The 126,386-nt window shown below is 43.0% G+C and overlaps 5 protein-coding genes across 12 annotated transcripts; 3 read left to right on the top strand and 2 right to left on the bottom strand.

The window, feature by feature from the left end:
* The first annotated feature begins 24,126 nt into the window (after positions 1 to 24,126).
* GCNT2 (glucosaminyl (N-acetyl) transferase 2 (I blood group)) lies at positions 24,127 to 36,308 on the top strand. The gene is given in 8 exon segments (XM_039569456.1): positions 24,127 to 24,173; positions 25,022 to 25,212; positions 25,215 to 25,348; positions 25,350 to 25,521; positions 25,524 to 25,744; positions 26,741 to 26,870; positions 28,596 to 28,782; positions 36,176 to 36,308. Coding segments are annotated over 6 exon segments (849 nt in total). The 3' UTR covers positions 26,825 to 26,870; positions 28,596 to 28,782; positions 36,176 to 36,308.
* A 9,637-nt stretch (positions 36,309 to 45,945) lies between these two features.
* Positions 45,946 to 49,594, top strand: LOC104691455 (transmembrane protein 14C-like). The gene is made up of 4 exons (XM_039549034.1): positions 45,946 to 46,109; positions 46,472 to 46,573; positions 48,474 to 48,558; positions 48,787 to 49,594. The coding sequence occupies exons 1-4, from the start codon at positions 46,034 to 46,036 to the stop codon at positions 48,842 to 48,844; spliced, it is 321 nt and encodes a 106-aa protein (XP_039404968.1). The 5' UTR covers positions 45,946 to 46,033; the 3' UTR covers positions 48,845 to 49,594.
* Positions 49,595 to 50,751: 1,157 nt separating this feature from the next.
* On the bottom strand, positions 50,752 to 81,443 carry MAK (male germ cell associated kinase). 8 transcript variants are annotated; one of them, XM_039549027.1, is made up of 17 exons: positions 81,343 to 81,435; positions 79,086 to 79,195; positions 75,884 to 76,221; positions 74,136 to 74,190; positions 73,088 to 73,209; positions 71,984 to 72,063; positions 70,043 to 70,175; positions 69,780 to 69,951; positions 65,352 to 65,519; positions 63,268 to 63,582; positions 62,045 to 62,235; positions 61,379 to 61,512; positions 60,088 to 60,162; positions 59,293 to 59,424; positions 57,348 to 57,422; positions 55,683 to 55,811; positions 50,752 to 53,478 (listed from the first exon to the last, which is right to left on the bottom strand). In XM_039549027.1, the coding sequence occupies exons 3-17, from the start codon at positions 75,982 to 75,984 to the stop codon at positions 53,324 to 53,326; spliced, it is 2,037 nt and encodes a 678-aa protein (XP_039404961.1). In that variant the 5' UTR covers positions 75,985 to 76,221; positions 79,086 to 79,195; positions 81,343 to 81,435; the 3' UTR covers positions 50,752 to 53,323. The 8 variants fall into 8 exon arrangements, with proteins under 8 accessions (XP_039404961.1, XP_039404960.1, XP_039404963.1 ...); XM_039549026.1 differs by having other exon boundaries at positions 81,302 to 81,428; XM_039549029.1 differs by lacking the exon at positions 79,086 to 79,195 and having other exon boundaries at positions 81,343 to 81,443.
* Positions 81,444 to 89,355: 7,912 nt separating this feature from the next.
* GCM2 (glial cells missing transcription factor 2) lies at positions 89,356 to 94,105 on the bottom strand. The gene is made up of 5 exons (XM_010402857.3): positions 94,064 to 94,105; positions 92,550 to 92,802; positions 92,048 to 92,160; positions 90,478 to 90,603; positions 89,356 to 90,237 (listed from the first exon to the last, which is right to left on the bottom strand). The coding sequence occupies exons 1-5, from the start codon at positions 94,103 to 94,105 to the stop codon at positions 89,356 to 89,358; spliced, it is 1,416 nt and encodes a 471-aa protein (XP_010401159.1).
* Positions 94,106 to 95,370: 1,265 nt separating this feature from the next.
* SYCP2L (synaptonemal complex protein 2 like) lies at positions 95,371 to 125,889 on the top strand. The gene is made up of 34 exons (XM_039569446.1): positions 95,371 to 95,430; positions 95,756 to 95,821; positions 96,307 to 96,444; positions 96,532 to 96,655; positions 100,213 to 100,298; positions 100,430 to 100,518; positions 100,618 to 100,652; positions 101,372 to 101,514; positions 102,016 to 102,068; positions 102,430 to 102,475; positions 103,254 to 103,346; positions 103,436 to 103,496; positions 103,903 to 104,051; positions 104,888 to 104,948; positions 107,277 to 107,377; positions 107,783 to 107,852; positions 108,011 to 108,056; positions 108,676 to 108,721; positions 109,709 to 109,797; positions 111,315 to 111,363; positions 112,491 to 112,546; positions 113,159 to 113,213; positions 113,779 to 113,935; positions 115,018 to 115,067; positions 115,705 to 115,801; positions 116,235 to 116,326; positions 116,491 to 116,554; positions 118,109 to 118,240; positions 118,942 to 119,066; positions 119,555 to 119,649; positions 120,975 to 121,074; positions 121,155 to 121,213; positions 121,687 to 121,756; positions 122,928 to 125,889. The coding sequence occupies exons 1-34, from the start codon at positions 95,371 to 95,373 to the stop codon at positions 122,985 to 122,987; spliced, it is 2,817 nt and encodes a 938-aa protein (XP_039425380.1). The 3' UTR covers positions 122,988 to 125,889.
* Positions 125,890 to 126,386: the final 497 nt, after the last annotated feature.

Here is a 126,386-nt window from a genome sequence, read left to right as displayed (position 1 = left end):
TGGGTCCTCTCGGGTCCGTGGAGCCGGGCGAGGCCCCGGCGGGCCGCGTGTTCCCCGCCTGGCCTCTTTCTCTGGTGGGCTCTGCTTTTCCCTTCAGCTCATCCCCGCGGGTGTGCTTTCCACGGGCGCTCCCGGCGCATCTACTGCCGGGTGGGAGCCGGCAGCGTTATTTTTCCATGGGACAGGCTGGGGTGGGAGCTCATAGAGGTTTCAGCTCCCGCGACACGTCCCCGATGCGCGGCGGGTCACGCCGGAGGCTGCGGGCCCTGCCCCGCGTGGGGTCCCGCCGCGTTCCGTGGGCAGCCCCCGGGCTCCGCGGCGGGCCGGCCGCCGCCAGCCCCGGGCACAGGGACGCCGGGCGGGCACACACCGCCCTCGGCCGGCCCACGCTGTCGGGGTCGTGTCACCCGTGGCGGCGGCGGAGCAGCCCTCGCCCCTCTCGACCCCAGTCCACCGCTCTCTACCTGTTGCACTCGGGCCTCACGAGTGGCCGCGGGCAGCCCCCAGCACCGAGAGCCGCAAAACACCCAACCCCAGCGTCAGGCTCGCTCCCACTCCCTCCGGGCCCGTCACCTTTCTCACTCCTGCCTCCCGTCCCAAAATAACAATAAACCCCCCCAGGGCAGAGGGTCACCTTACCTGCCAGTCCCCCATCTTGGCAAGGAGAGACATCCTGGCTGCGGGCTCCGAGTCCCCAGGTCCCTGCTGGTCATGGACTGCGAGGGCAAGCCACTCGCCTGGGACGCCTGTGGGTAAATCCTCCCCTTACCTGCGCCGGGACTCTCTCACCTGGCCATAAAGAGCTGGGTGCTCCCTGCCCGCGCCTGCGCGCTGCCTCCGCGCTGCCTGCGCGCTGCCCCCCGCCACCGCGCTCCCACCGCGCCCGCCCGGCCCCGCTGCTCCCGGGGAGACGGCGGCGGTGCCCCCCGGAAGGCTCCCGAGCGTGCCCTGGGCGTCCTGCAGCCGCCGGACGCCTGCCCGCTTCGCCTTGGTGCCGTGTCCCGGCGCTCCCCCCACCCCGAGCAGAGGGCAACTCTGTCTCTGTCCGCCCGGGTGCCCGCCCGCGGCCAGGGGGGGGCGGACGAGGCCCCCGAGCTTCACCTTCCCCCGGGGGGCCAGTAGGTTACCTCGGGGACAAGTTGTCAAGGAGTACATGGACGTAGTAGTAGTAATAATAATAATAATAATAATAATGACAACATTAAAGGCAAAGCACCGGGAGGGCTGAACTAGCCCAAATGGGTAACGGAGGCACTGCGAATGGCCAGGGGAGTCCGGGGAGAAACAAAGACACCCCATCCAGTGCAGACGGTCTTTCCAGCCCCTGGTACGGGGGCGGCAGCGGCCGGGGTGATGCGCCACCAGGCTGGCCGGGGTCTGTCCCACTGGGCTGAGCGGGAGCGGCGTAGGGTGAGGGATGCAGCGTTCCCCCGGGGAAAGCTGGCCTGCGACAGCCTGTGGCCCTTGGGCCTCCCCACGTCCGTACCCCTTGCCCCGCCCACGTTTTGTTGGCTTTTTTTCCCTCGGGGATTCGAGTGCCGAAGTGCCCTGGAAACTCGCCAGTGTGTCGCGCAGCCCTGATTTCACACCCCGAAAAAGTGAGGAAGCCTGGACCCTGCCTCATTTCCAGGGGCTGGACACTGGGGGCGTGGGGAGAAGCAGTACTCCAGCTACAGGATTTTGGAGAGGGATGCAAACAACTTCCACTTCGCAGTTGCACAGCAAGCCCTTTCACATTTCAGAGACAGGTGAACGGGGCATCATGTCCCAGGTATGGGACAGTCTGAGACTTCCTGGGTGTCGGGGTGCGTTGTCACCCACCAGTGAGGTGGTGTTGGGTTGGGTCCTGGGCTGACGCCAGTCTCCAGTAGAAGGAGGGGAATCACACCCCCTCCCCCACCATAAGGGCTTGGATACAAGGACCTTATAGATGGAAGTTTCAGCCCTGCGTCCAGGCAGGTGGGAAAAGGGAAGCAAGAGCTGGCACCCGCAGCCACTGAATCCCGGGGGAACGCCGCCGGCAGTTGAATCGTCGACTCCTGCGGGGCTTCGCTTCTCATCCACCGCCCCAGCGAGCCGGGGTCGGCGGAGGCCGGGCCCCCTCGGCGGACACCGGCGGCTCCCGCGCGTCGGCGGGGCGGGGCGCGGGCAATGGGCCGTGCGAGGCGCGCTTCGCACCGCCGCTCCCAGCGCCGGCCCGCGGTGTACAGTTAGCGTCAAATTACAGCAATTAACCGGGCACCGGGATTTAATTACACAGCCCTGCCCCTTTCCCACCCCCCCCCCCTTCGGTCCTGGGGAGCCTCCTGCTCGAGGACGACGCGGAGCAAAGACGGCTCCGTGCAAAACGGGAAAGGGATGGGGAAGATGTACGGAGATTTCGTGGCTCCGGGACTCTGCTGCCTCTCCTTTCCCCGCTTGCTGCTCTCCCTACCCCCTCGAGCCCTCTCCAGGGGGCGGCAATTTTGGCCCCGTAACGATTATTTTAAATGCCAGCTTTTATTATTACTATTTTCCGGAGAGGGGTGGGGAATAAATTCGATTTTAAGTTGGCCTTCTGCAAAACGCTCCCAGTAAACTTGAGTGCCACATTCTTCCCGGTAGGATCTTTCCCTTCTCTCCAACTCCAGCGCTCCCCACACAGGGTTAAATCTCCGGGCTCAGGACCCGGCTCCCACAGCCCGGCTCCCGCCCCGCGGCTCTTGGCAGAGAGGCGGCCCGAGCACAGCCTTCCCGCGGGGTGGGAGCCGGGCTTTCGGGACTGTGGGCAGCCCTGGCTCGCATCGGGCTCATCCGTGCTCTTTTTTTTAGCCTAGGGGAGGAGGGCATGGGCTGGGCGCGCTGCGGAGCCCGGGGTTGTGAGGCGCTCCTTTTCCCCTCCCTGGGGCATTTGGTGACCGCACTTCGGGGATGAATTCGACTTCCCTGGGCCGGGCGTTTAGAGGACGCCTTTCCCTCGCAGCCTTGAAGGCACACCCGGCCCGTGTAGGGGACTGAAATTGCCGCACCCTGAGCTACTGTCACCCCTGAAGTGCCAGCTCTGCCTCGCCCTGCCGCCTGCCTCCTCCCTGTGCCAAGGGAAGCTGAAGCTCAAGCACCTTCTCTCCTCAGACAAAACTGTCTTCTAGTGCGAAGACGTGCGGCTCTTTTTCTTTTTTTGTCCTCGCTCCTCTATGTCACACCGTGTGGTTCACAGCTTGTAGTGATTTTGGCAGGTGGCTCCGAGGGAGTCATCGCCGAGCTCTGTGCCCTCTGAGTTACTTCCGATGGACGCGGCGGTCCCTCCCCGTGTGTCACAGCGCGGGGAGCACACGGGGCAAAGCCCTACCCGCTTCCCTTTCCCTCCACCGGCAGCATCCTTATGGTTAAACCCCGCCACGGATCTCTTCCCAACGAGAAAGTAGAGATGTTCTTGGGAGGCATTCACCTTCCCGGCGTCGAGGTTCCCCAGCCGGTCTGAGTTACCGATCTCACCCCTGAGTATCCCCACCAGCCCGGCTCCCAGATGACGGACAGGTCTTTCTTACTCCCTCCTGCCTGTTCTGCCGGCCCCGGGGGCGAGCCGCAAGAACGTTTAGATAAACCCGGCTCCTGATTCCCTGCGGGAAGTTTAGGCTTGGTTACTCTTCTCGCTGTTGCTTTCCAGTTCTCCCTGCCCCAGTGCCGCCCGGCTGGGGAGACACTCAACGCGGCTGATTTCCGCCGGCTCACTGACACATAAATAGCTTTTATTCGTCTTCTTTTTTTTTTTTTTTTTTTTTTTCTTTCTCTAAAGTAGTTTTTGGCAGTGCCTGATCTGCGCCCGTGGGGCTACTTGCAGCTGAGGCGATCCCAGGGCCGGCAGAGGCGCCCGCTCCGCGCCGCCCGGGACAGATGCTCCACGGTGGACGGGGGCTGCGGCCGGCAGCGGGGTGGGCTCGCTCCCCGGCGGGGCCGAGAGGAAGCACCCCCCGCCCCGTCCTCTGCCCAGACCGAACTCCCGGCGTCGGTATTTTCGGAGGGAGAGAGGAGAAGTTCAGGTTGGTGTGGGTCTGTCTACCTCGGCTTTACGAGGCTGGGGGAAAGCGGGACAGCCTCTGCCCCCGGGATGAGGGCTGCCTTCACTCTGGGCACGGGGCGTCTTCCCGGGTTCACCTTAGAGCAGAGAGTGGAACAGAAAGAAAAAGGCAAAAACCGGCAGGACATACAAACAACCCAAACACATCAAACCCTACAAAACAAAGACAAAAAAAAAAAAAAAGGAAAAAAAATACAGACACTCCCCGCCCTTTTTCGCTCGCACTTTGCGATCCAACACGATTCAATTACTTTTGGGAGGCCGGTGCCGGAGAAGGGGAGGTGCTCTGTCTCGGGTGTTAGCGGAGAGGTTTTTCCTCGGTTGATTTGGGAGTCTGTGTTTTGTTTTTATGCCCTGCTGTGGGGGGACGGGCCTCCGAGCAGAGCAGTCTCAACCCTGCGGCCAGTGGAACCGGGAAGCCCTTCCGATGAGCGACTTGGGATGTTGCAAAGGAGAGAAAAGAAAGGATAAGAGAAGAAATCCGTACTCGTGCACCTGTGACCGCCTTGTCCACTGTGCTGTCTCCCGGCTATTCAGTTTAGCAGAGTTTGGGTTTTTTTCAAGCCCGTTTCCCACATGAGAGAAGCTCACCGAGTGCAACAGGTCGCTTCAGCTGCTCCCGGGACCTCACGAAACCAAGTGCCCCTTCCCTGTCCTTCCTCCTCCGGCTCCCCCCCGTCGCGACTTTGCTCCGGGATACGCTTTGAAGGGGGATGTGGGACGTCCCGCTTGGACAAGACGCGGAGCCGTCGCCCCTGCGCAGCCTCTGCGGAGGAGCGGGAGGAGAAGGATGAGGATGCTGTGACCCTGAGTTACGACACTGTGGTACCTTTCCGCGCGTCTCTGCCATTCCCCTCACATCCCACGCCCCCTTCCAAGACCCCTTTGTCCCCGGCCCGGAGTTTGAATCCTCAGAATGTTGTCAGGAGGCTGATCAGTTTGGAAATGAGCATATAAATAGTCATAAATGCATGTAAATAGCAACTTTTTTCAATGCCAAATGACGATCTCTGACTGCAATTTTTTGGAAGTGAGATGAAACCTTTTTTTTGGAAGGGGGAGAAAAAGCAAAGTTTTTTCCAAGGAGCACGTGGGTCTCACCTTCTCCTTTAATATTTATTTGCTAAACTAACTACACTAAACCAACTAAACAAGCAAAACCGGCAAGTAATCGGGAGTTAAAACTGAGCACACACACTGCGGTGCCAATGCAATCCAGCTACCGGCGACTGCCCGGTGTTTGCATGAGCAACCGCATGGTGCAAATTCCCATGCTGTAGATCTCGTAAGGAAAGGTAACAGGTACATTCTGCTTCACCAGATACTTTTCTCAACCTAGGCCCTTATGGGCTAGCTACTGTCATTGCCATCTCCAGAAAACGAGCTCCTAAAAAGATTATCCCTATGAGTAAAGCGTCAGTGGGGTAAAACTCTGGGCTTCACCTTTTTTTGGATTCCTCAGAGAGTAGTTTCATGGTCTCAATACAAATGTGGTGAGGATTTTTTTTCCCTTGCAAAGCACAATACATTCATGCTAGAGACACCAAGCACTTTTGTCTTTAGAAAAATAAATCTATCCACTATATGCATGTCAAGATCTGATTATTTGTTCACTCAAACCTGGATGCTTTTTTCTGTTGTGCATTTCATTTTCTAAACTGACAAAACCCATCCAGTTTTAAGAAAAAGACTGCATTTGCAGCTTGAATATAAAATTGGAGTATTTTCTGGGCAATTCTGACTGCTCATGTGTCCTTCAAAAGGCTTTTGCATTTGAAACACAGGCAATTATTTTGCCAACAATCTCATAGCTGCAGTAGATTGCAGTTTTACTGATCATGCCACCCCAAAATAATTACAAATAAGTTCTATTTTACATTTATTTTCAATTTTTCATCAGCTACACTGTCAGATGAAATCCAGAAAAGAGTATGCTGCTTAAGGTCCTTCAGCATGTCCTGTTTGATCAAAGGGTTATTGCTACTTACAAATGTTCTAGGAAGGGCTGCTTTTCTCTAGGCAAAACTTCACTGCCTTTGCTATCCCCTTGCCCTAAAATCCACTGATGCAACTGCACATATCCTGAGTACAAAACACAGTTACGCTCCAGCATTAAGTCTCCATATGGTGAGTTTTGCTTGGATTAAGATTTCGAAACTGAGCCCATAATAAGATATGCCATAAAACCTCAAACAACCCTCCTCCCCCAGGGATATTTATCTTACACATTTAATTGCCCAGTAAAATAAATTCTGTATGTGTACACTTATATGGGAAGGATTTTGATCTGGTAATTTCAGTGTATCTTCTGATCTGTAGCAGCTTAGAATGACATCCTTGAAAACTGTGGAGAAGCAGAAACTGTGCCCTGCTAAATAATGCCTATTCAGCTGCTAAATATTTACACATAGGCAGGAATAAGCTTTCCTTGTAACGCTATCTCTTAACTCTATATTAGCATTCAAGAAGAAAAACAAATGCAAGTCATTTAAGCATAGGCCAAATCCTTGCTTCTGCTAAAGCAAATAACAGAGCTCCACTGGCTTGCATGGAGCAGAATGGGGCTCCTTCGTGTTTCCCCTATGTCATATTAACACTGTCATTTTTGTAATGACTTCCCTCTTAAAGCACTCACTGCTGTATAATAAGCTCCAACAAACCCTCAAGAAGTGCGGTGTTATTAGTTTATCTGCTTTACAGATAAGTAAACTGATGCAAGGAGAAGATAAGGAATTTCCCCAAGGTCTTGCAGCTGGTTTGCTTGAGATCAAGGGAAGGAAAGGAAACCAGGAACAGGGATGGAACTAACCACCAGAACGTGTCCCATATCCAGGAAAGCATTATTAAGAGGAGGAGCAGGCAGTCGGAATCTCCATAAAACAGGCCATTTCCAGTCAGATACATCACTGTATCTGTACCTCTTTGGTGGTTAAACTTGGGCACTCACGTTTGAAACTCTCAGCTTCTCCAATGATACTTTGGTGTTGCATCCATCCTGGCATGACATAATATAATGGAAGTGGAATTTCATTTTCAGTGCATTGAATAAAACATGCTAATAAGACACGTTTAGAAAACAAAGCCTGGTATTACCCATAGCAGAGTTTTAATAAAATCTACTTTGATATTTCTATGCTAACATTGGAACTGCTGTCTGCAAGGCATATATTTTAAAGTGTCAAATAATTACAATAAGACGCATTATTGGAAAATGACTGTTGGAGGTTCTGACGTCCAAACCAAAATTAATCTGGACAAAAAAATCTCTTAAGTGATTTTTTTTTAACAAGAAACTTCCAAAGTTCTAGTCTTTAATCTAGTCCAGCTTGTATGCAGCTGCAATACATTTAGCCTTTAACATTAGCTCTAGCCATTGTCCTAGGACATGTCTACACCCCACGACACTTTATGGTATTAAAAGAATTGCTGTGTGGCTACAGCAACTTGTCTCTATGATATATCACTCAGTGGAGAGCAAGACAAAACAAAACAGTGAACAACATGGCTTTTTTTTTTTTTTTCCCATGGCAGCTTATGCTATGGGTATAGTTTGCTCAGCTCAGTTGTGTTTATGTGGTGTTTCACACCAAAATGTCCTGCCTGCCTCCCTGACAACTATGGAGCAAAACTTCTGGAGGGGAGTGAGAGAGCAGGCTGTGCACTGGACAATCTGGTGCAATCGTTCCATATAACCACTGAAGGAATACCAGCCCGCTACATGTATAATCTAATTGCAGTCAGGGGCTGATGAAATCGCTCTTGCACCAGCCTCCTCCCTCTGTCAAAGGGAAACGAGGGTGTGGTTGGAGGTTATGGCAGACAAGCACTCACATTACAGCTGTCCTGGGCATTTTCAACTTGGTGTCCATTCCAGCAGCTGAAGGCACCACCACCCCAGGTTCAGCTCACAGGGACAAACTGACCAGATGGAGGCTTAGACCGTCATCTTCACACCCAGGAGCACAAACAGTTGGACACTGGACAAACAAACTTTTTATTCTCCAAAGCATGGTATTACCATACTGATACAATGACACTTTTCCAAATTAACCTGGGAAGTTTGTCCAGAAGAAATTTGAGGCCATGCTTGCAAATGCTGTGCAAGAAGGACAAAGCGATGCATCAGCCTCCTTCAGGAATCAACCCCCCCACACACACCTGGGTGCATCCCATCTGTCCTCAGGACTCCCCTTGGGAGAGGCACAGAGTCCTTAGCAGCCAGCAGCCACCCAGCCTGTTTACACCAGGCAAGTGTAAGCGATTGCGAAGCCCCAGTGCGTTTGCAAGTGAAATCAGTCTTGAGCTGACGAGCTGCTCCCTTAACGCTGCTCTCTCCGGAGTGGGAGTGAAGCCATTCCACTGCACCGGCTAAGGAGCCTGCCAGAGAGAAATGTTAAAGGAAAAGGGCTTAGGCTTGGGATTCTTTTCCTAAGACTTTGGCGCCCCTGTGTGTCTCCTTTTTGAGAAATTCAGTTGAAGAACAACCCCAGGCTTTTCTCCCTTTAACCCAGCACCAGAAACACTGCACTCGAAACTGGGAGAGCTCTGCCAGGACAGCCTGGATAATGCTACCCAGCGGCCTGACTCTAATTTGAACTGTGCCATTTCCACTCCTTACCTCTCCTTCTTTAGGTGCTGGAATTGCCTTCTTTGGCAACTTTATCCAAAGTGACTAACGTCCTTAGAACACCACTTCCTGGAGTCAGGACATCTATCATTAGCTTTTCTGTATGCCTGTATCTCCTAGTATGTCTGAGGTCCAGACTGGAAAGAGCCCTAAAGACAATAGGTTAAAAAAAAACCCAAAGCATTTGATGTATCTTAAGCTATCAAAGTGTCAGATTTACAAATTAGACAGACAATACATGTGAAATACTTATCTATATGTCTACATCAGGGTTGCACTACAATCAATTTTTCTTCAAAGGCGAAGGCAGGAGCAGAGGAAATTCGACACAAAAATTTAACAAAATCCTGAGATGAACTGTAAATATTTTTTTCTGTGAGGTAGTTGAAATTATTTATTCCATATCTTCAAAATAACTGTGACACAGAGGAATGAAGTGAGTTGCCTAAGGGTACAGGGACATGGCAAGACAGCTGGACATAGAGGAAGGAAATCCAGTGAGCCTGAGTTCTGGCAAGATTTACTCTGTTTACCAGGAGGTCCTGGTACAAATGGGCTCTGCAGAAATGAGTCTCATAAGTCTTTGTCCTCTTTCCTGCCTTCCAGCTGTCGGTTCTTATTTCAAAACATGTAAGAGATGGGCATGTCTGAGGGGTGTGGTGTTTATTTGGGGCTATTTGGAAAACACACAAACACACACTCTGCAAAGTGTCACTGGAAAAAATATAACATGCAAACACAGGCAGGCTATCACTTGCCCCAGAGTCAGCATCACCTGCTTCACACTCAACCTTTCTAACCTGGAAAAGGCCCTCCTTTCATGACACCCTTGCCTGCCTTTAGACAGATGGCCCCAGCTGTAGGCAATGTGGATGCAGGCCTGCCCTGCCTGTATTTATGGGTGGGTGGTTACCCTGCCGTTGTTTCCCACCTGGAGTGCTTATTACTCCTTTCGCCAACTCTTCTGCTATAGCCTTCCTTGTCAGAGGTAAATCTGGCCCTTAAGGCAACCACACCAGGGGAAGCTATCCCAAAAGGCTTCTCCCACCTGCTTCCCCCAGCATTTCTTTTTTTTTTTTTTTTTTGTTTCTACTTTTCCTTCACGCAGTACCAAGTTGCCCTATCAAAGCTTTTGGTAAGGCACACTGCTGAATTCAGGTAGCCTGCCTAAAAATAAACCCAGAGAAAAAATTAAGGAGTTGCTTAATTCAGGGGACTTGTCTTGTGTTAGGATGTCTACCTTGATGCCTGTTCCCCTGCTGGATATTGGCATGTCTTAACCCTTATCTGGTCTTGCATGCTGTGGGCTGCATTTCCTAACCTAAGAACATGCTGCTACTTAATCTTCTTTTAGACCCATTAAGGAACCCGAGTTTTGCTAAGTCTAGTGTTTATGTGGAACCTTCTCAAGGGTAAAAGCCTTTCCCCATGTTCCTGGGAATCCTGCTCCCAGCAACACAACCAGTGGGGTGATACTCTTTTGCTTGCCTCAATTTTCTGCTCTCTCCCTCACAGAGAAAAAGTGGTGCTTCTTTATTTGGGACAGCTGGCATTGGTCGCAAAAGCTACTGGGTGAGTGTGAGGTCAAACTCACCCTGGGATCGTGTGAAATTGATTTCCAGTACAGGAAAAGAGTTTCCATGTTTTCTCCCTACTACAGGGCCCATTATCTAAATAGGGGATATATCCCACTTGTGAGGGAGCTCAGCACAAACACTGCTCCTAAGGGCTGTAAGCCCCAACTGCCCACATTAATGGGTCATGTGTTGGTTTGACCAGGTTTACAGGCTGTTGATTGCGCATAAGAATTTAGAGCATGAACAAAAAATTGTCCCATAAATAGGCTGGCGGTATTTTAAACTAAATTAGCCCCACAGTGAATGGCCTCCTCTACTGTATTACAGCATGGCTGAGCCTGCATTGGGGATTGAAAGGGATTCATGTGGCTGGTTAAGAGCAACATTATTAAGATTATTATTGGGGGCTGGAGCAGTCCCAATAGGAATGCAATTATTCAGGACCTTTGAGCTACAATTATGCGTGACAGAAGAAACCTAATATGATGGCAGAGAGTATTTGGGCCTTTATGGCTAAGTAACTCACAAGCAGACAGGGCTTAGGGCTCTGACAGATGGGTTGTGGTGAAGCTTGCAGTACTGGTTGAAGATGTTTCCATCTCCAGCCACTCACTCCAATAAAAGAGCTGGCAGAAGGGAATTGGTTCCTCAGCCTCAGTTGCTTTTGGTAGAAGCTCAGCACCTCAGGCTGTGGTTTCACACCATGGAGAGTTCAGTGACAATAGCAGCCTAAAGGGATTCACACCCTCTTTCTCAGACTCCTGTCAACTTCTTGCAGACCTGCTGGACTGATTCAGTTTGTTACAGGGGAAAAAAAAAAAAGAGGGGAAGGATTACCCTTCCCTCCAAATTTAAGCAGATCAATGCCTGAAAGTGTTTATAGTCTAGTCCAATCTCTCCAGTCAGCTGGAGGCATAGGATGGGAACAGTTACCAATTTGGAAAACAGGCCCTTACCTTAAAATACTGCCGAGGACGGTTTTTTCCCTGCCTCTCTTTCATTCCTGTGCCCGGAAAGTGGTTTTCCTGCTGCTGCTTGCAGCCTCTTGGAGGACGGGAGCGCTAGCCCGTGCAGGCAATCTCTTCTGGCTGGACTGTGCCCTGCAAGCAAGGACACAGAAAGCATGTATGATATTGGAATGGAAGTAGTGTGGACAAGAGTGTTTGGAACAGCATGAAAATTTGCTAATGTTTTCATCTCCGAGTTCGTCCCAGCTGGTTTACACGCGACAGAAAAAAACTACCTCGTTATAATGGGTGACTACCTACAGTTTATTGGAACAGAGCTGTTGCTAAACACATGGAGTAGCGATGTATTAACACATTGTAAAAGGCTGTTTGATCACCATGGGATTCCAGATGAGCTAACAACAGAAAATAAGCCGTGATTCACAAATGACTCATTTCAGCATTTCTCTTTGATGCAGCAGTTCAAGCAAGCCCTGTCTATGCACATTCAAATGAGTTCACTGAATAGTCATTGAGCCCAGCCACGCCGTGCTTACAAAGTCATTTTTTTAACAAAGTGTAAGTACAGTTTTTAAGTATAAAAATTGGGCAATTTCTAGCAAGCCGCGCCAACGCATGACTCCAGTCACTCCTGCCGACAACGCCTTCCGACGCTTAAAACCCCGAAACCAAAGACTAGTTTTCCGTGATTCGAGCCCTCCAAGTGCGGGGGTCCTGAGAAATCACGCCCCTTGGTTCGGGCATCTCCTTCCAGGTTGAAAATTACAGCAAAGGGTGCAATGTCCCAGCGGGACGCTTTTCTCACGGGCTCGCCACGACAGCGCCCGCTCCTGTCTTGAGTTGTCCACACCCTACGAGCCGTCCTCTTCCCCCTCCTCGCCCCGCCACGGGCTGCGATGCTTTATCCAGCATTGCCATCCAGTGGCACAGGCGACAAATGACAGCGCAGCTTGCGGATGGGAGCGGGGACCTTGTGCAGTTCAGCCACTCGACGCGGCGGGGATGCGGCTTGACAAGGTCGGCCCGCGCCTGGGCAGCAACCCGACGGCTGGATGGAACAAGCCATTTAGCGACAGCCTGCAGCACCGCTGCTTTGTGCCAGCTGGCTGTGACCGGAATGATGCGGAAAAGGCGGCGAGCATTTAATGTCGGCAGGGAATGGAGTGCTAACTGAAAGGTACCCGGCCCCTTTCAGAGAGTGCCTGCTCGTGGATCCCACTTTTATTTGAAGTTTTGTGTCGTGTTCTCTTTGTTTTTTGTTTGTTTTTTTTTTTTCCCCTGGTGTAAATTCACAGTGCTTTAGCAGCCAGAAGTCTGCTTTGGTATTCCTCTATGGATTGCAGAACTGAGATTATAAATGGTCACTCTAATGCACTCATCTAGCCATATTTTTTTTTTTCTCTAAGATGTTGCTAGCCAGCTTGCTCCCCAAAACCTCAAGCATTAAGTAACAAACGCAGAAGCCTACTGGTAAAATTACCTGCGAAAATATGGGATCATCATTTTCCCAAAAAGACTTGCAATATTTACATGGATCCAGTCTTTGGAACCTATCTATCACCTACCCACTCTTCAGGGCATAGCCATGTGCCATTTCTTGCTGCCCAGAGAGAAATCCTTTTAATCAGCAGGGCTGCAAAGGACGAAAGCCCAACCCAAAGGAGCCATTGACAGCCATTTTTCACTATTATTTGGATGAAAAAAACCAAAATCCAACTGCTTGTGTATAAATTATAACATTTATCATCAGTCCTGCTGAATTGGGGAAGTCCAAGATGACTGGAGGTTAGTCAATGCAATGTCCATTCCCAAGAAGGGTTGGAAGGAGGATCTGAGGAAATACAGGCCTGTCAGCCTGTCCTTGGTGCTGGGAAAGGTTATGGAATAGATCGTCTTGGGTGCAATCACATGGCACCTACAGGACAATCAGGGAATCAGGCCTAGCCAGCATGGGTTTATGAAAGGCAGGTCCTGCTTGACCAACCTGATCTCCTTTTATGACCAGGTGACCTGCCTGGTGGATGAGGAAAAGGTTGTGGATGTTATCTACCTGGACTTCTTCTATAACACAATCCTGGACAAGCTGGCAGCCCACGGCTTGCTTAGGGACACTCTTTGCTGGGTTAAAACCTGTCTGGATGGTCACCCACTGTGGTGGTGGATGGCGCCACATCCCATTGATGGCTGGTCACTAGTGGGGTTTCCCACAGCTCAGTATTGGGGGCAGTCCTGTTTAATGTCTTAATCCATGACCTGGATGAGGGGATTGAGTGTACCCTCAGTAAATTCATGGATGACACTAAGTTCAGCAGGAGTGTTGATCTGTTGAGAGGAAGGAAGACTTTGCAGAAGATCTGGACAGGCTGGATTGAAGGGTCAAGGCCAATGGAATGAAGCTCAACATGACCAGGTGCCACGTCTTGCACTTTGGCCACAACAACCCAATGCAGCTCTACAGGATGGGGAACAGAGCGGCTGGAAGAATGCCCACTAGAAAAGGACCTGGGGCTGCTGGTTGACAGTGGCTGAACATGGGCTGGCATGTGCCCAGGTGGCCAAGAAGGCCAAGGGCATCCTGGCCTGTATCAGCAGTAGTGTGGCCAGCAGGACCAGGGCAGTGATTGTCCCTCTGTACTCAGCACTGGTGAGGCCACACCTCACGTTCTGTGTTCAGTTTTGGGCCCCTCACTACAAGATGGACATTGAGGGGCTCGAGTGAGTCCAGAGAAGGGCAACAGAGATTAGAGAGTGAGTCACATGAGGAGCAGCTGAGGGACCTGGGGATGTTCCGCCTGGATTAAAGGAGGCTCAGGGGTGACCGTATCACTCTTCACAACTACCTGAAAGGAGGCTGTAGTCAGGTGGGGGTTCACCTTTTCTCCCAGTTAACAAATGACCTCAAGCTGAGATAGGGTAGGTTCAGGTTGAACGTCAAAAAGAATTTTTCCCCTGAAGAGGTGGTAAAGCGTTGGAATGGGCTGCCCAGGGAAGTGGTGGAGTCACCATCCCCAAAGTGTTCAAGAAATGATTGGATGTGGCAGTTAGTGCTATGGTTTAGTTGGTGTGGTGGTGTTTGGTCAAAGGTTGGACTCAGTGGTCTTGGAGGTCTTTTCCAACCTATTCTTTGAATATATAATTCTATGGTAAGTAGTTGCATAAGAGGAGTCAAAAGGATTGTTTACTTTTTGCAACAGCCAGGTAAAAGGGAGAGCAGAAAGGTTACTCTGCAAGTCCCAATGCAACTGCTGGCCCCACATCATGAGGCAGGTCCTGCTGCCACAGCAGAGTTCATCACCACAGATCAGAAGGTGCTGGTTGGTGAACACCGGGGACAGACTGCTTGGGGACAGTATGGTGGCCTGCAACAGATTAGCCACAAAGAGCTGATAAACAGCCCCGGGTGCCTGTGCCACTGAAACCAGAGTGGAATATGTGATACTTAAGGCCAGGCAGCCAACAGGAAGAGGACCACACTCCTGGTGTTCCCATGAAAGCAGTCAGGTCCCAGATGAAACTGAGAACACGCAGAAGCTTCAGCTAGCTCCCCAGATGGCTAGGTAGTTTTCCATGTTGGTGTGGCAACAGCAGGACTGGCTGGAGGAAAAGAGAGTAAGAACCCACCTTTGCAAGAGGAAGGTAAAGCAGGGGGGCATTGACAGACGTGATGTGCTGTTATACCCAATCAAACAGGATGTAAAACACCACAGATTTCATTCTGTACACACAGCAGCATCACTAGAGCTTCGTCCCTGAGCAGGCTGGATATTAAATTGATCAAACTGGTAATGAAAGTGGGAATTGTTCCATCTCAGCTGACACAAGGCAGGTGACCTTATTAAAAAATATGCCAGTGTATTTAATGGGGTAGGGCAGTTTCTTGGGGAATTCATGATTAATGTGGCTATAGCTCTGGAGATCCCCTAGCTAATGCCCCTGGAAAAAGTCTTACTTCCACTATGAGATGGCCCAGCTGAAATTTTTGACATGGTACTGTATGATACAGGCACATAAATCCAGCACTGTTTTCTGACAGAGAAGCCAAGTTACTGCAGAACTGCTGTATTGATTAGAGGACATGGTGGCCTCATGCTGGACGTAGCAAGCTGGGTGTGTAAGAAACCTCAGAGCCTGCTGAGGGGTGCACTGTATCTCTCTGTGGTCTGTTCAGGCTGACCACCAGGAGCAACTCAGACTCCTGTACTGTTTAGTCACAATGGAAGATGCTGTTCAAGACACTGAGCTCATATAATGTCCTGAGCAAGACCTGACTTGGGGAAATCTCGGAATCTACTGACAACCAATGGCCTGCAGCGTGGCAGTGTTTGCAGCTGAGCTCTGTGTGTGTGTGTGAAAAGGACCTGAGAGTGAGAAAAGCAATTGTCTGTGCACCCCTGCGAGGGAGTAGGAACTCAGGAGGGTCATAATATCCCAGACCAGTATTATGTCCCCAGCAGGTGCTGAGGCCTTTGAAAGAGCAAAGATGTGCAAGTAAATGTGGTGCTTTTCCTGGCACCCTTCCAGCCTACAGCCATGGGCAGAGCAGGATCTTGTGAGAGGGACATAACTGCTGTGTATCCAAAAATGGTTCTCTGTCATGAACTTGCCCAGTCATGTAACAGAGCCCCCACAGAGATGGAATAAGCAGGGGCTTAGGGATAAAGCTGCCTGTTTTCTTCTGATTGTTGTAGGTACAGGGAAAAGTGTACATTCTTGGCAAATAAAAAGTAGTATAGCAAAAAACTAAGCCTAAATATAGGCTTGGGGCTCAGGCCAAGCAGAATTATCAGTGTGAGCAGCAACCAAGAAGCTGGAAGTAGTTTCCAAACAGAAATTGAGCTAAACTGGAAGAAAAGAAACAATCGCCAAATTTTGACAGCAGAGTACAATTGTAGTTCAAAGCAGGATCCAGACATGCTGCAAAACAAAGGTTCCAGAAAGCACCGTGAAATAACCTGTCTCAGGACAGAAAACAGATGTTAGGATACCAGCTGCCAGGTGTGTATAGTAACTGGGAAATCCAGTAAGAAAACCTTGGCCTGGGAGAAGCTGTTTAGCAGGAAAGGACCAGACAAGACAAGGCTGTCTACAGGAGCTGAGGAATGCAATGTTGTGCAAGACAGGAGGTTTCCAGTAGTTTTCTAGCCTCTTTGCCCCTTTATAACCTTCTTAGCAACTTTCCAGTGACCCAATATGGGGAAACTAGATTGTCCCAGCTTCAATAATGCCATCAGGGTCTGTCTTCAACCCCATGGGGACTGGTGATTGCAGCCACTCCCCTTCCAGTAAGGCAGCCATAAAAGGTTTTTGTGTAAGAAGTCGAACAAGGGACCAAAACATAAACATGAGCCTCCACCCTAAGCAAAAGCAAACAGAACGGTGCTTGGCAATTTGAAACACTCAGGAGTGGAGTTTGAAGCTTTTGCTGAGCAGTTTTGGGTGTGAGTGCATCAGCAGCTCCAGAAGATAACCAGGAAAAAGATGTGGAAATGATGTGAAAACCTGATAGAGCCTGAAGCAGGGCTCCTTCTTAAAAGGGTGATACAGGCTTCCATGTGTCTGTGGATGGCAAAGACGGGGGAAAACATCCTTTGACTTCACATTAGAACTGTGGTAACTTTTAGTGCAAATTTGGGGCTCAGGCAGTGTGAGGCGGAGGGCTCTGCAGCACAGGCTGCTTTGCCCAGACTGTTGGTTATACAGTGAGGAGACCCTGGCACACAGTAAAGCTTCCAAAGGGAAAACAAATCAACAGAAGCTGAAAATCTTAGACTAAATCTTAAGAAAAAATTTGGGCTACAAATGGTGACATTTCTGCTCGTGGGACGAAAACTGCAGCTGTGCAGCACTGGCCAACTTCCTTCCCTGACAGCCAGTGTTTGTTACAAATTACTTCTGCCAGTGGTTTCTCATTACTCACAAAGAACCTGGCAGGCTCTAGCAGTCAAGGATGTCTAGCATTATCTCCCAAGCAGACGTGGGGTGCAGTGTGATGGGGATGCTTTCAATCCTAAGGCCCTTTGGGAGAGTCCAGAGACCCAAAACCCAGGTGGCACCCCACAGATGCTGGAGGTGAGGAGAAAAAGACTTTTCCAAGGCAAGTCCTGGCTTTGTTCTACCTAAACCCAATGCAAAATCTCTCCTAGGTAGGAAGGCATTAAGGACAGCAGATACTTACTACAGCCCTCTGAAAGAGAATCCTGATAATTCATTGAAGGAAAAAAAGAAGGAACGGGTGTCAAACTAACTTGTATTATGATGAGAGATGAAATACCTGTCAACAGGTAAACTGTTACAGATTTAGCATTTATTAAGTTATTTTTCTTTATGCTTAGGATGAATCACAAAAGCATCACAAATGTTTTTTTCTTCCTGAATGGTCCATGACTATACTGATTTTAACCAAACTGCAATGTTAATAGCAATTAGCAGAGATCATGAGCATATTTTTAAAAGATGACAAACTCCTCTTGCTACCATTGCCGAGTGTAACAGGATCCCCAGCCCAACTAGAGCCAAGTTATGTTACTGTAATATAGACCGTCATAGGACAGAAAGCTAGAAAAGACCTAGAAAACTACCAGGTCTGAACCAGTATGACCTGTAAAACTGCTGAAAAAGCTACGCCTAACCTGCCAATGAAAACCACCATCAGGAAAATTCCAGCCTCTCCAGACAATCTAAGCCACATTTAACTGTTTATCACTACAAAGCTCCCCTAATGTCTGATCTTCACCTCTTCTGATGCTATCTAAGATGATTACTTCTTGTTCTATGCACAGAGAACAGGGAGAATCAGCTACTCCCTTCCTATTTGAACCAGAATTTGTTTCTGGTTTACCTCTTTTACATATTTGAAGACTTCCTGCCGTCTTTTTTTTTTTTTTAATGCCATAATAAACATATATTTTTCAGTCATTCCTGACAGTAGATGTTTTCTAGATCCCTATGGGTTCTCTGCTCATGTTGTACCTGGCAACAAGTTATATTGTCAGAATAAAGAGCATGGTGGAGGCATTAAAAATAGTAACAGTGATCTGATCCATATATCTGTTCTGTCTGACACAGCCAGTCCCTGTACCAGCAGCCAGGGCTCTGGTCAGATTTGCTTGGCAGAGCAGGTGACTTCCACCCTGCAAATCGAGTTGCTTTACTCCTCCAGCTGCTAACACACCTGCAGCTGGGAGCAGACCCTTGGCCATGCAGAGACCAGGCTGCAGGGACAGTGCCCTGACCTGACACCTCCCTGAGGGTCTGACACCAGCTACTTCACACACCGAGGGGAATGCCTTGGGTTCATGTTCATAAAGTTAGCAAGTGCCCAAATGTTTGCAAAACCCAGTGTAAGCTGCCTTTGTACACTCCTCCAGGGCAAACAGTAGCTGCAGGTGTACATTTGTACTTTACTGTACACTAATGTGCATATTAATCTGCAGTAGGAAAGCAGATCTCTATCCATGCCTCGACTACACCAGTGTCAGCTATAAAATCTAGTTATATTTACAGAAGAAAACCAGCATCACCACCACAGCCTGCTTGTCCTCTATTAGGATGTGTTTAATTATGTCTTGCTTTCCCTGCGCAGGAGGATAAGTGAGCAGGGAAGAGAATGCCGTGCTGTTGCTCCTGAGCAGCTGATGAGGAGTAGTTTGCACAGAGATGAGTACAAGTCCCTGTTGGAAATTAATTGGAGAAGGGAGATGTAGAGTGCTTTGCTTTGGAGCAGTAGTAAATCTGACTTGCAAAATGTGCTCTGCTAAGAGATTAGGCAGCTTACCTATTCCCGAAACCTTTGTACCTAAAAGTCTACTGCAAATGCAGACAAGCAGCGAAGTTCCTGCAGGGTAAGAGGCTCTGTGTCTGGAGCTCGAGAGCACAGCAAGACAAAGGCAGATGAGATGGTGCCTTGTCTGGCCCCTGCTGTTTGTGCAGACAGATGTGCTCACTGATTGTGTGCAATTAGATTACTCGATGGTTTTGCTGGACCATGTGAGCTGAGCTAGCATTTGCCTCAATGTGTCGTTTCACCTCTCCTCCCGTTTGCTGCCAGCACTGCTGCGTTGTGACCATCCGGTGCCAGTGCGTCTGCCTGGGAACTCCTGCTTCAGGTAGGTTTGAATTTTCTTCTCTTTCAGTAGCCAGGTTATGGCTGGCTGGGAAGTGCAGGAATGGCAGGGACTGCTCTGAACAAGAGAAAAAGGAGGGCAGAGGAGGGATAGGAATAAATTTTGATGGCTTTTGTGCTCAGTGTGCTTTCACTTCCCCTGTGTTACACAGTGCATATATTTGCCTTCCAGCTCAGACAGGGCATGTGAGTACGACTTGTTGGAGAAGACCACTGCCAGGCAGGGCTGCTCCAAGGAGAGAGTTTTAGAGACCACAAACATTGTACGACATCCCAAACCAACACAAGACCAAAGAAGTTTCATCTCAGTGCAAGAAGGTGTGAGGGACTAAGAGATCCCTTACTTGGGCACAAAACAGCAATCTGTGGCTACCTGCACTTCATAACCAGAAAAACCACACTGAGGAAACATTGTTTGCTCCCTACTGTGAATTTAACAGTGGTGCCAGTTCAAACTGACAGATTTGCATGAGAGGGTCAAGAAAAGGAATATCATGATAGAGATGGTTTTGTCTTAACAACAGAATAGAAAATGCCAAGTGACTCCAAATAAACATGAAATGCATAACATTCATCACTACTGACTGAGGCCAAACAGGAACTCAAAACCAATGTGCAAAACCGGTACATTTTGCTTTTTAATTAGCTAACAAATTAGCTGAAACAAATTACCTATATTTATTAAGGCCAGGAGCAGTTTACTGAGTACTAACTCTATTCCTAAGATAATATCCTCATTGTCTGGAAAGATCTATTCCCATTCATCCACCAGGAAGACATTTCAATCCCCAATCCTACTGGAGAGTATGTTTCCACTACAGGAGCCACAACAAAAATTTCTCTGATGCTAAAATGAGAATTGCTTCAACTCAGGTCCAGGGAATGATAGAAAGGAGTGGCACTGCAAATCTCAGTCAGCAGCAGCTTTAGTTCTGCCAGCACAGAAGCCTTTTACACAGCCTGTCTGTTAAATTGCATAGTAAATTCGACCTTCTATTATTTTTTGTCCAGTAACTCTGTTCTTGCACCCAGTATGTGCAGAGGCCCAATACAATATATGATAAGACTGATCAATAGTTAACTCATGTAAGCACAGTTAACCATTGGGAGACAGCAAAAGTTGTTCACAAAACCTAAGAAGCAGGATTCACCTTAATCTTGTCAAGATAAGAGGAACAAGAATTTACTTGAAACCAACACAGAAGCCACTGGGTCACCCCACAAAGGACTGCACATGCTCCAGAAAGAAAAGTGAAAAGTGCATTGTGATGAAGGTTACTGGCCTTCGTCAGAAAGACCCCTGAGAAGAAGAGGAGCCTTCCTCAGTGCGACCACCAGGGCACTCCACACGTGTGACACGCATGCTAAAGATATTAATGACTTCCGAGAACAAATTTGTATAACCACTCCTATCCCAAGGAATGTGATGAATATTCATAAATTTACACATAATACTGGACTGTATAGAGTTCTCTGTGTGTTTTTGTTAGGAGGAGAGATCCCCCCACACCCGGCATGCCGAATAAAGCAAATACCCACTTCTCTGACTCTGTCTCTGAAGTGTCTCCTGGCCCGGTTTGGGGAGATTCAACAGAACAGAAGCAGCCAGGAGCATCATGATGTTTCCTCACACCTTGCCGGTGGTTGGTGCCACAATATGGTTCAGATGTACATCTAGATTTGGCTGCTCCTTGCATCTGAACTTTGGATGAATCTGTAAATCAACAACTCACCAAAAGAGGACTGTCTGAAAAAGACTGACTGAAGAAGATTTTTCCATTGAGGTGGTTCATGTGACTTATACACTAGTTTTTTGTTTGACTGGCTTTGGTTTGGTTTGGTTTTTTGGTTTGTGTGTTGGGGTTTTTTTCTGGGGTGGGGCTTGGTTTGGTGATTTTTGCCTATAATTCAAGCATGGGTCTTATTTCACACAGAGCAGCACAAGGTAGAACTCGTGCTAAAAAACAAACCCAAAAAAGTCCCTCAAAACCCCAAAGGTTTTGACAGCTTGATTTTCCACAGCAGTCATTTACATGTATGCTTTCAGTTTTGTAAATATTAACTGTGCCAAAGAATCAAGGCACTGGCATTAAGAAGTAGCACCAAGAAGACAGCCTTCTTTCCCCCAAGGCTATTGGTACCAAAGGATCATGGTGGGTCCGGATTTCTGCAAAGGGGTTGCAGCAATGTCTGTGCAAGGAAAAAAACCCAAACCAACAACAAAACACACCAAGGAAAAGTTGAATCTTGCGTTGCACTCCTATGAAGAGCAGACTTGACACTGAACCGTGCCATAAATCAAATCCCTCCTGATGGGAGAGAATTTTCTGAAAGTCCTTGCAAGGAGTTTCAAAGAATAAACCCAGACTTTTCCTGGAGTTTCAGTCCTGCCGGATAGTTGTTTATTAAGTCTTATCAGAGGAACAGAGCCACTAGCATGACCCAGGTACAGCATAGAGCACAGAAAGCAGGAGTGAAGTCTCCAATTATCAAGATTTACACGGCCTTTTAAAGAAAATTTAACCAATAGTTACTAAAAATGTATATTATTTTCACTTTCCTACCAATTATTCAGTAACATGGGCAGGAGCTGTGGAATCCTCTATCCAGTCATCCCAAACTACTTTTACTGCAGAACGTGGAGTAGTAGAAGAAGAGAGAAAGCTTAGAGAACAACAACAATCCTCCATTTTGATATTTTTTACTCTTATCTATTTACTACAAAGAGAAGCCCAAAACCTCTAAATTTTTCACCCTGTGACAATCTTACATAGTAGTCTATCACCTAATTCACACCACTGTATTTTCTAGTTCTTGTCTGATCGTTGGTAATTTTTTCCAAGGTTGGCGGTCAAAACAGTGCTGTTCAGAGGGGTAAGAACCCTTAAAAACAGGCAGAGAAATATTCTCAGTATTCTGGGTTCCTACAAGGCTCATCTTGTTTTCTGCATGTAGCTTTACTTGTTCCATATGGACCATGCTAGCAATGCAGGCTTGCAGGCTTCAACACCTACGAGTCACCTTACATACACACATACGCACATATATATACATACGTATTTATTTATAATGGATATATTTTGAGATCCTAGCCAGTTTCCTAGCTGTGTAGCAGATTACACTGCACCTAATGCAGTTTTAAAGGCATCTGACAGTTTCAAAGACATCTAAATGCCTTGAAAGATCTCAGCTTTCGGTACGCGGGAGAAGCTACCCATGCTCACTGCTCCCAACCGAGACCCTCCCAAAGAAACCCTGACTCCTGCAGGAATGCTGGCATCTGCCCCCTGCTTTTCTCCTTCCACACCCTCCTAATGCCAGCAGGATGGAGGTCTCATGTTAAGACTATGGCAGAAGGGGAGAAATGGTCTTGCAGCCAGCTGATCCAGTGAGGAGATGGTAAGGCTATGAACTCCACAGTCTATGGAATGCATAGTGGATGAGAGGTGGCTGGCCCTATAGTCACCAGCAATTTGCCTTTCTGAGGTGTCAGACGGGGGAGTGGTGGTTGTTCCTGGGTATAGTTCAGTGTAACAATCAAATTAGGAATGAGTTTGAAGCACTCTGTGCAGGTCTGTGCTCCCTAGGACAGCATTCACCAGTAGCTGAGCTGGGACGTTTTCCCCTCATGGCGTTTGCTGTGCGTTTCTTTGTTACACTTGGATAGTGGTCTCAGCTCAGGATCTGCTCATCTCTCGGAGTCCTCTCTTTTAAGAAGCTGTACTGTTGGGCTGCAGCAGCATCAGGTGAGTCTCTGTTACTCCCTGGGACTTTGCACACCTCCATTCCAGCTCCTCAGTTCCATTGGAGCTGTTCTCCTGAAAGCACTGGTGTCCACGAAGAACGTTCCCCTGGATCTCCAGTATGAGACAGCTATCCCTGCCTGTCCCTGCTGACTGCCCAGTGAGGAGTGGCTCAGCTCCTTGCTATCTCCAGGTAAGCTTGACTGCCACATCTGTCCTGCATCACTGCCCCTCTTGGGGGATATTCTGGCCATAAATCCTTACAAAGTTTCTCCAGTGCCCCTCTCCTTATTAGAGCATTTGACTGTATGTGATGGGCTGAAGCCACTGCCAGCAGCCTGCATTTGAACAGAGAACCCTGGAGACAGTTTGGAGCCAGGATGGAAGTGCAGCTTCTGGGAGGGACCTGCCAGCACCTGAGGTGATTTTGTCTGCAAGAGCTGGAAGGTAGTTGATGGAATTTCTCCCTCTGTCGCACAATGCGCTGCTCACTCAGAGCATTTACCGGCCTAATCTCAGATCAACTGACTTTGCCTCAGCATTTCCTCACTTTGGAGCAAAAGAACATGGTGTTGGGAAAAGTTTACATGCCCCAAACATGCTGTCTCATGGCAGGAGACCCATATGAACAGATTCACAGCTGGAACAAAGAGACTTACCAAGGATTTCTTTAGTCAGAGCTATGTCAAGCTCTCGTTGCATAAGCATGTTATACCAGATGCATACACAGCTCTTAGAAATACAAATGTCTCATCAGAAAGCCTAGAGTTAGTTTAAGTCATTTAAATAGTAGGTTTTGCTAACTCAGTTCCTTGTGATGGATGTAAGCCTGGAGCTCATCACAAGCCATCAGTGACTCTTAGCAGAAACTGTTTGTCAGATTGCAAATTTGCAAATGAAAATGTTGCTGAAAAAAAACTGATGGCTGTGATATACAGAGGCAAAAAAGTTTCTATTGCTTCTTATATGTGAGTGTTGGTGGCCTTACATGAGAAATGAAGAATAGTGAAGACAGAAATATAGAGGTGGGAGATGGATGAGTGGTTCTTCTTCATCCTGTATTCTTTGGCTGGAAAATGGTATGTATTGAACTGAGTTTCTGATAATTGCCCTCTAGAAATTATATTTATCCAGGATATCAAAGAGCAGAAAGGACACAATAGCTCATATGTGCTTGATCTAGCAGTGTAATTGTCGCTGAGACATATTGAAGTAGTATTTATTTCATGTTACAAGTCTTTCACAATTCAGAAGCAGTGATGACTGATACACTGGGGAGGTTAAAAAATAAATCCTGCAAGTAAAAAAATAGAATTGTATGAGATAAATATGCGGTTTCCTGTCACAGGGTGCAGGCACATAAATTTTAACAGCTATATGATAATGTAGGGAGAGTGTGGAGGGAGCAGTTAAGAATGTACCCATAAATTGAATTTGGGGACACTGTGAAATATGTGCCAGCTGCTCATTGCCAAGACAGTAATTATGCAATATGTCTGTTTAAACTTCAGGGTGCTGTGGAGCAGCTTCCACCTGCAAGTTGTTCTTTACTTATGCTGCTTCCACACCAATGATGACTGCAACTATTAGTATTGAAAGTAAGGGCAGCAGCTGCACACTCTGCATCAGATGGATCCATGCATCCTCCAGCAGGAAGCAAGCACAGCCATCAAAACAAGCTGTTGGTGGTGTCTGATACTGCATTTCAAGAGAGACTCTTCTTCTGAGGAGCAACGAACTGCTCCTCTGAGCAGCACTCAGATATTGCCTTTTTGCTGCTCTGATTCTCAGTGTTCTTGCTTCCATTTGTTTTCTATGCTGTTATTTTGCAAGCACAAAAACCTCTTAAGGGGCTGAACTTCTCATGAGTTTTATTTTAGCAGAAGCCTGTAAAGCACTCATTGAAGACAAAGTGTCCTTTCTGAAGGAAAATATCATTCAGTGAACCTGACTGCACAGAGTACGTCCCACAGAACCACCACACCGCCTGCGCCCTCTCAGCCGAGGAGGCCGCCTGCACCCTCGCTTATGTCGTGACATTGCACAAAGAGTTTGAGACCTTCTATCTTTTCTTCAGGGAGTTGTTCATGCCCTGGAATGTCTACTGTGTTCATGTGGATGTCATTCAAAGAGCCATTCCCCTTCCAGCAGGCAGCGCTCCTTTCTCAGCACCTCCCTTGTTTCCTGGGCAAAGCGGGTGGTCTAGGGCAGCATCTCCTGCCTGTGGACTGACCTCCACTGCACGAGAGACCTGCTTGGCCTTGGCCATGCCCTGGTGCTACCTACTCAACACCTGTGGTCAGGATCTCTCTTTGAATAACAACAGGGAGGTCATCCAGCTGCTGAAGGGCCTTGGGGGCAAGAACATCACATCCAGGGTGCTGCCACCTCCCCACGTCACCACCTGCACCAAATATGTGCACAGGGAGTAACTTCACTCTTCCTTTTCTTTCATGCTGTGGAACATTTGAGCGCAAGATGCCCCCAGCTGCACAACTTGACCATCTATTTTGGCTCTGCATACATGGCCATCACCAGGCCCTTTGTGGGGTTCGTGCTGCAGGACCAGCATGTTCTTGATCTGCTGGCACAGCCCGAGGACACCAACAGCTGTGAGGGACACTTCTGGGTGATGCTCAGCAGGATCCAGGTGAGCATGCTTTCACTTTTTGTTCTGTAGATACACACACTCGTGCTTATTTCACACATGGAAAAAGCTGGAGAGGGACTTCTTACAAGAGCATGCAGTGATAGGACGGGGGGAATGGCTTTAAATTTAAAACGGGTAGGTTTGGATTAGGTATAAGGAAAAAAGTCTTTACTGTGGTGGCGGTGTTGCAAAGGAAGAGGCTTCCCAGAGAAGTGGTGAATGGCCCATCCCTGGAAGTGTTCAAGGCCAGGTTGGATGGGGCTTTGAGCAAACAGGTCTAGTGGAAGGTGTCCCTGCCCATGGAAAGGAGTTTAGAACTACAAGATCTTTAAGGTCTTTTCCTTAAACCCAAACCATTTTATGATTCTATTTCATAGGTGCACATTCACATACACATGCAGAAGCATTATCTGAAGTTGATTTTGGCAAAACCTAGATGAAGATTTCAATTGTTATATAGGACTGATCTATCAAATAATCTTACCGCCCCTTTTTGAGCATTGAGGGCGAGGTGTCTGTGCTGTCCAGAATGTGCATTAGTGTTCCATGTCTGAGCAGGAAAATGTCCAGGGATCTAAGTTCAAACAGAAATCCTTGGACACTTCACCTGATTCACCTGTAAAATCTGAGATGATGAAAAGAGAAGTAATAACATGCAAAATATGTAATCTACATAGCATTGTAGCGAAGAAATTTTGTACAAGATGTTCATTTTGCTGTGGGAAATTTTATTTTTCAACACATTGAAGTCAATTTCTCCCAGAAAATCTGAATTCAGGCTAGAGTCGACTTCTAGTCTTCACACACTTTTCTATGGGACCACACACAGCATCTCTTCCATAACAATTGCAAAAAACCCATGTACTCATAGCTACTGCCTAAACTCCATTGGACAAAGTCAAAGATTTGTGCAGAGAAGCAGAATCAGGACCAGTATTTTCATCTTTACTGTGTGTATTTACCATTACTTTTACCTTGTTCGCATGACTGGGAAAGGGTTGGAAGATGAACAGGATTTCACCCCCCTGCATGTTGCTTTTAGAAGCCTCTGGTAGGACTCTACTGCTCCTGACTCCCTAGAGCTTCACAGCAGCCCAAAGCAAGGATATGACGAATGGAAGCACAGGTAAATTTCCTCTCCTGTCTTTTTCTTTCCTTCCACCTTCTCCCTGCTGTAACTTGCAGGAAACAAACACAGGAGCAGTAAACAGAGGCAGAGTATGTTTACTTTAACTTTCAAATTATCACATAACTTTATAGTGCTTGCTCTGCCAATAACTGTATTTTACAACTGGCCTGCACAAGAAGCACAAGTGATTATTGATCAAGATATTTATAGTGTAATCATCAGCATATATTATTTGTAGCTAGATCACTTTTCCAGGAAGCTGGTTGCTGTTATCTTACTACATTGCCTCAGAAGCTATAAACCTGGGACCAGATATGTTCTCCACAGTCGGAAAGCTTTAGGTGGTTGACATTTGTTCTACTGCACTGTGTAGCTCACATAGGCTGCATATTTCATTGTTATTTCCATGATTACCACTGTATGTTTTCCAGTATGGGCATAACATTTTTTGGTGATTGTTCTTTTTGCATCTGAAAGATGCAACACTTCCATGGCAGATATGGTTTTTCCTCTTCCTTTTTTTCCTTGCCATCACATTAGATTGCCTGTCCAAAAGTGATCATGTGGCTCTGACAGATGTGCTCAGAGGCTGTGGTTGCCCAGGATTCTGAATCCAAACTTACAAGAATGACACTCAGTCAAACACTCACCTGAATGTATCCAAGAGTGCTGAGCAGTTCTGGGGTGAGGAGTCATCCCTCTCATGCATAAGATGTTAGCCCAGGACTCAGTTCCAGGCTCTAACAAAAAACTCCTGTCCAACTTTGACCAGGCCACTCCCTTTAAGTTTCCGGGCATATCAAAGGGAGGTAATGATGTCAGGCAGTGGTCCAGCTGGTGGAACAAAAAGTTGCAGGCTTCCAGGCAAGCAGAGAAGTCATTTAAGGACCAGTTTGGATGGATAGCATACCATGAAAGAACTAAACCAAACAGTTATTTGTAGTTTCAGTATCAGCCATGATAATCTCAGTTCAGATAAAAGATAAAAAAAGACTTTTCCCAAATCTTAAAATAGCGTGCTTCTTGCCTAGAGTCATGTAATGAAGACCAAGACTTTTTCTTACCCCCTTAAAGGCTGAAGACTTTCAACTCCCATTTAGCTGGTTTTCAAGTAACAGCCTTAACTTATCTTTGGTATTTATCTCAGGCCACTTATCTTCCACATGACTCCTGCATGACAGAAAATTCTTGAAAGTCACCTTTCAGATAGCATGGGGAAATTAAAGGAAAGTATTTCCAAGGTATGTAGGTCTGAAGTATCTGGCCCTTAATGACTTTCCCCCGGTCTCTCAAGAAGCACGAACCATCACAGTGCAGATCAGTGGCCATGTCCCAGGCCAGCGGTGTTACCACTGTGCCACCCTTCCTCTCTCTGCTCATATAAAGCAGAAAGTAGGTTCTGATGGCCATGGAAGACGTGTGCATCCCCAGTCCATGCTGTTGAGCCCCCTTACTTCTTCCAAGCCAAATTCCTGCCCTCATTTTCATGCAGCATAGTCACAGCATATGAATGATTTGGGGCACAGGCAGTCTCGGGTGAAAACAATCCCTCAGGGTATGCAGGGGTGTGCCCATGGACATACACCTCTGCTGGTCACTAGCAATTTGCACCTTGTTCAAGTGGGGAAAAAAAGGTCACAAGAAGTAATCGCAGCACCTCTCATTCAGAGACCCCAACTCGCTTTTACAAGGGAGATCACTGCTTTTATTTTCCTTTCACAGAAGCAGGCAGAAGAGGGTGGAATGATATTCTCAGTGTCTTAAAGCAGACCGTGGGCAAAGCCAGCGCTGGTACACTGACACCTGACTCCTGGTCTAATGCACTGGACTAAACTGCTTTTTCAGAACTGGTTCACCTGTGGAATAACAGAGTCTGGTTCCACTGTCACCTCTGCTCTCTTTGCTAAGGGTGAGTGTGCACAAGATGGGTGAGCACTAAAAGCCCTTTGTTGCCAAAATAAACCCTTTCTGGAGTCCCTCTTGACAGCCTCTTGGCAAGTTGTCCTCTGTCCTCTCTGCACTGTTACAAAGACACCAGAACCAGCAGCCTGGGAAACGTATCAGAGGCATTGTCTCTTACCTGCTTTAATAGGATATGTGCAACAGCTGCTGCTGCTGTGGGGACCAGTTTTCCAATGTTCTCCTTTCCTATTGCTTTCCTTTCCTGATGATATGTGTAAGAGATAGCAGGGTCTGTTCCTGAATACCACAAAAAAGCCTCTGCATGAGAACATTCACACCCAGACATGTTGATTTTCCCATCTCACCCCAAGCCCAGCATCAGTAACCTTATCCCAGTACTCCTGCCTCCTCAGGTGCACATATTGCAGGGGAGTGTGGGAACACACTAAGCTACTGCAGGATCGCTCGTCTGAGGCAGTGAGCATTCAGTGAGTATTACCAATCGAAATACAAGAGCTCCTAAATGCTTAGCAATCCCCTCAGGCTATGAGCTGCAAGTTGGCCTGTAACAACTGGCTGCCACAGCAATCACCCATTCACTCCCTTCCCAGTGCGAGTGCCCGGGTATGTCCTGGCTACTGAACCAGGCTGCAGGCCCATCCTGCCATGCTGGAGCAGCCCTTCTGAGCTGCCATGCAAGAAAAGACACTGATGTGTGGTTTCTCTCTCTTCCCCAGAGCGTGGGTCATCTGTCCCAGGGGAAGGGGGTGGGAAAGGAGCACCATGTCGCAGCTGCTCTTGTGGCAGCTCAAAAGGGACATGGGGTACACAGCATGCAGTCACTGCCTGCTGCAAACCTGACAAACTTCTGCATCAGTGTGACTATGAGGTAGTTGATTACTAGAGCAGGTAGCCCACAGTGTCCTGTGCAAGCCCACAAGCCCAGACCACTCTTGATCTGGATGGGTAGGTCACAGAACCACAGAGCTCCTTGCATCTGAGGACATAAGCAGCCTAAACCTGGAATGTTTCAGTGTGTGAAAAATGAGTGTGTTTTGTTGCTGCTAATCTGACACAGAAGTTGGGAATCAATGGAAGATGGTGTTGCATTCTAACTCGTGCTTACTTTTCCAAGGATTCACCCGGCTGTATGCCAAACACAACTCTAAGTGGCTTTGACACGGTTCCTTATTGTGTCTGTCTAAACTCCAAGAATCAGCCCCACCTCACTCTCCCCGGGCAGGAAGAAGGGAGCTAATATAGCCATTACTTTTGTCAATTATTGCAAAGGAGTGAAAATGGTGGATAGTTTTGTTTGTGGGTGGAGTGTTAAACCACTCCTAGACTTTGAAAGTATATCTGCATCATCCTGATGGCAACTCCTCAGTTGGGAGCTGAATGCTACACAGAAAAATAAGAAAAATGGCCACAGGTATGTCTCCAGTAGTGGCAGGTAATGCTGAAGTCAAACCAGTAGGATCTCAGGAGAGATGGGAGTTATCCTTCACTGCAATTTATCTGATGCAGTAGCCTTACTTCCCAAGTAGAGCTGTTAGCTGTCAAGGAACACCTCATTCACATCCCTTGAATGTGAGTGTGAGGTGAAAGAGAAACACCAGAAAATTCTGAGTAGCACGCTAGTATATTAATCTACCCCATTAGCCATTTCCTTATTTTTAAGTTTTCACATGGCCATTTGCTTGAACAGACAGACCTGTGGTTTTTTCAGATGCTTTAGCTTGCACTGAGCTTTTCACCACAGCAACTTAATAATTAAAAACCATTTTGGTACCTCTCCATCCCACTGTCATTTGTAGACGGGATCTTGGAACAACCTTCCCTGCAACGCACACGTCACACTAATACACACTAATGTGGGTCTGTTCTGCCTGGTATCATTGTTAATTTTCCTTAGCTTAGTCCACACCCTTCAAAAGTCAGACAGACAGAGACACAGAAAGTTTTTTAATATGATTCCAGACAGTGATGCTGGTTGAATAAGCCGCATTCTAGAAAAAGAAGTATTTTGTACCTATGTCTGCATCATTACTCATATAACTAATCCTCATTCTTTTGTTCCTATTCTCTATTATTTTAATGAGACTGCCTGATTGAGCAAGAACTTCTCATAGGAATAAAGCATTAAAAAAATAGGGATTTTCCTGTGACTGATTTTGAGTCTATGCCCACAAAGTCATAATCTCACCATCAAAACCATCTTCTTTTGAAAAACCTGCTCAAGGGAAAGTGTTGCAATACCATTGCATCAATCACAAAAAACACCTTCTTAATTGCAGTATTTCTGAAAAATTACTTGTCCTCTATCCTCCATTCAGATATTATAGTTCACCTGAGAAGATAAAACAGGCTTTGGTCTATATGTAGTTCACAGTCTTTGGAGTTTAAGTATTGCAAAGGAGTAATACCTTTCTTCACAACCAGTCATGTGCTTCTCACTGAAACAGCACTTAGTGATGATGGAATAAGGGTGGGTATATCTTCAATAAGACTTCTTGAAAAAGCACAGCTACTAAATGGGCTAGTGCTCCCTCACTTGGTTCTCCTTTATATTTTCAGCTATCAGACATTGGTGTAAGAGGCTTCAAAGAGCACAACTCCTTGAAGAATAGAATTAGAGGAGAGTAATTTAAGGAAGATTTATTTTTTTTTTCTAAATAACAGCATCAGGTAACATATGTGATAACTCATGCATGTAACCAACTAAACATCAGTCCAGCAGTAACAGAGAATTTTCTTGACATTCCCAGATGCTGAATTGCCAAGAGCCCTTGGGTTTTTTAGGGGGAAGATCCAGTCAGACCACCTGAGCCTCTCCCCTCCTTTCACCTATGAGCAAACTCATCTGACCACACCTAAAGCTGTGTTGCACATGTTGAGATACAAACCCTGATGCCAGCACACGGCCAGGGTGGAAGCTGGCAGAACCATGCCTGAATGGGTGCTGGGGTGGGCACTGGAAGTTCCTGCAGAGCAGCTCTCCCATTGCCTGTCCTTGGCACCCAGCATGTCCCCACAAGTCCAGCTCACTCCCACTGGGAGAAGCAAGTGTTTCCTCAACCACCCTCTAGAATTCAGCTCCTCTAAAACAGGATTGCAACCTTCCCATATACACTAGAATTAGTTTATGGGTCAGAAACAGCTCAGAAAAACTTCCTCCAAAAACATATCAAAGGAAGCTAGAACTGAGACCTTTTCTTTATTATCCATCAGATGTTTAAAGACAGGAGGTGCAGTTTAGCTCTCTTATGACTGTCACCAGCCTAACAGCTCAAGAAAATGACATGCATTGCCTTAAATCAAAACACTTTGTTTTAAATAAGCTTCTTGGTTTTTCCTGAGTTCTAGTTCCTTCTTTCCAGGTTCTGAGGTCTGCTTTGAAGCCCAACAATCTTGAGTTTATTTTAGTTAAACCTTCATCCCTGCACACACACATTTTTGCATTTGCATACCCCAATTAAATTAAAAGTTCTGGTGGCAAAATATGAAATTGAGCCTTTGTACATTTTTAAGGAGGGGTGTTGTTTTTTTTTTTCTCCCTTGTTGCAATCTCATCTTGAAAGAAAATCTTTTCTTCTGAGGACTGCCCTGCATCTTACCAGCCACCTCCCTTCCCTAGTCAGGTGGGATTGTCTTGCCAGGCAAACAAGAAAACAGACAAACCAGAATTTCAGAGCAAATAATTCTTGCATGCTGTCTTATGTGCCTGGTCAGACAAATTCCTGTTGCTGTACAGGGTTAAGAGGTGACCATTTTCATCCTACCACAACTGCTCATCAGCTTCTCTCCGTCTTCCTAAACACTGGTGGCTGGACTTTGGGTGGTGGGGAGACTGCCCTTCCCTGTTGTGGGAGGTGGTTTGTGGCATTGGTTTCAGGAAGGGGATCATCCAGGAGGTTCTGGTGGTCCAGAGGTGGGCCAAGGCTGGCAGTGTGGGCACTGTGATGGAGCTGGGTGAAGGGACTGGTGCTGCTGGGCACTGCTGTGCTGCTGAGGCACAACGGGCGTGAGTGGTGGGCAGAGGGGGCTCTCCGAAGGCCATGGTGCTGGAGTGGGCATGTGGCACACTGCTGGCAAGGCAGGCACCCTGCCTGAGGGGCAGGCAGCACTGGGGACATGTCCCTACTGATTGTAAGTGTCCTGCAGCCCACTTATATGTGACCCACCTCAAGCCCTGCATGTTTCCCAAACAAAAATATGTGGCCCTGGTGCCCAGCAAAAGTTACCGTTGATTTCAATCATGTCTTGCAGAATAATATTCCCAAGGATGGGAACAGTTCAGGCAGATTTCTAAAGAGCAAACTCCTGTGCATCAGCTTGTAAAGTGCAGGAGAAAATCTTAGCTCAGTTGGTGGCATAGGAGGGTGAAGAAATTGTAAGGAAATGCTAAAGGGGAAGCACAGGCTGTTTCAGGGGGCTGGTAGAGATTAGCCTGCTGGCAGCTAGGTTTGACCCTGGAATCACAAGTAGGGCACTTGGAAGGTCAAGGCAAATCTGGCAGCCTTTTATGCTTGCAAGATTTCCAGCCCAATGTTGGTTTAAGCATGCATGTTACAGAAATGTGGATGCAGTGGCTCATGTTGTGTAAGCTGCGTGTGTTTGTCTTCATAATCTGTGGGGGTGAGGCAAGGAGGAAAGGGAATGGGCTGCCTCTTGGAGCCAACATATGCAGAACAGCTCACACTGGAACTGTAATGGCAAAAAAACTGAAGGGAAGGGCTTAGAGGGGATGTTGCCTTTGGGGTTGGTTGTGACCTCCTGTCATGGAGGTCCAGGCTCTGAAGCAGTGTTTTTCCTTCCTCCAAACCTCCACCGCTAAGAAATGGCACGAAATTAAAGGCATCAGAGGGGCTGACCCGTCTTTCCTGTGGCTGTCTCCACACCTGAGCAGTGCAGTGCTGCTGGTGGCTGTTCTTAAGGCCTGGCGCCAGCAAACTGGTTTCCAGAGCAGTGCTCTGCAGTGTTGCCCACGAGGGGGCTCTTTTCTGTTCCTGGTTTTCAGGGACGAAACTCCGCTGACCTTGATGGAATGGGAGTTAAGAACTGAACAAACGTAGAGTGAGCAACCCATGACAAAATTTGTTTTAGCTTTCATAAGCAGCATCACTGCTCAGACAAACTGTCTTTTTAAGAACAGCACCCCAGGGAATTTCTGAATCTGAAATCAGTCACTTAAGCACTTATTTAAAGAAAAATATGATAATTTTTTTTTTTCCCCTGTATTGAGCTACACTTTACCCTACTTATAATTAACTTGCAAAGATGCCTAGTTTGCTCATTTTGGGAGATGGTGAATAATATGAAGTCAGTAGTTTTGTATTCCTGGGAGGCATTGTCTTCCAGTATTTTTGTGGATGTCCTGGGGTCATTCCTGTTTTGTCAGATACCCTTCTGTTTTGACATTGTATCAGCATTTTCCAAAACTTCCCACATTCCACATTTACTGCCATCTGTTATGAAGAGGCTTTTAATTTGGGATGGCAGTGCACATACCAGGCTATTTAAAGCATTTATCCCCTGCCATCACTGCCCCTTTTTCTCTCTCATAAAGTGTTATCTTTACCTTAATCCTTTCTGTGAAAAAGAAATACTTTTCTGAATTTTCCCTGGGACAAAACCACACTTTTCAGCATGTTGCTTTATTTGATAAACCCAATAAACAGAAGGGGAGAAATAAAGTCATTAAGTTCTGCTTATAGCTGACCCACACTGCTGTTTATGGCAAAGCGCTGTGCTGGTTCTGCAGTTGAATCATACAGTCTTTTTTGCATTTGATATCAAAGTCATGAGTTGGTTTTTGTGGCGTGGCACTTGGTGTGAGTTGGTGTGGCACTTGCTATGAGTGGCATTCCTCAGGGGCTGGTATTGGCACTGGCACTGTTTAACACCTTAGTCAGTGACATGGACAGTGGGATTGAGGGCACTCTCAGCAAGTCTGCTGATCACACTGACCTGTGTGGTGCAGTCAATACACTGTGGGAATGAAGGGATGGAATCCAGAGGAACCGGGACAGGCTGGAGAGGGGGGCCTGTGTGAACCTCATGGAGTTCAACAAGGCCAAGTGCAAGGTTCTGCACCTGGGTCAGGGCAATTCCAAGCACAAATACAGGCTGGGGGAGAATGGATTGAGAGCAGCCCTGGGGAGAAGGACTTGGGGGTGTTGGGTGCTCAGCATGACCCAGCAGTGTGTGGCTGCAGCCCAGAAAGCCAAACATATCCTGGGCTGCATCCAAAGCAGCGTGGCCAGCAGGCTGGGGGAGGTGGTACTGCCCTCTACTCTACCCTTGTGAGAACCCACTGGGAATGCCCCAGCTCTGAGGCACCCAATGTAAGAAGGACATGGACCTGTTGGAGCAAGGCCAGAGGAGGACTACAAAGACGCTCAGAGGGCTGGAGCACCTCTCCTATGAAGACAGGCTGAGAGAGCTGGGGTTGTTCAGCCTGGAGAAGAGAAGGCTCTGGGCTGACCTTAGAGCATCCTTCCAGTACCTAAACAGGACCTGCAAGAGAGCTGGAGAGGGACTTCTTACAGGGGTCTGTAGGGATAAGACATGGGGGCATGGCTTTACACTGAGACAGGGTGGGTTTAGATTGGATATATGGAAGAAATTCTTTACTGTGAGGGTAGTGAGGCACTGGACAGGTTGTCCAGAGGAGCTGTGGATACCCCATCCCTGGAGGTGTTCAAGACCAGGTTGGATGGGACTTTGAGAAACCTGGCCCAGTAGAAGATGTTTTTAGTGACAAGCAGAAGGTAATAATTAATAACAAGCAGAGGATAAACTCTTACCCATTTATATCCTGGATAGGTCCTGTGATCTGCCTAAATCTATATATATATATATATATATATATATATATATATATATTATTATATAACATCATAGGCTATAACTGTGTTTCAATAACTCCTTCCAATTATATCATGCTTGAATTTGTTCTGTTAGTCTCTTTCCTTAAACCAACCAACCCACAAACAAACAAATGACAAAAACCAAAGCAGAAATCCAGTATTTACCATTCAATTAATGTGAAGGTATCATGTGTTAGTGGCCAGTGTTCAAATAGCACTTGGAGGGCAGTGTTGGTTGGGAAGGTTACATGAATGATCATGTGCAGTATTATACTGAGGCTGTAGCAGACGAGGGATTTTACTTTTCAGATGAAGTCTTTAGGTCTTCTGGGCTGACATCTTGTCTGTGTCATGAAAGCTGCTCTCAGTGGAGAAACTTGACAAGGTTATCAGCCAGGCATCTGTTAACGTGTATTCTGAAGTATTTTATCCCAGTTCTGTGGAGAAAGGTCCTAGAGAGTGGACACAAACCTAAACAAAATGCTGTTAAAAAGACTAGCTACTTGATTTTCTCTTACCTACTTTCAGGTGTCCCAGGATCCATGACCAATACATCATGGGGTGGTGACCTGGAAGTGGTGAAATGGGTTGATATGAAAGAGACCCATGGAGGTTGTCATGGTAATATGTACATTTTTCTCCATTTCTTGTTCCTGTGCTAGCAATAAATATTTTATTTCAAGAAACCTTAATCCATAACATAGTTATTTGTGTTGATGAGAAAAAAAAAACTGAGAACATCAGTCAGCATCAATGACAGCAATTTCACACTGACATAACTACACTGAAATCAGTGGACATACACAAATATCACTCAGAATTCATTTGTGGAAAATCTAGTGAGTAAAAGTATTGGTTTCTCTTCACTGACAGAGGAAATTCCACTGGTATTTTCAGGTAACAATAACCCAGCCCACAACATCACTAAAAGCAGCCAAGAGAATAGCAGCAGCAGTTTTAATGTCTGCTGTGTCAGAGCATAAACTCATGAGACGGGGTTTTTGGGGATGTTCTGTAGATGCAGCTTGGATTGGGCTGTCTCACACTGTCTGCAAATCTCACCTTCCACTTAACACTTGGAGGCCAAAGTACAAGAGATCCAAAAGGAGACACCAGAGCAAAGCTCCTCTTGAAGCTGGAGGAGCTTTTAATTCTTGTCATTTCTAATGGGATGTTTTCCAGCCCCAATTTTTGTCTTGCTACCCTGTCATTGTGACCTCTTTCTACAAAAATACAAACACAGCCATGCCTTCCTGGCACTTCTGTGTCTAAAAGACAAGTGTAATGAATCACAATCAGCAAGATCTTAAACACAGGAATACAACTGCTGGCTATACCTACAGATATGGTTTTATCAAAGACACCGATATCTACTACAGAGAATAACAGAAAACTACTGGAATAAAGATGCTGCATTTCCCAGATCATGCCTGTTCTTTAAGTATCTCTTGGGACAAAGTTTGTAAGAGCAAACAGGATCTTTTACTAGATCAGTGTGCGTGGTTAGAAAAGTCAGATAGGATTTCAGGCACAGGAGTCCATGTCTGAAAAACAGGGGCTTGCATATTTGTCTTACTTGGCTGACTGACTGAACTGGAAAAAAAATTTTAAAAAATTATTTTCACGCAGACTTCGGTTTGCCAGTGTCCTTAGATCATCCAGCGTAAGCACTCATGGGAGAGATGCAAAGTGGGGAAGGTAAGTATTTTCAGGACTGGAAAAGCAGTAACTAAGCTTTAGCAATAACGCAGCGACTCTGTGTCATATTTCGATGTGGCATAAGACTTCCCAAGTTTACTCACTTTAATTCCATACAGTGGTTGATGGAAACACTTAACCTTGGGTTTGCTCGATCACAGCCCTACTTTTATCCCACAGTAACAGCCACTAGAGGGAGGCCATCCAACATCTGAGCAGATTTTCCCTTCAAACCCTTTGTGAAGGACACAAAATCTCAACAGATAAGCATGCTGCAGAGAAAAAAAAAAAATAAAATGGGAGCTTCAGAATGTTTTAGCGTTGCAAACAGAAGACAAAAGTTACAGGTATCAGTCATCATGTCTTAAAAAACAAAGCAAGGAAGCAAAACTATGAATGCTTATTCCTGTAGCTATTGTGGTTGTATTCACGCAGCATGTTAACAGCACCGTGGAGTGACCCAGTCAGCTGCACAAAAGCAGTAAAAATCGGGATGCCTGAATCTAGGGAGGCTGTGTGCTGTCCTCCTGCCTTTCTTCTGAGCAAGCAGTGATGGCTCAAAGAATACCTCTTGAATAACAGCAATTTACTGCCAACTTTATGAAACCATTGCAAATTTCTTTTGGGTCTTTTAGCAAACTGGATTGCAAACTGCAGCAGTTCTGTACCAGCAACTCAACACATCTGGATGTCCTGAAGCGTGGCTGGTAACCTGCAGGGAAGGTTCTGAACAGACAGGATCTGCCTCAGTCAGCTCATTCTGCTGTTATAGCTGCCAACACCTAATGATGCAGATTCCTGCAGAAAGGCACCAAAAGTTTACCTCCAGAGAAGAAATTCTGTTTAGTATTTTGAAGAGGGGAGAAGAGGGCTTTGCTATCTTGCTGTCATGGTGGCAGCTGAAGACAGAAGTATTTCAGAGCCAGTAATTCTTCTAAAGAGGGAGTCTTAGGAAGGTCTAGCGACTTAAGAGAGGTCTGGGACCAGCGCATCCCTTCCTTGGTCTAAAAAACTGCGTATTTCCCAAACTGAAAAATCCCAAATAAAATAAAGGCATGCTCACCATTTTTTTGGAATATTTTAAGTAGCCCGGGGTGCCAACAACATTATATTTCACTGTTCAGGCTCTAGAGGCAAATAGCAAAATATCACCCAACAGCAGAAGCAATGAGCTTGGCAGTTTGAAGCTTATGGATATAACAGCATGTTGCACTCTGAACCTGAAGAAACACAGATATTTTATGGGTATACAGATATATTATGAGTTATATTACCTGTTTAAGTAAGAATCCAGAAAAACATCACAGATTTCTGTCCAGATGTTATTTAAGGGTTTTTTTTAAATTTTGTTTTGTTTTCACGAATGCTACTCCAGGTTGTGCTTTTCTGTGAGTAAATTAATCTGTTTTCACTGTGTGACTGACTTTTGGGTGCAACACCTGCCTCATCAGTCTCCTTTTTTTTGGTAGAAATTGATTAACAATACAGTTAATCACTGCAGAAGAGATGAAGCAATGATTTCTGGCAGCCAAGCTGGAGAAGTGCATCAAAACCAGTGAGGGCTTACTGTATTGGTGTTACTTTGAAATAACAGTAAAAGATAGGGGAAGATGAAAAACTGGAGGGGGTGGCTGGTAGGAAGGATGTTAAGGAAGGTTAGATTTCCCTGCACAACAGTAACAGCAGTGATTCAGTTCAGCAGCTGTGGTGCACCTCCACTGAGGGAGCTTGGGCTCCGGTATCTGTACCTCCTTGTCTTCCATAAATATGGCAAAGCAAAAAAAAAAAAATAAAAATAAAAAAATATTAAATTATTTCTGAATTGAGGATGCCTTTCTGAATCAGTATAAACAAGGAAGAAAAGTTTCAGTTCTGTTCAGTCACTCACCAAAACCCTGACCAGGATGGGGCATGCAAAGGACATGGTGCTCTCTCTAATGGGATTTCCAAGCAAGTCAGACTTTCCACTGAAGTCAGTTTGACTTGCTTAGACAACTCACTGGATGCCTTTCTGCTTATTTGCTCCTAAAGACTTCTACACACCTTATCCAAAGAGCTGAAATCTCACTGTAGGATGTGGAACTGCAGCCTTTTGACTCCAAGGACATTAAACTGAGAACAGGAACAGGCTGTCCAGGGAGGCTGGGCAGCCTCCATCCTTGGAGGGGCTCAGGACCCCACTGGAAAAAGGTCTGAAGCTATGACAAGTACATCTGCACAAGCTGCCATCACTTTGGGATTAGGATTCATGCTTATGAATGAAAATCACCAGTTCCTTTTCCTCAGCCTTTGTGCACTCCTAGCATCAAGGATGTTTTTATGCACTGTGTGAGGCTGTAGCAGCAGCTCCATGACTGTGCAAACTTCTGTACCTGATGTAGATACTGCAACACTTTTCCTTAATTCCCTAGCACCTGAGATATTCAATATATCAAAAATGAAAGACAGAAGCAGCATGTGTTCCTCTTCTGTCACTCTGTGTGTGAGGCAGGGAGCAGAAGGCATTTGGAGGAGCTAGCATTGCACCTCCTGTCAGTGGTGGGGAGGAGACATCACCATTGCTTCACTCCTTGCTTGTTTTGTCTTAGCCTAGAACAAACCCTGGACTCATCATCAGGGTTTGTTTAACTGTCTATTACTGCAAGACATGGAGTACTCTGCTGGGTGGCTCTGCAGCACAGTAGCTGCCATGGGATGCACAAGCTGAGAGGACCAACGCTTGCTAAACCTCAAATTAAGTGGAGCTTTCTCTTACAGGTGTTCCTATCTGTGAGATATGGGAGCTGAGGGCTTCTTCACAAGCTTTTACCTTCCTCAGACACACTATTTCTCCAGGTGCAGTAAGCACCATCGGGATCTTGTTTTCTACCCCACAGCACAGCACTGTGAAGTTAACAGGAGAGCTGAGACGTGAGTCAGCTCCCAGGGCCTCACCCAAGCCAGCAGAATAACTTGCAGGTTTCATGCAATTTCCCTTTTAGCCAAACACATTCAAATACAACCAGAATTCCTCACCCCTGGGAAGATGTATGTTCTGTGTGTGACTTTGACATCAGAGGTGTGCACAGCAGCCAAAAAAATGTCTGGCAGCACGTGTCAGGCTGCAGGGTTTGTGAGAGAGTCCCGGGCAGCACAGCTGTGAGAAGGGGTCTAAGGGAAGCAGGATGCAGCACTGTGCCTCCTCCTGTTCCCTGGAGGGCTTGAGCCTGCCACTGCAAACCAGGCATTGGCACAAATGCTGCTCTGGGGCTCTGGTCTGGGAGCCTGAACTAAATTCCCTGGCAGCAGATCCACAAGCAGGATTTTTTTAAGAGAAGGGAGGACAAGTCGAAGGCTGAGCTTGTGGCTTGATGTCTGGCAGCAATGCCAGCCTAAACCAGCAGGCTCACAGCCCTCCCATTCCCACTCCTGCTAGAACTGTCTGTGTCTGAGCTATATCTGTTCCTCTGCCAAGAGGCCAAGCAGTCTTGTGCCAGCTCAAAAGAAGATATAGCAGACATAATACCAGGACTAGGAGCCAGGCAGCTGCTCCAGTTGAGTCCAGTGACACATGAAAAAAAAAAAAAAGAAATGGAAAAAGAGAGGCCTACCAAGGTATCCTTTCAACTTCACTTTAGGAATGACTGGAGTGTTTATGTAGAATCATAGAATTATAGAATGGTTTAGGTTGGAAGGGACCTTAAAGATCATCTAGTTCCAAGACCCCTGCCATGGGCAGGAATGTCATTCACTAGATCAGGGCCCCATCCAACCTCACCTTGAACACTTCCAGGGATGGAGCACCCACAGATGCAGAACAAAGGAAAATCCAAGCACACTTTAGTGAGCTCATAGTCTGGTTTGGTTTGGTCTCTTGCAATATCCCATTCCTTTTTTAGAGTACACTGCCTTGTCCTTCAAACCTTGTCTCACTTAATTTGTGAGCACACAGCTACCACAAACCCATCATTTTGAAACCCACAAATGCAAAGCTGAAGCTTTGGCGCCCACGAATAAATCATTGCATAGCCACAGGAGGCACAAAACTGAAGTAGCCAGTAGGATTGTCTGCTCACCAGCTTCTGAGTCAGTCTCTGGCTTCTAACTCAGTTAAAACATCAAAGATTCTGACTTACGTGAGCTGTGAGGTCATCAGTGACATCAGCAACACCAAACAATGAATTAAGATGCTGCCACCATAATGCAGAATGGTCTCAAAATCAGCCCGTTAGGACACACTGATTCAGAGGTCCCGATAATGTGTTATGGTGTGATGTGCAGGAATAGCTCAACGCCCTCAGCTTCCACCAGGAGCCAGCCTGTTATTAACGCCATAAAACATCACCATGTCCTGCAGTCGTAGGGAGGAGGAGGAGAGAAGATCCAGCAGGCAGGAATCATGCAGCAAGATTGATTTATTTAATTATTTTACAAACTCTTTTATAGACTTTTTTCTTCATGGTCTAATTGGACAAAGGATCAGCCACCTCTTGGGGTGATTGGCTAAAATCCTAAAACATCCATTGTCAAAATATTTTTCTACTGTATTATAAACAAGACTTTTCAAGGCTGCAGGGGTTTGGTTGTTTACCTAACTCTGCTACCTCTTCTGTGTGAGAGAAAAGTCTCTCACGGACTTAGAAAATAGCAAGAAAATCCTTGCGAGCAGCATTTTTGTATCCACAGCCTGTGATTATGCAAATATCTAGTGAACATAACAGCTTGACATAAAGCTTAGAAAAAGTTCTACTGGCGTTACTCCGCAGCAGAGGGACACTTTTGATGACCCTCTGCAAATCATTCTTAATGGATTTAAACAAAGTCAAATTTTCATTGCTCCAGATTCACAGTGCCACCCTATAGTTATGGCTTTGTTTTCCAACTCTGTCCTCTCCCCGTTCTAGGAATACAGGGAAGATTCAGACCTTTGGTAACAGAGGGTCATCCAAGAAAAGTCTTTGCCTAGCAAATCCTGCTGGCTCAGAGCTGGTGACTGCCAGAAGGGTGGTGGTTTGCTGTGTGGGCACGGAGGCTCATTCATAGGAATGATAACAACCAGCTGGTGTGTGAACGCCATTTTTGTGAGAGGCACCTGAAGAGGCTGGAAACAGGCACTAGAAATAGTCTTAAAAACAGGCACTCAAGGCAAAACAGTGGCATAAACCTTTCTATCTGTTTTGATTAGGTACTTAGACCAAAAGCAAAGGTTCTGCTTCAAACAAAGGAGCCAACCTGGTTTTGATCAGCAAGTCGCTGCTGGCACTCAATAGCCCTGTGTTAGCTAGATGCTTCAGGCCACCTAATGGCACAAAAATGCAAATAGAGTTCTCTCCACAAAATGCAAATAGAGTTCTCTCCACAAAAGACTGCAAACTTCAGCAAATGTGATCCATGGTCTTAAGTCTTTTCCAGACAGGAAGGTCTGAGAACACGGGGAAGGACAACTGAAAAATAGAGAAAGCCTTAGGACAAAAAAGGGGAGGAGGCAGGAGGAAAACAAAGATGGGAAAGGGAAAACACAGCATATGAGAGAATGAAGAAAGTGAAAGAGTGATAAAGAGGGTAAAAATACTGTTCTGCTACGTGTCATTTGTTCCGTGCAAGTCTGCTTTTCCAGATAACCTAGGGCAAACTGCTGGTTTGACATGGAGCTTGTAAAACAGCAGATGGCCCTCTTTGGGTTTGTTTGGGGTTTTTTTGTTTCTTTTGGCTTGGGGGTTGTTTTTTGTTGGTTTTTTGCTGTTGTTGTTGTTTATTTCTTTGTTTCATGAAATCCCGACAACCATATTAACTTTCTTTAAGTCGAAATACATTTGCACTCTTAACCACTCGTATAAAACAGAACAAAGTTCTAGCCTGCACACCTCTTCCTCAGAGTCTTTTATGGAAGCCAGCATGGAGGAAAGTTCATTGCCTTGTGAAAGAATTGGTCTGACCATAGTTTATTGTGGTCCAGCTTCAGATCTTCTAAATTTTTTTCCTTGCAAATCTATCTGGTCTCATGCACAGCTACCCTCAGTAGTGCAGTTGGCGAAAAAATATAACGCAGAAAGCACAATTGACAGGTCATTTGTGCTGCTCTATAGGCAGGACTTGAAACTTGCCAAGTTCAGTAAATCTTTGTGTACACATTAATGCACAAGCCCTGCCAGAGGTCAGAAGATAATTTGCCTCTTGTGTCAAGGGCCTAATGACATATTCCTTTCTGTAAAATACATAAAAGACCTTGTCAGAAGCACAAACCTCAGTGCTCAGTTCTCAATGCACATATGGGAAGGGAGGAGGCAGAGATCAGCTGAAAAATTTGCATCAGTTTCACCGTGCTTGTGTCACAGAGAGTCATGGACCAGCTGGGGTTGGAAGGGACCTCTGAAGCCCACCAAGGCCAACCCCCCTTTCTCAAAGCACGGTCAGGGCTGTGTCCTGTTTGGGGAAGAATATCTCCATGGATGGAGACTTCACAGCCTGCCTGAGTGCCTCTTCTGTTGTTAGGCCACCTTCAAAATGAAAATTATTCTATTTATGTTTGAAAGAAATGTCCTGTGTTTGGACTTGTGCCCATTACCACTGAGAAGACCCTGGCTCTACCTGCTTTGCCCTTTCCCATCAGATATTTATATGGATCAATAAGGAGCCCCTGAGCTTCCTCACATGCAGACTGAACAGTTCCAGCTCTTTCCGACGCTTCTTGTATGAAGGATGCTCCAAGCCCTTAATCATCTTCACAGCCCTTTGCTGGATCTGCTTCAGTATGTCCATGCCTGCCTTGCACCACTGAGCCTAGAACAGAATTCCCAAGATTCCAGCTGTATCTTACCACAGAGCTGAGGGGAAGGATCATCTGCCCCAATCTGCCTAATGCAGCCCAGGCTGCTGTCTCCCACCTTTGCTTCAAGAGCATGTTGCTGCCTCATGGGCAACTTCTTGTGACACTCTAGGATATCCAAGACCTTTCCTGCAAAGCTGCTCTCCAGCCAGTCAGTCCCAGGCACCTCTGCAGGCTCAGACTGGGAGAGCTGCACTCTCCTGCAGGGACTGGGACTGCTACCAAGCCTCTCAAGATTTGAATAGGGGTTTGAGTCAAACTTTGCAATTTTTTTTTGTTAATCAGTAGCTGTTGCTGGACAGTTATGATTAAGTAATTGTATTGTGGGCATCATATCCTTGTCTGAACTTCTGTTTTAAGGAAAAGAGAAGACATTCCCAAGATGAATGGGCTGTCTGGACAAGAGCCACCAGGAGTGAAGTCAGCAGAACTGAGCAGTAACTGGCAGCAGTAAATGCTGGCAGCAGGCAATCACAACCACCAAATCATTGACCACCTACTCAAAACAGACCCCAGACTCAAATGGAGAGAACTACACCTGTAGACTAATTAGCATGAGAAGAGAGAGATATAACTAGCAAACAGACAGGGGGTTAAGTACTAATTACAGAACAGTTATGTACGTTGTAACCAATGAATGCTTCTGCCTTAGTTTGTTAAAATGTACACATAGTGTAGAGTTTTGATGATCAGTGAGCAGACCCAACTCCCTGCTCTGTGCAAACGAGAAAGAAAAATGGAAGTACCTGTCTCAATGAGTGAATTGGCACTGGGCACCAGTTAGCAAGCCTGCCTTCAGGACAAAGGACTGCATCCAGTGTAGTGCTGGGCAGGCTGCTCTGTGTGGTGCTGGGGATTGTGCCCTGTAGCTCATCACCACCATCGCTCCACATGTGCATCACGTCCTCAGCAGAGCTGCCAAGGAATCCAGATGCCTTCTTCTGACATCTGTATTGGGCTTCCAGGGCAAGGCTGGCTTCTGAGAGAAGACACCAGGACCTACCCTCATCTTGGGCAGTCAGCTGGCTCCAAGACAGACCCACTGCTGGCCAAGGCTGAACTCATGACAGCACTGGTGGCACCTCTGCGATAACGTATTTAAGAAAAGAACTTACTGCACAACAGCAGCAGCAGCTGGAGAGAGGAATGAGAACCTTTTGTGAGGAGCAGCCCTGCAGACACCAAGGTCAGTGAAGAAGGAGGATAGGACATGTTCCAAGTTCAAGAGCAGAGATTCCCCTGCAGCCCGTGGTGCAGACCACGGTGAGGCAGGCTAACCCCCTTCAGCCCATGGAGCAGAGATTCACCTGCGGCCCACAGAGGACCCTACGCTGGAGTAGGTGAACGTGCCCCGGAGGAAGCTGCAGCCCATGGAGAGAGGAGCCCACCCTGGAGCAAGTGTGCTAGCAGGACTTGTGACCATGCAGAAGACCCACACTGGAGCAGGCTGTTCCTGAAGGACTGCACCCCATGGAAGGGGCCCGCGCTGGGACAGTTTGTGCAGGACTGTCTCGCGTGGGAGGGAGCAGCAGCGCAGAAGAGGCGCTATGGACCGACCGCAAACTCCACTTCCCACCCCCTGGCAGCGCGGGGTGATGTTGAGCCTGGGAAGAAAAGGGGAGGTGAGTGCTTTTTGCTTAATTTCTGGCTTTCCAACTGTCTTACTGATGGGCAATCAATTAAGCAAATCCTCCCGGAGCCGGTCCATCACTGCCGCTGCGCTGCCGCCAGTGCGGGCCCTCCCCGGGTGCTGTCACGGGCGGCGGGCGGGACCTCCGGGAGGCGGCACCGGGGCGGCCGGGGAGGGACGGAGGGAGGGCGGCCCAAGGTCGGCGCTGCGCTGCCCAGCCGTGCCCTGCGCGGGTGTCCGCGGCTGCTCGCAGATGGAGTACGACTGGCTGGGCTTCGGCTACGCGGCGCTGGTGGCGGCGGGCGGTGTCGTGGGCTACGCCAAGGCAGGTGGGTGCCGGTGGCCGTGGCTGTCCCGGCCGTGGCTGTCCCGGCCGTGGCCGCAGGCAGCCCCCGCTCCGCTCCGCCCCGCTCCGGGGCCGAGGCTGCGGGGCGCTCAGCCGCAGGGTCCCGGCCCGCTGCCGGCATGACCCGCAAGTCCCGCTGAGTCCTTGTTGCCACCGAAACGGTGCTCGCGGAGGTCTGCAAAGTAGCTTTAAAACCCCCCAAGCCCCCTCAACCAAACCCCTAATGCTTTGCTTGGAGTGTTCTTGTGGATTTACTAGTACGGGAAACTCGCAAAGTGCTTTCGTTTGGTGGGTGGGCTGACTCTGTGTGTGTTCGTTCGCTGACTGCTTTATTTTTTATTCAAGGCAGCGTCCCTTCTCTAGCTGCCGGTCTTCTGTTCGGCGGCTTAGCGGGACTAGGCGCTTACCAGCAGTCCAAAGATCCAAAGAATGTGTGGCTTTCCCTCGGTAAGTTTGCTCGGCAGCCGCGTACTGTGTGTTACTGGTAGCGGTGGGAACAGTAACCTTTTTATTCGAGCATGTTTCAGCTGCCCTGTGCCCTTTTACCTATACAAATGTTCTAAGTGGTGGCAGGACCTCCTGCCCACAGCCAGGAGGTATTTGTGTAAGAGCACGGCGCCTGGGTCTAAAACCTGGATTGTCCTGTTTGAATCCAGAGTTGGTGAGAAATACCCGTCTCCTCTGCCACATTAGATAATGTGTGAAACCAACACATTAGGTGCAGGAAACGTATGTGGAAAATTCTTGGTTACGAAGCAGCGATTTTAGCCTGTGGTGATGGAATAAGCACTATTTTTGCAGTAGTGACAGCACTGTGGCAGGTGGTATGTGGCCCTATGGAACCCCGGTTTGCACAAAGCATCTCAGAGGAGGAGTACACGTTTAATGCATCATACACTCTGGAAGAAACAGTATGTGAAAGAGAAGAGGCAATGATCTATTCTGCTTGCTTACAGTAGAATGTACAAGAAGTTGTGGGTGTAGCTTGCAGTTAACTCTTCAGGGGAAGGAGAAGGATGAAATCTCTGTGGAAAGTATGAAGCACTGAATGAGATCAGGTGAACCTCAGGGACTTCCATTGCTGCAGGGGTGTAGTATGTGGTTAAACCACAATCAGGAACTGATCTTGCCTTTGGGCACTAAGGTATCCTAGATGACCTCTTAAGGATCCTGCTAGTTCTGTAACTACTCTATAGTGTTACTAGTGTCATGGTACTATAGATTTACAGTGATTTTAAGACTATTTGAAACCAATAGGACTAAGGTGCTGAAAGGCTCTAAGAAGCCACTGTAGAGGACCAAACTGCATCATCAGTAAGGAATGAAATGTAAAATGCAGCTCAGTGTGAAGCACAATTTCCATTTGTGAACTGTCCTTCCACTCTGGCATGCTACGGGAGTGTCTGTGTATCTCTGGCATGGGTTTTTAGGCAGTGTCATGGAAGAAGGATGAGCAGCTTTTGTATATTCTGATGTGGTGCATGGAGTGCTTTCAAATGGACCTCTTGAAAGCAGTGACAACTCTTTGATTCATTCATGCATTCCTCCTCAGCCCTCCTTGCAACGTTCAGCTGTGGCTCCTGCAGAGCTTTAAGCTGGTCACAGTACCTCAGGGGTCTAAATAGAACCTTGACAGAGTATCTCTAGAATACCTTTTGCCCTGTCTGATGCAAACAAACTTGAGGCTTTGGAGAAAGGTATACAGCACTTTCACCTGCCTTTCTTCTTCAAAGAAACAATGGCCCTGTAAATTTCATGTGGATGTTGATGGGATTCCTTTTCCTCATTTAGAAATACAATAATTTGGAGTAATGTCGAAGATGTCAGTTGCTCTTTCAGTTTGATCCTTTGGATTGCTTTCTGTTTTCTAATAGTATTTTCAAGTGGGGTTGTTTTCTTTCCAGTTGTAGTATTTAGTGCCACTTTCCAGTTCAGAATGTTGCAGAGAAATGGGAAGTGTAAATAATATTTAACTCCCAGACAGTGAATGCTGTCACCATCCCAACTTTCTGGCAGTTTTGAGCCTGCCTGTATTTGAGAGAATAATAACTCTCTTGCAAATAAGGGTTGAGGGAGAGCTAGTGACCTGTTCAGAGAACTGGAGTTTGTGGGTGATCAGACAATGGTCTCAACCCTGGTGAAATCTACTCTCTTCTGCTGAGCAATGGAACATGCTCACCCAAGATGCTGAGAAGCTTGCAGTGACAGCTTTGATGTTGAAGAAAATCCAGTGAATCATTCACTCAGAGAGGGAGGCATTCCTGTGTGTACGTGTAGCTCTGTTTGGTAGCAGTGCTGCACTGGCATTTCTGTGTCAAATGGTTCTGACTGGGCTTCTTTTCAACAGTGGCATCTGGCACCTTGTCTACTGTTATGGGAATGAGATTCTACAACTCCAAAAAGGCAATGCCCGGGATAATTGCCGGTGCCAGGTAACCACCTGTCCTTTGTCCTTGTCTGTGTTATTGAATGAACATTTTATTTAACTCGTCTGTGGATTATGTTGTTTTAAAAATGTTACATGGTAAATTCTGTGAAAAATGCAATCTTCTGGTGGTGTTCAGCTAAATGAAATTATGTCAATGTTTTCTCCCTTCTTGTTCTTTATGAGATTTTTGCCTCCACCTCCCTCTTTTTATAGCAACTATTCTGTTCCACAGTTTACTGATGGTTGGACGGCTTGGATTGCAGATGATGGAAAAACCTCTTAAGCCATAAATCTACATTAAGTGACTTGAAGATACGTGATTGAGAAGCCCAAAAATGCAACTGCCTAAATGTGCTGCACAGAAGTGGAAAAGGCACTGCTACCTGTGCATTGTATTTTTCATATCCTAATGCACGTGGGTTGTGTTTTTAAAGGACCCACATAGAGAGCCCTTGTCATGTCTTCCAAAATGGTATTTGTCTTAACATTTTCTGCACTGAAAGCAAGCAAGAAAATATGAGTATAGCATTAGTTTAGCTTCTGGTCCTGCAACTTAGTGTAGGCAAAGACCTCCTGGCCCTTGCATTCAGACAGTTGTAGGATTGAAGCTTAAACGCACATCCTGACTCATCCTTCTAAAATCATGTATACCTCTAAAACCAGGGGAGAAGAGCAGCTGATTTGTCACTAGTAATTAATACAATAAACATGCTCATTCTGTTTCATCTCCCTTCCCATATCAGTTTATCTGTTCACAGTGTTTGTCAGTCAGGGAGTTTGTTTTCCCAGCACTGCGTGTTAGAGCCTGGTCCCACAAAACACAGCCACGGCGCGAGTCGAGGCTCTGCTGTAGTGCAATAAATGCACACCCATGCCTTGTGGTCACTTGTCAGCAACAGCACTCAGCTCTGTGTCACTCACTGTGATTTTACAGGTTACTACTCATAAATCAAAAATACACTTTATTAGGTAATGCTGAATTGTAGGTACAGCTTTATTAAAATGTTACTTTAAATAAACTAAAAAATTATTATTGAAAACTTTTGTGTTCTACACAACTTTTTTTGTCTCTGATTGTTCACCTGGATTGATACAGTTTGGTGCCTTTCCTGCGGCAAGCATGAATTGTATAAATAATCTATTCTATCCCTGAATCTAGTAGCTTGTAAATATAAAAATCTGAACTGGAAGGGAGGTGGAGAGAGCAAAAGCATGCAGACCACCTATTCAGACAAGTATTATATTAAAGATTTTTAGTTAGTTATTTTTTCTTTTTTCCCTGAGGGAATAATCTATTTTAGATTCAGAAAACGCTGTATGAAAGTTTATTTAAAGACCAAAGGGCTTATTTGATCAGTCTTTGTCCTCAGTTGATTCCCTTAATGCCTGAAATCATTCTAAATATAAACCTTCCGTAGAGAAATATCCTGGAAGATACACATGGATGGTAATGTATCCCTTTTCTGGTCTCATTTAACTTACATCCCTTTTTGCACAGATCCCAAGCTTCGATTTCTTCAACCTTTTTTCTTTGGTGCCTGGCACTGAGAGAGATGGAAGCAACAGGGCTGGTCCATTAGATTGGTGAGAGTCTGGAGTTGCTCAGAATTCTCTGAGTATCAGGGTAGTACCTTGGCAGGAGGGTCACATCCTGTCGTTTTCCTTCCCTCCTCCCTTGTCGCAGCAAAACAGGCACAAGTGACCTTGTGCTGCCTGAGCAGGAGGCACAGTGGCCATAGCCAAGCTCTGCCAGCAGGGCAGTGGTTTGCCAGGCAAGTCACAGGGATGAGGCAGGGCTGAAGTCAAGCCAGGATGCCAGGTCAATCAGACTGGGTTCCAGATCTGCAGGGATGTGGCCAGGAACGCGTGCAGCTCCAGCAAGGGGCCTAGCAGCCCGGTCCCAGGCCAGACAACTTGGGTCAGAGCTGACTTGAGCACAGACAGACCTGGAGGAAAAACTGCTCAGAGCACCTTCTTAGAGCCCTTATTAATCAGCCTGCAGAGTTCAGCTTCAGGTGTTCACCTGTATTTACATTTCCCTCCTACCACCCTGCATAGAAATAAGGGGTGTGCAAGACAGAAGATGGTTTGTTACATGTCACCCTTTTAAGTGCCTAATCCCAGCTCAGGACGCAGCATTGGTGGGCAGGTGTCCCCATGTCTTGGTTCTAATGTGAGAAAGTTAGTAAGCCAGACATTAGCATTTAAGACACTTTTATTTAAACTGCTTTATGGGGTTTTTTTTGCCTCTTCATATTGCTCTTGAAGCAGTTTTGTTCTGTAGAAGTGGGATGCAAACATAAATGGCATCTCCTACAGTAAGCTGAGAACAGCCTCAACCCAGCAGTTCTCTAATTGTATAATCCTGGTCTCAAATCAGATAACTTGTGAATTTGAATTGCAGTTGTCTTTAACAGAATAAAGACAATAGAAAGCAGAAAACTGGACTGGTAAGCTTTTAAACTTTTAGACCAAAGTGTGAACGATGGCTGCTGTTCCACGAGCTTTGAAAAGCAATAGCTTGAACTGAGACTGCTGGTAGACGTAATTTAGAACTTGTGGTAGAACTCTCATGCTCAAGAGATACAGCAGTAACACAGGCAAAGGGACAAGAGAAAAATCTTAGCCTTACATAAAGTTTCAAAGGGGTAAAAAGTATCAGCATATACTAAATTTTTTAAGCATTTCTGTACTAGCAGTCCAATGTGTACCAGTGAATCAGAGTTAAATGACTGTACAAAGGCTGTTAGCCTTTTCTTGCTGTTTGCAACAAGAATCACTGAACACTTGTTGTGCTTTGTTTGTGGACAAGTAAAGACTGATAGGGTTGTGTGAAAGCCCTTTCAAGGTTCATTAGCACACGACAAGGACAGCACGTTTCTTCTAACCGCATTTAGTGCCATAAATAGTATCTGTTTGCTTTTCTGCTCTAAGGTGACTCGCAGACACGTGAGCTATGAACATTTTATTAGTTAATTCCTTGACCAGGCTGTGATTTTTAATTGCCATTGGCATCTTGTACTAGAGATGAGTGATTAATTTATCTTGTTTTTTAATTACAAAATCATAGCATTTATGCCTGTTACAAATAGTCTGAAGGTGTCCTTCATTGCCATAGCAAGTTACAGATATGTTCTACAGTTAAATTAAGATGCATTTAAGTAGCATGGGGACATCTCTTAGAACTAAGGGAATGACAAATACTTAATCCTACACCAATGGCAATTGAATTAAACTTTCTAGTGCATTACTAACCAGACAGCCCGATCCCTGCATAGTATTACATTATATATCCTACAGTATTAAAAACAACTGGTGTTTTCTTTAGGTGCAATTTTCATTAAAAAATATTTGACTTTTTGGTACAACTGTTTTAGATTAAATTGCTTTCCAGGAAGTTAACATAACCCATATATTATGACAGGAATTTAAATTTTAATATCCATTTCTAAAAGCCATACAAATAAATTTCTTTTTTTACAATGCTTGAAGTCATCATTAACAACTTTACATCTTTGAAGAATATACTCAGTTTGTACTTTGAAATGGCAAGTTTGATGTCACTATTAAGTCTAAAGCATTTATTCTAAATGCAGTTGTTAATTGAAGTAGTCCAGTTCAACATCCTAATAAACAATGTACTGTACATTGCAAAGTCCTTTGGGCAATATTATTATAAAAGTTAGCATAAAAGCTGGGGAAAGTACTGAATGAGCACATAAACAGTGACCTACTGAATTATTAAAGTTTTGTGTGTGTTTTCAGGTACCTAAGTTGGCCTTTAAGATCTAAACCAGAAAGCAATGTCTTTGAAGAACAGACCAATATCCTTCCTCATGTAGCTTATTCAAACTTTGTAGTTTAGTTTATCACCCAATAAAGACAGGTAGGAACAAGAGTTTAGTGATAATTTAGGCGTTTTTGGCTAATTCACCCTTAAAATGACTGACAGACTGCAGTGATTTAGGCTCCTTAAAAGATCACTGTGACACTCCCTTGACAGCACAGAGATAAATCTCTACAGATCTTTGGCCAAAAATGGCAATAAGGTAATTAAAACAGCAAAATTTAATTGTTAGGCCTCACGTCACAGCTTGGTAAGTCGTATTCAGTACTTGTTTAGCTATTTTTCAGTGTTGCTATATCATTCAACAGCCCTATATCAGCCAAATTTCTAGACCTTCCTTGTGTAGTATCTATCAGTGGATTGCCTATGTCCTGCTACAAGGGTTTCAGTTCTCATTGCTACATGAATATTTGCACCTTACAGACCCTGAGTTACTGTTTTACAAGTGAATTCTGAAATCCTTGCAGAGGATGTTCTTGAAGACTGATGTTCTTCACAAAGCCAAATCCGTGCTTTCACTCTCATCTTCCATCTAAGGAACCAGCCTAACACCTGGAAGCCTGGTGCTGCTCTGCTTCAGCCCTTCTTCGTGCTGCTCGTGTGCTTCAAGCACATACCAGCAGCAGATGTTGCACTGGATGAACAACCCTAAGAGTTGTTCTAAAGAGTACGAGAACAGAAGATCTATATATAGAAAAATGTCAGGTGAAATCTACTTCTCAGTTTTGGCAATATGTGTTGTACAATACTTCCCTGCATCCTACTTTACAGCCAGTATTTTACATGGTATTACATGTACTATACAGGTAATAGAACTATATTGCATAGTCTTAGGAAAAGCTGGAGAAAATAGGCTTTTCAGGTTTCCAAGTGTGGGAGAACTGAACACAGAGCACGTAATATCCACACAGGATGGCATTTTTTATCTGTTCCCTCCATATTTGGCCACCCAGTCTGTTCCCCCATGTACTCGCTGAATTGTTGGGGGCTGAGTTAAGATACTCATGTTTTTTGCTGCTGAATTGAAAGTAGGACCTGGTAGTGGAGGACGAGCAGCTTTGGTTTTCCAGGAATAATCTGAAAGGAATAAGAACTCAGAATTAGTTATGACTAAAAGGTATTTTACTCCTCTACAGAGAAAAGAATGAGAGCTCACAGATGCCTTATGGTCCTCAAGGATGCTAATGTAGGATCCTTGAGGATGCTTTGGTCTCCTGAATGTCATAAAACATCCTGAGTTGGAAGGGACCCACAAGGATCAAAGAGTCCAGTTCCTGGCTGCACACAGGACAACCCCAAGGATCACACCATGTGCCTGAGAGCATGCTGTCTATGCTTGTTTTGAGATAAGATCATTTTTTCCTATAGTTTGTGTGTATTATTCTCACCTACTGAATAGTTGTTTTGCAGCAATCCCTCAAGAAAACACTGAGAATGAAATTCAGTGGAAAAGCTGATGCAAATGCCAACAACTCTGTATCTCTTATTACAACACTGCTACAGAATGAAAGTGTTCTTTCCTCTATCTTAAATATTTTTAAAAGCATGTCATTATAACATTGATAAATTTATTAAGATTCAGACAGCTTAGCCTGAAGGACAGCTTCTGGGGACCCTCTTGTTCCTTTTGAGATTTTATGCCTTTTATTCCCTTCTTGCTTAGCTCAGAACTCCTGGTGTACTTGGTGGCAAGTCGTCTTTGCTCCATTTCCCATTTCTCCATTGATTTAATAGGAATTATTCCAAGTCTGAAGGCTTTCTTTCTCTCTTAATGTTGGCACCCACCTGATCTCAGGCACTAGCAGTAGTGCACTACTGTATTCCTGGTCTTCCTATTCAGATTTCCCCTTTTGACATTTCACGTAGTTGCTACTTCCTCAAGTTTCATGTGGTTAAAGTAATTGCTCTGCTGCGAGGGCTGACATTTCATCATGTTCATGACCAATTCAGCCATTTTCCCAAGCCTTTAAAATCAGCCAGCTGGGACCTCTTTTATCCAGACTCCTGCTATACTCCTTGTTTCCTTAGCATTCCTAAGGCAGATCCTGTCCCTTCTATTCCTACTTTTGTAGTTTAGTCTTATGTACTGATACTCTTTAAAACAAAATTTAACATTTAAATTGAATGGTTTTTTTGGTGCCTAGGTATCATTCTGATCCTTAGAGAAAACCACCTATTTTTTGGTACTGTTTTTCAACAGTGGATTGAACCTGTTAAGGAACAGGTGAGGATCAAGACATTTAAAAAGGGGGAACACCAATGAGCTGAAATTTGGGGTCAGGTCTCCACCTCTTTATTTTACGCTGGCATTCCCTATCTTTCATCAGCAAGTATGATTCTAGCCTACACTATCTTGGCAATAAATGTCACTTTTCCTGGCATTTTCCTCAGAAAAATTGATCTTTATACTACATTAAATTATTTAAATTATGGCATTAAAAAACTTAACAGAAAAAATAAAGAGAGCAAAAACAATTGAGAGCATAACTTATTACATTTTCGATAATATAAAGCAAAGGGTCACCAAAAATGTTAATGTTCAAATACTGACATCTAGGAGATAAAACCTGCCATTTGCTTTGTCCTTATCTCTCTTCCCATACAAGTCTGAAGACTTTAAGCTAAATATGAGTGGTTTGAGCAATAAGATTCTTGTTCTTCTCCAGAACATGGAAGAGTCTCTTAATTGACCTCCATCTGCCAGCCTTCTGACTTCTACTACATATATTCAATTTGTAATTACAGATTAACAGTAAATTTATTTCCCTTTGGAACGCCACATGTGATTCCTTTTTTTTTTTTGCACTATTCACAGCAGTCTAGAGAGAGTTGCAGATTTTGTCCTCCTATGAACTTCTTGATCCATGCATTGTGACAAACCAACTCTTGCAGTTGTGTTTCAGCAGTGAATCAGATGAATGGAGTCCCAACTACACGACCATTTACTACACAGTTGTGGAGTTACATGATTTTACAGTTCTGCTTAGCCCATCACCACTAATGAACTGTAGTTCAAGGAATGGTCCAAATCTTCTTTACACCTTTTGTAATTATTTTCTCGTTTATCTAACAAATGTTAGTAGCAGTAGTTTCTCTAACTATCAGGACAGCCTCTAGACACCTACATGCAGCTCGCTTATATTAAGAATTTATGCCCTAAAATTTTATTTACAAAACTCGAGGAAAACCTTACCAAGGGCTAATACATCTCCTCTTAGGAAGCATGGAAAATGAATATTTCTCTTTGTCTTGGATATGAGTAGTAAAAGAATATTTCTTACCTGATACAGGTGCACCAAGAGGTGCTAGCTGTATCCTTTGTCCAGCTGATCCAACTTCTTTTTTATGGAAGGAAGAGGTGTACAGTCCCAATGGGTTGTAAGCACCACTACTTACAAAGCCAGGATTTCCTGTTGACATTACAGAATTTTAGAATTTTCAGCTGCATTCAGAAAACTTTGCCTACTTTTTATAGTCACTTCAAATTATATTTGCCGTACCACAAATACAAGAGTACCAGGTATGAGCGTTCTTTAAAAACTCCCTAGTGCTCATCTCTTTAAAAACATTCTTTCATTGAATTCATTCTTTGCTTTGTATATTAGTTGGACCCTTTCCAGCACTTAGGAGACAAAAATTCATCAGGAATAAAGACAAAGAGCAGGGTGAACGTTTTATTAGTACTTCCTTTAAACTTAAGACCACATAGAAGGGTTTACACTGAGTTGCAGAGGAATGTAGGATCTTACCTTTTGTTTACATCTACTTGCTTTACTGGAAGCTAGTTTAACTAGTGCTCAGTACTACTCTTATGCTCAACATGTTTGGCCTAAATCTATCTGAAAGAATGGAACCCAACTTCTCTTGTGGAAAGTGGTGCACCACTTGAAGTTGACTTTGACAGTTCCCACAGTTGAAGGCCTGTTATAAAAGTCAGACCCAATTATCCTCTCTCTTTAACCCTGGTTATAATTCTGTTTGTGCCTAGTTTTGGTCCAGATCTTTCTTTAAAGCAGCACGAGCCTGAGAAGGTTGACATAACCATCCTAATTTGGAAGTACATTGTGCATGTACACAAGAAATTAGTACTGAAATTAGGGTCCAGTGGAAGAGTGATCTGTTACAATACTTACACTCCCTAGTCCAAGAAAATTTCTTACCTTCTTAAAGTCTGTCATCATTTGGGACAGTGTTACAACTATGCTGGCACAATGTCCAGAGAGAAATGCTTTTCTGTAGTGGTATGGTTCTGTGCTCAGTAGTATTAAATTTGTGAAGTAGAAGGTTATACACAGTAGTTTATTTTGACCTTTATCAAGTGTGAGCATATTCATCACACCTTCAAGTGGTAGTTGCAGAAAAACAGAGTATCTGCTTTCCCAGTTTTTCTGTCTCCTAAATCTTTTTGCAATACCATAATATTCCTCTTCACACCAACATTCCCAGACCTGTGTGATAATGTCAGAGCTCAGAGCAGTGGAACTATAAGGCACAAACTAGACTGCCTGGAATCCTGAGGTTCCTCCCTTTTACTGTAAGGTAACTCCACCAAAACCTGTGCAACCACAGCACTGTAAGATCAGTGTAACAAGTAGGGAATCCAAATGTAGGAAATGGTGCAAGTCCTGAGTACTGTCGTGAACAATTCATCCCTGAGGGGAGATGCACGTGCTGCATTAGGATCACTTCTTCACCATTATCCAGTGACCTGCTGTGGATTATAATTAGGCTACTAAAGTATTATCTGCCTTTTAAAGCACAGTAAGTTCCAAGAATCCCGAAGAAGCCATAATGAAGAGAGCAAGGTTTGACAAAAAAGATTGCAACTGAAAATGGAAATATACAATCATCAGGAACTTGCATTATAAGTGTGATTTTTTTACAAGAAACTGTAAAACTTAAGTAGGAAATGTACAAAGAACCAGGCCGTAACTGCTATAAATTACCTTTTGGATCCTCTAATTTTTCGTTCAACCTTTCTTTGCATGATAGCTTTTCAATAGGTATAATTAAGTTCTCATCTGTAGACAAGGAAAATTAAAGGAAGAAAAAGATGGAAGGACAGACCTTTAGAAAAAGGGTATGAAGAACCAATCTAGGTGATGCAAAAGAAATGAGGAGGGAAAATAAGCAAGCAAGAATGAATATCTGACACATTAGTAACTACAATGTCTTATTCTTGTTTTCTTAAGCAGGAAATGTTACTCCAAAAAGTTACTCTACAAAGTCCATTCTAATTATGGACTACCAATATGACTTACCAACAATGCAATCACACTCCATTTACAATTTCAAGGACTTGGTCATATCTGCAAAGTTGACTGATCATAAACTTACAATCCTTCATAAATAAAGCACTTGTAGCTATTTGCTCTTATCTTATTTTGCCTGAGAGCAATATTGTGGCTGATGGAAAAAAACCAAAACCCACTTAAATAAACTATACATAGTTATTTAAACACAGCAGTGTCAACTTTCAGATTTTCAATATGAAAAGAGAAAAGTTATAAATTACATGTATTGTATTTCCATGATCCATCTATCCTGGTTTCATGTGTGTCTGTCTTAAATGTTGCTGTCTCCCCAGTATATAAAACATCACATGCAATTTAAGATACTGATAGAAATAATGCCAAGTATTTTCAAATATAAAAATTAATCAGTTTTAGTGCTTTGTTTCTCTAAATTCTTGGTAGTAAGACAAATGCAGGATTTCTACCATTAGTATTCATCTTAATTTTATCTTTAGTGCAGTTCAGTAAGTAGATGTCTAGACTATCAGTGAAAACATTTGGAAGCAGATGTTTGCCTTTCTGTGCCTGATTCCCTTGCAAGCTTATTTATCAATAAATTACTTCTGAGGCAGATGGATGCTCTATTTCAGAAAACAAAAATGATACACATGATGACAGCTTTAAAAAACCTCTTCTATTCCACAAAAAATTCTGGTAGGTGCTGTTATTTTTCCACTTTCTAAAATCTTGCACGTTAATTCAGATGAACAACTTCAGCTCACCTGACCTTCAGAGGGGAAAATCAGGTTTGTTGACACTGCAGAATGGCTACTAAAGTTCTGTTAAAAAGGGGTGCAGCATCTGCATGTAAGCAAACCTTCTGAAGTTCTTGCTGTACAAGCATGTAAAGCTGGGAGGTATATTGGCAAGTAAGTGTTGGAGAGTGACTCGTGCTAGCTGGACAATGGCTGCAGAGTTGTTAACAAGGTAACCTCCTGTAACAGGGACAGTGTACCTGAAGTACAGGGCTTGGTGGTGAACAGACAGATTTCAGTCCGGAGTCTGATGCTTTCCTCAGTGAAATCTTAGATGAAGTGTTTAACTAGTGTTGGCACTCACTCTATAAGATGCTGATAATAGTGTTCTTCACAAAATATAGTCTCACTGAAAGTTCTTTCCTGGAAATAAGGAGACTTTTCTTGCAGCAAAGGCTTTAGGACAAGGCCAAAATTGATAAAAGACATGTCTAAAATATTAGGCAGCACTTCTATTACATGAGTACATCACCCACCACTTTGTTTTCATGGGTGACACTGCTGTTTGATAGTGTTCCATGGCACAGGGAGCAGGTAGTAATGAGGTGAAACTACTTGCTTAAATATAGTAAAATAATGGTCTCAGTGGATTATATACAAAATTTATCTTGACAGAACTTTATAGGTAGGGGTTGGTCTGCACCTTCCTAATGTTTTGAAAGCAAAATACGTAAGTTCACATATGAAAAAGTTGTTATTTTAAGAGTCTTTCACTAAAACAAGAAAAAAAGAGAGCCTGGAATCTAAGCTAAACTGCTTAAGTTAAACCAGATGGCCTTAACTAAAGTAATTAAATAAAGTACAAGAAGATATAATGTGACCATTTACAATTACACTTTTACCTGTAGTATTTCTGCTGTAAGTCAATCCTCCCCCAGCATTTGCCAGTGATTTAGAAAACAACTGGTTGTTCCAGGTTCTGTGTGATCCTTCTTTATTGACTGCTGCTAAAGAGACAGTCTTCGGGTTTACACCTTAGAAAACAAATAAAGGAAAATGTTATAAATACCAAATTTCAAACATAATTCAACCAATAAATGACATTTCTAGAACAGAAAACCAACACTGAATTTTTTGTCTTATGATGTAAAACACCATAACTGTAAATTAACCATGTCCATTGATTAGATTTTTAAGCTGAACCATGAAAACCAGTGACACTGATTTAAGAACAATTCTCTTCATGCTTTGAAAAGGAATTTAAAAAGATGTTTCAGTAGAGTTACTTGGTTTCTATAAAACTATAATCTCATAATTGATATTTTTGTCTGTAAAAAAAGGAACACACAAATTAAAAATACCTATCAAAACCTGGGGTTCCCAAGGCTGAAAATAAACTATTTCTTCAAGGGTTAAGTTAAAAAGTAGGACAAAGATGTTCTTGTTACTTCAGCATGTTACAAGCATTACAAGAGTTAATGGGATTACAACACATGAAAGCACCTCCCAGATCTACTGGGTGCAGAACTTAAGTAATAGGGATAAATAACAACTATGTTCTTTGGACCTATTATTCCCTTACATGTCGAAATTAATTATTTTTTACATCTACGCCTTTCTCATTGAAAACCACAGAGACATTCGAATTGTGCTTAAAAAAAGGTAAGAAATACACATGACCCTTCCATTTGTGTTACCTTTAGATAGGGAAGTTCCTCGCCCTTTGTAATTTTCTTTTCTTTTGGACTTGAACTGTAGAGTCTCTGGGCATCCTATTTAACATTCAAGAAGTGATTTCATATTCAGAAGTCACCACTACCCTAATGAATTCCTGACAAATTAATCATATGTTGTAACAAAACAACTTCCCCGACAATGGGGAATTCCTTTGTGAGCCACCTAAATTCTCACATGTGGATTACAGAAGTCATTATATGATTACTGTAATTGTACAAACCACCATGGTAACAAATAGAAGATACTAAATGAGACACCAAGAAAATAATTCGATTATAGAATATATTCAGAATACTAACTAAAGGAAACATTCTTTTTGCTTTCTCCTTCTTTCCATTCTAAATCCCAGTAATTACATAATATCATGTTATTTTCCTGATAAAATCACCCAGATTTGGACTAAGATATCTATTTCTAAAGAAAGATGACTACCTTAGGAAAGGAAGTGAGTGTGGGAATTCCTACCAATGCCAGTGGCTGGATATTTCTAAACGCTTTGTACAAGGAAGGGGACTGTGTTTATCAGAACTTATGTTCAGAAAACCCCAAACATGCTGACACTGCAAAATTGGTAAATATGCATGATATAAAATCATAGAATCACAGAATGGTTTGGGTTGAAAGAGACCTTAAAGATCATCTAATTCCAACTCCCCTGCCATGGGCAGGGACACCTTCCACTAGACTGGGTTGCTCAAGGCCCCACCCAACCTGGCCTTGAACACTGCCAGGGATGGGGCATCCACAGTTTCTCTGGACAACCTGTCCAGTGCCTCACCACTCTCATAGTAAAGGATTTCTTCTGTATATATTTTCTAAATTTCCCCTCTTGCAATTTGAATCCATTACTCTTAATCCTACCACTATGGTTCCTGATGAAAAAAATATATGTAATTTCTTTAGTCCTCACATACACCTCCTTATGGGTTAATCAGGATATATTCCTAGTAACCCAAGAGATGCTGGCTTTATATTACTGAGGATTTTTTATGTTACTGGTCATAAGAGGGCCTGTGAACTTTTATGGTGTACAAGCAATGTTGGTTGGGGTCCTGCCATGTTTACATAGCCAGGAACTGCTGCATCAATTGTGATGAGGTTTGTTCTGGGAAAGGCATTTAGTCCAAAATTTGAAAATTTAGCCATGTTATGAACAATAAAATTATCCAGTGAGAAATCTAAAGCTCAAATGTACTGTATGTGGATTGTGCACAGCTTGTATTTTCTACATGTATTGACTTTTAACCTTACCAGGCAGATATCTTGATTGGTTTATATAGTAATCTTTTGCTGATGTATTTGATCTTTCGGAATCATTTCTCATCAGAACTGTTTTGTTTTCCCCTCCTGGCTGGATACAGCATGAAGCTTTTGGTTCTGGCACACTGAAAAATCAAAATTTTCAAACCATGTGACCAACAAGTCCAGCCCAGAATATCACAAGCTGACCTTAGCCTGAAGAATACAGTGCTCTTCACTTATCCTACTTCTATCAGTAGAGTCTGTTTCCACAAAGTAACAGTCAAACATAACACCTCACGAGAGCCTGACCTGGGATTTGAAGAAAGAAATGTATCTAACACTATGGAATTAAAGCAAATGTGGCAAAATGGCAGAACACAGTACCACTTAACCCACAAAGGAAATGATGTCAGTATGCCAAATTTTAGTGAAACAGGTTCTTAAATACACAACAAACACCTGAACCATATAGTACCTGAAAATAAACTTGATTCTGTATGGAGATTACCGCCACTATAGCAACACACCCAAAGCTGATCTGCTCATACAACTCTTGGCATTCTTGCAGAATTTTGGTGACTTGAATTTTTATAGACTTGTCTTAATCAACCTATAAATCTACTTATGGATACTGTTTACTAAAAGAAACTGTGATTTTATAATTGTAGGACTTACCTAAAAAGAAATTCCTTGTTTTTCTTTTCTTTTGACAGTGCAATGCTAGGCTTCTTTGAACATGACATTCCAAATTCAGGGTCATCCAAGTCATCCCAGCTATCCATAGCCTTTACCAAAGTCTGACCCCACCGTCTTCTGCAGGTTTTAGGACCTAGTACACCATTCAGAGGGCCACTAGCTGCTTGTTTCTATTTTAAATTTAAAAAAAAAAAAAGTTAAAATAATAATAATAAAAAGAAGCACTTCAATTCTAAAATTTTATACTTTGTATCTAGTATAACTCCTGACTACTGCTTACAGATTTTGAGAGAATTTTTCCCAGTGTGTTGTATCTATCTGTTTTGGTCATAGTCTCATTATGACTTTAAGCACAAAACATAATAATAATGCCAGCATGTATTTGGAGTGTAGTTCTTTTGGACTGTTATCCTTAAATTGCTCAAGTCTACCCGAAGCAGTGAGATTAACATTCTGTTTGCAAACCTAGTTCAGTGCTCAACCCCTATTACTGGCATCTTGCTGAACTCATGCTCTAAACAGTGGTAGATGAACTGTCAAGAAATAGAGCACAGTGGTGCAGAACACTGCTGTGCCCCCAAAGTAAATACAGCAAATGAAAGAAACCGGTCAGGCCTTTTCTTTAACATTCTGTTCCAATGAAATTACTAAATTTCAAAACTGTCCTTCCATCTGACTATCATTTGCTTTCCAGTATTCTCTGAATACCTATTATTTTTAACATACTTTGTACTGCAGTTCAGTGAGTACAAGTCAAAAGCAAAACAGAAGTTACAAACCAAAGTTTAGTAGTCATCTTCCTAAAAATCTTAATTGCTAAATTCTTACAAGGTTAGAAACGGGATATTTTTGGATATTCTCCTGCATGAGGCAAGTGAAGTTCTCCCTTTCCACTTCTCTATTGTGTACTGACAGTATTGTTGTGAATTGTTTCTCAAAGGTCAGTAAGTGACAGCTGTTTCAACTCCATTACTGCATAAGCATGTCAGTGAGGGCTATTATAAATGAATGTTATTACAAGCAATCTATTCTTCTAACTTGCTATAAAATTTTAATAAGCAGGCAGTTACATCCTCAATTAGTCCCTAGTTATCTATCTGTATCTCCTCTAATAAAACATAACAATTTTCAAGGCATCACCTGGCTGAATAAACAAAGAACTTGTAATAAAACCATCTATGTAGTTATTGAAGACAACTTACAGGCGATGAGTTTTTATTGATAATTGGAAAAAGTGGTTGTGCCTGTGGCTGCTGCTGCTTTGGTACTTGCTGGTTAGCTGTGTTCTGAGGCAACTGAATTTGCTGGAGGGGCTGGTGGTTAACCTTTGGCAGAGGCTGTGGCTGTGTTTTGTCAGATAAATCAGGTGAAGACAGAGGTTCTGGCTTAGCTTCCAGTTTAGGTAAAGATGGCTTTGGCTCTGTTGGCTGAACCGGTTTAACAGGAGTCTGTTTCTCCAGATACTGTGGAGGAGGTCCTAAAATTTGGCCAACTTGAAAGTAAGGGTACTTCAAAGCCTGCAGAAGAAGATATAAACACACTAACTTTACTTCAAAAATTTGACTTCGGTAACCTCATCAAGGATCAAAGTAGGTTTCTGAAACATTTGAGCAAGCTTTTCAGCACAAATGAAAGATGGATGCAGAACGAGATCATACATAAAGTCTATATTGAGAACTAGCAGTTCTGTATTTCAAACTCTTCCCATCACAGAACTTAGTAATATTGATCCATTTGTACATATGACAGCAGTCATACCCTTTTGTTCCCTTCTTTATTGCTAGGTGGAGTCTGTGTTTTGAGGTGCATTATACATCCAACACCATTCTATATTTATGCAGTAAAAAAATTCAATTTTAAAAGAAGTAGTCCCCACTATCTTGACCACATGCCTTATTATATGTTTCCCCTGCTGACCGTGCTTTGGCAACTCAAAGAGTAGGCTTGAGGTTTTTAATTAAAACCAGAACAAAACCAACAACATCAAAAACACCAGAAGTGAGATGATTGCCATGTCTGGGTTCTACAATTAGAGGATGTTAATGAGCAAGGTTTCTCCCCCATTTTTCTTATCACCTGCTTTTGCTTTTCTTTAAAATACATTGTGCTTGCTGTGCCTTCATAGTGTTTATTAAGAAAATACAGTGTCTGTCTTAAGGCAGATGTTTATTTGATCCTTTTCCTCTGACCTTTCCATATCCTCTGCTAGATGTAGAGCATGGACACACCTTAGTAACTCATCTCCTCCTATATCAAAACAACACACTCTGCTAATCCTTCTGGGTAGGATCCCACTCTTTGTTAGTTCTCAAAGACATGTTTTGCCTCAGCTGCACTCAAGAATCGCTGCCTTTGAACACATTGCCATGTATATGCATTAAACTCTTCCATCTGACTGTGGATTACACAACTGCTGCAGCTGCTTCCTCAATTACTCACTTGGTTAAAAGCTAGTTATTTGTTTTGTAAAGCACCATACAGTATTTTGTGTAGAGGTACATAGTACTGGACTACAGACAGATGTCCATCACTGTACAATAGACATGCTTTATAAAGAGGAGAGAAATGGTTGCTCTGTTTGGTACCATCTGCTAAATGTTTCTGAATCACTTCCATTACATCCACCTAGAATAACTTGCAATATGTCCTTTCTTTCCCAATTGTATCCTCTTTTATACCTTCTAAATAGGATTACATTAGGTATGAATAATAAAAAAAACCTGCACAGAATGTAACCATCTTCAGTCCTTGAAATATGTTTTTTGAAAATTAACTCGGAGAAAAATTGTGACCTTTGTGGCCTATTGGTATGTTCTTCATAGAGTTCTTTCCATGTAACTTCGTACAATTCACATTCCAAGTAAAAATAGTCCTTAGCTCTTCCATACTGCATTCTATCTGTGGCTTTACAAAAAGCAAGGCTTTCGAAGTTTTCAGTACCTCCCTTTGTACAGATGGGGAGGAAAACAGAAGTGGCAGAAGTGTCTGATAGATACAATTGAAACACTTGCACCTCAGCTATTTCTCTGTCCTGTACAGAGAGAGTTTTAAGATATGCCAATATAGAAGACAGCATTGCAGAAATAACTGAAGAGTTTCTGATGTCTGCTGAGCCAGGTTTAGAACTTTCTCTTCTCACCACTTAGTCTCATTCCCACCAAAGTGTTCAAAATGAGGAGACATTTGTGGCCATCACTATTATGGTAATCAATTGGTTTCTGTATCTACAATTTTTTAACAATGCAATAAAATTCAGTCTTATACTTAATCATTCATGTACTCAGACCTGACTTGCTGTAGGTCTCTTCTTTGGATTCCAGTTCAGCATGTCACTCATAAGATGTATTGCTTCATTGCTTGCATTTGGGATGAGAGTTTTTAGGCTTATAGGGACACATTGTGGGAAACGGAAATTCATGGCAGAAGCAAGGTGGTATCCTTCTGTCCAGTCACTCTGTTTCAAAGGAAAGAAAAATCAGCACCAAAAAAGAACGGAGAGGTACTTAGATAAAATTTAATGCAGTTGTAGTTGTGCTTGGTGTGCACAGCTCCTTCCTATATAGTTGAAAACAAGCATTCCTGTTTTCTATGACAATTATTACAACACCAGTGAATGCAGCATCAGTCTCCAATGGCAGTCCTCCTGAGGTCTCCTGTAGCTAAAGGTGGAGTCATCACCATGAATAACACACTTGGACACATCTATTTGAAGGAGACAGGAGTGCAGCAGTACCAGGAATGGTACTGAGCATCCCATCTGCCACAGAAATGAGCCCAACAGCTAACTTCAACACACCCTCTTTATGGAAATAGCAGAGGTGAGGCCCTTCCATCCACCATGCCATGGTTGTATAACCATGATGCAGCCTATACAATATAGCACTGATCCCACCATTAGGACAGTCAATGTTTAAGTTACATCTAGACAGTATTGCAACATTAAAAAACCATGACCGCCAGATAAGAACTTTTTTTTAAAGTGTTTAACTTTCCAAAAGTAAACCCTGAAGTCCTTTGTTGCTTGATAACTGCATTCTTGGAATATAGAACTAAAGGACTATCAAAGACCTCAAGAGATCATTTAGTCCATGCCATTGTCCCTTCCCAACAGGTGTTAGTCTCAAAAAGCTTCCAGTTTCTGGCAATCCACAACCACTGTATACAGACTATCCAGAGAGTAATCTCCTCAAGATTAGAAAAATGGAGGTTTCTCATATGAAAATAAAAGACCACTGTTGAGTGTCCTATCATCCATAGACACCAAGAAGGAGTATTTGATTCTTCCCTCTAGAGTGGCCTTTTTATACATTGGAAGGTGTATTTGTTTTCCTTTCTTCCAGTCTTTTTTTGCACAGGCTAAAGAAACCCAAACAGTTCCTAGGGTCTAGGCTTTTAAAGTTTTATTTCTTCCCTAGACTCTGATTTTTCTCTCTTAAAAAGGAAAACTCTAAACTGGATATAATATAGCAAGTGAAACAGAAAGATTAGTTCATATGTTAATGAGCAATACTCCTTTCTCCACACACTGGTATGGTATTTGTCTTTAGACATACAACAAACTAAATAGCTCCTAAGGCCTTTCCTACAGATGTGTTAGCTGGATGGTTACCCACAGCTATTTATGTAGCTGATTATTCCTGCCTAAGTACAGCACTCTGATCACTACTGAAAACATTTCTTTAAAGCTGCATCTCTACTTCTATACATAAAAAAACCCCCCTCTAAATTCTAATCTTGTTTTCTAACATAATCCTTCTCAGCCTGCCATCTACTAGCTTAAGTAGCAAAATCTACTCCACCAGATGGCCTTCGATACAACTTTAAAAACTTCATCAGATGCAGAACCACTCAAGTTCTATTCAATTCATCTTTTGAATAACAGCCAGTGAAGCTTACTCTCTGTGTAAGTCTTTCCAAACTGGTATGCTCTTATCATGCAGTTTGTATATAACTATGCTGATGAGGGACAGCATCAGAAACCTTACTGAAGACAAGGTATGATATCAGTGCTCTTCCTCTATCCACCAAGCTTATTACACTGCTACAGGACAAACTGGACTGATTTGATACAATTTGGTCTTAAGGTACCACGATAGCTATTACTCATATTTTTATGCAGAACAGTTTTAGCTATGTTAGCACAGTCCATGGTAACAATAAAACCTCAAATACAATTGTAAATCACATCTGGTTAAAAAAAGTCTCAAGATTTCAAGCAACTTCCTATTCTACCTCAGAGAATAGTTTGTTCATTTAAATTAATGGAGAAAGACTTCACTGCACTGTCCTTCTTTATTGAGTTTGGTGGCATTCTGTCTGCTAGAAATAGTGATAAAGGAACAGTTCACAACAAAGTACCAAGGACTGCGTGTTGAACTGGTGAAGCACAGGGATAAAGTAAAAACAATACAAGAGCAAAAATACATTTATATTTATAAAAAGAAAATTAATTTGGAATAACTTAAAAGTGTCATTGCCAACCCTCATCTAAAGAAAATGCATTTCATTAATCTCTCCTATTGAGATTGTCATCAATTTTTTCATTAAATTCACATACTCCAAGTGCACCACCACTGCCAATATCTGAATAGTGCAATTTAATTTATTTATTAAAATAAAGAAAGAAACTTAATTTATAAAATAAAACAAAATAGTTGCCTGCCACTATTTAAAACACCCAGATTCACAAAAGTCATTGGTGTGTTGTTATGGACTTAAGCACAGGAAGGTAAACTGGAATGAAGATAGCTTCTGGGCATAATTCCTGTAATTCATTATTGCAGGATAACAGAATAAATGAAAATGCATGACTGAAAAAATAGTATTTTTAAATCTATCTGCAAAATCAGACTATTAAAATAACTGCTTACATTTTTCAGAATGTAAGTACTTGTAACAAATGATTTATTTGTTGTGATAATTCCTATAATGGTATTTAAGTACTCCTCTTACACAGCAATCTCCCTGAAGAATGCCTTAGCATTGTTGCAAGGAGAGAAAATTCCCAAGTCTGTCCAGCAGATGATGGGTACAAAGTAATTAATTACAGTTTCCTGATCCTAGAGGGCTGACTTACAATGCCCTTAACTCTTAAGTTCTTTAGTGGAGGTTACAGTTTTCTCTGGAATACTCAGCTGGTAATGCTCCCTGCTTTCCCAAGCAATAAGCTTTCTAGTCAGGGAATGACAGACTCTAAACAGTCAGGATTTGCTTCTGTTAGTTCCTTGTAAGGTTAGAGGAAAAAACACAGCAGTCAGCTCAGTGCTGCTCTGCTACTGCACACAGTGAAAACCTCTCTCTGATCTGCCTGCTCTTCAGAGCTTGTTTATGCTGTACAGTGAAAATGTTCCAGAAGCCAGCACGGTGCTGTCTTTCAGATACTCTTCATATACATCAAAATGTTCCTCTTACTGTCCTAGACATGCAATCTGCTTAAAAAAGCTCACATCTGCATCTGAAAACTCAAGTCTTAAAATACTGCTCCTCTTGCACATTATTCCTGAGGCACAACTGTGTCATGGCAAGCACTGTTTTACACATCATACCAATTTTCACTAAGTCCTCTAGACTCAATTTTCACTTCCACAACATATCTATAACTCTCCACCTGACCTTTTCCTCTCTGCTCTGCCATGAGTTTGCACCTGTTTCTCAGTATGTTCTCTTGGATATTTTCCCACCACTTCGAGCTCTGCGTGTTCCTAGCTAAGCTTAATCTATTTCTGTTTTAAGTTTTCTGTTCCTTACTTCTCTATTGGTAACAGCTCCTTTACTGGACAAGAACTATACTAAATTTTGTATCAGTAAGAACACTAATGAAACTGATGTTTCTCTCTCCACCCTTAGGTTTTTCAGATCTAAATGGACTGTGTTTGGTCAGTTATTCCACCAATCTCTATTTGCATCCATAAAATACTGACAAACATCTGCCATTTCTTACTTCAGTCTCCAAAAATATTTAACTGCATATGGTCTTTTTTTTTCAGTTCATTCAAAATTTCAAAGGTAACCTTATTCATTTCTTGCATGTTCTTCCCTCCACTTGCTAAAACAACTTTTAAACTGAAGTAAATATAATTGCATCCATTTTTATATGCACCACCCAAACCTTCCTTGAAATTTTAAACAGTATTTAGCTCATCCACAAAATAACTGCAAATAATTGTTTTCTCTCTAAAATATTGCACATTTTCCCTCCATTACTTCTTATTGCTAATAATATTTATGAGACATCTGTGTTTGAGATGAAATGTTTCTTTTATGCTTTAAAAATAAGAAAAGCATAATTTGTCTTATTTATGGTAACTTTTACAAGTTCCAAATTCTGGGTGCCAACACAGAAGAATTACACTTCCGGGAAGGGAAAGCAAATTGGCTCTGGCAAATTAAATCCTAGGAGACTTCTGATTTGCCTTCCATTATGAATAGCTTTAAAAAACTAAATTAAACAATTTTATCTGGCTTTCATCAGAGGAGAGCAAGGCAACACAAAACGGTATGATATTCAACAGATGCCAATATGCAAGAGAAGACTAGCATTACATGCCTTAATGGAAACTGAAAAGAAATACAGTTGAGAAAACGGTAAGTCTGCAGGAAACCTATTGAAACAATAAGTTAATACCTATGTTCTGAAAGATAACATTGAATATTTTGTAATAATTTGATTTAATTTTCTTTGTAATACAATTGTGTGAGGTTTTTTAAGTCTGACCTTCTTTGGAGTCCCTAGTACTTGGCAAATTTTGAAGATTTCATCTACTTCACTTGTGCCTGGGAAAAGAGGTCTGAGTGTGTACAACTCAGCCATTATGCTGCCAACTGCCCATATATCAATAGGTGAGCTGTAGACAGATGATCTCAGCAAAACTTCAGGAGCACGGTACCTGTGAGGATGGAAGGAAATAACAGATAAATTAAAATGGTCACAGGAAGGTTATTAGTTAAGCTAATGTATTAAATTCTTGATATACTTACCACCTGGTAGAAACATAATCTGTGTAAGGTGGCTGAGATCTTAGTTCTCTAGCCAACCCAAAATCTGCTATTTTCACAAGTTCTGGTCCACTACAGAGAAGGTTTTCAGGCTTCATATCCCTATGAAAAAATCCTGTAGAAGATCAAACAGAAAAGAATGGCAAATTATCACAGAATCACTTCTTAAGCAGCACTTCTAATAGGAGTAATCCAGTATTTACTTTGGGATGTTTTGGAATAGTATAGTGGTTTTCAGTCTTTTTTCTTTCTTTCCTAATTGGTTTTTTTTTAATAAATTCAACATAAAATAATTGCAACCTTCCTCCAACAACTACACACATTTTCCCTCCAGTGATTATTACACCAAGTGTTCTTAAATTAACAAAGGTAAACCGTCATTAGCACACTAAGGAAAATTAATTGGCTAGTGCAGCAACATCAAATGAAAAACCAGTCTCACAATGAGATCTTCTGCAAAAACTACAACTGCTTTTTCAGTTTTGGATAGTGGAAAATTGAGCATCTGACACGTTTACTTGATTCATAGAATTCCTTGAATGATTTTTAACTAGTTATTTATCATTGTGACAACAAAGGATATCCAAATCCTGCTCAGAAATACTAATATTAGTAATGCAGGCACATAAAGCTTCTTCAAGGCTTGCTGTTGGCTTGAGGACCTCTATACGTAGGCAGTGGTTAAGTCACCAAGCAAATTAATTCTACTGTTTAATTGGAACACACAATTTGTTATGTTATACATTAATTTGATTGAATTCCACTTGCTAGAATAAAGCACTGAATTTCTGCATGCATAAATTGAAAATAATTGTAAGAAATTGGCTGAAATTATTACAATGAAATAAAAATGTTCAAATTTATTATACCTGTTATTCCCTTATACACTTATGATCAAATCAAAATATTAATATTGTAACTTAAAATTGGAAGTTTTTCTTAAAATCTAATATTCTCATTTATCTCACAGAGAAATGAGGTAGGAAAAGAGGATGCTAACAATCAGAGAACAGTATATGATCCTGATCAGAAGGACAAGAAAATGTCAATTTCTGGGTATTTGATAATACTGAACAGAATTAATTATTCATTTAATTCATCGACAGGCCTCTTCAGGGTACACTGAAAGCAAATCAAACCTCACTAGGAACACTGTTTCTTATTTTATTTTCAGCTAGTATTTTATTGTCTCTGGAAAGTTTTAAGTATACCAATGTGACGTGAAGAACAACTATGAAATAAAAATTGCAGTTGAGCATGAGAGTAAATTGCTACCTTTTTAAAGGCAAAAGAGTTTGCTACCAGTATTTTAGAATACAGTTCACAGACAGATATTAAACATGAGGATTAGGAGTTTTGCAAACACTGAAACTTTTTGTTCTTGTGAGCACACCTCACCTCTTGTTGAGACTGTGCCTGTAATTCCTAGCAACATCCCACTTATTAAGCTATTTAAATCCAGGTTATATTTGATAAGGATATTGTTTGAATTTGTTAGTGAACAAGTTATGTTCACTAAGAGTAGAGTATCATATTAGTCACAGTATCTCAACACAAGAGTATTGATGTATCAATGCTTCTCGATTAGATCTTTTTGAGGAAGCAGAAGTGTTTAGTATAGCACAGCATACAAGTTTCTTCAGTTTGTCTATACATCTTCTGACTAAAGTAGAAAGAACTACTGAACAGTGTATGAATGAACAACATCCAATGCTTTCCAAATGAAAGAGGAAAATCCAGTTATAGGAAAACAAAGAGTAACTTCAGGCACAGTTTAAAATTGCACCACACTTGAAACAGGTAACCACGATTTATTAGAGATGATTAATAGCCCTTGCTGGGTTATTTTATTCAAGTTATTTCTGTGCACAATCTTATTTTCTAAAAAAGTGCTGTACAGTTAAACTCTAGTAGGAAACCTACCATGTTTGTGGATGAAAGCCAGCCCTTGCAATATCTGATACATCATGTTTCTGATGACTGACTCGGGGAAAAACTTGTTTCTGTGAAGAAACAGGGTAACAACTTTATATAATTAAGAAAAATAATGTATCTTCAGAACACACGTTTCTTTATTTTGCATAACACATTGTGAACACATGAAAACAGACCCATTAAGTCAAAGCAAGAAAGATGTAACTCTCATTTCAAAACTCTACTGGGGCCTTAATCCCACCCATTTTAAGTGCAGCAGCAGAACTTCTCTGCTAGGAGGTTCATGGTGCTGTCTCTCTGTAGAAGCTGGCTGGCCAGCAGTGCGCTTGACCAGGTGAACGTGGAATGTACAGTAGTGTAACAAGGCAGAGATGGCACAGTGCAGCACTAGTAGGTGCATTACCCAGTGGTGCCCTTAAGAGAACCCTGATAAGAGCAATGCTGCTCAGCTGCAGATTAACACTGTGCTAATGTCACCAGCAGCTATCTCAGGATGTCAACCCAAGAGCTTGGCACATTAGGAGATACAAGTGTACGACAAAGTCTGAAGGAAATACGCATTGAAGGCAAAACAATTCAGCAAAGGAAAATGTTATTGAAAAGGCAGGTCCTATTTCAAAGTCCCCCTTCTAAGCCTTGCTATGTACTGTTTGTCCAAGATTGCAACATCAGGGTTAGCCTATATGTAGGCTGCTCTTACAAGCATGCATGCATGCACCATCCCTACCTTAAGCCAAACCTGTGAGCAAAAATAGCACAGTGTTCACACAATCCTTCATACGTTAAAGTGAAGGCTATTGAAGAAAAGAAAAAAAACCAAAACACAACTCTTTGGAATTTCTCTCATGGCATGCAAACTCTCCTGTTAACAATTGATTGAACTTATTTCCAAAAGCATTACAATATGCAGTGTTGTAACAGAGCAATGCAGAATTCTACTCTCACATAAGCAGATGCAGCAACTCCTGTTCACATCAATAGGGCTGCAAGAAGAGCCAAAACCAGAAATTGCAATGTCTTCTTCAAGGTAGAATGAGAATCATTAAATAAAGCATTATAGCACACTACTTTTTCTGTGAAAAAAAGACATACCTATCCTTCATTAGCTGATAAAGATTTTCCTTCATGTATTCAAATACAAAGTAAAGGTGGTCATTTTCTCGTATGACTTCCTTCAATTTTATTACATTGGCATGGTTTAGCTTCTTCAGAGACTGCAACAGAGCAAAATACGGCTTCAGATAACCCCACAGTGACCTTCATTCCTTACCAGCACTAAATTTTTAACATGTAAGTTTCTAGCACAGAATCCACACAACATATTCATGTGATACCCCATAATTTATCTTGCAATCTGTTTTAAAGAATAACAACACAGCAGTTGGAATAAATTTCAAAGTAAAAATTAACTACATTAATAGTAGTTCAAGCCTATTTCTAGAGATTACCTCAGAGCTGGAGTAAGGATTAGCACCAAAACCTAATTCCCTACAATGAAAGGCAAATCTGAAGCTGTAAGAGCTCTTGATCACTGAACTGAATTAGAAAACCCTGCATTCTTTTTTTTTTTTTTTTTTCTTTTTGGCATGAAACTTTCACGAAGAAGGATTCTCTTACAGATGTTCTTTTTGGACATACTGACTTGTGTGAATCTCCAATAAGTTAAATCTTTAGTAGAGAGTTTTGTATGTACAGAAAATCAGATGCCCAAAACATGGAACGATTTGGAATTTAAGCCCAGGATTTCAAGTGTTATTCTATCACTTGGTTAGCCAAAACTCCCAGTGCTTTCTACAGATACCCCAAATACAAGGAATGGATACACAGCTAGAAATCTGGAACTAAAATGGAAGAGGAGGATGGTAAACCACAGAAATACACACATACAAAATCAATTTCTTTCTCTTTCTCAAAGACAAGAGGCTTGGCTATGAGACATGGCCACTGCTTCAGAATAGTGGGATATTCCACAAATCAGCAGGACCTCTAGGAGTGCCAGCAGCCCATGGTTTTGTGAAATCTGTCACCATTTAAAGAGTTCACAGAGTTTGGCCTTATGCTTGGACATGGCAGCTGCCCTTTTCCTTCATCAAGCCCAACCAGACACTTATTTTTAAACGTGGTATGTTCACCACTTTACCTTCACTTCTCTCAAATTCATACATTCATCCCATGAATAGAACTTTCTTTTCATTCTGAAATAAAGTCCAAGATAAAGTATTTTCAGTTAACAGTGCAGAGTGCTTTTAGAAAAAGAAAACCCAAACGATATTTTCTAAGGCTAGCATTATCTATATTTTGAACTCAATTTAAAAATTCTAGCATAGCCATCAGCAATATAAATAAAAACAAACTCAACGCTTAGAATTGCTAGAAATTTACAGTGATTAACCATCAAACACTGAAACAAATTTTTAGAGTACAACCAGAGACCATGTTACTCCAAAGGAAAAGGGACATAAAACCCCTTTGTATCATTTGAATTATGCTTTTAATAAGAAAGTAAGCAACAATGACACTGCACATATAATATGGAAAATCACATCCTTATGCATAAGTTGCATATTCTAGGGAAATAAAAAATTATATTTTTGAAATCTGCAAAATATCTGGATTGCTTACTATTTTAATTAAACAGCTGACTCGATCATTTTAAAAATCTGTTCCAAGATACTAATTTCAAAAAAAAAGGGTTCCTTTTTTTTTCAAGCAACATCATAGCCTCTAAACTAATTGTTATACATAACAGTGTAATATATTTATTTGTAAGTCCTGCATAAATCCAAATGTGGGTATTTGGTGTTGCCCAGATCTTGGAATGAAGTTGTGAATGTCATTGCTGTGTTTCTGTAAAGTTCTAGCACCTAAAGTGAAGAAATTTAAACCCAAGACTTTCATTTAAAATAAAACTATCTTTAAGCAAAACTGTCCCCTCTCAAGTCCCAAACGTAAAAATCACACAATAGAATTACAAATCCTGAAATCACGAGAATGAAAACCACTTTCCACAAAATGTTGTTCCTTTTGCTAAAGATAATTAAAATAATCCACTGGAGATTCTTTCTTTAGCTTAGATTCATTTTAACTTCAGTAACAGTACCAGCAAGATATGGAGAAACCCAAAATACTCAGAAATTCTTAAAGAAAAAGTCAATCAATTATATTACAATTATCTTACTGCCGTAAATGCATAAATGAGATAAAAGAGTCTCAGCAAGATACAATTTCTGGTATTTCAACTTACACTTTATATCCTGCTTGCAGTTCTCTAGGAATACAAGGGGAACTTCCCCACTCCTTGAGTAGAATTTTTCTTGTTTCGTAATAATCTTTTAAGGCAAGTATGACAATGCTCTTGATTTCACAGAACACAACTTCACTAGATCCAAGGAGACAGCCTTTATTTACCTGACCAGATTGTTACTGTTATTTATCACTGTAGCAACATGTGAAACTTAATGGAGTACTTACAAACATTTGGGGGGCTGGGATGGAATTTCAAATCTACCTGTTAAGATTGCTATTCCTACAATTCATATAAATAGACTCCCTAATTAATCACATTCACTTTTGCTTCTCTTTTGGTACTGACCTAACATTTTTAGTAGGAAGCATGTTCAAACTGAACAAAAGCAGCATGCAATTTTACAAGCCTATGTAAATCAGTAACTTAAACTGATGTGTCTCTCTACTGATCAGTTACCTGAAATCTGACTCACAATCACTTTGTTAAACATCTCAACTAAAAAAAAAAAGATTTTGTTATGTTAATTTCTTTTTTAAAAGGGACATTTTTCTTTTCTACTCAAATGGAAGACAACAATAAAGTCAGAAGTGAAAATCTTTAAGATTTTGCAAGCACCTTTACTGAAGTGAGATGCTACATACCTTTTGATAGCCACAAGTTCTCCTGACTCATTGCTCTTCCCCATCAACACGCTGCCATAGGTGCCATCACCCAGTTGTTTCATAATTGTGTAACGGTTCATTTTTTTTAAGACTCAGACAGCCAAAAGCTTATAAAACTCTAAATGTCTTCTGTTTTATCAAAGGGTTCTGTGCTCTTTGATTTTCTTAAGAGAAATTTTCTTCCAGACTGTTTTGCGTTGGTGAATGTTTCTCATAACTGAGCAGGATATTTACTGCTCTCTTCCAAACTATAGCTACATTGAGATCCAGTTAGGAAGCATGGGAAACAGAAGAACATGGTCATTCTCACACAGACCCTTAAAAAAAAAAAAAAGAAAAGAAAAAGACTTACTTATACAGTATTTTAGGAAAGAGACACTCTACTATTTGTATCAAACCCTCCAGATCTGTATGTGCTCTTTAAATAGAAGACTTAAATGTAATTAGTTCCTTTCAATCTTTCAAACCACAAAAGGTGCCTACTGTACAATTAGGGTTAGAGTAAGCAGAGATTGGAGAATCAAGGTTACTGTCATGATTCCCTAGAACCAGAGAAGTGTTTTTAAAGCTGGTGTATTCTGATGGAACTCCTTACTCTGAATTTGCCAACAGCAGCAGCTTCCTGAACTATAACAAAGGCACAGTTGAAGTTCTGGAAAACATAAGAACACAAATTTTGCACAGGGTGCCATGGCAAACTTGGGGTCGAAACACTGTGTTTTGGATTGGTAATGCAAGCAGGCTTTCTATGCGTAAAAGTTAGTGAGGAAGGGAGGTGAAGCAGCAAGTTAACCACTGCATTCTTCACCCACATAAACTGATTTGTTATAAATGTACATGGACGTCTTGCTCTGAAGTTCACATAATTCTTAGGCACAGTAATGGCTGAAGAGTTACGTTTATTCTTCAGTTTTACAAGGCCTGCAGAGAGAAGCACAGAGCTTACATGTACTGGTATGGAAGATTAAATTGTCATTTGGAGAAGAATCCATACTGAACAATGTTGAATCATCATATTTGAATCCATGTAAATGTTAATTTGAATCTGAACCCCAGCTTCTATTACACAGAACACTGTCTTTCACCAGTGCTTCAGATGAAGGCCAGTTGCCTGATGTTAAATACTTACATTAACTCACAAGAGTCACCAACTTATTTATCTGGAAAAACTAACAACAAGGGAAAACTAACAACTGTTTTACTCACTGTAACCCAAATGCTACTACACAAACAAACCACTGAATGTTAACTGAATAACAGCATTTACCTCTACCTTTTGCCTCTGCTGTCTGAAAATACAAAATAAAACTTGACTCAATGGGAACACACTGTCAGTCTACCTTTATAGGAGATGGAGAATTCAGCATGCAACTCTGTAGTCTTTATCCTTATGCCAGAATTAGCTACAGTCTGTCCAAACAGATTAGGAAACTCAAATTCAGCTCATAACAAGACTCAGGCCTGAGATTTAAAGGCCTGGTAAAATTCAGCAATAAAGCTGGCCTCTCAAGTAGACTAGCCTGCTGTGTAAAGGAAACATCTGCCTGGACAACAGACCAATGTTTCTAAGATGTTTTTAGTTGAAAGGCTGCTTCCTCAAAGAAGTCGTAACACAGGGTGTTACTCCCTGTTGCTTCTGTTGCCAGGAAAGAGTCTCACATCACCTGTCAATATGCCAGTAGCAAGTGGCGTAGTGGACATACCAATTTATAATCTCTGCACCAGACAAACATCAGTTTGTCAGGGAAAATTATAAAGAAGTTTTTATCCACAACCATCTATACCTCCCCTCCCCTAAAGCCACAGCTATAGTAAAATAAGATTTCTGGTTAATAGTGTATTCTGAAACAAAGCTAAAAACCAGATTTAACAAAAAGTGACATAGACATCTCAAATTATGACTAGATTTTAAATTGGACTTTCATATATTTAAACCAATTGTTTTCCTCAGAGTTCAGCTTTTTATCTTATTCCCCAAAATGCCTGCATGCACTCTAGTCTTTAACACCATCAGTAATGCCTTTTTACAACAAGGCTGTTTGTTAACTCCTGTAATAAGCAGATGATCAAGAGTGTTTATTCCAAGTTAAGACACATTCTGCATACATATTTTGAAAGTTGTCAATTGTTAGCTTTATGTATATATTAAAAAAACCAAAACAACACGAAAACTTTCTGAGGGCGTTCTTATAGCCATTTTAAAACACGGCATCACATCTAAAGTGTCAGTAGTGATAAACTGTGTATGTGTTTTGTGTATAGGTGTACATAGGCATATCATATGTAACACGTTTTAGGTGCCTGTGTTTCTGTTTCAATAAATATCATTGTACATTGTTTAAGGTTTGGGGTTTTTTGAGGGAATTCAGCAATACCTGCCACAGATGGTCCCATCTTGAATTCCTAGAGTTACATAAAAATCTGGAGAATTTGCATGCATTTCATGCTCAACGTTTTGCTCTCTAACAAAGTGGACCAAAAACAACATGAGGAAAACTAGTATTTGCAATAAACAGAACAAGAACTAGACACAAAACTCGAGTTTTGACCTTTAAATCCTCTAATATTGGTGCGTAAATCCTATCAGCTTTCAAAGGAATTTTCTTTGGAGTATATATTAATCACATGCTTTCACAATTATTCCTTTTGTCCAATTCTAATATTTTGGCATGTGCAGTCAAAACAACCTCACATAAAGTGTTCCTTCCCTCCAGAAGTTCTGTGTAATTCAACACTTCACAGACCCAATTATGCATTTTGTCTATTATGTAATATATTGTATTGCCTTATTTCTTTTCTGCTGTATACTTTAATTTTTAGGGTACGTAAACATCTGATCAAGTAAAGTACAGAAAAGTCAGCACATTCCTTCAGTAATCAAATGGAAGTGTCAAATCCACTCAATGGAAATGCACAAAACAAGGCGTGAAAACCACACACCCTGGTAACAATGTCTGTGTACCATCACACCTACCCCACACTGACATGTACTGGAATTACAGAGCATGATGATTTAGAACAGAAATACTCTGGAGATTCATGTTTCTCTACAACAGACTTCTCCATACTTTGTACTTTACACCACCCATACCCAGCTCAAAAAGGTGTGCAATTTTTTCTCGGTGGTCTCTCTGCATCTTCTTTTTCTAATCTGCAGTTTAGTTCTCTCTTTTGTACTGACCTGAGGAGAAGCAAGGACGCAGTCTAGCTTTTCTGGTTAAAACAAGCCTCTGAGGTGGCCTTTTCCATACTAATGCTTATATGATATTATTTCCTCAGTGATGCGAAGCTCTAAAATGTAAAATTGTCATAATAGTCAGCTACCAAACAAACAAGAGAAATCCCAGTCTAAACAGCTTGTTTGATACTCTTAACGACATACTGTGCATAATCTCTTTACACAGGATTAAGGAAAGATTAAAGCCAGGGACAAATAGAGGACAAAATACAATAGCTTGACAGAATCTATAATTTGCGTAAATTTAGCAAATCTGAACAAGTACTAGATAACTGAAGAAGCAAATCTTCACTTTCAATATATTACTGGTGTTTTAAGCATTAGCAGCAATTTTATGTTATTTTAGATGTCTGAATTACATTTCAAAATGTAATGAATAGCAGCAAGCCACCTACATTTCTTGTGTACAAATACTATGCTTTACCAAGAGTTCTACATTTGCATCCTAAACAAACTACTCTCAAATAAATAGAAACTAGGATGTATGAGCCAATAAAGACCTCGCACACAGAGAAGCAGAACACCCACAACCAATGTTACCAACCTGTTTACAGTAACTGATGAAATCACCAAAACTGTTTGCGTAGCACAGTACTGTTCTCAATGATCAGAACTGGCAGTGTTGTACAGCACAGAATGTATGCTGACACAAATTTTAAAAGTAAAAAAAAAAAAACCAAACCCAAAACTAAATCCAACCACAAAACAACAAACAAATCTTGCAACAAGAACCTTCTTGGTAGTGACTGTATATTACTAAAGTTGCCAGAAAACAGGTCCCACGACAGGTGGACCCAGTTCTTGAGATTAACCTCAAATCCATTACTCTAATCAAAGGCCAGCAGTTATTTAAAAGCATGACTCTCAGTTGCAAGAAAGAAGTCAACAACATTGACAATAAGTACTTGTACTTTGAAATAGACCACCTTAACTTTTTTAAACTCCTTTTAAAAATCTAATATATTTTTTCACTTGTTTGTATTACGCATTCAGGATGGGGTATATCAAATTGAGAACTCCAGTTTGCTCTAAGTATTTTCCCCTGTTTTGTTGTAAACTAGCTTTGGTTTCAAACCAAAATGATTCACAGCAACCTTTTCAGGACATTTCCACCATGCCAGCAAGGCTACCTCTTCCTACCCCCATGAAACCCCTTCCCACAACGCAGTACAGCAAGTTTCAGGACAACAATGGTTTCAGTGCTGCTGGCCCTTCAAGTCTCCAGCCTCGGGCAGTGTCCCAAAGGAACATGGACCACTCATCTTTCAGCATCTGCACCACCATAAGTTTCAATAAAACACAGAATCATTACGGTTGGAAGGGACTTCTGGAGATCGTCTAATCCAGACCCCCTGCCAAGGCAGGGTCACCTAGAGCACATGCAGGTGGGTTTGGAATGTCTCCAGAGAGGGAGACTCCGTGACCTCCCTGGGCAGCCTGTTCCAGTGCTCTGCCCCCCTCAGTGTAAAGAAGTTCTTCCTTGTGTTGAGGTGGAACTCCCTGTGTTTCAGTTTATGGCCACTGCTCCTCAACCTGTCACTGGGCACCACTCAGAAGAGTCCAGCACCATCCTCTTGGCACCTGCCTCTGAGATAATTATGTGCATTAATGAGATTCCCCTCTCAGTCTTGAGAGCGGAAACAAATGTTTGTTTCCATTTTAGTTCCACCTGATGACATTCAGTCACCTCCCAAGAGTGCGCAGGTACGTACCTTCCCCAACACAGGCTCACAGCGCCAAGGTGAGCACGGCGCTCCTGCCGCTCACTCAAGCTATGAAAGTCGGCACCGCCCGGCCTGCGAGTTTCACCCCGGTTCTCCTAAATAAAACTTCACCTCCTCTTATTAACCGCGGACCTCTCCGGCCGCCAAGGCCCGGCTCTACCCTACCGAAGCCACAGCAGGCAGGGTCCCTGTCCCCGCAGGCTCCCACCCACGCGGCGCTGCCGCTCCCCAAGCCCAGCACCGCAGCGGGGCAGCTCCCCACACACGCGAGTCAACCACACAGCAACCCCAACCCCCCGACCCACGCTGGGGGCCGGCAGCAGCCGCCCTCTCCGGGGACGGACCGCAGGCTGCTCCCGCTCCAGCCCAACCCAGCACCTCCTCCATGCTGGGAGGACCCCAAGGAGGCCCAGCCCCCGGGGCACGGACGCTCACCAGCCCCGCTGAGGGGGACTCGCCGCCGTCCCCCGACTCACCGGGGCGCTGCGGGAGGAGCCAGCCGGGCGGTGCCGCCGAGCCCCGGGCTCGCCCGCCGCCTCCCTCGGCTGGGCCGCTCTGCCCCGTCACCGGGGCGACGGGCGCGGGGCCGGGCCCCGGGCTGGGGCGGGCCCCGCCGCCGGCACCGCCCTCCCGGCCGCGGTCACGGCTGCCAGGGAGTCGCAGATGGAGCGGAGGAGCTGGGAGGCGGTGGATAAGGAGCGCTGGGGGGAGCGGGCACACCACGCTTTGGAAAGGGGGTGGTGCGCAACGGGAGCGGAGCCTGACGATGAGAGCCACGTCACAGGTTCCCTGACAGGTGGCCCCATGATACACGAGATCGTCTTTAGACTGTCTTTAGTATAATTACTGGTGATAGTAATTATATATTGAATATATGTTTGGTGGTCTGGTGAGAGCCCACCGGGAGCGCTGCATCCGGCTCTGGGTCCTCAGCACAGGAAGGACATGGACCTGTTGGAGCGAGTCCAGAGCAGGGCCACGGTGATGCTCAGAGGGCTGGAGCAGCTCTCCTATGCAGGCAGGCTGAGAGAGTTGGAGCTGTTCAGCCTGGAGAGCAGAAGGCTCTGGGCTGACCTTACAGTAGCCTTCCACTACCTAAAGGGAAATTTCAGGAAAGATGGATTGAGTCTATTTGCAAAAGCATGGACAAAGGGAAACGGGTTCAAATTGAAAGGGAGTAGGCTTAGATTAGGTATTAGGAAAAAAATATTTACTGTGATGATGGTGAGGCACAGGAACAGGTTACCCAGGGAAGTTGTGGATGCCCCTTCCCTGGAGGTGTTCAAAGCCAGCTTGGATGGGACTCTGAGCATCCTGGTCTAATGGAAGGTGTCCCTGCCCATGGCAAGGGGGTTGGAACTAGATGATCTTCAAGGTCTTCTTCCAGTCCAATCCAAACCATTTTGTGATCATATGAAACAAAGCTACCAGCTAAGCCACAGTGTACTTAGGATTTGTACAGAAATTCCCACCTGTAATATTCACAGCTGTAGTGAAACCTGAGGGATTTTTTCCCCCTAGCATTTTTTAAAATTATTATTATTGTTTATTGTAAGAAATTTATTAAAATGCATGTTGCTAATACTGATGCAGGGGAGAAACTTTGAGTACTCTATGTATTCTAAAATATATGTATTTCTATTGCAAAAATAATAATGAACTTTCTGCTTGGTCCTTTGTAATCTTGCATTTCTCCTGTGTCTACAGAAGGCAGGGTTAACAAAAATGGCATATATAGTGTCTGATCCAGAGGTGCTTTTGACAGGGAAGTCTCACTTTAAGCTTCAACTCTCAACATTAGCTTGAGCTTCCTATTTTTTAATGTTTTTGAGAGTGAGGGGCAAGAAAAGGAGGAGATCATTTCAACACAATAACTGCTAGAAGCACCACGGAGGGAAAGGCAGAAAATTGTGTTAGAAATTCCGATTCCTATCCGCTTTGCCAAGCTGGCAGCTCAGGCTTGCTGAGCAGAAATGGGAAGCTGTCTTCATTATACCTTTTTTTTTTCCTCCCCTCCCTGTTCCACATTAATTGGCATGGTAACTTTGTGATGACTTTGTTGACAGATTAATTGATTCTGCCTCAAGTCAATTGGGTGGAACGTGAGGCTATGGGAATCGGTTTTCTGGAATCCAAAGGATTTAACCACTTGCACATACCTTGCTGAAATGAAAGTACAAGAAAACAACATCGTATTTTCTGAAACAAAATATGCCTGTTTCCTTTAGTGAAATAAAACATCAGAGGTGACTGCCAGGTAAAATAAAGTTCAAAGGTGAGACTTGAACATGAGAAGACAAAAAGTCTACCCACACGGTAGAATTCAGGCAGAGATTCAGCAGGAGCTGATTGTATATAGCAAAGAATTTCACCATGCATTAACCTCTAAAAATGGGTTTGATCACTGCTACGTGGACGCATCCCTACATTGCATATGTGAAAACACCTCTCCACTGTCAGTGGAAATGATGCAGCGGTTGCCCTGTGATGTCCCCTCCCTGCCCTTCTTTCCTTTCCTCTCTCTACAGTTTAGCCATGTCCCATGGCTGTGCTTTCCCAGTGATGGGCTCCCTCCTCCTCCCCTGGTGCTGCCATTCAGTTTCATAAGATCATAGAATGGTTTGGGCTGGAAGGAACCTTAAAACCATGTAGTTCCAACCTCCCTGCCATGGTCAGGGACACCTTCCACTAGATCAGGTGTCCAATCCAAACTGGTCTTGAACACTTATAGGGCATCCACAGCTTTTCTGGGCACCCTGTTCCTGTGCTTCACCACCCTCACAGTAAAGAATTTCTTCCATATATCCAATCTAAACCCACCCTGTCTCAGTGTAAAGCCATGCCCCCTTGTCCTATCCCCACATGTAAAAAGTCCTTCTCCAGCTCTCTTGCAGGCCCCCATTAGGTACTGGAAGGATGCTACAAGGTCAGCCCAGAACTCTTTTTTTCTCCAGGCTGAACATCTCCAACTTCCCTCATCCTGTCTTCATAGAAGGGGTGCTCCAGCCCTGTGAGCATCTTCGTGGCCTCCTCTGGCTTTGCTCCAACAGGTCCATGTCCTTCTTATTTTGGGGACCCCAGAGCTCGATAGGGTCTCACCAGAGCAGTGCAGAGTGGCAGAGTCAGCTCCCCCAGCCTGCTGGCCATGCTGCTTTGGATGCATACCCAGGATACATTTGGCTTTCTGGGCTGCAGCCACACACTGCTGGGTCATGCTGAGCTTCTCATCAACCAACACCCCCAAGTCCTTCTCCCCAGGGCTGCTCTCAATCCATTCTCCCCCAGCCTGTATTTGTCCTTGAGGTTGCCCTGACCCACATGCAAGACCTTGCACTTGGCCTTGTTGAACTCCATGAGGTTTGCACAAGCCCCCCTCTCCAGCCTGTCCAGTCCATCTGGATGCCATCCCTTCCCTCCAGCGTGCTGACTGCACCACACAGCTTGGTGTCACCAGCAAACCTGCTGAGGGTGCATTCAGTCCCACTGTTCATGTTGCTGAACAAGATGAAAATGCTCTTGGTTGCCTGTGGGGCATTTCCAGTCTAATTACAGTCACTTGTAAGAGATCTAGCACAAGCAAGGGGTTGATGTTTAAATAATTTCTGTATTAGTTTTGCACAAGAGAAATATTTGTCTAAATTCTGTTACCAGGACCTTGTGTCTGTCAATTGTTGGCACTTTGTGTAATGGTTCCCAACATTTCACACACATGAAGACAGAAAGGCTGTAGACAGGACTTGCCAGTGTTTGAGCCAGACTGCAACACGGTGTGGAGTTGCAGTACCAGCACTGCAGGCCAGTCACTTAACACTTCATTTTGTCATAAAGACAGGAGAGAGATGCTGTACTGTGCTCTTGCTATGAACCAGGAAACTGAAGGAAAGGAAACAGGATGGAACAAAGAGACCCAGGATGTTTGTGAGCCCTGCTAAAGCACCTCTGAGAACATCCTCATGCACCTGCTTCCCTGCTTATTTTGCAAAACAACACAAGCAGAGCCACTGGTAATTTTCTGTTGAAAGAACCTGCTTTAAGTTGTGGTCCTTAAAGGTGTTGATGCTATGCTCAAGTGCCAGCCAAAATATCTGAAGCTGCCTTCTCCCAAACACCGTCACAAGTGCCAGAATGCATGTTGAAGCTTATAGGGATTGTGTAAACTTCATTTTTCTGTTCGTTTGAATGAAGTTGAGCCAAACTAGCGAGGTTTCTCTGAGATACTTGCTCACACCTGTATCATCCCACTGATCTTCGTGTCTCGTGTGGACTCTTGCAAGCCTAGAGAGGTGCTGTGTTGAAAAGCACTCTTCATTTTGCACAATCCCAGGCGTAGCACTACATAAACAGTACCTGGTTTTTACTCCCTTTGTTTGTGAGTGACAGGCAGATACTTAACTTTAGGCAGCTAGAACACCAAAGGCAGTAATCCGGGCATGGATAACCACTGTACACCAGTCTCATTATTTCTCAGGCAGAGGGATTTTAACAGGCCTGGAATAACTTTTCATTCAGTGTGCTGTGAGGAACCACTCCAACACTAAAAGCCTCAGTTCTTCCCTTTTTATATCTGCATGTGACTTCTACTAATAAAGGTGGGAATGACATGATCTTTCCTAAATGCATCCCTAGAACTGCACTGTGCACCCTACTAAATGATGTCTCTAAGGAAACATGATCTACTTTGGTGAAAGCTGTCTCAGTTGTATTAGATAACTTCCCCCCAAAAAAGACACTAAGAAAAACCCCAGAAATCCAGAAGAAATCACAGAAAATCCCCAGGAACAAAAGTCTCAAATCATATTCTACTCTGTTACAGTGGTGGCTTCCACACATAGAACTCAGAGGAAAGCTTGTCTCTGTCTTTAAAAGTGATGGTTTGTACCCCCAAATGAAGAGATCAACTACTTCAGGCTCGAGAAGCCCAGAACAGCCAAATTCCTGCGTGCCTTGCTTGTAGCATTTAGCACATTTGAAACGCCCTGAGATAACCTGCTTCCAGAAGAGGAGCAAGTGCTCAGCAAATCGCTCGGACTCTCATAGGAGGTCTTTAGCAGGACTGGGGGGATACATGTGGTCGTGGACTAGCACAGTGTGACTGGCTCTGTCCTCCCTCCAGGAGGAGACGTGACCATGAAGTGATACCCACATGTATATGCATCCATCAGGCGTGTGACAGATACATGGCTGCATTTGGTGGGTACACGGTTGAAAAATATTGTCATGGGGCCTTTTGTCTCTGGGAGGCACCCATTCAACACTTGGGCTTTTAACCTCTGCCATTACGAGGCTGTTGTTTTGGTACAAAGGGCAGCCTCAGCACGGGGACAGATGGTGCTTTACCTCAGTAGGGCCCTTGTAACCCATATGAGGCCAGAGCCACAGGAGACTGAGATTCAAAAGCACCTTCTCCTCCACTCCCTCTGTGATTTTGCCATAACAACTGGAGTTTGTTAGATGAGGATGTCTGTTAGAGTACAGGGTACAGGCCAGTGAAGGGCTCCTCTCAGGTGTTCAATGCAGGACCAGAAACCACACTTGAAAGGGACAATTAATGGAAGAGAAGGTGCTTACTCAGGGACCATCTTGCTTCAGGATGCTGCTTTGCCTGAGGAACATGCTTTTAAAGTCAATCCTGCAGCTGTATAAACTTACAATGAGGCTTTCAATTTCAGCTCTTTTTTTGTTACAGAAGCTCCCATTGTCTTTACATTTATGTATTTTGAAGAGAAAAACTGTCTACATCTCTAGACTATCCATCTGATCTTTTATCTGAAAAGGGTAATATACAGCTAATCTCATCCTGGACAATTGTACATGAAAGGAAGCAAAGTGAGGAAAGACTACAATAACCTTTAGAGTGGTTTTATTTGTTGTACTGCTACAGATGATGCAGCAAGGTAATCGCCACCATAGCTTTTCACTGTGCTTAAGCAGCTGTCATGTTTATTATAAATAAATCCACACACTAAAAGTAGCATCTTAACACAATTGGCTGCATTTTCTTTAGTGGTGTGCAAAATTCTGCTTAAAAGGCTGTGTTTAATTGGATAACATAATGATTTAAGCATACAACTACAATGACAAGCTTCATACCAGTAATGTAAACAGCATGCAACCCCCACAGCTTGTCTGTTTTAATAGCATGTAGTATTTTAATAACTTGTGCTTGAGTTGTGGTTGGCTAACTCCTCTAAAATCAATATAAAATAGAGCAATGTACAGCTTTGATATTTTCCTTGATTTTCCCATCTGCAGTGAATCTTTCCAGCTTTTTTAGCCATTTTGTTTGGCCTTATTCCCTTCTTATACTTTTTTTCCCTTTAAACTTATAAGGCTGTAAGCCTTGATTTTTATTCTCATGTCAAATGCCTCAGTATGATTTGGCATACAGATGAGAAATCCCAGTTCTGGAAACAGGCAGTGTTATATATTCCTAAACTCTAACATTTTGCATTAGTCTTCCCGGGTAATAAATCACAAACCACCTTTTTTTTTCTTTTTTAAAGGTTAGTATATGGGCTAATTCTCAAGCTGATGTTGTTCACTGGAATCTGTTCTTACCAGTAATTTAAAACACTTGGTAGAAGAATTGCCATAAGAGTTTAACAAAAGCCAAGGGACATATACAGCAAGTATGCTAAAGCTAAAAGACAGGGTAAGCTTGCTGCAGATGAATTAATTTAGTCCTTTTGTGAATTCCTTCTTTTCCTGGCTTGAATTTTTAAAATGCTGAACAACCCACTGCTGAAAACAGGATGCTATTAACTAAATTCCTGTGGGGCTCAGTTTCACATCTCAGACTGAACACAGTGTTTTTCATAAAAATATAAAAAGAAAGAAAATATACTACATCACAAATAGCTGTTTTTAAACCTCAGATATGTGTATGGTGTTTTGAAAATAAAATTTGTTTACCAGTTTCATGATGGCTTCAATGCACAGAACCTTATCATTCTAACTAGCCAGCTGCTCACATTACTTTACATGGTGCCTTGCTTTTAACTGTGATTTTACATTTATTGAAAGACTACAGTAGTATGCTGCTACTCAAAACAGTAAAAACATACATAAGACAGATGTAAAAAAAAAAAAAAAAAGTGTTCAAAAAGTTGAAGATACTTGGTAACTTAATAAAAGTGATACCAAAAGAAATTTTTTAACCCTGGCCAATCCCCTGTGTCTACTTAGCTCCCTTGCTTGGCACACATTTTGGGTGAACATTCTATTCCCCAGTACTAGGCAGCTTTCAAAATATTTTTAGTTTTAAACCAGCACGGCTCTGGTTTTTCTGCTTTCCAGAATAATGAGTTAGTCTAGGGATGAATTTGGGAATGCATTTCCCTACATTTTCCTTGTTTAGTTCAGTTTGGAGATTTTTGTTTTGTAACCTCTCTGTTGGCTGGTTGTTTAATTTCCAAAGTAGGGTTGTCATGGGGAGCTATGATTGCAGAGGGAAAAATGACTAGAAGTCCCTCAGGAGAGGGAGAAAGACCTGATGGAGATGGAGTGCAGAGAGGCAGCCAGGAAAGATGCATTCAACACTGACCTGTACTGCTAAGTAGCTGGGATGTTGCATTCCTAGACAGGACGAGTTGTATTCATAGGTAAAGAGAATTTTGCACCAATACCCATGCAGTATTGGTCTGACCAGCTTGCCAGGCCCCTTTAAGCAAAAACCAGTTTCTCTGCAAATGGTTTTCATGACCATGTATATTAACCCTGGTATCCATGTGATGCTGAGCAGGCTTAGTGGGGGTAACCTGAGCCTTCCTGCCTCCCGACTGAGTGTTACAGGGCATCAGTTCCTGGTGTGGCTGTGCTGGGCTGTCCTTCTTACATAGAAAGTCTGGGTAGTCTCTACTCTTGATACAGGGGATCAAAAAGCAACCTGCATTTAGCATGTTTCATTTCTTAGGTTTCAGGTTTTTCATTTCTCATTTCAGAGAAACTTAGCTGATCTTTCCATTCGTCAAAAGGATCATGGCAGGTGAATGGACCATTCAGGTGAATTATTCTGCAAATTGTCTTGCTTTCACATTTCTTTTATTTCTTTCTTTCCCTGCCATTTCCTTCAGTTGACTATAATTTACAGCTACCTTCCTTCATCTTTTTTTCCATTGCCTGATTAACCTTTTCTTTCTTACAGATGGAGTGTTCTCTCAAAGCTTGAGGCATCTGGCAGGAGTTGTAGCTATAAGTGGGTTGCATTTGCTGTCAGAGGAGGCTGTTGACTTCCAGAGGAGCTGTGCCTCCATATTGTCTTCTCTCAGGTGTGTTTTGGGCTCAGCTGCTTGTGCCATTTTAGAGATTGTGTGGGGCTTCTTTGAAATTAGGTACAAAATATAATTCACTCAGCACACAGCACCAGAAAGGTGCTTTTAGAAAAAAGCTGTCTTGATGTACTGCTTCCTTACCTCTCCTCAAATCCCAAACCACCTGGCTTAGCATCCACGTGGTCATCTTCGTGTATTTGCCATTTAGGCACTGTTTAGTCAGTATTCAGCATTCTCAAACCTTAGGGCCTGGCCTTCATGCTCCCCAAAGCTGTTCCCCAGAGGGAGCCCATACCGATAGCCCTCCACGCTCTCGGTTGGTTTGGATTTTGTGGGGATGGAGTCATGCTGGTAGAGCAACGCTGACTTTATCATCCCAAAGTCTTCCTGAATCTTCATCCCTGAATAGATGGCACCCGAGACATTTTCTGCCATGTGAGTATAGCTCTGAAGGTTTTTCATATCACAGAGGTTGTCGCTGTATTTCAGCGCGGGTGGCTTGTAGGCCTGGTAGGACACCTTGGTGGTGGTGGTGATGACCGTCTGCAGTGGCGGGGCCATGGGAGCAGGGCTGGGGCTGTACCTGCAGGGATAGTCCCCACTGCAGTAAGCGTGGGGAGCACTTGTTGGCATCTGCCCGTAGTCACTCCGGTCTCCGCTGCTGGTTTTTCCCCACACTGGTTTCAGTCCATAATGTCTGCCAGCGTTATCAAAGCTCTTATCATGGGTAGTCACAGCACTGTAGTGAGACCCGTTCAGACTGAGGGGGTCTGCATCAATGGCAGGACTGGCCAGCTCTTTGTAAAATGTTGGGTAAGGACTCGAGCTTATAAAGGTAGGAACTCCAAACTCGTAACTGCATGGCCTGGGCATGTAGATCCTTGGATTTGGGCATTTAGGGTATGGAGATAGCTGGTCCTCTTGGAAGCTGGCTGAGTCATAAGGTGCCTTGTAGAGGTCTGTGTTCTGCAGTGAAGGGTAAGACTGGGCTGGAATTGAAAAATTGGTGTCTGTGAAGATACCAACTCTTTCTGGGCCATCCATGCAGTGAAAATTCTGTAGGTTATTGGTGTAACCACTGCTGTCATGATACCTTCCTGCCTGGCAAGGAGAAGTAGATCTTTAAGATTCAGGAATCAATACTGCCCACACACGTGTCTCAATACTTGTGCTATTGCTCCTTTCAGCCCCAAATTAACAGGTGTAGCATGGTGTAAATCTTTGTTTTGCCCTGAGATTCCCAGTATGTGCTTATCACACCTTTTTAATTGACAAAAAAACCCCAAACAAAACCAAGTTCATTTATGTCACCTTTTTATTTGACTAATGACTTTGACTTACCTCTGAGTTTAGAGGTCGCTTTTTCTGGGAGTGGTGATAAGAGGACATTTGCTTCTTAATGGCACTTCTTCTTGCCTCTGCCTCCAGTTTACTCTCTGGCCTGGGATGGTCATGGACTCCTTTAGCCTAAATTAGGATTAACAAAGAATTAGATGTGAACCTGGAAGGGGGTAATATAAGAGAAAATGCTCCAAGTAGCACAAGAGGTAGTCACAGCATGGTCTGTGGTTTGGCAAAAGAAGAAAGGAAGGACCAATTCATTGTAAAAATAAGTAAATAGAATAAATCATGATTTGGATGTAGATAGAAGGAAAAAGTGAGGGAGAAGTCAGTGAGGACTGCAGAGCTGATGAAGGATCAAAAGTGTTACCTAAGTTTGTGACATTCAGGAGTAGATAATTTGAACTAAGGAGAAAACAATATATGTAAATTTAGTTTGGTTGGTTTTCTGCAGTCCAGTATCTCAGTTTTGCTTTGTAAGTACATATATAAATAGTATAAATAGGCATTAAAGAGGTTTCATGCCACAAGATGACAAATATTCTCTTAAAGCAATACACCTTCTTGAATAGGACTGAAAATTAGACCCTGGAAAACCATCCAAAGATGCTCTGCTATTGAAACATCTATAGGTATACAAATCTATGTAATCAAATGATGAAGCCATGTATGCTACATGTCCTTACTCATTTGTCTGAACAAATCTGCATTTAGTCCCAAATATAAAGTAGGAAGCTAAAAATTGCTTTTAAAACACTGTCCTTTCTCAAGCAGAAATTAACTTCTGAGCAAGGATTTATCAACTTTTTTGATAGGAAAAGTCTTCGAGTTTTGCATGTCTATAAGAGAACATTTGAATAACATAGGTGGGAATCTGGGAATATGGCCAGTTTTCTTCCATTTACTGACTGGAGAACAGAATTCATTGCTGTGTGAGTCAGGGAAAAAATTTATCCAGGATAGAATGTAATCTCATAGAACAGAAACTTTTTGTTTACTTTTTGTTCTAATACTGCAAAAAAAAAAAAAATATCAACATTAAATTTCAAATTTTAGCTAAGATTCTTCTTTTTTTCTGGCAAGATTTTAATTCCTTCCAAATTCAAAGGCCAGTTTCATATTAAGTAGAATTTTCATGTTTCAGCTTACGTAAATTAAGTAAGGCTTTTTTTCCCATTTATTTTAGTAGAAAATAAATATTTGGGAATAAATATTGGAGAGATTCAGTTGTCATAGGGACCAGGGTGCAAGACAACCTTTTTGTTCATATTTTTGTTCTGTAAACAGGAGAATTTTAGCCATCAATGATATTGTAGTTAAAACTGAATACTGTCAACCCAAGTACAGCTTTTAAAGAGGCAGCCAAGTATTTTTGTTTTATTTGTTCTTGTCATATTCCTACTAAAGAGAAATTCAGTCACGGACCAGACCTCCACCCTGCTCATCATGCTCTGTGTTACGCAGAAAAAGAAAAGGGGGGAGGAAGAAGAAATCTCTCTCTTTACGGGTATTATTTTATATACAGATACAATTTATATAGTGTGCACAAATAAATACGGCTGCTTTTTACCTGGAAAAATATTGCTTTGCCATCAAGCCTCCAGAAGTTCGTGACCGGATAGCCGCTGTGTCCTCGGCAAGGAATCAGCTCGAGGGCAGAGTTACAGTTGGGGCAGGCTTTCTCTGTGAACAGACAGAAACTACTGAAGAGACTGGTTAAGGACAAGGGTGCTGCCTGAGAGTAAACAGAGCTCAAGAGCAACATGGTCAGACTTCTCTAAAATTCAGATTAAAATGTATTGTCCAAGGAAATGCGTCATAGACTAGCAAGCATAACTGAACGGTATGAACTAGAACTGCCCACGAGATACAGATGCTAATAATTTAAAGGATATTAATTCGGATCCCCTTAAGAATTTGCAAACAGACATTGATGAAATTTGGAATTAATCAGTCATTGCAATTATGCCTTAGTCTGCGCGCAAGTAAGAGTGACTCCGGTTTAAAAATCAAGCCCAGATGAAAGAAATGGGGTCCCGTGGGCATGGCAGCTCTCTCTGGGTGCCTCTCACTTTGTTGCTTCTGCCGAGCCTTGTCGCATATGGCGGGGCGGAGCTGCAGCCTGGCCCCGCCGGGCAGGGCGCAGCTCCGGGCACACACCACCACCCCCAGGCAGGACTTCTTGAGGATCTGGCAGTTGTGGTTGTTGGTGTTGCGCATGGCCCAGCCGCTGAGGTGCCGCTGCGCGTTCTTCTCCTCGCTCGAGTAGATGAGCCGCACGTAGCCATCGGGCCATTCCTGGAAGGCATCGAACTGCTTCGGCTCCTGCAGCAGGGCAAGGGAGCAAGGTGAACAGCAAGAGCGCATTATTAGTATATTACAACCTGATATTTTTGCCTTGTTATAAAACACGTAACGGGGGAAAAATGCTTCTTCTATGACCACCCAAGCAGCAGAAGAAGAAGTATTGAAAGAATAGCTTATTCAGAAGAGCTCTCTAGAAGGGCTAGGGCAGTCTGAGATTCCAGATCTCAAAAGAAAGTCAGGATCCTTTCCTCTTTTGCGTTGTGATCCATTATATCACAGTCCTTTGACACATATGCCTTTTACAGTGAAGTCACCCAGCTATAAGACATCCGCCTTACTACGAGAATTTACTGACTAGTCTACCACCAGTGTGCCCAGACAGGACACAAGCCACCCTGATCATGACTGCTATTAAGTTCTCCTTCTTGTGGGACCATGCACCTGCAGGCAGGAAACTAGAAGTCTTAGCTATGGAACAGCTTCTTAAAGTGCATCTAATATGATTTGAATAAGGCTTTCCCCAAAAAATAGAGATAAAAAGATTTGTCATTGCAAATGTACTTCCACGTATGTATAGTGGTTCAAACAAAGAATTTGTTCAATTTCGGGTTTCACTGGCTTTCTGGAGTTCCTTACTAAAACGTAATTGCCAGAACTATGAAAGAAGAACTAAGATTTTAAACTGCAAGTATTTACAATACAATACATATTTAACATATTCATGTACCACATGTGAGCAATCCCAGCAAACAGAAGTAAACTACCAACATTTACAGCATGAAGACATTCTGTAACAGCATGGGCTCTATAAACTTAAATAAACTCTAAGATGAAAAAAGTTGCAGATAATAAAACACTTGAAACTCACAACAAGACAAAAAGTGGAGTGCTCATTGGCATTAAAGTGTCGCATCAATAAACCAAAGATATAATTAGGTAACTTGGATCATAGTAGTAAACAGTCAATTCAATCTTCTATTCAACATTTCTTGAACAAGGAAGAGGGGGATGAGGGAGAAGAAAACTGGCCCAATGGAGCCACAGGTTGTTTTAGGAGTTCATACCCAGCTAGCCAAAGCTGTGTATCAAATCCATGCTTTCATTACAAGTGACTTTATAAAGACTACAAAACAATAACAAAAAAAGTGAAAAGGTGCAAGAGAAATAAAGCAGACAAAAAACAAAGCCTTGCTTAGAGTGAAGTTTGTTCTGCTGCTCCCCAACTCCACGTTAGAGTTGGAGGGAAACTCTCCGCAGTACCTCCCCGGCCACCCGTTACCTGCGGCAGCTTGGGGTCATTGATATCCCAGGTGAGCTTCATGGCAGAGAGTGGCCGTGGGTGACAGCTCCCGGTTTTTTATGCCGTCGGGGCGTCGCCGAGGTGGGGGAGTAGCTCTCAGCCGGCCCCGCAGGCGGAACAGCAGCACCATCCCCGAACCCGCCGCGGCACCTGGGTGGGCAGGAGCTGCGCTCCCCCTCCACGCCACAGGCGGGTTGCGCCACCGTCACCTGAAGGTGTGTGACGGGGGATAGACACAGGGGTTGTGCACTGGGGCCGTCACCTCGGCAAACTTGAGCAGGGTTTGGAAGTCTAACCCGGCAGCCGCGGTGCTCTGCCGCTCTCTCCCGCGGGTGCCGGGATGTGAGGGGTGATGGAGCGGTGGGGGACCCGTCCGGGACGCTCCTGATATTGGATTTTGAGCGTTGCCCGGAGCTGCCTGCAGCTTGTAAAGCCCCCGGAGGGAGGCAAAGATTCTGAATAACCTGCTGTTTGGATGTAAACGAAATCGGCGTTATTGGGCAGGTTTCCCCTTCGCGCTGTGCTCTATAGCACCTGGTGTAAAATGCAAAGCTGGTGTTGGTGGCACATTTTAACTTGTTAAAAAGTTATAGGTTTTTTCTTACCTTTTCTCTTCCAAAGAAATAACCAATGGGGTGTGATGTTTGAAGTTTTTTGGTTTGTTGGTTTGGTTTTCGTGAGGTTGTTTGGTTTTGCTTGTTGTTGGTTTTGGTTTTTTTTTTTTGGGGGGGGGGGGAGGGGTTGTGGCGAGGAAGGAGGGAGATTGATTTTTGCGGTGAAAAACAGAAAGAAAAAAATTATCCACAACAGCATAGAGACCAAGCCCTTGAACGCCAAGCGCTGCTGTCACCTTTTAAACGATTCCACCTGGTCGGAATGATTTTCTCATTCGCTTCCATCCTCTCTGGTCCAAAATTTACTGAACTTTACACTCAGCTGAGCACAATAAAGCGCATCAGGCAGCAGTACACGCCGGCTGTGGCACCCCTCGGCCGAGAGTAGTCCCCAGGGAGGCTCCAGACTCCTCTTTTGCACCCCTGGGCTCGCCCGGGACTCTGTCAGTGCTGCAGCGCCGGTGCTCTGGTGTGGAAGGTCCGTCCCAGGCACCCCACAGCTGCGGCTTTTTGGGGCGGGTGCGAAACCGGCTGCTTACTCTTCTTTTTTTCTCCGGCGCTGGGGTATAGACTGAGGGCTCGCTGAGGAAAGGAGAACGCTCGGAGCTGTGAGAAAGGCTGGCGAGGGTCTCCCTTCGCCCTAAACTCGGGTGTGTCCAGCAGTAGCGGGTCATGGCCGTGGGGGAGGGTGTGAAGCAGCCCCCGGACCTTCTCCCCCGCGCCATGGCTCAGGTAAGCGGCGCTCCCCGCGGCGGAGACCCGGCAGCGGCCACGGAGAGGGGGACACATCGGGCTCCCTCCGGGGACACCCGCCGGACTCCCCGTGGCTGCCAGAAACCTCGGGTTGGGAGGCATGGGGTGGTTTGTAACGCAGGAAATAAAGAAGGAAAACCAGCGTTTTGGGAGAGAGGGGATGAGTAAGTGCTCTTCACCTTTGGGGCTGAAAAAGTGTTCGGGTTTGTTTTGGTTGGCTGGGTTTTCTTTTTTTGTTTTTGGAGGAAATGGAGAAAGAGGATTTTTTCTTCCCTGTATTTTTCCCTTCCTTTTGTTTTTAAAGGAAGAAAAAAGTGAAGAACGAAATAGAGATGTGAGTAGCAGTATGGCACACAGAGCAGAAGACTATGTAAGGATCTTTTAAATGCATGCTTACTTTAATCTTATGAATTGTTATTTATATATATATTTTTTTTTTTTTCAGAGGCCCATTTCTTAATGGGATATGGCATGACCTAGAACTTTCAGTAATTTAGTTTAATGTGAGAAGTGCAGCAGTCCCCTTAATCTTTTCCTTAGTAAATAGGAAGAAATTATTGCAATAGTTGTGGGACTTACAAGTGAGGCATACTAAATTGCCTATTTCCTTATTCAGGATCTTTTAAGATTAATCAGTTTCAAGGGTTCTCTTTCTTTTGGAGCTTAAGACTGATATTTCACTTTAGTTACAGGAGTAAAATGAAAGTAGAGAAACAAATGAACTCAAACAAAAATGAAGAAAAAGCTTGCAACTTTTGAAACAGCATTGCAAGCATTTTATCATAACTAGTTCTGCAACAATTTTAATGATTGCTTATTTTACTCGCTAGCTGTTTCCTTCCCCTCCCTTTGCAGCTTGAATCACTGCTCATTGATGCCTTTAAAGGGAAGGGATTTCAAAAAATACATGAGCTGCTTCAAGAGGGAGAAGTAGAGCCTCCCCAGAGATACAATGACTCTCTCTTAAACCAGCTGGACAAAGCACTGAGAAAGGCAAGTACCATAAATAGTCTCAACTATCCTAACAACCAGCTCAGAGGGCATCAGACTAATGATGCACAGTGCTCTGTGTTTCTGTAGGAGCTGGACAAGAATGAATTTCAGAATGTTTCACTGATGCTGAAGTGTATTCAGCTCTACCTTAAAAGTGATCTTCAAGAAAAGAAGAGCTTGTTTATTGAGCAAGGACTGCTAGCAAAGATGAGTATAATATTGTATACAAGTTACTAATGTGATTTAAGGTTGTTTGCATGAGAAAAAGAACTCCAGGGAAGTCAAAACTAGGGGATTGCTTGTTGGCCACACAGAAAAGAATTTTTTTTTAATATATTGCATGAACTGAGTAGGGAAAAAAATGCTTGCTCTCTTTTATTGCTTTTGGTGTAGCAACCAATATTATGGCTCCACTAATTCCCTAATTTAAAGGTTTGGGGTTGTTTGTGTTTTTTTAAAGCTGATAGTGGAAGGAGAGGATGAGTTTTTGAGTCCCATTGATGAAATGATATAGACTTCTAAACGCATTTTAAATGCTCCAGCAAGATACAGTTCTAGTAATAGGTAATCTGAGATATTCTTTTGAAGGTGTCTCGCTAGATATGTAAGGAACCAGATGCATTTAATCCAAAATTGCATTTTCTTTTCTGGCACAATGGCACTATATTGATTTCAGCTGGTAATACTTGTAGTAGCAGAAATGCAATTGTGCTGAAGATGAGTAACACCTGGATCTAGCACAGCTATCAGGGAACAGTTAACACATGCTCTCTATTAGCAGAGTTGTACTGAGGAGTTCTTGGTCCAAAATGTTGTGTTCCTGCCTTGTAGTTATGCTTTTCAGGGATACAGTTTCTCAAAATTCCTGTATGGAGATAAATTAAAAAAGCTTTTCCAGTCTGAGCTCTGTACTTCCAGTGGAGCATGGATTTCTAGTTCACTGTTTGCGTGTGATGCTATGCTATGTTTAAAACCATGAAGTATTAAAATACTTAGCTTGAAAAAGTTTTACAATATTTGCTGTGAGTTGATGTCCTCTAGAAATGTCTGTAGGAGTTTTGATGCCACTAGCAGCATGTATTGTGTCTGAGCACGAAGAGTGGGTGCCTTGGTCAAGAAAGGAGGGGGAATAAAAGGAGGGCTGGGGAGGAGGGGGGACAGAAATGGCATTTTTCATGTCCTCCTAGCAAAATTTGAATTCCTTAATGCCATGTAGCTTTTGACACAGTACGTGACTCCGAAGTTTAAAGAGTGAAAAACTCTGTAAGGTTTCCTGCAGACCTACATTATTAACTCCTCTTCCTTGTCTTTAACTCATTCTTTTAACTTTTACCTGGTATCTTGGTTTGAAAGAGCAAGAGCATTTGTGACCGTCATCGACCCAAATGAGAATAAATATTTGATGTTACTGCTTGAAGACTTCTTTGACTCTGCATTGGTATGTTTGTGCATTCAGGGGACAGAAGGTTTACCTTTATTGGATAAGATAGCTATTGTTCACAAGCAATTTCCTGTTAGAAAATAAATAATTGCCAATTGACCTGGTGCTCTAGGGCTGAGCATGGGATGCAGCCCAGGTGGTGTGGGTGAGCAGTGTCCAGGAGTGTGCTCTAGGCTGGCTGAGATTTGACACACTTGTGAGAAGCTGTCATGGGGCTGCAGAATTTTCTCATTTTCTAACCTGAAGTATTTGTTTTTGCAGAAAAATTTGCAAGACGTTCTGATGCATTTTGTAAATAAAATCTTGTGTGCTGAAGCTCTCTTTAAAACCCACAAGTTACTGACACCGAGCTGCACTTTGTGTGCAAACGTGTTTGCCAAGGTGGTCTTGGCAATTTGTTCCTACTGTGTTTGAAACAGATGATGATTTAATACTAAAGGATGATCTAACTTGCTTACAACTCATTTAGGTTTCAACTTTAAATAGTCATAACTTTAAGGGTATTGGAGGCCTAGTGATGTAACATTTGTAGTAGGAAGAATGCTTTTAAGCTTTTCCCCTAGCCGTTGCTCCCAGTCTTGCTGTCTGTAGCTTATGGGAACTGTGTCACTTTGTGCATCAGAATTCATATCAATACCTATGACTCTTTTTAGGAAGTCCGATAAAAGATATTTGAGCAAAATCAAACTTCCTTCTTTCTCTACTAACCACTTTTAAATTGTCATACCCATTTCTTTTCCCCAAAAACTTAATTTATTTTTCTTCCTGGTACATTTCTTCTGCTTGCTTTCACTGTGGAGGAAGAAGTTGTTTGTGTTGTGGAGTTGGTTTTTAATTTTTTAAAAGTTTTGTTTTTAATTTTCCTCTAAGGACTTTAACACCTTTCAGATATACATTGTGATATCTAGTACCGTAGTGTGTAAACATCAAATGTGCTTTTACATAGGCCCACATGTGTAATAAAAATCAGAGAACGATGTCATGATGTGGGTTTTCCTGGGAACATGTAGGCACTGTGTTCTCCAGTGCTGCTGAAATCCATTCCTGGGGGAAGTGGGTGCTTGGCTACCTTCACCCTCCCTGTGTAGTTCCAACCTGTATGATCAGGGTGACCATATGTAACATACCTGTATCAGGTGGCTTTTGCTGATGTGGGTACACTACTGTTTTATGTTATTTAGCCCCTGAAAGTTGGGGGGGTGGGGATACACATAAACACCTCAGCACTTTGAGTACTGCTGTTCTTGGGTGATGGTGCATTAATGAAGGCTTCTTTTACTCTTTCCATCAGGTGATTTGCAAATGCAGTAATGAAGGTCAGTATTTTTTTTCCTTCCATTCCTCAATATCCCGAATCTTAATCTTGGAAGCACATTTCTTAATTCTGCTTGAACTCTGTTCTCTTTCTGTTTTCTCTTCTGCTTACTACTTCTTCCTCTCTGCAAATTTTTTTTTTTCCTATCCTCCTGTTGATTTCTCTCCAGTTAATTTTCATTAATATTTACATTGGAGCAGAAAACCTTTTTCTGATTCTCTTTGTTTGCTTGTTTTGTACATAGTGAAAAAATCTATCTCTGGTATCTTGTTTAAATGGTCAGCATCAGGTATTTCACTTGATCAGAGTAAGTGGCCCTTCTGAAAGGGGTTTCAGGCTAGACAGTCTGTTCTTCACACTTATTTGCTCTGGCATCAGATGTTATTCCCTTGCTGAAGCCAACCAACTCCACAGAATAACATGGTAACTCCTTCAGCCTTCTGAACTCGACAGAGAGGTGTCTGTCCATCTCTCATTCATTTCAGCACCAAAATGTTGTTCTGTGGCTGCAGCTGGTTTTCCATTAGGGCAGGGGAGCAGGTGCTTTCAGAAAATATCTATGTGACCAGACAACCAGGCTCACAATCCATGTAAAAGTGAAACATTGCAATGTGGGTCAGGTAATGTGTGCTTATTTGTCCTTGCACCTTATTCTAGTGGTAGCAGAGTGGCACAAGCACCTTCTGGTTAATACTTTATTGGTTTGCTCTGTTGACTTTGACAAAACCTGTATGTTCAGGTTTCCTCTTGTAGCTAGTAATTAGCTTCCCCTTTCTGTGCCTCTTTAAATAGCTACCCAGGTCAGAAGTTAGTGTATCTGGAGCAAATTTTTTTAGATGGAAGTTACCAGTTCCCCTTTTTGTCTAGGATTAGATGGTTGGAAGCTTTGTTTAAAATGAACTTACAGCTGGGATGTTTTTATTCCTTCAACACAACAAGCTGTAGTTGCTTCAGCTGTTTTTATATGGACACCAGCCCATTTCTAGCTGTATCTTTCAAATTGTTTTTCTAGGGAAGAAAGAGCTAGTGAATTTATTTTTGCCTGAACTAGGGCGCCTAGTGACAGAAGCAAATCTTTGCTACGCTCTGCATCTGGAGGTAAGATTCCTACTAGGAGGAGAAAATCAGATACATTTGTGTGAAAGTTTGCATAATTAGATAAAAAATGTGAAAAAATGTTACTGTTTTATTTCCCTTCATTTTCTACCCCTTCTTTCGTGGGGGAAAAGGCCTTGAGGACCCTCAACTCTATACTCGACAGTCTCCCACGGGAGGAGAGAAAGAAGTTCCCTCTCTCTGAGGATATGTGCTCGCTCACGTAAGTAGTTTTCCCTCCAACTGCTGTAGCCACATACCCTCTTCTCTGCAATTGGAGTTAGTTATTTCTACTTTAACTTGTGGCATTATGTTGTTTCAGGAAAGACCTTGCAAAAACTATACTGGAGGTTGGTGGTAAGAAGCTCTCCAGCTTTACCTCATCTGCTTATTTATTATAGATGAATTGTAAATTAAATCATATTTCCTTGTCAAGAGTTGATTTTTAGGGAGGAAAGTCAGATGTGCTCTTACAAAATATAAATAAAAAAACTTAAATGCAGCAAGGCATTAGTTCTTTCTGGTTGGTTTTAGTAATGCATATTGACTAATCAGAGAAGCTAAACTGATTTATGTAGAAAAGTAAATAGATCAGCCTTACATATGTGTTTACAGAATATGCTGGCTTTTAGTCCTAAAAAAATTAAATTTTAATTGCTTTGCCATGATGTGGACAAAGTTTAGTTAACAAGGTTTGTGTTCTCCTGAGTGAAATCTTTGTTTTGTCCTAATAATAACTTTCTAGAGTACTGGCATGCTATATGGAATGTAGCCCAATCCTAGTGAGTTAGTGATGAGCGTTTGCTCTCATCCCCTTCCCGAACCCCAAGCACATCTCCCAATGCACTCGTGTGTGTCGTGGTTTGCAGCGCTCTGTACCTCGATCTCACTCAGCTGGGGGAGCTGAGGATGCCTGAGCCAACACTTGGCTGTTACCCTCCCCTGTTCTCCTAGGGGAAACTGAGGCTAGAGGATGAATATGACTGTGCAGTATAAAATTGCAAGAGTGGCAATGCTATAACCCTCTCCTGTGCTGGAGAGGTGATATTTATCCTGTGCTTATGTTTACCTGGCAGATTATGACCTTCAGGTTGCCCTTTCAGAAGCACTTTGTAGGTTAATGATAAAAAAATGGAGGGACGACCTTGTTCACCACTGGTTTGAAGATAACTATCTTGCTGAAGCTTTCAAAGAGATCAAGGATCGGGAATTTGAGACGGTGAGGGTCCTTATTTTGAAAACAACATACTTGACAAGTCTGTATAGGGGCTAGTTTTGGTTGAGTTAAGCCAGGGTGTCCTTGCAAGAAGCTCCTACAAAACTGATTTGATAAATACAAAAGGTTATATGTGGATGGCACATTTTATTTTTTTTCTATATTGATATGGTAAATATTACATCACACATTGTTAAAATAGCTCATACTCCTAAGCTATTTTACCTATAGAAAAGTAAAATGAAAAATATAATAAATAATGCATAAATAAGTTAATTCATGGGGTTTATATTTGAAGACTTAGCAATTTTAAGTTGGGTCTAACCTTTTGTTTTAACCTAAGGTGTCTCTTCCCAATGGTCTTTGGCTTCCCACTGACCAGTTCAAAGGTTTTAACTGGAGAGTAGAGGTTACACAGCAAATAGTGATTCTACACAATAGAATAACTATTTGCAAAGGAGAAGTAGCCTTATTTTTAAAAATAATGTGTTGTTTGTCTTGAAGGACTGCAGAAAATTTCTTAACCTACTAAATGAAAGGCTTGGAGATAAAAGAAGGTAAGCTGGGAACCAACAGAATAAACTGGTTCCATCATTACTGCAGAGGGGAATAAACAGAATTTTAAACTGGGTTGGGTTATAGTAAAAAAAAATTACATCACATGTGAAGAATGAAGTTGTTTTAAAGAAGAAGATTTTATTTATTTTTATGGTGGCTCTTTTGAAAGTAAAATCCATGAAGATAATGCATCACTACTACAATACTGTAGTGTCTAGCTTATCCAAGCTTAATTTACTTTTAGAACATTCGTAATTATTTTTTGAATAATAAGATTGATTACTAATCGTATTAAAAATAAAATCATTGAAGTCAGACTCTGATGTTGGATGTATCATATGAAGTCTGCTTCTCTTCCAGAGTCTACTCATTTCCTTGCATATCTGCTTTTGCTGACATGAATGAGGTAATAGCCCTCAAAGCTCTGACACCTTCCCTACAGTGTTATGGCTGCTCAGATGTTGCTTTCTGTGGTAAATGCTTGGGGGTTTTCTCCCCCTGCCTCTTCTTCATTGAAAAGCTCGATTTCTTGGAGCATAGAGTGTAACCTTCTGTTCTAGCTGGAAAGTTTGCTTGTTTGTCACTTAGCTCCCAGCTTAGTGCTGCTGACTTTGCTTTTGTATCAGCCAGGTGATGGAGGCAGCACTTCTCTTCATGGTGATGACAGAAGAGAGTTCTAAAAACTAACAGGAGGACAGGATAATGCTGATTCCTCTGGCAGAGCTGTTTCCAAGCTGCCAGAAAACAAGATTAGCCTGCTGCCCATGTAGGAGAGGTCACAGCTGAAGCTCCTGTAGTTTGCTTCACTGGTCTTCAATTAAATGAAGTGTGGTGCTGTTCCTGGCGGTCATACTGAACCAAACCCATGTAGATGGAAGCTGGCTGTGCTGCTTCTGCTTATTTCAAGTGCTCAGAAACAGAGAGAGCTTCCATGGTTTTTTCCTGGCACAAATATGTGAGCATTTGTGCGTTGCCTCTCCCTTGGCTGAAGTAGAGCCGTGTCTGACATGGGTGTGGTTGGTGAGCTGGCACCTCACAGGGTGATCTGAACTCTTATTTCTGCAAGGTGTACAGATGTTTATGTAGGGTAACACTTTCCAGTTTTGTCTCATTAAAGAAAATTGGGCCTGATACTGCAGTTGCGGGGCTTTTTGGGGAGCAGCAGTACTGCTCTTCTTCCCCAGGTGAAGAAGCCATCGGATGAGAAGCTGGAGGAGTTCTGGATTGACTTCAATGCTGGCAGCCAGAGTGTGACTTTCTATGTGGATTGTGATGAGGTAACAGCACAGCCCAGGTGGCCTTGGCTTAGCCTAAGTCAGTGGGCACTCCCTCAGCCCTTCTGACACGATGGCTTTGGCTTTCAAAGGCAGCTCTTTGGGACTCTGTGAGGCTGTCAAAAGAAAATGTCAACAGTTACAGCGTGAAAGGTAAGATTTTTTCCAACGACACTATCCTGTTTGGCTGGAGGTTCATGAGGCAAATGGAGTAAACCTAAAATCTCACCATCACCAAAGTGTTCCTGTGTCTTCTCCTTTCCTGCCTTGTCCTTTGGACAGTGTGTGGCCTCATTCTGCACAATAATCCACCCTCCCTACCCAAGAAGGACAGCTTGAGGTATCAGTTTATAGGTGTCCTGGGGAACAGCATAATCAAGACTCAACAGGAAAGAAATGAGTGAACAGAGTAACTGGAAATGCAAGGGCAGGATGTAAAAGAGACTCTTTTAAAAATCCCAAACACTTACTCAGACATTTTTTGGGTTGACAGAAGAATGTCTTGATCTAAAACAAATCTAATTATTTGTTTGGTTTGTTGGTTTGTTTTTTTACACAGAGGAGGATGGACAAAAGATTGTTAAAATTTTTATGAAGATACCCTCTGCTCTTAACAAAACAGAAGTAACAAAAATCAAACTGGTTTTCAGTGCTGAGTTTGAAATCTCAAGTGTACTTAGAAAAGTCCTGGGAGATGAAAAACTGATGGTAAGCTCTAATATGTGCTCTTTTTCTTTTCTAAACTATATTTTGCACTGGGAAAAACCATTCAGGTTTGTGGGATTTGTGTTTTGTGGTTTCTTTATTTTCTCCATGACTCTTTACTATATATTTGTTTTCCCATTATGGATACTCTATATAGATGCTCGTAGCTTTGGCCTGGAAGAGGAAATAGGTGTTTTAGGAAAGAAGTTTCAAGGTACTCAAATTTATGGTTTAAAAGTGGGAAGGTTAAACTGATTTGTTAATTAATTCCTTATGTTATAACTTTCCCTGAGTTTCTGAAGTGGAAAATAAAGCCTGTGGCATTTAATTGCATAACTTAAGTATGAACATGATCTTGCATATAGCTCCAAGTGTTACACTGCACAGGATGAGCAAACTGTTACACAAAAACCTGGAGGTGTGCTGAAAGATGCAAATCTTAGACTGACTTTGTAGATAGAAGTTCAAGACAAAGAGTAGAATGTTTCTAAAACCTCAAGGTTTTTTATTAGCCAATCTAAAAATATAGGTTGTGTGTGATTTCCCTCCCCCCTCCTACCCCCCACAAATGTTAACATAGTCAATTTTTGATTTGTAATTCATCCACAGTCTCTGGGATTTGCAGAAAAGTTTACATGACAGTAAATAACCATAATATAGTGGCTGTCATTTGCTCCTAAAGGAGCCAAGAGCTTTCCAAATGATCAACTTAATCACCATCCACTGATTTGTTGCTGGCAAGTAGCAATTGTTAGTTTTCTTACTAAGAAGCTGACCTTACTAGAAAAAGACTACTCTTTTTAAGAACACTTTCATGTGACATTAATTCATACCAACAGATAGTTGATTCTGAAGAGGAGATTGTCCTTTCTGGGAAGCCAGCCATTCAGAATGAAGCAGGTGATTTTTTTTTTTTTTTTTTTTTTAAATTGTGCTATTTCATTAAATTCAAATATCTGTTTTCAAATTATCATTTTCACTTGCAGTCCACAGCTTACAGTTAACCTCACTTAAAACAGCAAAATAAAAAGGAAAAAAACCAAGCAATGCCCAAGCTTAATCTTCCGCTGTTCCTGCCTTGTGAGCTTGGTAACTGGTGCTTGTGGCAGGTGCTGAGTCCCTCTAGCCTGGGGAGTGAGGGCTGGGCACCATGGCTGTGTGCTGCTGGGGTTCCACAGGCAGGGGAAGGCTCATGGAGACAGGCTCTGTGTGCTGGCAGGTGGCCTGGCCAGGCACGTTTCAGCTGCTGGCTGACCTCTGGTGTGCGGATTGTGCAGAACTTTCTCCATCTGCAGGTGCAGTGGGATGCACCCTCCTGTCCTCCCCTCCCAGTGCCTGGTTTCTGGTTTGGCCATGCCCTGTGGGTGCCTGCAGAAGGGGATGGTGGCATCTGGCCTCCAGAAAGCACAGGTTCTCTGATGGGCCAATATTTGCACCTTGGCACTTAACAAGCTCTCCTGTGTGCAGTGGCATGCATATGGTGGGGCAACCTCTTCTAAAGCTTCCTGCAGGGAGGTGTCTTCTGTTTCTTCTGAACAAGGTGATATGCTAGAAAGTGGTGTGCTCCAGTCTCCTGTCCCCAGGTGGAGTGGATGATGCCTTGGGAGATGCCTGGAGCTGTTGTGGAAGAACAGCTGGGGGAGCAGAGGTGCTCATCTGCAACCCCTATTTGTGGGTAAAGGTGAGCAGCAGTCCAGCTCCTGTGCAGGAAGCGACCTGCTGCTGTAAATACCTCGTGCTGCAGGGCTGTGTCTGTGTGTGCCCCAGCTACAAATGTAGCTGTCTGCCTTAAGGCACAAAAGGCTCTTAGCTAGACCTGGAATAGCCTTTATTTCCTTATGCTCACCAGCATACAGCCAATGCTTTGTATTTCTTTGAACTGGGGACATTAAGTTTTCCACCATCAAATGGTGGTGTTTCCTGTGCTGCCAGTGAACATCTCCTGCAAGTCATCTTCTTCCAGGGTCATTTGGCAGAGTTTTGTTGTGTTCCAAATTCGGTGGTTGTTGAGGTAACTTGGAGCCTGATGTACAGATGTGTCATTTCTGTGTCTGACCCAAAGGAAGGTCTAAGCCCAGCACCTGCCAAGAAAAGGGAAAGTAACTCCTTTCTTCCATTCTCATGCTCTGAAATTCTTCTGTAAATCCCCACAAGGCTGTGACCCACAGTTTAAGGAAAAGCTGCTTACAGCAAAAATGCAGGAGGTGTGTGTGATCAAAGTTGGTCCTAAGCAGGAAACGCTTCCTCAGATGAACTTCAGCATCAAATTTTTTGGAAGATGACTTTTTTTTTTTTTATGTATGGTGACCTTTTAGCTTTGAAGGCTGGGATTTGTCCTTGCTCCAAAACTGGCCTTATTTCAGGTTTTAGAGTGATTTACTTTTTGTGTGGATCCTTTCTTGGTGTAACTTGCTTGACAGATAATTCCACATCCTCTAAGGCTGTGAAATCACAGCTTTCTGCTGCTACCACCTACTGTCTTGAAAACAAATCAAGTTTGAAGAGCTCTTAGGATAGGTAACATTCTTTTTGTGAAGATATTAAAAAGACATTTTTACTTTCCCCTAAGTTCCTGTGCATTTCAGATTTCTCCGGGTGAATACTTGAAAGAGCTACTACCAGCTCTAAATATATGAGGCAGTAACTTCTTTGTAGTCCTTCCCATTTTCCTCCACTTCCATTCTAGCTTATTTTAGGTTGTAACTCCTCCAGATTGTGGAGATGCAGATGAGCTAGGAGTTCCTTTATCAGGGTCCACTGGAGCACAGAGAGGTGCAAGGTGGGCACTGCTGCTTGAAGCAATCAAGGGGTACAAAGGGCAGAAGGTAGTTAATCTGTAGTGAAACAAATTTTGCAGTGCCTGATAGAGATTGAGTGGAGGGAAACATAGGTGGTCGAAGATCCCCTCTGCTTTAGTCAGACACAAAGGGTTGCTCCATGTCCTCCAGAGCTGAGGAGTCAATGTAGCAATATAAGTGGTAAGATTATAAACATGCATGTGTTCATCCAGTATCGATGAGCTTATATGTTGTTTATTTAGCATTGCAATTTTTCACTGGGCAATTTGAAGATATTTGGGGTTGTTCTGTTAAATGTGATCTTGAGATGTTTGTGCCTAGAAGGTTGTACTGCTGCAGTTTATGCATGCACGTGTGGGAATGGAAAGAAGGGGTAGTGAGTGTGTTCAATTACTGTGATGACATTCTCACCCCAGTTGCTCTTCTGCAGAGATACCTGTGTCCTCTAATGCACAGAGGAGGACAGATCCTTCAAACTCTGAAAACCTGGAGACTCCAAAAGACAACTTAACTTCTCAGCACAGACAGCAGGTAACAGGCTCTGTAGCACTGTTTGCTGTATGTTGAAACAGTCCTTATGCCCCTTTCCCCCTCCTCCAGTCTGCTTTTTTTAATGGGTGTGACTAAAACCTACTTTCAAAGAAAACTGATTTATATCTATTCAGCTCAAATATTTGTCGCCAGAGCTGCAATTTTGGCAAAACTGCTTTAAAAAGGAAACAAAAATTTACTTCCCCTTATAAGGAGACAGTGGGATGTTCTTAGTGGGAAACCCATGGTGTCACACACAGCCTAAAAGACTTTTATGTGTGGACAATGATGAACCTGTCATGAAGCTGTTGCCACAGACTAGTACAAAAAACCTGTTTCTAAAAATACCCACTTTTTTTATTGGTCATATACATGTTTTGTTCATGATTTCGTGTCTCCGAGCAGAAAATGGTTAACTCTGGTGTTGCCGTGGTTACAGTGAGCCAGCAGACTGACCTGGAAGATGCTAACCAAGGTCAGGCATGGGTCCCTTCAGTTCCTTAAGTCTGACCCAGTTAAATGTCACCCAGGTGACGTGTTGACGGCTCTGCTTTTGTGGGACTTACAGCAAAAGCAGGTAAAGTTTCATAGTAGTTCCAGAGGGTAAAACTATAGTTTCCTTGCCTTCTTCAGAAAAAAAGTCCAAAACTCCCTCTCCAAGGATGAAAGCTAAGCCTAGGTGAGTGTCTCACAGACAGAAAATTGCAAAGTGGGGTTTTTGCGGTTATTTTGTCTGCGTTTGGGTTTTTATTTCTTTTTCCTGGGGTTTTAATGCATGTAATTTTGAGATTATTCTATCAATTATTAAATTGAAGATTCTGTTTTGCCACCTGGACATCAAGGCTGCTTGCCTGGAGTTACAGCACTTTGGAGTTGCTGAACAGTCATGTTTGGTTACTAGATTTGTGGCTGCTTTGGTGTGACTTTTTACTCATCGTGGATTTAGTCCAAATGTGAGGTGAGCCCACAGCTGCTTTAGAGTCAAACTTCAGCCGTGTAACCTGAGCTTGCCAGATGTGAGATTGTTCATAATGGGGACCACGACTTTATGAAAGATGATGTGAATTTGAATTCACCTTGGCTTGAATTCACCTTTTTTCCCAGACCTTTGCAGGACATAATTTCTTGTAATTAAGGAGCTGGACTTCTGTAGAGTTATTGATTACCTTTCTTCCCTACATACTAAACCATTGCTTTGGTGCCAATTGGTGCAAGTTGGTTTTTTTTTTTCCCTTAGTAGTTCACAAACATTTTGGTCTTTAAATGAACAGCTCTCTCACGTGTTCTCTTGTCTCCAGTGAGAAGCTCCTAGAAGAAGAACCTATGGATGAGTCAATACCAAAGGTATGTGTGCCCTGGGGTCCCCCTGAGTGAAGCGATACAGGGTGGGGAAGAGACATTCTGGTGGAGTTGCACAAGAAAGCTGGGATGGGTTGCCCCACTCGTGCCATTGAGCGGTGTCCTGAGCCCACGGAGTGTCACACCTGATGTGCTGGGCCATTCAGCACCACGAGTGAGCTGCAGAGGCAGCAGCCACCAGCCTCATTCTAGAGGGGCCTAGCCAAGTAATTCAATCTCATTAGAGTTTATTCAGCACATTTACCCCCCAGAAGCAGTGTGTTGTGCTTGTGTCCAGGTGTGCAGTGGTGTGTGGGACATACTTGCATGTCACAAGACTTGCACACTGTCATCAAAGAGGGAATGTTTGCTTCCTGAACGGAAGCAAGCCTTGGAAGTCTACAGATGTATTTATTTGGTTTGTGTCTGGGTTCTAGTAAGTCTCCTATGCTAGATCTGTTTCTATAATCCTTGTATAGGAACTTGCAACCTGGGTAAATTGCCAAGTAACTGAGAGTCATCTGTAGTTGCACTTGAAAACTTCTATTGGTGTGTTCACATATTTAAAAAAAAAAAAAAAAAGTCAATGTGCTACATGAGAAACTAAATTCCCAAACCAATGTTTTTGAGCTTAGGTACTTACCTTACATAAGAAATCACATTTTAGGCTTCTTTTTGGGTTCACATTTCCAGGTGCTAGTTTTAGATTTTTACAAATAAAATATTTTTTTTACTTCCAGTTCAATTGTTTTGTAGCACTTGTCCACTCTACAGTGAATTCAAAACTTTTGAAATACTCTTTCCACCCCTGCCTTCTTGGACCCCTCAATTTCAGCTCTGGGAGTCCCATACTTTCTGGTAGGAAAGAATTGCAGGCAGCAGTTGCACCTGGATAATTGTTGTAGTGGGAGGAAGGAAGTTTTCTGGCACACCTTTTCTCTGCTTTTGGCAGGCTCTAGCATCAGAACATGACTTTGGGTTTTGTCATTTTAGATCCTGCAGCTCTCTCCTTTTCCAAAGGATGTTAGCAGCAAAAAGAGAAACACGAGAACAAGCTTGGCCAGGAAGAAGGCTGAAGGCAGGTATGACATGCAAGCCCTGCACTCATGCAGGAACTGGTGTACCAAGTGATTTTAGACCTTTCCTAGCACTCAGGGAGAGAGGGTGATCTCATGGGGTGACCTGTCTGTACCTAGAACAGGCAGTAAAACAAGTATGAGGCTACAGAGGGTCATAACTTGTCTCTGTAGGACTCTTTGGGTCTTCAAAGTGATAAAGACTTCAGAAGCTAACCCTAAATGCCAAAAATGCCTTCTACCCCTGTGATACTATGTCATGGGTTGTTGGCTTTTCTTTTTTCCTTGCCCAACCATAATCCTCCAGTGAGCTGCGTTCTGAGCGACAGCTTCTTTCACAAATGCCTAAGCTTTCCCAAATACTGTCCCCGTTGTCCCCGTTCCTTGGCATCATGCATCCTAGGGTTTCAGGATGGCCTCTTCCTCAATTTGTCCCCTTCCTTTGCACCCACACATCTGTCTGTTTACATTTAAATCTGGGGGCACTACAGGAAGAAGCACTTGAGGGTTTGGGGGCCGTATGAAGTCTGCCTTGTTGCACCCTCCTCCTGTGCTCTGCTAAGTGTTGTGTGCAAGTTAATGCCTGCTGCTGGGCAGGAGGGCAAACGAACTGTGTGTAAGGGTCTCTGCTGCTGTTCTGGGGCATTCTGCTTCAGCCTACTGTCTCTTAACTCAAAAAAACCTCCCAAAAACCCGAGTGCTTAGATGAGTTTTTTGGCTGATAGTAGATAAAAATAAGGAAAATTGATGCAGGGTTACATCAGGACTAGAAATTGTGTGCTTTAAGACAAAATGATGCAGCAAATACCGGTTTTAAAACAGGAGCAGCAGCGTGGAAGTTAGAGGTGAAGTACTTCTTAGTTTGGTCATCATGCTCCCTCTAGTGTTTCGTCTGGAAATGAGCGTTTCCTTCCCTCGGAGGCTTTGTCGAGGACCTCAGTTCTTTAGTCCTCCCGTTCTTTTAGTAATGAAGAGGAGGTGTACTGTATGTTGAGTGATTGTTGTAGGATTTTTTAAAAAAATAGTTACGATTTGGAAAAACCCATAAAGGTACAGTTAAGTTTAACTGTTGGAAGACATGGCAACAAAATCTAGGTGTACACAGAGAAGTGATTAGACAAAAATTCCTTTTCATTTCCTTTTGAAAATTCCAGTATTTAATGTTTGTTAAAATGCTTCTGATATTTTATTTCCACTCATTGCTTCTTCCTACCGTGTACTATTATGGGCAATGTGAGACAAAATGTCCTCCACATAAACAGGGAGAGGTTAATTTTTATGTTTTGAATATTTCTTTAAACAGTTACAATTAATAGAGTGAGAATCAAGATATGCAGCAATAAGACTAAGTAGAAGAGGAGAAATTATTTCTTTAGAAGCCCAGAAAACATTATTTTTAAGCATAATGTATCTGAGGAGAGGGGTGTCAGAAGGAAACATTATCACCACCATAGTCTTAATGAACTTCGATAGGGTGATTCTTCGCTGTTGTACGTCACTGCCAAGTATATGTTGTCTTGCAGGAAGGAACCCTATGACTTTGAAAACTCAGACTCCTCAAGTCATGAAAAGGTAAAGTTGAGACAGAAGCTCAGCACCTAACGGAGTAGTAACTTGAAGCAGGGGATGTAATTTGCTGCAGAAATGCTGTAAGGATGGACACTGTTACAGCAGGACAGACAACTGGGAATCTGAGATTTTTTTTGTTTGTTTGTTTTCTCTGTATAGTGGAAACATAATTTTTTTTTGAGTGGTAAGAATGCTTGTCACTACTTGAATTTTGTGGTGGGTAACACATGATAACAGCAACAGACATTTGAGCTTTTGCTTCAGCGAGGCCATGGGAGATCTCTGTGGCTGAAGGCCGACCTCTGTGTTTTACTTAATATCAAAAGCAGATTGCTGAGCATCCACTTTGTCCTCCTAGGCTAAACAGAGGAGACTGAAATCCACTTCGAGCTGTGCTTTGCAAGCTGGGACTCCCTGGTTAAAACCCAGTCCTCACAAAACTTTTGCTGGAAATTCTGCTTGACTTAAATTTCCAGGCTCTTTAAAAAAAAAAAAGGAATAAAAATTAATTACTTTGCCTGCTTTGAAACTTTGCCCAGTGTGGGCTTTCCCAGGAAGCTGTGAACTTGCTTCTGAGGGCCTCCATCAAGGTGGCTGTGCTGGGCAAACCATCTTGCTTTCAACTTCTTCCCTGATGTGGGGGCTGTCACTGCCGCCTGCTAATTGTGAGGCAATGGGTGCTGAATGGAACACCCCAAATTTCTCTTATGAACTGGACATGGCCCGATCCTTGCAACTGCCACTGGGTGTCAGCATAAATCCCTGCTCCATGGCACCCTGCCCCGGTCCCAGCAGCCTGTCCCAGGGCTGTCCAGGGGCCCTGCACCGTGCTAACAGCGCTGCTGCCAGCACTGCTATTGAGTCAAATGACGTGTCTTGTGACGTTGGTGCTTAAAATGAGCATTATCCATAAACCAAGGAATAGAGAAAGGAACTCTTTTTAAGACTCGAATGTTTGTCTATCATAACGTATGACACTGTTTCAATCAACAAATCCCATTCCATTAAAAAGTGAAATTTTTGAGCAGGACTTGTAATCCATTTCCCTTCTGAGTTGTGACACGTTTTAATTTTGAAGCGTATTTTATGCAGTAACTGGACTCTAGGACAACTCTCTGCTTTGCTTTCAGGTTGCTGCAGCCAAAGGAAAGATTCTTGCCCAGAAAATTTCTTCACAAAATCGGAGGTATAGGATTATACATGCAGTGTTTATGAACCTTTTGCTGTGTGAATAAGAGTTCATAGCTTTGGTTAAGCTCTCTTAAGTTAGGATCCAAAAGGCTGTGTGATTTTTCTAATGCAATAGTTTCTTGCTTAGCTACCACACTATCTGTGGATGTTATTGATAACAATATTTAAATAGTACCTGAGAATATAAAGGTTACTGGAGAGAATAGTGGCTCCTGTCAACTTTGCCAATAAGAAGACTAACTCTTAAACATCATCCTTTCCTGACCATGTGTCAAAATTACTGATTTATTTTTTGTAAAATGCTTAAACTCCCTGCCCTGATTTGGCTTCCTTCCAGTCATAGCAAGCTTCCAGGGACTTTCCACCTTTAAGTATGCAGGTTAATTTTCATTTTAAAAAGTGTTGATTTCTAGACATCCCTGAATTGCTACTTTCAAAATCCAAGCAAAGAAAAATTTGTCTAATGATTGCACTTTAACAGTTTGATTCTTCTGCTGATCTCTTAAGGAGCTTCCTGCCACTTCTCTTTGGCTGTGCCCATTCCACAGTTCTGTGGTGTGTAATTGCTGTTTGCTGCTCTAATTTGGGTCTTTGTGTTACTTGGCAGGACTTATGAAACAAGAAGCAAGAACAAGGAATCAAGCACTCTTGAGAGAAGGCAGGTAGGTTGTCTATGCTTTTTCATCCCTAGAGCCTTTGATTGCTGTGTATTTGATTGTTGTGTATTTCTATCTGTACAAATCTGCTGCACATATAAAGAAGCTGAAGTTTAAGGCCTACCCAGTGCAGAGGTGGAGAAATGTGAGCCTGGTAGCCTCTAAATACTCTGTCATTTTGAAAGCAGTGCTCAGGATGCACCATCGCTGTCAGACCAGCCAGTGAATTGTCTGTGTTAGCTTTTCCCCCCCAGTGTACTGTTGGAAGCAGCTCAGACGTACTGAGGCTTTCCACCTTGCAAGAGTGCTCTCATTTTAGGCACAGGAGAGAGGGAGAGACTAGAAAGGGGGATACTGTAAAAACCTCATGCTGGCAAAAGGCAAGCATCTGCCTGTCAGTGTTTTTATTTGGCTGTTTCAGCAGCTGGCTGTGGCTGTTTTGGCAGATTTCACAGCTTTGCATGTTGCACCATAAGGAGGTAGAAATGGGAAAACTTGGTAGTAGCTGAAGTGAATGGCTTGAGGGGGCTTCTGAGTGAGCTGATTGAGCAGGACTTAATTGTGTCTTTAGTCCAGTTACAGGAAACATCTTTTCTCTGAAAGCAACAATGAGAATGCAAGCACTGGTCAGAGTGAGAAAAGCTGGATCCTTGACTCTCAGATACAGTTGGTGCCAAAATCTGTTGACTATACCCGAAAAAGACCGAGGGTGAGAAGTAAATTAAAAGGTAAGCTTAGTCCCCTATTGACACTTGGCTATGCATGATGTACTGCACTGCAGAAAAGCCAATGCTGATGATGGTTTGGGAAAGGAGAGTTTGGCCAAATCCTGGCTCTCCTGAGTGGGAGAGAGCAGGCTTAAGGCCAGCAGCAAGAGGGTGCCCCATGACACATTGCACACTCTTGTGCTTGTACTGGGCTCCTGTCCCCCTTCCCAAAGTGGGGTTCAAAAGTCCAGGTAGAAATTTGACACCTAAACATCTGTGTGGGCATAGCCCTCTGTGTGATGATGCTGAAGAGCCTCTGGGCCCTGAGCTGATGGCTGTGTTGGTCCACTTGACTGCATCTAGGAGGAAGATCTCTCTGAAGATACTACACCTCCCCCCTGCAACTTTCCCCGCCCCCATCTCCCTAGAAACATCATTGACTTGGCAAGTAAACCTTGAAAAACCTCACAATTTGCAGACCAGGGCATTCTGCTCCCCTTTTTATACAGTAGTAAGCCAGCTGTGTTCCGAGTGTCAGGTGTGTTTATCTCTGATAGTGTTCTCTGCTCAGGCCTGACCAACACCAAACCTCCCCTGCAGCCATGCTCCAGGGCTGTCTGCTTCTGTGACCACCAAATGGAAACCAAATTGTCCTTAATGAGATGGAATGTTTCTGTCCCATTCACGGAGAGATTATGCTTGCTCAGGCTGCTGTTAGACTCTGTAGGGATGAAAAAGCAAAAGAAAGTTGAGCTTGAAATTATGCTTTATACCAGATTTCCAGGGGAGCTGTTCTCACTCCAGGGTCAGCCCACAAGTCTTGCCTGGGGCTTGGGGACTGCCAGAGAAGATGCTGAGCCTGTCTTCTGTTTTTTACTTTTTTGGCTGCTCTGGATGCAGTGAGCGGTGTATGTTTGCACCGTTGCATCTGGCTTTGTTAGAGAAACATTAAGTTTCAAAAAAACACCGAAGTGTTGTGAAGTTTTGTCTTGTAAATGCCTAGAAAACCAAACTGAAAGGGTTTTTGTTGTGGCTAACTCAGTTAACTGGGTGAAATACACACTTTACATTGCCAGTAACCAGGGAATATCTTCTCCTTGCAGTGCTTCCAGTGTCTTCTGCAAGTAGTGGCAGTGACTATGAGTCAAAGAAGGTAAGAAGGTGTCATGTGTTGGTGCCTCAGATTTAAAAACATTATGGATGTAAAATGTGTCCTAATGAGTGAGAATTAAATAAACTGGTGTTATTTTAATTCTCAAATGTTCTGATGGACAGATTTATCTGCTAAGTACTGTTGAAACTCTATTGGTCTAATAGAAGAGATCTTGGAAAAACATGGTAAACTTCATAGAAACAATTGTTAAATGCATATCAAATATGTATGTGTGTATATATATGTATGTATATGTTTGTGTATATACATATATTTGAAATACAGAAAGTCTGGGGGAAAAAAGGTTTCCAGAACTAGTAGTTACATTAAAAGCTTTTCTTTTCCCCTGGAAAAATTTTCTTGACTGTAATGCTTCTATTTTGCTTATGTAAAACATCATCAAATGTACATCTCTAATGCCTAAAGGGAGACTTGGTGCATGCATTGAATTTCAGGGCACAGGTGTCCTTCAGTGTTGGGTAGAGCCATCAGTATGTTAAGCATATTTTAAGTCTGTATCTACTCTTGGTGTATTTAAAAAACAAACCAATCATCAAAACCCTCCCTCCAAAACAGCACCCAAACCTCTACTTCTGTAGTAATGCTTAAATAATACTCAGACTTTGTTCTGTTTTAGGAAGGGGCATCAAGGCAAAGAGCTCAAAAGGAGACGCTAATGAAAAAAAACACATTTAGCTCCAAGGGACAGGATTTACCCACAATGGATCTTGCTGGTATTTTTATTTTAATCTTCTTCAATGCATTAGGAGAGTTTTGATGTGTGGGTCTGTAGTTTTTGGATGAGTTTTTGGTGGTGGGTTTTTCTTTTTGATTTTGCCACTTTCCTTCACCTTTTTTTCCATAAACATTCACCTTGTGATATTTCTGTGTAAGGGCTATGAGGGGTAGACATTGTCTGTGTAAATAATCTCTTGTACAAGGAGAAGATATGCCAGTGCTACTGACAGGTGAAGGAATGAACTTAACTGATAACCACCAAGAAAACAGCCTTTGGACTGAGTCTGAGCCACCACCTCTTCCTGCGTGATGAGATAAACGAGAGGGTAGAGGGCTTGGGTTTTATTTTCTGTGTCATTAAATTGAGATTTTCAGTCAATACAGGATTCTAACTCAAATGCCTGTGTCACTCACTAATCTCTCACACAGATGAAACGCTCTCAGAGGAGCCTGGAGGGAGTCCAATACTACTTGGTCTGTCTGCCAGGAGCCCTTCTAGTGATGTGGAGAAGGCCACACAGGTGCAGTATGCAGTGCTTAGCCTCCTTCCAGTCTGCTGTCAGGCTACCTCTGCCTGCAACCAATGTATCCTGTCACTTTGCTTCCTGTAACTAGACAAATTCCTAGCAGCTTGTTTGCACTGCAGGGTGGGTACCTTCTAATTTTGTTTCCTTCCTCTCCTTAGAAGTTTCATGGTACACCAGGCAAATTATCAAGAGAAGAAGAAAGTATCAAGCGGAAGGACTCAGGTTTGTTACTCTTGATAACATGGAAGTTGGTTAAAAGCGGAAGGAGGTGGTGCCAAAGCTGTTATTTTATTTCAAAGATAAATTATCACTGACTTTTTTGAGATACTTCTTTTTTGCTAAATTTGGTTTCTCTGTTTTGTATATCATGACAGACTGTGATAAGATGCTTCTATGTACATTCCTGAATTCGTTGCTACCTCTTAAAACCTGTCTTTGGTTACAGGGGGACTTGTAGCGTAGGTGGGGATTTACAAACTAATGACCCAATTGACACAGAAAAGATAATTTTTAATGATTTGAAAGGGGATAGCAACTTCAGTTTAAACAAAACAAGCACCCCTTCAAGCTGCTGATTTTCTTTATACCTAAGAACATAGATATAAACCATTGCTATAAGCATTTGTTGAATGGTGACTTGGTTAATGGTTAATACTGCTGTAGCTTTTTTTTTTTTGGGTAAGTGACACTTCAGGATCTGGGTTTTTTTCCATGAAAATGAACTTTGATAAACTAATTCAAAAGTGCACTACAGTCTCTTTGTGGTTGGAAACAACTGAACTTCAAGAAAGTAGAACAGCAGTGGGTTGTTTCCATCCTAATAATTCTCAGTGCTGATGTAGTTCTGAGAGACTGAGTGACTGTTGTGACCATGAAGTGAGTCACTGAAGCTTTGGCCTTGGTCAAAATCATCCCTTTTCTTGTGAGCTGGCTCTGTTTGTGTTCCCAGTATATCTCTTACCTGTCCAGCATTTTCAGAATATACTTTCACTGCACCAACACATTTGCCTAATTTTGGGGGAAGATAAGTTCTGAGGACTTCATTTTATCACTGTTTGCTGTACAGCCTTACAACTGGAGGGGAGTTGTTGCTGTGCAAAGGCACAAGCAGGGTTATGATTAGAAGTTTCAAGTGTGGTCTCTGACTGCATTTGAACTCTCTCTGTGAACCCTAAATCTACTGCAGGGTGCTTCTTTGTCTGACTGTCTCCCTTGTCCTGGACCCCACCACCTTCTGTTTTGCCGTATGGAGAATCCAGGGAGATGGTTTATCAAACAGTCAACTTGCTGAGTTAAAAAAAAATGCACACGACAAAAGGATGGGTGTCTTGTTTGTTTCTTTGGTTTTTAGGAATTTTTCCTTGAAATGGAGGCTGCAGCTTTGATTTGAATTATTTGCATTGATTCAATTTTCTTTTTAAAAATTTTATTCATAAACAGATTGAGAGCTTGGGTTGGAAGAGTAAATGGGAAGAAGCCAGACTGAGGTTTTTGATGGTTAGAGTAGCAGCCAAGAAAGGAAGTTATCTTTAAGACGGAGACATGGAAGCTTTCCAAATACCTGTATAACACTAGGCAGGCCAGTTCCCTGCTTTTGAGAGGGAAGATGCTTGCAAGGGAAGTCTTATTACTGTATGATGCCAGATTGTAAAATGAGCTCCCTCCTTTTCTGAAGCATTGGTAATTCCAGTGGTGGTTTCTGCTTGAGCAGGCATTGTCATGTACCTCGTGTAAAAGAACAGATTTCTTCTGAAACATCTTCTATTCTCTTTCTAGATATATTAAGTAGCACTGTCATTAAAAAGCCTAAATTTTCCAGTTTGGAGAAAAATCACTTGCCCTCTGAGACTAACCATACACCAAAGAAAATTTCTGATTCGGTAGAAGAGGAAGCAGAGATCCAAAAAGGTAAAGTCTGGTTGGCAACTAAGATGAAGTGCTTTCAGCTTTTCTTCTGGTAGAAGTCATGGTCACGTGGAAGCTTGAAGAGATATATCTGTAGAGAGTCCAACTTTTCCAAAATCCTAAAGTCAAAACTAACAGAAGGTGTGTATTGCAACACTGCCAAAGACAGTGGATACTGAGTGTGAACAAGGAAATTTGGGTTCCACTTGGTCAGCTGCTCCATGACGTCCACACTTTCTAGTCTATCTGAATAGGGATTTGCCAGAGCTATTGCAAAACCATCAAACACGGGAGCTGAAAAAAAAGCATGCAGATAATGGACAAAGTAACTGCAAAATAGTGCTAACTCTGAGCACAAGGGCATCAGGCTTTCACTGCAATGGATAAGTGGAAGACAGAAAAGAGTGGTGGCCTGACTATTTTTCGCCTTTATTCTGTGGATTTGCCTCACTATCTGTAAATATGTTGCTCTTTGTGTTGCTCTATTGTGCCTATTCTTCCCTGCTGCTCTATAACAAGTATCTCTCAGGGGATTTTTGAGCCAGTTTCCCTCCTGCTTGTGAGCTCTAGAAGAGCAAGACCCAAATTCCAGCTCTATAACAAAAGTTACTGCTGACACAAATGACAAGTCCTTCAGTAGCAGAAAGGTTTATATTCCAATAAGTCCTCGATATGATGCTCACTGGGCATGTGCTTCCTCCTAGGTCAGGAAATGGATGATAGCCTAGATGGTGTGTTATTTTCCAAGATGCTACATGAAGACTTGAGTGATTCCGGAGTGATTTCTGCCTTTGAAAGCTTTATTGGCCAACTGAAGAAATTGTTCTGGGTAATGTGAGCTCTTTTAACGTGTGTGGCAATTTATCAGGTTATGTGAAATTAACTTTTTATCTCAGGGAGAGTTGGTGCAAATATCCTGTCTTTATTTTGTGTTCAGGAGTAGGGTTTTGGTGGCAGTGTCTGTTAGTCTGGAGCTCTTAGAAGTATTCTGCAAAAACTGTATATTCTGAGAAGTGTGACAGGGAAGGCATAAAGGAAGTTTTAACTGGGTTTTACCTAACACTATGCTGCCCTGAAGTCTCGTGGGTTATGTAGAGTCTTGTTGGTGTAACTACTGTGACTGAATTCAATCAGTTTGTATTTGGAGCACCTATGTGTGCCATCTTACTGCAGTTTAAATTTAATTTAAGATGGTTTCTGCTAAGATGAATGGCAACCTGCAGAGGGATTTGCTTTCCAGGGAAAGGTTTTGCAAGCTAGACTTCTAGGTTTTGGCTTGGGCCATTGCCTATCCCTAACTGTGCATCCCGTGGCTAGTCCCGGTACAAAAGGATGGAGATCAACACACAGGATGCCCTAAGATCGTCTGAGAAGAACTTGTCTGCCCTGCTGAACCAGATACACAAGTGCAGGTAAGCTGTCTGGTACTGGCTGAAAACAGCTTCAGTTTTGTGTCAATTTTGATTTATAGGATAAGCCAACCTGCCAGTCAACTATTGCACTTATGGGTTGTAAGGCAAAATAGTTTGTCTTTTTCTTTTTTCTTTCTTTTATGCAAGAAGAGTTTCAGAAGTATAACTCCAGTGATTGATCCTGATTTTCCTGTAGGGGGAGAGGATGGGTTAATTCATGCAAAGCGAGCTTGAGTTACAAGCAGTTGATGAAGCTCTCCTTGAATGTCTTCTGGTTGTCATCAATGTTCATGAATCTGTGTAAAAACTTTCTTGCTACACTTAGTAGCTTCTATTTCTAAATCTTTTAAGAAAGAAGCTAGGCTATAATTTGCTTAATGAAGTGGAGGAGAAGAAAAGGGATCTCTCAGATCCTGAGTTTCTCAGATAGGAGCTAGATAAAAAAAATCAATTCTGTTATTTATATATTTTTAAAAGTGAAGATACTTAAATCTTATACTGTACTTGTAAGTCTATCAGGCCTCGAACTATTACACATTCACTTTTTAGGATTTAGATCAAATGTAGTATGAAATAATAGCCTTTAAAGTGAAAAATCCCTGCTATCAATAGGACCTCTATGAGCAGAATTTGCTGTCATTAAGGTACAAGGAGAAGTTTGAATTCTAAAAGTAAAAAATGGCATGTTTTGTGGTGGAAGATAAGAGTAGATGGTAGTGAGATGCTGCAATGTTTGGTTGCTAAGTAACCTGGATCTAGCTAGGGTCACGGGATAGTGGAGGCAGGGCTGTGCCGAACTTTTTCTACCTCACTGCTGCTGGGAATGGTGGCAAACCCAAGTCAATAAGGGTGTTGATGGTTAAGGTTTAGAAATTGCTGGCATCCTGTGGCAGCACTGTTTGTATATATCAAACCCGTGGCAGGAAAATCCATAGAGGTTATTTGCGTCAAGATAGTCATAGAATTATTTGGGTTGGAAGGGACCTAAAGAGGTCTCCAGCTTGGGAAATCTCTGCTAAGCTTCCTGGAGGCTGGGAGAGAATGCACTGCAAGTATTGCACTGGGAATTAATTTGTATGCTCTGTCCCGGTCCTCTGTTACTGGCTGCTATTTGGGACAGGCTATTGAGCCATATTTATCTGCAGTGTGACTTTGGTACAGCTATTCACATGCTCTGTGACATATCTGAGAACAAATCTGCCCTGTGTAGTTCAGCAGGGACATTTGATCCTGTCTAAAGGTAGGTTTGGTCCTGAAGGGGTTGTTGTCCATTTTGTGTGACTGTACGTTAATGTGGCAAAATTGTTTCTGCTCTCCATCACTAGGCTGAATAAATTTGAGATCTTCCAGAAAATTGTTGTTGAAGAGCTTGCCAGCCTTGAGAAGGAAACTCAAATTCTGGCAAACATGGAAAAGGATGCACTGGTGCGTACCACTTCTTGTGTTCCAGTCCAAAAAGTTGCCCCTTCCCAAGTAACAGGGGTATTCTTTGGGGGTCTTTTTAGGATTTCTGGAATGCACAGCTGCTCAAACTGAATACTTTCTGCAACCAGCAAAAGCAAAGGTATGTCTCTGCCAGCTGTCCTGCATGCTTACTAGTCCTCTGATGGTTATAGAGGGCACTGGTTAGGCTGGTGGCACTCCTGCTAATACATGAGAAAGGATTCTAAACCCAGTATGACATCTCTACTTGTCCATTGATTGAGCTTTTGCAGCCTCGTGAGGCTTTTCAGTTGGAATGAGAGTGTAATGAGGGAACTCTGTATGGGAAATTGTGCAGGAGAGGAACCTAGCTCAGGAGAGCTGTGCCAGGATCTGGTGCAAGATGCAACGCACCCTCTCGGCATGACTGCATCTAGGGGTCAGAGGAGGTGGAAGGAGGTGATCATTTAATGTATGAAAGACACTGTTTGTGTAAATGCTGGGCAAAAACCTGCCTTTCTCAGGTTTATGTTTGATGGCAAATACGTCTGTTCAAGCTTCACCAGTAAGTATTAATGCTTCATGAAAAACCAGCTAAGCTTACTTTCCTTTCAGAATTGAATCTGTTGACTCAGCCCTGGGTGAAACAGCAAAGAGCTTTGCCGACTCTGCCCATAATACAATGGTATGTGTGATATAAAAGCAGCTCCCTATGGGTGGAGGACTGATCTCTGGCCTGACTGATTGGTGTTGGAAGTGAGAAAATGACACTGAAGTCCTGGGAGGGGAAGCCTTTAGTTAGCTGATTTGTGGGGCTTGTTCTTTGCTGGACCTCTGGTCCTGATGCATAGAAAACATCGAGAAAGAAAAGTTTGATAAGGGGAAGAGGTCAAAGAGTACCTGCCTAAGGGAGAAGATAAGGACAAGGACGATCAGGTAGTGATGTTTCTCCTGGGCTCACAGTCTGGGGCAGTTTCTGTGGAGTTGGTGACCTTCAATGCATTTGCCCTTGGAGTTGTGCATCCATGACAATCTGTGCCTAAGAGCTTTGCAGTCTAATGACATCTTGCATGCTTTCTCTTATCTGCTCTTTAGGTCTGGTAGCTACTAACCTTGATGTATTCAAGCTTGATTTTTAAAAAAACAATCTTTTTTATTTAACTTTCATCCTGGTTAAATATTCTGTCAAAGTTCTTAAACTCTCCAGAGCATAATCACTATTTTATGCTCTTGTTTTAATTTGTAAATTAAGATGAATACTTTGCTAACTTTGATACAATGCTTAGTTTCCATCTGGTTCACCCCATCACATGGACATGTAATTTTGCTACTGCTGCTGTTCCAGGTTTATGTGCAGATCTGATGGCTTTGAGAGTTTAGTATTTCTGCAGTAAGATGGATTACTGTCATGTCTGGGATGCCATGTGTCTGCACTTCACAGGGCTGAGAAAGCTCCCTGTGTTGAAGGAACAACTGTGCCGGTGGTCACCACAGTGCACTGGGCCTGGGATTTTAGAGAAGATGCTGAAAACCATGGGGTTGTATATTTTAGCAGTTAAAGCTGGAATCCTGAGCCTTTCCAAAGAGAAAAGTTTCCATTGTGGGCATTGCATTGTGGAGGGACACAGGTGCTCCTGAATAAGGACACCTTAAAGAGAAGCAGGGCTGAGAAAAGAGCACTTGTGTCATGGGAACTGCTCATCCTGCAGCACTTGTTCCAGGGCAGGTGCTTGAGAATTAAGAGCTGAGTCTAAAAGTGCTTCCAGGATCTTTGCAGTTTCTTATCTTGTACAGTTGCAATGTTTGCGCAAGTTTTTGCGATGTTTTCTCTTACCTTTTTTTGTTCTTCCCTGCAGTATGAACTCCCAGTGAAGAAGGCAGAAGAAAACAATGTGTTCATAGTTCCTTCTGACTAGCAAACCCCTGAATTCATCATTGCTCATGACATTTGAGTGCTTTGTGTGCAGCATAAAGAAGATGGTTCTGTGAAGGATGTTAGTCTATTTCAAATGAAAAGAAAAAAGAGAAGGAAAAAGCATCATGTTAAGCATTTTTTTTGCCTAGAAAGAATACATAGCACTAAGTGATCTAACTGTGAACCCCTGTGTTGATAACAAGCCTTTCCTGAAAAAATTGCAAGATGGGTCCATTATATATCAAAGAAATCTTAAAAAAAAAAAAATGAACTAAAGATAATGATTTAGCCATCAAATTGATGGATATATTGGCTTACTTTGACTGTTCTAATGCCTTTATCAAGTGTAAAAGCACTTAATGGCTGATTCAAAGTAAAAAGTTGTTTGCATAGGATAACAATCTCATTCCTTCCTTCAAATTGATGCACTGAGAGTGTCTAGAAAGGTACTCTAGAGTCCTGTGTACCTTGCATTAGGCAAAGCCTCTCCTGTGTGCGCATAAGTGTGGGAACTGCTGGCTCAACACCATTGGCACTCAATTCTGCATTGCAGAGCTGAAATCAGAGAGGGATCTACTGGCCAGATGCCTGACGGCAAGCTGGAGATTGCAGAGGGCAAGAAATTTGGAGAACTGAACAGAAAATGTCAAGTGAAGCAGGAGAATTTATTTTTGCAGCCGGTGACTTTTGACTCCAAGGAGAGTTCAGAGTACAGTGAACAACTGCTGGGATTAGACAAAATAGGGTTACAGGTCTGTGGAAAGTAAGCAGCAGATAACCCATGCTATTTAATATTGTCCTCTGCTTTGACAGAGTGTGACAGAGTTCCCCAGAACATCGTTGCTCTTCACAAGAGAGTGTGCTCTTGCAAAAACAGCATCAGTGCTAATGCAACTTAGTGAATTTGTGGGAACATAGCAGATTTCCAGGCTTTGGGTTTCTGTCTCCTTAACTTACAGAACCAACCTCAGATTACTGTATGGGTTCGAGTCAACGGAATCCTCCCCTGCACAAAATGTACCTTCAGAACAAAAGCCCAAACCCTGACAGGGTTTGTTTCATTACTGAAACAGGGCTAATGCTCTTGCTGCTTGAGAAGGTCACACATGGGTAGCACCATCACAGAGAAGAGCAAGAAGCTGCCCTTGCCATTGCTTGACCATTTTATTTCTTTATCTTAAGTAGTCCTGACTAGGGTTGGCATGAGATGAACTTTGTTCATCCACATCAAGATGTACTTGGTGCTTTCCTTGTGGGGTGGTTTAAAAGAAAACACCTCTTCAGCCCTGCCCGTTCCAAAGGTTCAGATACTGATTTACCCCCTCCTATTCCTAATGTGAAGGACTGAAATTCTGATTTCACATCCATGGTCTTGTGCTTATTTCTTTGAGGGCTGGCCCTGGTGACCTGGCTATGCTACATCCTCCTGCTGCTCTTCAGTGTCCTTACAGCTGCTGCTTGATTCTAGGCTCTCAAAGCACTCAGCTAAAGCAGCTGTGACTTTTGGGCCATGAAGCTGTAACCTCTGTGAGCAGCTGTGCTTGAGTCTGCTAAAACTAATTTTGCATCTTGGCAACAGTTTTTGGCACGTATTGGTCCCACTAGTGTGGTGGTACAATGTGATCCACCAGCAGTGCCACTGACCTAAACAGGCTTTAACTGTGCAGTAGATGCGTAGCAACTCTTGTTTTGCTACATTTCCTCACCCTTCATTTGTTGGCACAAGGCTCTCTTGGTGTCTGCTGTAACTGTAAAAAGTTAGGAGTGCTTTTCATCCAAGTATCTTTGCTAGATAACTTGGAGTGTATCAGTCTTATTTCTGTATTTCTAATTGTTGAATCTCTGCATAACCTGTAACTGTAAAGTTTGGAAGGTGAGTGTTGAGCACTTAAGAGGGCATGGATAAAGGAAAAATCAGAGTTCCTTACTTAGTAAAAATTACCATAATGTTATATCCACCTACACTAGCTTTTAACTGTTTTATTGGAAAAGTCTGAACCCTAAAAAGCTGTTTTAATGATGGGTATGGGAGAGCAGAAAGGGATGTCACACTGCTTAGGTTCCTTCTAGCCCTGCACTTACCTATCCCTTCATAAGAAACACTTTAGCTTTTGAGAAGCTCAGTGTGTTCCAGCTTGATAACCTCTGAATGGCCTAAGGTGAAAATTTTGGATCTTACTAATGGTCTTCTCATCTGTAGGCAGAAGTGTTTGGAGATGGCATCTGGGACAGAAATTATGTTTTTCTGACCTTGGACAGTCCATCTCATACCACTTCCTGCACTATTTGGTCATTTAAACCTCCTGAAGGTCTGAAGTCCATTTGGTTTCTGCAGCAGACCTGTAACTGGATTATCCTTGCGTTACCTTTTGGAAGGTGGGTAGCTGACCTTGGAAGGTTTTCTTTGCCCTTCTCACTTCATGCTTTTTAAAGTGTTATTAATCCAGATATTTCTTTTCTCCCTTTGAATGCAAATAGATGTAGGTCAATTTTCAACCTATTCAGTTGCCTTGACACTTCTGAACCAGAACAACAGATGATGTGGATGCTGAAGTGCAAAAACTATGTATCAATACTCAGAAAAAGAAATGGGAAATATGAAGTTCAGGTTAAGGATAACTGCTTTATGCATTTTAAGCTCTAAACAGGGTTTAATCATAAACCGACTATAACCCTTGGTATCCTTATGCTGCATCTTTTTCAGAGGGTGATGCTGTGCCAAGTGCTTGTTTACCTACACATTCTGTGTCAGTGCAGTGGCCCATCTAAGGTCTACAGGGCTTACATCTACCTCATGTCAAGGCTGCACAAAGCCAGAGGAAAGGATGTCCTGTGTGGCTGGAAATAGGCTGGGGAGCTGTGCGTGTTCACCCTGGCCTGGGGACAGCCCACCCTGCTCTTGGTAAGGCATGCTGAGGTAGGCTGGAGCACACAGGGACAGGTCCTGCAGGCAGTAGAGCTGCATCTAAGAGAGTAATGCACTGGAAAATGGCATGTATCTAGGAGGAGCTGAGAGCTATTATGTATTGGAATCAAACACAGCCACAGAGCCTTTCCTGGTTTTTTGTTTCTCGTGAGCAAGAGTTGAGAAAGCATTACTTATAGACAGACTGTGAGAAAAGCCTTGTAAAGCTGAGCCTTGGCACAACACATCAGCAGCTTGATTTATCTCCTTTAATTCCATTGTTCCTGGAAGGGTCTTTAGTAAAACTCATTCCTCCTTCTTTCCTTGGGAAGCTACTAACATCCCAAAACAGTGAATCAACCTCAATAGCTTTTCCTTCTGCCTGTCACCCCACACATGCCCTTTGGTGAGCAAAAACAGTCAAGTGTTTGCATGCCTTCCCACTCTGTTTGTATCTTCAATCTGAAAGAAATATTATTTCTGAGATTTGATTTC

Source organism: Corvus cornix, chromosome 2 (assembly GCF_000738735.6).
Source record: "Corvus cornix cornix isolate S_Up_H32 chromosome 2, ASM73873v5, whole genome shotgun sequence".
In the NCBI taxonomy this organism is placed as follows: Eukaryota; Metazoa; Chordata; class Aves; order Passeriformes; family Corvidae; genus Corvus; species Corvus cornix.
Note: the sequence above shows the minus strand (reverse complement) of the source record. Positions and strands in the feature narration are given on the sequence as shown.

Coding starts and splice junctions, on each gene's coding strand:
- LOC104691455 (XM_039549034.1), top strand. CDS start 46,034: ATGGAGTACGACTGGCTGGGCTTCGGCTACGCGGCGCTGGTGGCGGCG. Junction 46,110..46,471: donor CGTGGGCTACGCCAAGGCAG/GTGGGTGCCGGT, acceptor TTTTTATTCAAG/GCAGCGTCCCTTCTCTAGCT. Junction 48,559..48,786: donor GGGATAATTGCCGGTGCCAG/GTAACCACCTGT, acceptor TCTGTTCCACAG/TTTACTGATGGTTGGACGGC.
- MAK (XM_039549029.1), bottom strand. CDS start 75,984: ATGAACCGTTACACAATTATGAAACAACTGGGTGATGGCACCTATGGC. Junction 74,191..75,883: donor GAACTTGTGGCTATCAAAAG/GTATGTAGCATC, acceptor ACTTTATTTCAG/AATGAAAAGAAAGTTCTATT. Junction 53,479..55,682: donor TCTTGGTGCACCTGTATCAG/GTAAGAAATATT, acceptor TATTCCTTTCAG/ATTATTCCTGGAAAACCAAA.
- GCM2 (XM_010402857.3), bottom strand. CDS start 94,105: ATGAAGCTCACCTGGGATATCAATGACCCCAAGCTGCCGCAG. Junction 92,161..92,549: donor GGCTCGGCAGAAGCAACAAA/GTGAGAGGCACC, acceptor GTCTGTTCACAG/AGAAAGCCTGCCCCAACTGT. Junction 90,238..90,477: donor AGCGACCTCTAAACTCAGAG/GTAAGTCAAAGT, acceptor TCTCCTTGCCAG/GCAGGAAGGTATCATGACAG.
- SYCP2L (XM_039569446.1), top strand. CDS start 95,371: ATGGCCGTGGGGGAGGGTGTGAAGCAGCCCCCGGACCTTCTCCCCCGC. Junction 95,822..96,306: donor CACACAGAGCAGAAGACTAT/GTAAGGATCTTT, acceptor CTCCCTTTGCAG/CTTGAATCACTGCTCATTGA. Junction 108,057..108,675: donor AGGATGAAAGCTAAGCCTAG/GTGAGTGTCTCA, acceptor TCTTGTCTCCAG/TGAGAAGCTCCTAGAAGAAG.